The sequence below is a fragment of the Hydractinia symbiolongicarpus genome, chromosome 2, assembly GCF_029227915.1.
Source record: "Hydractinia symbiolongicarpus strain clone_291-10 chromosome 2, HSymV2.1, whole genome shotgun sequence".
Classification (NCBI taxonomy): Eukaryota; Metazoa; Cnidaria; class Hydrozoa; order Anthoathecata; family Hydractiniidae; genus Hydractinia; species Hydractinia symbiolongicarpus.
Window position 1 is genome coordinate 35,702,160 of NC_079876.1, and position 127,987 is coordinate 35,830,146.

The 127,987-nt window shown below is 33.3% G+C and overlaps 11 protein-coding genes across 20 annotated transcripts; 8 read left to right on the forward strand and 3 right to left on the reverse strand.

Moving 5' to 3' along the window:
• The first annotated feature begins 2,268 nt into the window (after positions 1-2,268).
• Positions 2,269-5,853, forward strand: LOC130630156 (protein SpAN-like). The gene is made up of 6 exons (XM_057443549.1): positions 2,269-2,291; positions 2,764-2,834; positions 3,237-3,383; positions 3,533-3,589; positions 4,495-4,668; positions 5,366-5,853. The coding sequence occupies exons 1-6, from the start codon at positions 2,269-2,271 to the stop codon at positions 5,851-5,853; spliced, it is 960 nt and encodes a 319-aa protein (XP_057299532.1).
• A 4,274-nt stretch (positions 5,854-10,127) lies between these two features.
• LOC130628015 (shematrin-like protein 1) lies at positions 10,128-12,167 on the forward strand. Its single transcript, XM_057441420.1, has 4 exons — positions 10,128-10,181; positions 10,966-11,027; positions 11,160-11,195; positions 11,635-12,167. Exons 2-4 carry the CDS (start codon positions 10,979-10,981, stop codon positions 12,132-12,134), a joined length of 585 nt encoding a protein of 194 aa, XP_057297403.1. The 5' UTR covers positions 10,128-10,181; positions 10,966-10,978; the 3' UTR covers positions 12,135-12,167.
• A 2,180-nt stretch (positions 12,168-14,347) lies between these two features.
• On the reverse strand, positions 14,348-16,353 carry LOC130628031 (shematrin-like protein 1). The gene is made up of 4 exons (XM_057441421.1): positions 16,054-16,353; positions 15,271-15,332; positions 15,155-15,190; positions 14,348-14,840 (listed from the first exon to the last, which is right to left on the reverse strand). Exons 2-4 carry the CDS (start codon positions 15,317-15,319, stop codon positions 14,350-14,352), a joined length of 576 nt encoding a protein of 191 aa, XP_057297404.1. The 5' UTR covers positions 15,320-15,332; positions 16,054-16,353; the 3' UTR covers positions 14,348-14,349.
• Positions 16,354-16,879: 526 nt separating this feature from the next.
• On the reverse strand, positions 16,880-33,045 carry LOC130630731 (DNA ligase 1-like). 2 transcript variants are annotated; one of them, XM_057444319.1, is made up of 10 exons: positions 32,940-33,045; positions 24,614-25,793; positions 23,937-23,961; positions 23,550-23,748; positions 21,566-21,743; positions 20,374-20,411; positions 20,219-20,250; positions 19,362-19,474; positions 18,964-19,005; positions 16,880-18,765 (listed from the first exon to the last, which is right to left on the reverse strand). In XM_057444319.1, exons 2-10 carry the CDS (start codon positions 25,785-25,787, stop codon positions 18,740-18,742), a joined length of 1,827 nt encoding a protein of 608 aa, XP_057300302.1. In that variant the 5' UTR covers positions 25,788-25,793; positions 32,940-33,045; the 3' UTR covers positions 16,880-18,739. The 2 variants fall into 2 exon arrangements, with proteins under 2 accessions (XP_057300302.1, XP_057300301.1); XM_057444318.1 differs by having other exon boundaries at positions 16,880-18,768.
• Positions 33,046-47,703: 14,658 nt separating this feature from the next.
• Positions 47,704-58,655, forward strand: LOC130630733 (zinc finger Ran-binding domain-containing protein 2-like). Of its 2 annotated transcripts, XM_057444326.1 has the most exons (13): positions 47,704-47,788; positions 48,593-48,645; positions 49,230-49,335; positions 50,821-50,903; positions 51,354-51,430; positions 51,522-51,569; positions 51,798-51,830; positions 53,112-53,200; positions 53,993-54,025; positions 55,331-55,375; positions 56,750-56,797; positions 58,061-58,265; positions 58,560-58,655. In XM_057444326.1, the coding sequence occupies exons 1-12, from the start codon at positions 47,736-47,738 to the stop codon at positions 58,233-58,235; spliced, it is 843 nt and encodes a 280-aa protein (XP_057300309.1). In that variant the 5' UTR covers positions 47,704-47,735; the 3' UTR covers positions 58,236-58,265; positions 58,560-58,655. The 2 variants fall into 2 exon arrangements, with proteins under 2 accessions (XP_057300309.1, XP_057300308.1); XM_057444325.1 differs by having other exon boundaries at positions 58,061-58,655.
• LOC130630734 (uncharacterized) lies at positions 56,808-58,016 on the forward strand. Its single transcript, XM_057444327.1, has one exon. It carries the CDS (start codon positions 56,841-56,843, stop codon positions 57,411-57,413), a length of 573 nt encoding a protein of 190 aa, XP_057300310.1. The 5' UTR covers positions 56,808-56,840; the 3' UTR covers positions 57,414-58,016.
• A 650-nt stretch (positions 58,656-59,305) lies between the features above and the next one.
• LOC130630732 (coiled-coil domain-containing protein 78-like) lies at positions 59,306-70,208 on the forward strand. Of its 4 annotated transcripts, none has more exons than XM_057444323.1 (20): positions 59,306-60,012; positions 60,200-60,381; positions 60,591-60,745; positions 60,863-61,034; positions 61,353-61,610; positions 61,839-61,925; positions 62,197-62,376; positions 64,257-64,358; positions 64,656-64,712; positions 64,887-64,919; positions 65,038-65,129; positions 65,327-65,405; positions 66,110-66,235; positions 66,833-67,020; positions 67,455-67,605; positions 68,009-68,080; positions 68,718-68,776; positions 69,109-69,172; positions 69,401-69,501; positions 69,650-69,787. In XM_057444323.1, the coding sequence occupies exons 1-20, from the start codon at positions 59,484-59,486 to the stop codon at positions 69,675-69,677; spliced, it is 2,715 nt and encodes a 904-aa protein (XP_057300306.1). In that variant the 5' UTR covers positions 59,306-59,483; the 3' UTR covers positions 69,678-69,787. The 4 variants fall into 4 exon arrangements, with proteins under 4 accessions (XP_057300306.1, XP_057300307.1, XP_057300304.1 ...); XM_057444321.1 differs by having other exon boundaries at positions 59,307-60,012; positions 69,678-70,208; XM_057444322.1 differs by having other exon boundaries at positions 59,309-60,012; positions 67,509-67,605; positions 69,678-70,205.
• Positions 70,209-70,346: 138 nt separating this feature from the next.
• Positions 70,347-72,581, forward strand: LOC130630735 (cyclin-Q-like). Of its 2 annotated transcripts, none has more exons than XM_057444328.1 (5): positions 70,347-70,532; positions 70,916-71,001; positions 71,302-71,434; positions 71,682-71,909; positions 72,057-72,581. In XM_057444328.1, the coding sequence occupies exons 1-5, from the start codon at positions 70,371-70,373 to the stop codon at positions 72,126-72,128; spliced, it is 681 nt and encodes a 226-aa protein (XP_057300311.1). In that variant the 5' UTR covers positions 70,347-70,370; the 3' UTR covers positions 72,129-72,581. The 2 variants fall into 2 exon arrangements, with proteins under 2 accessions (XP_057300311.1, XP_057300313.1); XM_057444330.1 differs by having other exon boundaries at positions 71,703-71,909.
• Positions 72,582-83,380: 10,799 nt separating this feature from the next.
• On the forward strand, positions 83,381-89,921 carry LOC130630736 (probable dimethyladenosine transferase). Its single transcript, XM_057444331.1, has 12 exons — positions 83,381-83,474; positions 83,569-83,642; positions 84,177-84,263; positions 84,805-84,866; positions 84,941-85,034; positions 85,260-85,309; positions 85,793-85,916; positions 86,028-86,120; positions 86,923-86,987; positions 87,419-87,482; positions 88,037-88,143; positions 89,596-89,921. Exons 1-12 carry the CDS (start codon positions 83,417-83,419, stop codon positions 89,636-89,638), a joined length of 921 nt encoding a protein of 306 aa, XP_057300314.1. The 5' UTR covers positions 83,381-83,416; the 3' UTR covers positions 89,639-89,921.
• Positions 89,283-111,153, reverse strand: LOC130630737 (thyrotroph embryonic factor-like). 4 transcript variants are annotated; one of them, XR_008982112.1, is made up of 3 exons: positions 111,025-111,153; positions 96,207-96,265; positions 89,283-89,755 (listed from the first exon to the last, which is right to left on the reverse strand). XR_008982112.1 is itself a non-coding variant. In XM_057444333.1 (3 exons), the coding sequence occupies exons 2-3, from the start codon at positions 96,262-96,264 to the stop codon at positions 93,187-93,189; spliced, it is 732 nt and encodes a 243-aa protein (XP_057300316.1). In that variant the 5' UTR covers position 96,265; positions 111,025-111,117; the 3' UTR covers positions 92,822-93,186. The 4 variants fall into 4 exon arrangements, 3 of the variants coding, with proteins under 3 accessions (XP_057300316.1, XP_057300317.1, XP_057300315.1); XM_057444333.1 differs by lacking the exon at positions 89,283-89,755 and adding an exon at positions 92,822-93,860 and having other exon boundaries at positions 111,025-111,117; XM_057444334.1 differs by lacking the exons at positions 89,283-89,755; positions 111,025-111,153 and adding exons at positions 92,822-93,860; positions 107,558-107,654.
• A 1,371-nt stretch (positions 111,154-112,524) lies between these two features.
• Positions 112,525-114,125, forward strand: LOC130630157 (putative nuclease HARBI1). Its single transcript, XM_057443550.1, has 2 exons — positions 112,525-112,619; positions 112,859-114,125. The coding sequence occupies exons 1-2, from the start codon at positions 112,525-112,527 to the stop codon at positions 114,123-114,125; spliced, it is 1,362 nt and encodes a 453-aa protein (XP_057299533.1).
• Positions 114,126-127,987: the final 13,862 nt, after the last annotated feature.

Genomic DNA, 127,987 nt, shown 5'->3' on the forward strand with positions numbered 1-127,987 from the left:
AGTTCTCGTCTAATAAGTTATTTGAGCATCATTTTCTTATTGTTAGTTTTTGGTGTATTATTATTATAAAAATCAGGGTCTTGTTATATTTCCATCAATTTTAAGCCATTTGAGACCCTGAGGCGCCGCTAAAAACCGTTCACCCGTTGGGAGGCTTACAACGCGCCTCTTTGAGCCGTTGATCATCAAGAAACTATGCAAAAATCTTATTGGGCCTGCTTAGATAAAAACGCTGCATCTGACCCTGAGCGCGATGTTAATTATTTATTAAAAACCAATGAGCGCGCCGTATTTTAAATTTCAAATGATTATGCGCGGGAACTGACAAACTTTGAAATTATATTAACAAAACAAAGATGACGTAAGAGACGAGCCTAGTACAATAAAAATTTTGAAGATGTTTCTCCTTTCTATATCTATCCTTCTAGATACATAGAATACCCATCCGCTGTATACACAGAATACCAACCTGTAACAAAGAAATAATATGTTTGTTTTCCAGTTCCTATTGTTGTGAAGTTAATAACAAGAGACAAGAGTTTTTTATTTATGGATATATTTTTTTTGGAAGAGTGAGGAAGGAATTTACATGTGTCTTTTATATATTTGGTAAAAATTGTGCGAAAGAGGGTAGCATGTTTCTCCTTTTATATTGTACTTGTCGCATATTGCTGTTCTTTAAAGTTGTGTAAACTTACCAGAAAAGAGGTTACATGCAATATACCTAGATAGCTAATTTTTGTAAAATTAGACTTTACTGTGAAATGTGTCAAAAATGTGTCAAATTTTTGGAGGACTGTATCTGATACAACCTTCTGTGGTTTCATTGAAATTATAATCTAAATTAGTTATCATTTTTTAAATTTCTCGTTGATTATACGTAACAATATAGTACTTAAAAAACCTTAGCCGCTATAGAAAACCTTTTTATTAGCATATTACAATTTGCTAAATCATGCGCGCATGGTGAGAAATTTTGCTGTACATTTTGTCTCAACTTATCCAAGACGCAGTATCTTTATATTTCCGATCATTTCAGAAAATCTGCTGTTTTTATAGTACGAAGCTTTTGAGTAGTTTTTAACCTTTTTAATTTGTAATTCTTTTTCTGATTATTCTTTACAAAACTCTTCTCGGGTAATACTGTGCGTCATATGCGCTACCATGAGAGTTTCTTGTAATACATTGGAACACTCTTTTAGGTTTACAATCAGCAAAAACAAGAAATGCACGGATTCCCCTAAATCCCCGGCTGGTGGTATAGGTGAATGTATACAAAGAAAGTATCTGTCGAGTAAACTCACTACCCGACCGATTTTTGTCGGTTTGCAACATTGGAAAGCATTTAGAAAGTTTACTTATTGTGTTATTTCACCTCATCATAGTGTCTCTCCCTTTTGTATTATAACTTTCAGCATGTTTGGTCTCATTTAAATAGAATTCAACTTTGGGCAAAGAATTTTCATGAGAGGAACACGCAACTGTTGTCATTTGATGTGGTGGTGAATAGCGTTGGTAAAAGTTTAAAATAGCTCGTTCTGGCGCTAAATGAAAAAAAGGAATTTGATCAATTTTTATCATCTCTTTATCTTTATATTTTTGTGGTTACAATTTTTATTTCTTTTTAAGCGGCATATTAACCTTGCGCAAGTCATTTCTGGTTGTGATATTTTCTTTTAAGCATGATTGATCAAGCAGAAACACAGCATTTCCCTTTTCTCTTATGACCTTCTCTGTGTAAATTGTATATGCAGGTTTATACAAATGTATACAACCCAATTAGCTATAATAGCATAATAAATCATTCGTACATCATTGTTCTAAGAACAAACTGCGCAGTACGATTGAAATAACTCTAACAATTGTTTTCTAGCCAGAAAAACATTTAACCTTCCTCTTTTAACTACTTCAGCTTAGAGTGTGAATAAGGTAAAAAAAATTTGTTGTCTTGAATTTGTACGGCAATTTTGTGTTGGAAGAGCAAGCTGAAGTCTGACATGAAGAACAACACTCTTACTGAACAAGCTTTTCCAACAAACTTTACTGTTGTCGACATGTTTACGCAATGGGATGTTTTCGAAGACTTTTTCTAAAGACAAGTTGTAAAAAGTCAAACTAAATCCTCGGAGAAAAAAGTGAAATGTGTTAGAGTAAAAATAATAAAATGGAGTGAAAGATACTCGCATCTGGTTGTTTAGCAGCAAAAAGAATTACAAAATAGAAAGAGATCTTACAAAAACTTTAGCTAAGTGTTGGCAGGAACTAATCATGCAGCAAATTACACCATTTGAGTATAAATATCGTCTCTAGATTTGTTTGCCTAATTCTTAAATGAAATATATAAAAACTCATTATTCAGAGAAGATATTTATTCAGGTGATAGATATATCACCTGATTGTAAAGGATGTCTCGCACTTGTTTCCCATTTTCGCTCTATTATCTTTTGACCATTTTTTTTAACACCACAGAATTTTGCGCATTTGTTTAAAACGTTGAATAACACCTGCAGAGATTAAGAAATGTGACCTCTGTTTAATACTTGTAACCTGTGAAGACCGTTTTTTAAACTTTACCTTTTTCTATTACTTGAACAAATGTAACAAGGTAGAAAAATAAATAAGTTTCTGAACTTGCGAGAGACAATGTAAATTATATGGGACTTTGTATACATTTTACTTTAAGATTTCAATTATTGTCACTTGAACGAATTTTATTTGTTTTATCAAACGCAAACTATGAAATCTTTTTCTGTATCTTTTTAGAAAATCTATATGCAAGTATGGAACTTTACACTTGGAACCACATACTATGGCTTTATGTGACGATGTATCAGGTCACAGTTGTTATGATGGCGCCGCAAAATTCGGATGATATGGGCATCAACTCATTTTTGAAAAAATGAAATGATGAACATTTGGCTGACAAAACAAAATTACCATTAGCTCAGATGAATGTAGGTGGTGATAAGAAAATCTGTGCTTGTTCTCAGTAGTTTTGATGTTTTGAAAAGAATAGAAAAACATAAATTAAAAATGCGCCAACTGTGACATTCACTTATATGGTCTATGTCTTTCTATGGTTAATGGTTTATTTAATAAAAATCCATGTAATAAAGGACATTTCGCTTAGATCCAAAATGTTTAGAGAGTTGAACCTCTACATTTTACTACCGTTAGACAAGTTTTTTATCATTACAGCCACCTGTTTTGTCACCTCATCATCATTGATATTTTAGACAGCAAACTGTTTCAAGGTGATATGCTATTAACTGCTGAACAACGATCCCTTTTCGAGGATAGTAAGAGTGTTAAAAGAGCAGCTATCATAAAAAGGTATCATTGGACGAACAAAACTATTTATTATGAAATTTCCCCAAAACTTGGTAAGTCCTTTTTTGTCATTTGTTTTGCTTTATTATTATATCTGAGTTTAACACGTAGTATCGTATAGAGGATAATGAGGTTTAAATGCTTCCTCATGAATATTCTCGTGTTTGTCTTTTCTCTATTATTTGTCTTTATGACATTTTAGGTAAAAACGCAACAAGATTAATAAGAAGGGGAATACAGCGTTGGCAAGAATCAACCTGTATTGTGTTCGTGGATTTAAATCATAATTCAACCTTGAAACATTTGTAGTAAAGAAAAGTTGTGTGGTGAACCGTTGCCTCATGTCTTATTCTTTAAAGGATCGGGGTAAGTTTGTGTCGAGATTACATATCAGTTTTAATATTTTTGTTTATTAAATGCATAAGTTGTAAAAAAATTGAAGATGGGAAGACGTCAATAATGATTTAAATATTCAAGTTAAAATACTGAAGATATGAAGTTATGTCATTGTACAAAGGGGTTTAAAGCATGCTGAAAATGAAACCTTTTTATTAATTGTAAATTGTATCCATGTCAATGTCAATAATTGAAAATTACCAAATACGACGGATTTTGTTTTATAGATAGTTTTCGGCTTGAACTAAAGCCATGATCACATCAATCACATTTTTTTAATGATATTTATACAGTTGGTAAATTCCTTAATTGATAATTGAAATAAATAATAAATACACTGATCAAAGAGGTACCAAGGAGCCGAAGTTGTATTTTTATTAAGTATGGGTTTGTCTTTTTGAATAAAAAGACTTTCTTTAATCTTCAGAATATAATTAGTGGCATCTAACGTCAAACTGTGGAATTATCCAAGCTAGCTTGATGTGACGTCAATAATAGATAATCATTAACCACTGAGGGTTGGTTACCAGAGGTTTTATTGCCGGTAAGAAGGAAAATTCCAAGGTGTTCAAAAGATCTGACCCTCTGACCCTTTTTATTAATTATTATAAATTAGTTTAACTTTTATTATTGCTACATTTCTTATATGCCAGGAATTCTTAACAAGTGTAAGTTTTCTAATATTACACCATCACATTTTCAGGTGTTGGTCGCAAGCTGGATGACAAGATACAAGGATAGAAACATCGGAATACAAACCAACTAAAGGCCGGCAGCTCCTCTCTATTGGCAAAGAATGTGAGAATATTAAAACTGTTCTTCATGAAATTGGACATGCTATTGGTTTTTTTCACGAACAATCCCGATCAGATCGAGATTCTTACATCAAAGTTATGAAAGATAATTTTATAGAGAAAGATTCAAGGTTTGAAAACCAGTTTTGTAAGTTGAAACAAGTTTAAATTATTCTTTCTGTATCTGATCTGGTGATACAAAATTGAATAAAATAAGATCGTCAATTCTGAATGATTTTACAGACAAGCTGTGCAATTAGCCTTGCGCAGAAACAGTACTGATTTCGTCCAGCTTTTGTGACCAATATATCGAAAGATAAAGATGTTTAATAAGTCTAGCAATTCTTGCAAACCTCGACCAGTGACAATTTCAAAACCGCCATTATTTCAGCCAACCGCACCCCTAGAGTATTTTGCCTTTTTAGTTAACCCTGACTTGTCATATGTACTATATTCAAGAAAAAAGTTTTATAATTTATTTTTATTCTAGTCCGTTCAAAAAATCTCGGAATGGCTAAAACCGGTTTCTAAACTTAGTTGCCCCGAAACATTTAATATAGGCTATAATTTGAACTTCTTTGCCTTGCAATGAAATATATTCTACTGCGTTATGTCAGTACTAAAATGAACACAGTGTCGTAAATAAACATTTCTGTATAAACGAATGTTTCTTCGCGAAACACGCAAATATAAGTTGTTTTCTTGTATTTATTGGAAATCTGCCTTATTTTTAATATTTTTTTGTGTTGCCGTTTTCCTTTAATGTTTTTTTAATTAACTTTTTCACATGATCAGTGTGATCGCTGTTGCGGATAGAACTGTCCATGTTTCGTAATATATTTTAGATGTATTTAAAACCGCGTCAGATAGTATGGGATATCCTTACGACTTTGAGTCAATTATGCACTACCCTGGAGATTTAGGTGCAAAAAATGGAACGAAAACGATGGAAATATTGGAAAAATACCGATATCTAAACTTTACACTAGGGATGAAAGAAGATTTAACTTTTTTGGACATTGCCCAAGCTCGAGCTATGTACAAATGCAATAAGATTCCTATTCCAGAAAGCAAAATGGTCTGTGTTAGCAGGAAAACAAAAGGTCGTGATTACAGAGGGAAGTTGGATTACACAGAGAAAGGTGTCATGTGCCAACCCTGGAATAAGAAGTATCCGCATTCTCATAATTACAGTTTGTCAACCAACGAAGACGGACTTGGTGAACATAATTATTGTCGCAATCCAGCTGGCAAACGAAAACGTCCATGGTGTCTTACAACTCTAACGAATCATAAATGGCAATACTGCGATTTAAAATTATGTCAAAATTGATCAGATAAGTGTGACACGTAGGTGTGAAAAAATTGTATCTTTGACATTTTATGGTACGGATATTGCGTCTTGTATTTAAACTACTGTCGCCGTCTAGCTTCAGGTGTCATTTCTTCTTCAGTCGCATCACTTGATGATGAGTATTCCCATATGAGCAGTATTAAAGATCAGATTTCGGGTAGATATTTTAAATCTTTTTGGTCGTTCATCATTGACTTGTACATGCTGTCAGTACGTACTGTGAATGTAAAAACAAGTTTTTCTGTTTCTAGTAATTGTCTGAGTAGTTGTGTATCTTTATCTTTACAGAGGATTTTATTAGTACTCGTTGTACTTATATTTTATAATCTTTTAATGTTTGTATAACGGTGTGAGAACATTTCTGCATGATAAAGTTAGAGTAGTGCTAGCAGTTGTTTATTTTGTGGTCAGCGTTTTAGTCGAATGATCTAAGCACTTAGTTTGTCCCAAACCTTTAGATTATACCAACTGTTTTAATAGGGCGTACCCACACCTTAACAAAGCTGGAACAAAGTTAAAAATTGTACCAAAAGGTTTTCAAAAAAGGATTTTAAAGCTTTGGAGATACACAAAAAGCAAACCAACGAACCAGGGAGTGAAGGAACCAACAAACAAAATTTACTAAGGACGGGTTTAGCCCAAATACACACACCATAGACACTGATGTTGACATCATTTTTAAAAGCAAACTAGACAATCCAGTAACAGAAAAGGGGCTTAATTACCGCAAAAACAGACTTTTGGGAAATTTGTGGAGCGTCGGGAATTTCAAAATTTGAATGTTGGGAACAAAAAATTAAATTTAAAAATAAGAATTTGAAATTACAAAATATCAAAATAAAAGATGGGTAGAGAAGGAGAATATAAAAAGACTAGCCGGGAAACCCGGCGTCGAAACGCCGGGTTAAGCCACAAGTAAAGGTGTGATCCGGCATTGAACACTCTGTGGAGCGCTTAATAAGAGCTGTAAACTGTCCCACACGATCAGGTGGAGCGCTTTAGTACAGGTATACAGTATGTCGTTAATCATTTGAAGCGCATACAACATTATAGTGTGCGACTGTAACATATTTTTCAAAAAATAACTTTCCCGCAACGATAACTGATATAAAAACAGAGTTTACAAAGTGTTGTTACTCCATCATAGCAAAAACAATCGTCAATTTTATTTCATTTTGCGGAATAACTTTTTGCGCAAGTTAAAAAATTAATCGTGACACTGAGCTGAACGCTTAGTACAGTTAAACCGTGTTGCACAGGCGTAAATCAAGTTAAGCGCATACACCATTATAGTGTGCGACTGTAAAATATTTTTTTAAATTACTTTCCCGCAACAATAGCTGATATGAAAACAGAGTTTACAAACCGTTGTTACCCTGTCCTAGCAAAAACAATCGGTCAATATAATTTTATTTTGTGGAATAAGTCTTTTTAAAAGTTAAAAAATTAATCGTGACACTGGGCTGAGCACTTAGTACAGTTAAACCGTGTTGTACAGCGTATAGGAATAATACCCTTTTGAAAAAAACTTTCTCGCAGACACAGGGCTAAGCAGTTAGTCCAGGCGTGATTCCCAAGAAAGTTTAAAAATTAATTGTCACAGTGGTGGGCTGACTTTAGTATATACAGGTAAACGGTGTTGCACATGCCCATAGGCGTAACAGGCTTTTACAAAAAACAGTCTGTTTTTAACACTGGGCTAACCGCTTAGTACAGTTAAACGCAGTTGAACAGGCGCATAAGGCATATTACCCTTTTCCAAAAATGTTCATTGCAACTTCGGTTTAAATAAAAACACAGGGAACAGCCTGTCGTTACTCGTCCAGCCAAAACAATCGCTCAGCCATTTCATTTGCAGAAAAAGTTTGCAGAAAAATAATAAAATATGTAGCTATACCTAGCTAGCTAACTGCATTTAGCATAAAAATTATATATTGCTTAAGAATATTGTTGTAGCCAAACTGCATTTTTATACTTTCACTTTTTAAGGAGCTAGCTAAATAGCCACAGCCTCAACATAAAAATAAATTTTGGCTAGGATAAAAAGCTCTTATACCAAACAGAATAGCAATAAGTGAGGCTCTAGCTAGCTAGTAGCTATAGCTAGCTAATCTTCGTTCCTAGCCAAACATCCTAAAACTGGTGCGTTTAAGATCTGTACGTGGCTAAAAAACGTGACAATATATTTATCCTAACATTGAAAACAAACAGAAAACAAATATTACAAATATATAAGGCTTTTAGAAGATAAAAAAGTCAAACAAGCCTACAAACCTCACACACTGACCACAAACACGACCATTATCAAAATGGCCTTCGTTCCGCGAAGATCTTGGATTCTTTCTGGTCGCGAAAATCTTGGGTTTTTTTTAAAGAATCAGGCGTTGTGAATGGTATTCCACGCGCGAGCGGTCAAAACAAAGTCGGTAAAAATATATCGCATTTGGTATCGGCGCGTAATTTACAAAATTTCGTGTTTCCGTTACGGGACTCGCCTATCGCAGACAGACAGACAAAATACGGCTATTATTAAAGAGATAAAGTTAACTTCCTAGAAGGGCGTTTGGAAAGTAACTCCCATGTTTGGCCGCTAACGCCCTGTCATTGCTACCTTCAATGTCTTTTTAAACGATTAAAAAAACATGTATGTAGATGATTATACACAAATTCCTTCTGCAAAAAAGCGTGCCTATTGAAAGTTAGTATGGTCTCCTTATTCATCATCTTGAAAAAAACTAGAGCCGTATCAACATGTGAGGCTAGCACTATCCTGCTAATTTTTGACTAGACCTGATATAACAAAAATTACACAGGTGGGCCGTTTTCATGATCCACGACGAGATTTAATTGTTTTCTTTTTGTTTGGTTAAAACGTTTTTTATCCAAGCAATTTTCCAAAAAAATTTAATTGTCCAAACAAGTTTAAATAATTTATAGTGCATCTTATAAAAGCCGTGAGAAACAATTTTTGATAGTATATCAACTTTACAAAGATACATGTGTAAAAAAACACATTCAGAAATAAGTCTAATGAAATCGTATTTATTTTCGTTACGAAATATTCGTGTTCCAGTCTCAACGTTATAACACGTGCAAAAACTCCCACCCTTCTCACAAGTCGATTAACCATCAGAGCTGTAACAAGTTAAAGAGAAAGCCCACCCCCCAACCCCCTCCCGTAAAAGGTTGTAAAATATGAGAAGGTAATTGCCTAACTTTAATATGCCGCTTCTATACGGTTTCTTTTCGGAAAAAAGGTAAATGAAACCAACCTCATTTGACCGCGAGGTACCGGAGAGTTTTTATCCTGGAAAAATCTCTAAGTAAAGCTTGCACTTAAATCAGTAGAAATAAGGCGGATACCTTCTTGTTGTTCATTTTATATTACGTACATATAATTTTTAATGATGACGTAAAAAATGTAACGATTCTAAAAAAGTGTCGAAAAGACTAATATTACGATGTAATAAAGATTGATATTACGATGAAAATAATGCTGACTGTTAGTTGAGTCAAAGTGACAATTAGACCAGAAAGGATTTTTCATATTTTTGTATAAGCGTAAGGGAAAAACAATATTTAAAACGTGTAAAAAACTTATTTTTGTTGATTTGTACTCGGAACACAAGTAACCAGATCTTTTGGAAATATTGCTTCATATCTCACAAAGAGCCACTCTGTTGGTATCAAAATTCTACGATTACTGTTTTTGGGATTTTCTGTTGCATGTTTCACTGAGAAATACGAAATAAAGTTTTTTCTTTGCAAATATTTGACAAATTTGCTAAAAATAAATCCTGCAAAAATGTTGTTGCAAGATTTAATCAAACATTTTATTAATCCTTCTACCTAGCTAGCTAACAGTGTCATTTAAAATTGGATATTTTACTTTTAAGAAGCTTAGCTAGCTAGGTAATAACCAAATATAAACAAAACATCAGGATGAAATACATACCTAACGCTATCTGATATCAACACTTCTGTGCCTAGATAACACGTTTTTAATTTTTTCACCTTTTCCAACTGTAAAATTTTTAACGACGTTTTTAACTGCAATATAAAATTAATCATGCATGTCCACCGCCAAATCAATTCTCATTTAACTTATTGGCCAAATGTTTATATCATTTATAACCTTCCTTCCGAATAAATCACCATCCACACATCTGTCAAATTAAGATTTGATGAAAATGAAATCATTAATTAATTAGTTTGGTAAGTATATATAAACAGAAATGTTACTAACTTGATCATCACATCATCGTACAGAAAAGAAAGTCAAAAGTGGAATAAATATAATTAAACAGGTTTGTTGTTTTTACGTTTCCTTATGTGATTTTTGGATATTTATTAATTTTTATTCCTATTTATTTCTATTATTTTTATTTTAGTTATACTACACACTTTTTTATAAGAACCGTACTTTTTAGTTTAAGCTTCGTGATTCTTAGAAAAATCAACATTTTCAGTCCTTTATAGTAATCGACTAATGCTTGATAAAAATATATTTCAAAGTGTAGTAATATTTCAAACACGAATAAGTTAAAGTGGGGAAAGGTTATATTTTCTCTCTCTTTGGTTACACTACAATCAGAGAGAGAAAATATCTTGATAGATATAATCTAGATTTTTTGAATTTTATAAAAAATACTGCCTAAAAATCGAGCCCTATTCTTAGATAATTCAATTTTGATAATTGTACCTTGATGATGTAACAATTCTTACAAAAAAAAATGAGTATTGCTTTAAAATTTTTATATACATTTTATTCTAGTTAAATGTTTTATGTTTTCACAACGCAACTATATCGGTTTTTGCATTTAAACTGTTATTAGAGAGAGCTGGTATTTTCCAAAGACGACAGACCAACATATTCAAAGTCATGCGGCTTGTGATAACGGAAGAAAACTAAATTTTTTAAAAGTATTTACAACGAGAGTAAAATACAACTAAAGGGATATAGAAAAATTTTTATTATAATTCTTGATTTTTGTTATTATTAGGGTCAAAAAATTCCTTTAAGAAACGTTAAAGCAAAATTTCCAGCTCTTACAAAACGTAACAAAATATTACATAAATTTATTTCTTTAGATTAACTGCTACAATGAAGACAACCATTGCTTTTATATTGTTCTACGTTGCTGTCTTGTCTGGTAAGTCTTTTTCGTAAATAAAAACAACAACAACAACAACAACAAGAAATTACTCTTATGATAAAGTATTTTGACGCAATCAATCATCTGTAAAAGATTTACGTTAATACTCTTGATTCTTTTTCTTTGTAGTTAATGCTGCACCAGCCATCAATAGCAATAACGAAGGTAAATTTCAAAATTTATTTGAAGCATGATATTTAAGGCAGCTTGAGAACATAAATTGCGTTCCTGTTATTCACATTTAACCAAAAAAAAAAATGTCTTTACCCTTCTCTAAGCCATTGAAAAAAGCGAAAACAGTTAATTCACGAATGTGCGTAGGTTAAATGTGTAAAAAGTTCAAGTTACATTAAACTTACACAACAACAATTTATTACCCTTCTGTGGGCTAATGAAAAAGTTGAGTGCGAAAATACTTCAGGAATGCACGAAGGTTAAATGTGTGAAAACTTTGGTTTAAATGTGCGCAACAATTTCATGGCTTAAGGTATTATCTTTTTCTTCTTTATGTTTCTACACAAACGATAATGTTGACCATTAGGACGTAGTTTTTGACAGCTGTAAACATTTCTATATTCATATATACACTTCTAAAATTTTCCAGGCCAAGAAAATGCACTTATTGTCAATGATGCTGTAGAAAAGAACCAAGCTAACGACGAGGAACAATTACCCAACGACGAAATTGAAGAAGAAGATTATCCTGAAGAGGAGGATGCAGAGGAAGAAGATGACGAAGATGGAGAATTAAAAGTAAATGATCCTTATCAAGTCCGCTCTTATCGTAGATACGGACGATATGGTGGAAGTTATGGTAGGTATACTGGCGGATATACCGGTCGGTACATTGGAAGTCGATACAGTGGTCGATATTCCCGAATTGGGTCAAGATACGGTTCCTATGGTCGATTAAGCCGATTCAGATCATACCGACCATCGTATGGTTCGTCTTACCGTCGATATACGACTGGACGATACAATCGATACAGTCGATATGGAAGCCGTGGTCGTTACAACCGCTATGGAAGCTCGTATAGACGCTACACTCCTCGATACAGATCTTATCGTCGCTATACCACTGGTCGATATGAAACCAAATATTAGAGTCGAAATTAAGTTTTATACGAATTTGGTGTAGGTTACATTAATAAGAAATAAATCAATTTTGGAAATTCGATCATTTTCGTTACAAATAAAGTACAAATCTAATTTTTTCAATCGTTTTAAAAATACGATTGGTAGTGGTTTGCTTTCTTTGTTCACTTCTCTTCCCAAATGGACATATGTTTTTGGATCCGGATTAGTTTCTTAATAGAGGTGAATAACGCTTTTCAGAAGGTAGGGGCAGTTAGAAAATACCACGGTACTAGATCTTTTCGTCAATTTGCAATTGTAGTAGAAGGGCTCATTTTTGCGATTTCCTCTTATCTTTCATTAAAATACCAACTTCGTCCTCAGGGCATATTGTTTCTCTTTCGACATCAGGACGGCGATGCGCGAGCATGGACCTGGGTAGGCTGGTCCGATATGAGACCTGATCGGCGCGGATGTAGCGCATAATTTTTGGGTCACAATAAACATTTTGGCGAGCCGGCGAGTCGGATACTAACAGGAGACAAGGTATAGCATTTCATATAAAGCATTACTAAGAAATGAAAGTGCACGAAAGATGTGTTACTACTTACATGGAAATATTTCAATAGCTGACAAAGTGTAATAACTAGAACTGTAGTTGGCTACTACACTTACCTAGCAAACTATCAATAAATAGAAAGAAAATCAACTTGTTTCCCAGTGGCAAGGTTTAATTTGCCGCTTAGTGCAGAGGATGAAGTTACAAAAAAATACTAGCTGAGCGACCTAGTGCGCCAATGTCCTTTATAGACAAATTATTTTGCACAAAATGTCTGAAATGTTTTTTTTTACAAAATATATGTATCATTACGTTTTAAATTATATTAGGTTGTTATTAGTGGACATGTTTTATTACCTTATATGCTTTGGTTACTATAAAAGATATAAAAAGTCAGTAGGCTAACCGTCGGAGTCATTTTATCATTCTGAACATTTACCCTGCCTAATTCAAGAAAATTCAAAGTGCAATAACTTCGGTAAAAAAATAAAGTTATTGACATGAAACTTGTTATGGAATCATTCCTTTTTTACAACGCTCTTATTGAGAATTGAGACAAGGAGGAAACCTGTTATGATGAATTCAGAAGATTCATCTTGACTATCATATAAAGCTGTAATACAGCCACAGGTCGGGAAATGAGAGTTATAAAGTTCAGGTAAGATAAATAAAAAATATAAAAAATGTTAATATGAAGTTATTAGAAAGGTGATTCACCAACAAAGACTTTATTTTTTATCAATATGTTTTGGAATTTTTCTTCCATCATCAGGATATCTAAAGTAAGTTAAATTTCTGCTTATCTACCATCAGTCAGGCAGCTAGTTGTCGTCAAATCATTTCACAATTGCAAAGTTTCCCCTGGCTACACGTTTTGCAACCCAGTGCTTGCTAGCCAACCAATTCATTAAAAATACACAAAATAACTTCACCGTAAATAACATGATTGTATATTTATACATTTGGAAAACAATCAAAATCAATATGCGAGCAGTTCTTCTGCTTCGTACGAGAGGAATGAAAACAAACTCGCCGCACATATCTGTAACGTAAAACCCGAGCTGGCTTAGCTCGGCAAGGTCATATATGATAAACAAATCTTATTAATTATTACACCCAGAAAAACTGTGTATTTGAGGATCATGTGACGAGGCCTTCACATAAATGGCAACAATTTAAAAGTTATATTGAGTTTTTTTGTGACAGTATTTCTACATTTGTTAAAAAATGAAACTTGTTAAGAAAACGTTTATCACCTGTTTGTACGAGTGTCGTCGTGTCCGGTAAAAACGCAACACTTTATTCGTATTGAGTTTTACGTAACAATATGTTGACACAATGAAAAACGTGTTTTAAGGAAAGTTAACAAGGAATTGCACTATCAAGAGCCCTTTCACAATTGTAAATTGACTTGCATCTGATGTCTAGTACCGTGGTATCTTCTAAATGCCCCTGCCTTCTGAAAGGCGTTATTTTCTTCTATTAAGAAACTAATCCGGATCCAAAAACATATGTCCATTTGGGAAGAGAAGTAAACAAAGCAAACCACTACCAATCGTATTTTTAAAACGATTGTAAAGATTAGAGTTGTACTTTGTTTGTAACGAAAATGATCGAATTTCCAAAATTGATTTATTTCTTATTAATGTAACCTACACCAAATTCGTAAAATATTTAATTTCAACTCTAATATTTGGTTCCATATCGACCAGTGGTATAGCGACGATAAGATCTGTATCGAGGAGTGTAGCGTCTATACGAGCTTCCATAGCGGTTGTAACGACCACGGCTTCCATATTCACTGTATCGATTGTATCCTCCAGTCGTATATCGACGGTAAGACGAACCATACGATGGTCGGTATGATCTGAATCGGCTTAATCGACCATAGGTACCGTATCTTGACCCAATTCGGGAATATCGACCAGTGTATCGACTTCCAATGTACCGACCGGTATATCCGCCAGTATACCTACCATAACTTCCACCATATCGTCCGTATCTACGATAAGAGCGGACTTGATAAGGATCATTTGCTTCTAATTCTCCATCTTCGTCCTTTTCATCCTCCTCTTCAGGATAATTTTCTTCTTCGATCTCGTCGTTGGGTAATTGTTCGTCATTATTAGCTTGGTTGTTTTCTACAGCATCATTGACCACAGGTGCATTTTCTTGGCCTGGAGAATATTATTAGTATATAAGAAGATGAATATAAGATGATGTATATAAGAAGATGAAATTGTCAAACAACGTCATAATAGTCAACATTATCGTTTGTGTAGAAACATAAAGAAGAAAAAGATGATGCCTTAAGCCATAAAATTGTTGCACACATTTAACTTTCGTGCATTCCTGAAGTATTTTCGCACACAACTTTTTCATTAGCCCACAGAAGGGTAAAGACTTCTCCAACATATTTTTTTTTCGGGTGAATGTGAATAACCGCGACGCAATTTATTATCTCAAGTTAGTGATCGTCTCAAATATTTACCTTCGTTATTGGTATTGATGGCTGGTGTAGCATTAACTAAAAAGAATCAAGAGTATTGATGTAAATCTATTACAGATAATTGACTGCGTCACAATTATTTAGGAGAATAGACTTACTAGACAAGACAGCAACGTAGAACAATATAAAAGCAATAGTTGTCTTCATTGTAACAGTTGATCTAAAGAAATGAATTTAGGTAATATTTTGTTACGTTATGTAGCAGCTGAATAGTCGCTTTAACGTTTCTTAAACGTATTTTTTAAAGCTATAAAAACAACCAAAATCAAGAACTGCGAAATATATTTTCTATATTTTATTCAGTGATATTTTACTCTTTTTAAAGAATTAAAATTATTTAAAGTTTTCATCCGTTATCACAAGCCACATGATTTTGTACTTTATTGTCGCAGTGTAAAACGAATATGCTGATCTGTCGTTTTTAAAACACACCAGCTCTCTATAATAATAGTTTGAATACAATAAGAGAGATCTTACCTAAACTTTAAAATGCCAATGCTTCTTTTATTTATGTTGTGAAAACAAAACGTCCGAATATAATAAAATTAATATTGAACTCATTTTTTGTAAGAATTCTTTCTAGAAGAATTATCAGGGTTCCATTTTCAAAATTTTAAGAACTCGGGAACTTATTTTTTTATGATCATACTTGAAACATTATCGCATTTTTTAATATTTTTTTGTATCAAGGTATTAGTCAATTTTTTTTGGAATCAGGAGAAAAAAAATTGACATAAAAAAAGTAGTAGCGGAATAAAAATTATAAAAATCCAACTCAACAGAATTATTCAAAAAATTACATAAAATAAACAAAAGAAATAAATAAGAATAAAAATTAATAAATATCCAAAAATCACATAAGGAAACGTAAAACAACTAACCTGTTTTTTTATATTTATTCCACTTTTGACATTCCTCTCTGTACGATAATGTGATGATCAAGTTAGTAACATTTCTGTTTATATATACTTACCAAACTAATTAATTAATGATTTCATTTTCATCAAATCTTAATTTGGCAGATGTGTGGACGGTGATTTAGTCGGTAGGAAGGTTATAAATGATATAAACATTTGGCCAATAAGTTAAATGAGACAGCTGTCGCTCCGCTCAAAGGCTAACTAATCCTGGGGACGGCAGTGGTACTTTAGGGCAACTTGACTGAATAATAGGGAAATTTTGTCTGATTTTTTCTTTAGCGTCCTTGGTGTAATAGTGATTCTTCGAACTTCACATCTTTCGGCATAAATCAATTAATTTCAACTTTTTATTTTTCGACATGATTTTGCCCGGTCTCACAAAAGAATCAACCGAATTACAAAATTAAATTTCAACATATTATGCTTGCATTTTAAAAATCATGTTACGCATGTTACGAAATTATGGAGCGATGCTTATTAAATTTACGAATATGGCTGAGTCGTGAAAATACTTAGCGTCACAAATTCGTGAAAAGATGTTTTCGTGGTTATTAACCTCCGACAGGTAGGGAATTTCAGGTAAAAAAAAATCGTGTCTTATTTTAGAAAATATTGATGTATACTGCCCCACAAGCTTAATGCAAGGGCTTCCTAATAATTTAAGAAAGGCGGCTGCTATCTCGTTGGGGATTTGTTGGTTAGTGTTCTATTTTACCTATCACTTCGTAAAACGTTTGGAAGAGCCTTCTATTGTATGAAGCACCCGAGGACGACAAATAAATCAGTATAAAATAAAACTCAAATATAGAGCGTTGTTCAGAAATTGTTTTATGTACAAAGTGATAATATAAAACTAAAATCTAACATTTTTATTACATATACAAGAGTGCGTTCGAAAAATAAATTCTTTATTGTACAAAATCGTACTATATTTCCACATACGAATACGCCTAATCTCACAAAAAATTGTTTACGAGCGAACGTTTTTCACGTAAGATATTATATAATATATATACATAATATATATATATTATCTCCTGTTCGCATACTATCTATCTCCAAGATATTGAAAACAAATAGATTTAGAGATTTCCATAGTAATGGCCGACGAAACAAGTTGAAATAAAATGACAATTTTTTTATTGAGATGTAAGAAGAACCAGGAACGTAGAGTTCTAAAGTTAGTGTACCAATATACCATCCCGTCCAATTATATGTCTATCCTGCTAGTACACGTAGTATTTATTAGTGTCTTTTGTTATAACCAACTGAACTTTTGACCTAGTACTTGAGTTGCTAAAGAATGTTTTGAATTCGAGAGAAAAAGTTGTTTGCTTAAGGGTTGCTTAACAGAAAGGCAAACAATTTCAAAGATTATCAAAATCCCTAAATTACACGTGTAAAAATCAGGCAGGAGAAGCTGTCACCTTGGATTGGTTTTTAAACCTATATTTCATATTACAACGAAAGGTGTAAATAAATTAATTTCTACCGAAAATAAAAATAGGCTTGACAATGTGTTGTTTTAACACCAACCACATCTTAAAAAATTAAATTGATGTTTTTATGTCATATTATGTAATTTTTATACTAAAGTTACTTACTATTTTTTGGAGAGATGAAAAAGATATGTGTACTCTCTCACTACAAAAATGTTTGGCCAACACAAATGGTAGATGACATATATAATTATGGCTAAAAGGCGAAGGAGGAGGAGAACCTTAAATTTTGACGAAATAGTATGTCTCGTCAGCCATTCAAGATTTTTCTCTTCCGCACTGAATAATCTACGTTATAATAAAAAATAATATAATATGTACAATTTATAAATGCGAAGTGAATTTAAATTCATGTAAACACGGACACAAAATTTTAATCGATATGCAAATATGTTGTTACAAATACAAAAATATAATCTATGTAAAAGAAAAAAAATAAAATTTCATGAACAGAAAAAAATTGATCGTATTAAAACTGATGCAAATGCATGCATGATCAGTGCATTAGGCAGTCCACCCGGTCGCAAAACACTGGCTGGTAGCAGGAGGTTTACTATGTGCATATACTGGTAAAAATTGTAGAAACGTCTACAAAAAAATCTTGAGCGTTTTAAGTAAACCGTGTCAATTTTAGAGTTAAGATATTTTTGCAGCATAGGCTACACATTGTTTCAAAAGAAGTCAACAATATCAAATTTTTGATAATAAAAATAATTACTTTTTGCTAATTCTGCTTGATTTAAATATGATTGAGAAGACGCCTTGCAAATGCAAGCTATATTCTTCACGAGGCGCAGATATCATCTGTTCATTTCGTATTTGTGTGGGCTTGTGATGGATCTAATCAACTTTCCCTCTCCAATCCATTTTAAAAACACTAATTTTCCCCAATCGGATTCGCCAAATTAAATTTTGCCATTTTCCGCAAAATTTCCCACTATAATTTCTTCCCTTTAAAATATCATATATAATATACACGTAGAAAGTGTTTAAATAATTCACAAAAATTGTGTAGAAAATAAATCTACTAAATGGTCTGCTAGACCGACAATGAATTCCGAGACGTTTTTTTTTTCTAGTATCGACAATATGTTTTCTACCCGACTCGAAGCATTCCAAGATGGCTTCTCACATCCAGCACAATCCGTTTAAATTTCTTCATAAATATCTTCCGCTGCTATAGAAAAGAAATTAAACGTGTTCACAAAATCGGTTACGTGTAGTTAAGCCTGTTTTACACTAAGAATAAATCTTCACATGATCTTGGATTGGTGGCACTGTTTTTAAACCTATATTTCACGTTGCAACTAATCACCAAAATGTGTAAATAAATTAAATTCATAAAAAAAAAAATATAAAGAAATCAACATACGTTCATCTGCAATATCGTTATACATGTCTTCCTCAATAGGTGCTAAAGAGAAATTAAAAATTACAGACTGACAATTTACAGACCGGCTTTTTCTATCGCGAATAATCGCACTTTTAGAAATTGCTATGGCGACCAGTCATGACCACGCAGTAGAAAATTGTTCAAACACAATACAATGAAAATGTAGCTTGTAATATACTTCCTTCATACCAACATCACGCGTAATAATTTTCGCATGTTTAAGTATCCCACAAATATAAATAAAAATTGTAAAATCCTAGCGTTTTAGACAGAATGTAAATGTGCGTTTTACGTTTCAAAACATTTTCGTGCTTGCTAATTTGCGTGCAATACGTTGTGGCACAAGTAAGATTAACGTAACGTATATATAGAAATACCTTCCGGGCGTAAATGAGGGCGTGGTGTTTCAGGAACAGGGGGTGCTTGATGAACGTTGATTTCTTCATATGTTTCTTGAACTTCTTCCAAATCGTCTTCCGTTGGAATGAGACTAAAAAAAGATTATATTCAAAATAATTCTTCTTGCAACAAAGTTACCACATGTATATGAGCATGATTTTCTCTTTATTTTTAATCGTTTTTTTCTTTCGAGACAACAACAACAACTTTAAATGACAATTATGGACACAAACTTTTACCCGGTAAAGAAATACGTTGTTACAAATACAAAAATAAATCTATCATGGACAAAATTATTGAAGCGAAGTCCTTTTTTAAACACGGCTAAAAGTGTGAATTGGGACCACTACTCTGCAGCCGGCTGGCTGCTTTTTAAATTAGTATTTTTTTCGACGACGAAGAAAACGCAGAACGTTTTTAAACAGGTAAAAAAATTGATCATAAAAAATCATAACACCACAGGTTTAGCACAAATCTGTTCCATATCATTGATTTTACAACTTTTACTTCATATTCTAGTATGAATGATATGTTTGACGGTGTCAACAATCATATCGTCATCAATTTGTTGCAGGAGCCTACTCACGCTACTGCAAGACTGAAATTTTAAAGAATGTAGGTGAGCAGGTATAGTAATGCCACGTGTCAGACTATTGGGGAGGAACGATTATTTTTTCGAACCATGCTTAAAAAACGGGTTTACTAGAGGGAGAAAATAATACAGTTAATAGAGTAGGCATGTTGAAAATTTGTAAATCCGAATGCAAAAAGAGAGCATTATGGGGTAATGTTGTCACTATTTCAACATTAAAAAAAATATATACAAAATAATTACCTCACACTGCGCGATCTATGATCCTCAGGTGGCTGTGTAGAAAAAACAAAAAAAAATATTTTACAAGAAGTGAACTTCTTATAAAATTGTACCTTTTGATCGACACTCTTTACAAGTACGTCAACGAGAAGAGAAAGAATATAAAGAATACTTACAAGTTCCATTCCAAAATCTTGACGTAAAACATAGCCGACTAAAGAATACAAGAAAATATAAAATTGAACAGTGGTTGCAATCTGCACGTTTATCATCCAGTGGGATTTTAAGCAGGTTTTATGAAGTTTGATATCACAATGAGTATAAGGAAATTAATGGTAAGAACTCAACCGTAAATTGCATTCAGTTAAAATTATAATGCTGTCCACGATGTTATGAAAGTCATAACGTTCGTAGTTATAAAGGTCTGTCGAGAGAAAGAGAAAATAGATAGGAAGAAATAAAAAATTTGCTACTGAAAAAATATTATAACTATTTCGAATATTTATACAGGATGATATAGCAACTGCAATGTGGGTCCTGTGTTCTGAATGTATACATTAAGTATACACCGGCTACGCCTACCCAATTACCCTCCATGGTATGGGTTTACCCGTAGTTGTGGTAACGACACTTGCAAACATGCCCATACTGTGAGTCAAACAACGGACCACGTGATTACAAAGAGAACTGCATAACTACGAGGTCACAGACCATAAAAAAATATAGATGAATATATAAAAAAAGGGCTTACTTCTTCCTGTACCACAATATAGATGAATATATAAAAAAAGGGCTTACTTCTTCCTGTACCACAATATAGATGAATGTATAAAAAAATGGCTTACTTCTTCCTGTACCACAATATAGATGAATGTATAAAAAAATGGCTTACTTCTTCCTGTACCACAATGTAGATGATTGTATAAAAAAATGGCTTACTTCTTCCTGTACCACAATATAGATGAATATATAAAAAAATGGCTTACTTCTTCCTGTACCACAATGTAGATGAATGTATAAAAAAATGGCTTACTTCTTCCTGTACCACAATATAGATGAATATATAAAAAAATGGCTTACTTCTTCCTGTACCACAATGTAGATGAATGTATCAAAAAAAATGGCTTACTTCTTCCTGTACCACAATGTAGATGAATGTATCAAAAAAATGGCTTACTTCTTCCTGTACCACAATAATGATGAATGTATCAAAAAAATGGCTTACTTCTTCCTGTACCACAATGTAGATGAATGTATCAAAAAAATGGCTTACTTCTTCCTGTACCTTAATATAGATGAATGTATAAAAAAATAGCCTACGTCTTCCTGTACCATAATATAGATGAATGTATCCAAAAAATGGCTTACTTCTTCCTGTACCACAATGTTGTACCAACATTTTACCATTTGGACATGATTCGTTTGGAACGTTAATAATATTGATTTCATCACCAATTTGATATGTCAAATCTGTCTTTCCTTTCGGTTTGTAATCCACCTTACACATGACTGTGCCAATTAATGGTAGAGCAAGATCAGGATTCAACTATACAAATAAGAAGAAATATATAAAAAAAACACAACGAAAGAAACAACAATGGTTTGAGGATAATTGATTTGCGCAGTTGAGTAGATGTGAATGTTTTCATAAAGCTAGAAATGCAAAACTTTAAATAGACCACTTTCCGTGCGACTTAATGCTTGATTTTGCATTCAGAGCAATGAACATTATGCAGTCATCTCTGTTGGTAGAAAATACCAGATAAATTAAAGGTTTAATAAATCTATCTAAAAAAACCAAAAATTTGCTTAAAACCATTTTTTCTAAAAAAAGAAAAGAAAATATAGGTAAAAACAATTGTTCCTTTTGGATCCTGTGCTTTCAAAAATCAGTATAAATTTTAATAATAGCCATCTTATTTCGAACCATCCTACATTTTTGAATACAACAATATGTGTGTATGTATCTTAATCAACAAAATTTTGTAAACATTGGCAAGTCAGTTAAAACGTTATTTTGAAACGTGACTTTGAAATTGGTTTTGCCTGTTCAGAATGGCTACTCTTTTTTTGAGTTAAAAACTAAAGAAATTCGAGGGGACATTTCCAAGAGAGAAATAAATAAAATGCAATTACTTTTCAAGTGTAAAATGTGGCAACATGTTGCACTTGCTAAGTCAATCACAAAATTTAGACTATATTATTTTAAAAAGTGACTTACATGTTGACTGTAAAAAAACTTAGAAAATATGAGGTTAACTGAGCCAAATTAAGGAGCATTGGAAATGTGAAGAAATTCGGGTGTGGCGAATATGCTGTTGCTAATATAGCAGGCTATTGTAAAATAGCCAGCTTTATTAAATTTTTTTGTTTATATCAAGGATATAAAAAAATTGTCATGACAAACACATGATAGCACCACTCTTAAGGGAAGCATTGTTTCTGGCTTCATAAATTTTTACTGTTAGAACTACGGTACATACAGCCTAACACTTTTTTTGGGCTGCTGTTGCTAATATAGCAGGCTATTGTAAAATAGCCGGCTTTAATAAATTTTTTTGTTTATATCAAGGATATAAAAAAATTGTCATGACAAACACATGATAGCACCACTCTTAAGGGAAGCATTGTTTCTGGCTTCATAAATTTTTACTGTTAGAACTACGGTACATACAGCCTAACACTTTTTTTGGGCTGCTATTGCTAATATAGCAGGCTATTGTAAAATAGCCAGCTTTAATAAATTTTTTTGTTTATATCAAGGATATAAAAAAATTGTCATGACAAACACATGATAGCACCACTCTTAAGGGAAGCATTGTTTCTGGCTTCATAAATTTTTACTGTTAGAACTACGGTACATACAGCCTAACACTTTTTTTGGGCTATTCCAAGATTTAAAAAAGAGGACAGTAATTTTGAAAGTAACTGATACAAAAAGATTCACCTAACATAAACTCCTGTTTTCCTGGCATTCCTGATAATCCTGACATTGTCCTGATCTTTTTTGACTAAAATTCCTGACGTTTCCATAGTTTTCAGGCTATTTGCGGCTTTGGGTTTATTTGAACCTTTAATTACCCTTAAAATTGTAAATTTAATTACAATCATATTGACCCTTGCTAATATTTTGTAAAATTGAAATAGCTCTGATGGACCATTCATAAACCTTGCAATCTCCTGACATATCAAAGAAGCATATCCCTGACTTTTCACTAACACTTTGTAATATTTTAGGAGCACCTAACAGTTCCTGACTTCTCTGGCAGAATTGACACCCTGAAATAGGATACAAATCATCTTTGTATGCAAAATATTAACCTAGAAACAACAACAACAAACACATTCTTACATTGAATTGTTTGTACTCTTTTTCACGTCTTTTCTTCTCCTTCTCTTTTTCTTCCTTTTCTTTTTTTTCTTTTTTCTCTTTTTCACGCTTTTCTCTTTTCTCACGATCTGCTTTTTCTTTTTCTTCTTTCTTACGTTCTTTCGCAGACTTAGAGTCCAATTTTGGGCTATCACTGACTTCCTTCACAGGAGCAGCAGGCCTAAATGAATGGAAATATAATGTCAATTTATCATGAGACGTTTTCCACATTGTCTAAAGCCTTCTTTATATTAAAAAATATCTTTTGACTTCTTTATAAACAAGCAGAATATATTAGTAAACCTTGCCACCATACTGTTCTTTTTGCACAAAAATAATATGTTGTTTTTGTTATTTACAGCCACTTACCCTGCAACATCATCATAAATTTCATCTAAACATAAAAATACCAATACTTCAATGTTATTTACGCGACAACGAAGACAAAGAGAAAAGAAAGCATTCTGCCCAGAGAGAAATAAGGATAAAAATTTCATTACAAGAGTGTTAAATTAATTGAAGGTTAAGTTAACTTCTTAGAATACGTTTAAAAAATCAAGAGTGTTGACACAGTTTGGACAACAATAACACTCCATAAGTGGGTTTTCAAATGACCAGCACTTTTATAAGTAATTCGAACTAAAACATAATAACTTACATCATAAATTTATCTCATTAAGAATAATCAGAAAGTCTTAAAATGTGACAAAACCTGATTTTCAGATTATACCAAAAAATGGGATTGTTATTGGATTGGATTATTAGGCCGTTTTTGGCATTGCAGCATTAATTTTTAAAAAACTTTTATTTCTTTTTTTTTCTTTAAAAAAGATGTTAAAATTTATTCTAGAACTTTTTAAACAAAAATTTTATGACAAAGTATAACTGTGCTATGTTTAATTCTGTTTTAAAAAGGCTATGGAAAAGTATTGAAAAAAATTTCTGCTGTGGTCACTGTATGTTTAAAAAACCAAAAAAATGTTAGGTGGAACAAATTTTTTTGTATATATAATAAAAATATTTTCGAGCTGCATAAAAATGTATACCTGTTATCTCATCATCTTCAGTAGGTATCATTTTAACAGCTGTGTCGTCACCTTGAGTTGTAAAATTTGCAAAATCTTTCAATTTTGATTGATTGGAATGTAAAATAGCTTTCAGCCATTTGTCCAAACCGAATGGTGGAATTAATTTGTCTGGATCAATATATGAAAATGTTTTCGGTAATTTAACTGGGGTAAAATCACTTTTTGTTTCTTGTTGCAACTCGCTGGTTCTCACAGTCGTGTTTACACTTGACAGTGTCTTACTTGCTGATAACACTTCTTCACAAACATCATCGTATATTTCATCATTATTGTCACCATTACATACATCATCGTATAATTCTGAAGTTGACTGCTCACATGGTCTTTGCGGATTATATTGTGGAAAAGAATCGGGATCAACATCATCGTAGTAACATTCTTCCTCACAATTATTACTCCCAGCCGTTTCAACACTTTCCTGCACAAAAGTTTTATGATCTGTCCCTTTGTTGATTATTTCCACCACATCATCGTAATTCTCTTCTTCTTGTTCTTCTTGAACACGGACAGGTTGATCTTTTACAATGTTAAATTTTGGTTTAATTGGTGGTTTAACAGGAGCCTTAGGTGGGGGATTTGGATGTGCTTTTTGATCAATTTCTTTAAAAAAATTCACACTGTTGCGAACAGATCCTGACCTAATTTTAGTAATTCCATCAGATTCGTCATTATTATCAGAATTATTGCTTTTCTCACTACTCACAATATCTTTCTTTTCCTCTTTATATGGCAGCTTTGGTACTACTTTTGGTTTTATTGTGGGCTTTTGAGAAGCAAGAGGTTTCTTACCTAATGCATTTGAAATAGTTTTTTGAGCATTGTCTTTTTGTGCAGCAGCTGCTTTTCTTTCAGCAGGAGATTTTAGTCGATGTTTAAGAAATTCTGGCACATTTGACTCATCTGGTTTTTCTTCCTTTACTACACTATTTGAACTTGAAACTGGTTTTAGTTTGTGTTTTGACAAGTCATTAGATGTCAACTGTGGTCCCACACCTTGAGTTTGTGTAGTACCATTGCTTGTAACACTGCGTCCTTTAAAGGAGGTTGAATGAGTTCCAAAGGGTTTTGGAGCTAAATTATCAATCTGCCTGGTTTGTAGTGCCCTTTTCAATTCCTCAGCGCTGGTAGTCATGTTTATCTAAGGAAAGATATAAGGTCCTTAGTAAACTAAAACAAAAGGACTAGTTATTAAAATTGGCCTGACATACATGTTACAATTGCTATATCATGTATTGTCTATAGTACAACTATTTTCTCAATGATTAACAGACAGATGAAAGCTATTTATATATTGTAGAGTACAACTAATTTATATTTTATGTCTGCAAAAAATTGCTGACAGGAAATACTATTTGCCTAGCAAACTTGTATTTAACATCATTATATTTTGTTTTCTATTGCATGTTCCCATATACACAGTTAAATTAAGATAGAAAATAACAGCCAAACTTTTGAAAGTCCAAGTTACATCCAACTAATAAAAAAACATTTTTCTAAAAAAAATTAAAAATTAAAATTTTTCTAAAATTTTAAAAATTTCCTGCTTTTATTTTTTAGGTAGTAGATATTAAAATAAAAATGATAGGATGGATTATAGAGCCAAGAGGCCAAAAATTTACTGAGCAGAAAGTTGGTGATGTGTTAAAGGTGAAGAAGGCAAATTATGATGCCGACAAGAAAGACCCTCAAATCAACAACGCAGTTTGGAATGCAAAGAAAAGGAAGTGAGTGCACCTGTTCACCCAAACTGACTATATATAACCATTTGTTCGGGATTATTTTACTGACATGAAGAACGAGAAGTGTGATTCTAAAGAATTAAAATCTGCTACCAAATTTGTTTTACGTTGTTCAGAAAAACTTGACAGACTTTTCATTTGACAATAATGATAGTAAAAACAAGTACAGATTACTAGGTGCTAGCCCACCAAAAAGAGCCAATGAAGTGAGCTCCGCTTTATTTGACTACTTTATCAATGTCAGGTCATCTTGGAAAGGGCGACTTCTAAGATTTATATTGAAAGCAAAAGCACAAGTAGTGTTATGATAATTACTGCGAGTTAAAACAGAAAGCTAACGAGAAAGCTAATGAGTGGAAATTGACTAACAAGTGGATTGATTGCTGGTGTAAAGAGTACAGCGTGTCACTTGGCACCCTAACAAACGATTTGCTATCTCACAAGAAGCAAGAAAGGAAAGGATTATACAGTTCCTTAAGAACATATGGAGCACATGCTACATCTGGAGGCTACTGGCGGCTCTATAAGTTCAAAGTGGACCCTCCTATCTTGTCAGCTGATTAAATGCCTCTGCATCGCAATGAATCGTCATCACACTCAAGGTGGCAGTAACCCTTTTATGGCTGTCCAAATAGCTGCATTATTTACTCAGTGTTTTATTTATAACATTTTTTTACTATTTTCTAAAAATATAGGCCTTAATACATAATAAAATGATTTTAACTTAACACCAAAATAGCTGAGTCAGCAGAAATTTCTATTTAAAAATGTTTCATAAACATTCTGTTTTTGCTCTGTTAAAACGGTGTGCTGAGTTTTTTTGTTCATTTTTATTTTTTTAACAATAGACTTTTGTTTTTTACAAAAGATACTTTGTTAGCATCCCCTGCAGCATTGAACGCTGTTAAAAGAATAAAATTCCAAATAAAAAGATTTCCACACACTGTATCATGGCTGCATGATTCACCAAGCATGTCTGAAAATTTTAAAGTAACAAAAAAATGCTATTGAAAGTTAAAGCTCGTGCAGTGTAGCATAATGAAGATTGTCTTAAATTTCTTCTTAATGTGTCATCTTTGTTGTTATTAAGATTTCTCTTTAATAACTGCATCATTTTTTCCATACAATTTCACAAACGTGTAGGCTAAACTAATTACTTATTTTAATTTTATTTTAAAGAGGAAATGTTGAGGCTGAATATTTTTGGTGAAAGATAAGTGTGTTATAAGTGAAAAAATATGGATATATAACCTTTCGTAACTTTTTTGTAAAAAAAAAATCCGATTTTTAAAAGGGTTACTGCTACTTTAACTTTAAAGGAAGAGATCAGTCTTGTTTTGTCAAGGAAAACCATCACCTCTCACGTGAACAATGCACAGTCATGACTATTGCAGCATCTGTACAGCAATTCAAACCACCACCATTAGGATTTGTGTTTAAAGGTAAAGGATTGAGGGTCACTGTCAACCCTCCAGAAAAAGTTTCAAATCAATGGGTGGAGACAGGTTCATATTGTATTAAACAAATGCTAGAATAAATTAAGAAATCGCTGACCATACCGTTGGCATTCCCACCTTCAAAATAAGGCATATTCACAACTGATGACTATTCTGCACATTTACCTCTTGAAATTGAATCTGCCTTGTTTCAAAAGGGGTATTTTCACATACTTTTATTGGTGCTGGCATAACTAGGAATGTTCACGTAAATGATACAACATATCATAGAGAAATCAAAGCTGCATTCCGAAAGAAAGAAATGCAACTTGTGCTAGACCTTCTAACTAAACATCCAGATAAAATACCAGCGCCATCTAGCGATCAGATGATGCGTATGTTCAATCTGAAATTAACTGTGAAGATGCATATAATATAAAAAGAATATAATGACTTTTGCTTTTGACGGTTCTGAAGATCTCTTGGTCAGCAACAAAATCATGGATCTCGTAGGGAAGGAAATGCTAGCCTTTAGGGAGAAGTTAATGAAATCATAACTACGAGCAATGAGTTGAAAAAACAGATAACACCTCCAGAAGGAGTTCAAAAAGGAAAACGTTCCAAAAACTTAGATAAAGAACTTGAAGATGAAGGCATGGAATTGTATGAGGGTGATGGCAATGATATGGAAGAGTATGAAGTAAATGGATCAGCTGCAGGTACCGAAAATGACGAAGCTGAGGAGCAAGGTGATCTGCCACCAACTGTAAAAGTGCCTGAAGTCCTTGAAAACCCAGTTTCAGACAATCAAGATTTGAAACTTGTCAAAGAACTTGTGAAGATTGATTGAGGAAGTTAAAGGTCGTTGTAGTAATTCCTAATTGCCTTGCCTTGCCTTGTTAAAATGGAGAAATGGAGCAAATAAAACTGTAGCAAGGAAATTGTGAAAAGAAGCCAAAAAAATTGATGGTTTTTTGAAAGAAGCAATGGTACAGGAGGAGAAATGGGGAAGCAGAGAACAACGATGGACCAGAGCATAACGAGGAACTAGAGGACAATGATGAAGATTGAAATATATTTTCTATTTTCTGATACGCTATTGCTTTAAGATGTACTACTACAGTATATATACATTGTTTTCTTGCTTTTTCCCTATGTTTAAATTTTTTTTTTTTTTTTTTTTGGGGGGGGGGAGGGTGGATGTTTCTCATTTTGTTCATATTCAATTTTTCCCCTTAAACTTCTCCCATATTTATCTTATCAAAAGAGTTTTTGTTGCAACTACAGCTCTATATAATTCTGTCTTGTTTTTGAAAGCAAGGTGTGTCGAGAATCACATTACAGCTTAATTCTTCAAAAGTTTTTTGATGTTTGTAAATTTAACTGTTCTGTCCTAGCTTTAGTGAGTAATCGGTTCCAATTTGATGCCAGCTGCTTTCTGATTACCCATGCAGGAGATGATGTCAGTTATTTCCATCGATTTTCAAGTTATTGAGCTTTAAATTTAAAAGAACGATGCTAAAAATTTTTTTTAAATTTCTAAAGTCTTTAATCAAATTTGTTTCAGAGTTAGTTTCGAAATTCCTTTTAATTAATTAATTAATTAATTAATTAATTTTAATTTAAATACATTTCAAATTGTTCTTAATTGTATTTGTGTTTGTTTTTTGTTTTTTTTTAGAAAAAGTATATATCAATAAATAAAATGAAATTTAATTTAATATATAAAAAATAAGAGAGCTGGCTTTGTTACTTTTAGAGGCACTGTAATAAAGCTTGTTCTTGCATTTCACCATCAGATGGATGTTTTTATAAAGGCAGAAATTTTCCTTGTTTAGCCGTTTGATTAGAAAATCAAGTAATTACGATGTTATACACTAGCTAGCTGCTAGCTAATAGACAGTCAGGATTGCTATCACACATTTTAATAAAACTCTCCTCTAGCAGTTAGGGTCAGCCTACTAACCAGGGGTCTTGTGATCTAGGCATCAGATCCACGATCAAGGCATTAGATCCCCCTTAACCAGAGATTTTAATGTTTTAGGCAGAACTAACATCTACTTCAGTCGACATATCTTCGAAGTAAGCAAAGCATTAAGCTTAGGACAAAAATTATGACACACAGTATTCATTGTCTTGCAAGTTATACACGGCGATTTTTAATTGTAACCAATGCTAGCTGTGCATTCCAAATACTAAGCACTTCATGTCTCCTCAGCTTAGCTTGAACTGGCATATAGCACAATGACCATTGCATGCACAGCTTGCATATAAAAAAACACAGGCGTGTGGTACGCCGCGCTCCTAAAAATCTTTTCAGAGATTTTGGTGCGTGATTTATCACTTGCCTGAGCAGTCCTGGTCTTTTGAGGTGCGCGATCGCCACCGCACCTCCGCATGCTTCTGCAACAATGGAGCAGCGTTTTCAATCACGCACCAAAAACACCTTAGTCACTTCAAAAATGTGCACCTGAAATGTCTTTTGTACAAATTATTTACTATAATAATAATCAAAGAAAAAAATGAATGAAAGTTCGGAATTTGAATGAAAAACATGTGCGTTTAAAAATGAATTATTTATTCATTAGTTTAGGGCATCATTAGGTTATAACGCAGAACTCGCCAGTGGCATGCTTCAAAAATGCTTAACATGAAGCGAAACTGTACAGGAGACTCAATTGTTTGAGTCTTCGCAGAACATCTCTTCTCACAAAACCGAGGGCAGGGCTGACTTATTGCCTGCTGTGCCGTGTGGGAGACAGAACTTCTGGACTTCCTTTTAATACGATATACAATTTTTTCAACTATTATTACTAAACATATTCGATTCCTCTTTCCCCTTTTTTAAATGTTATTCAACATGTTATTCTTTGGTATTACATCACGAGAACATTCGTCCGGAAGCTGTATTAAGTTACAGGACACCTAATCTCTCCCATGTTCTGGTTATGTTTAACTTGCATGGGTGCACACTCTTCTCGCAGTATTCTCTGTGACGATGAAGGCTGGAATGACTTGTGGCATGGTTCCAAATGGTCTTCCGTCTTTCGTTGGAGTCTCAGTGTAATGCACCAGCCGATCATAAGAGTTTCAGCATGAAGGAAAGGGGACGACTTCAATGTTTTCTATACCGTACGCATAGACCGATTTTGATCGTGGCATTTAAATTTCACAACAAAGTTACCTCGGCAATTTTTTTGCCGACATAATCATACCAATAAAAAAATAATGCATACCTGATACTTCGTCACAAAACTTGTTCCTTCGATATATGGTTGCATTGCAGCTTTTGCTGTCCCTTTTATCATAGAACAATTTTGTATCTCCTTTTCAAATTTGGCACAGATCTTACACCACATAAAATTAACAACTTTTGCGCAGTCTTTTTGGTTTTACAGCCAATTACATCTGACACGTTATAATTTAAAAAGGTTTTTAAGGCCAAACAATTCCCCTTTAGAGTTGCAATCTCTCCACGCTACTCGCAATTCTGTACTCTAAAGAAATTTATTTCTGCTTCTTTTTCTTTTTACCGTTTTTACCTTCTTATTCAAAAAAATAAACAATGGGTTTTACCTGTTCATTCAAAAAATGATCAACAGGTTTTCCCGATTTACTTTCGAACACGCAAATCTTTTTCTTCTTTATTATTCTAGACATCGCGTGACCTTATTTAAAAGAAAAATTTTGCAGTCTCGCATTTTTTTTCTTTCCGTAATAGGATTTCTAATAATTATTATTCGCTACAGTTTTAATTAGGAGCGTGATTGTTCACACACCTAAGAAATGAATTGATATTTTAGGCGAGTTATTTTTCACATGTCTAACAGATTTTACGAGCGTACCAAGGTGCGCGTGCGATCTATATGACGCAGCCTGCATGTAGTAAACTACGATGGCTTCTATGGCTCACTTCTCTTCTTAATAAAAACCCTTCTCTTCTTAGTCAAAAAACTTCTCTTCTTAGTTAAAACACTTCTCTTCTTTCCTCTGAAATCTTCTCTTTCGTTCGAAACACTTCTCTTCCAAAGTGAGAAACACTTTTCTTCCATGAACTCAAAAAATTCCCAGACCCAATTCCGGTCCGGAATATTGATTGAGCTAGATTTCGCTAACCCACGTTTTTTGAATAAATGACCGACCCGTCACCTCCAGGTTTTTTGGGTTTTTCATATATTAGGGAGACGAGAAGGAATAAATGACGTATCCGTTTAAGGCATTCGTTTATCTTTTTTAATACGCCGATTCTTAAAAGAATTTTAACCAGGCTGGCCATTATTTCTTTATTGCTCTAAACAAAATACGTATTGTTTTAATCTAAAATCCTAGCCTTTTTTGAAAGGAAATGTGCTTTGCTTGGTTGACACCACCATGATTTTGAGGACTCTTGGTGGCCATCTATTTTGCCATTTATTGTGTCTCTTGATAAATAAAATTAATTACTTTGCTACTGATCTGAATTGATTCATGATATTATTTTATTCATGCACATGCTTCGGAACCTGCTACAATATTTTAATAATAATATTTTTTATTCGTAAATTGAGCACGTGTGAAAAGTGAAAAAAATTATACAGACCATGGGTGTAAAATTGCGGACCAGATTTTTAAAATTACTTGTGAAGAGAAAGTTTGGGGCCACATGCAGAGAAGTGTCAAAATGCAGAAGAGAAGTGTGAGAATACAGAAGAGAACTGTTTGGATCATAGAAGAGAAGTGTTTTTAAATTGGAAGAAACGTGAGCCATAGGGGCCATCGTAGTAAACAGTCCCTGGAACATGAGATCCCTGGTTTATAGGTTGGGCCTAACTGTCTAGCTACATGTATATAGATATAGTTATTTCCCGTATATATCTGTTAAATAACATATTATGCAAACAAAGCACATCACGCAAGCTTAGCTAGCGAAGAAGCAACAAGACATGCATAATTTTTAAAATTTACCCCAAGGTGCCAGTTAGACCTGCCTACATAGCAAAAAATGTCAGTTATTCGCCAGCTTGTTATATCTAGCTACCATTAAGAAATTACATAATTACTTATGTCAATAAACAAACTTTTCTAAACACGTAAAACTTAGAGAGAAAAAAAAAGAGCAGTCGGTTCAACCTCCTCACAATCAGTTTCGATTCGGCTTTCGATTCGTAGCTATTTACTTTACTTTCAGCTATATCGTATATCCTGATCGCCCAAGTACGAACGTGCTCACACATATCTATCCGGGGTAGGGCATATTTATTTTAAATCGTCAACCTCACTCCCAGGAAAGAGCATGGCCTCTCTTGAAAAGAGGCATGCACATTGGCTAGGGACCGAGACGTATGGCAGAAATATATATAAACAAAAAAAAAATAATTATATGCACGCATTATGAAAATGCTTTATGATGATGATGATGATGATGATGATGATGATGATGATGATGATGATGGTGATGAACCTCACTCCCAGGGCCTTTTTTTGCTTTTTGATACCCTGCCTGGACGGTGTCGAGTCGCGCCGTCTCTCGGATATCGAAAAAGCGAAAAATGCCATGGGAATGAGATTGTTATCTCGCGCCTCATGAGAAGGCGAGGTTGCACATCCCTTAAAACTATTTTTTTTCTTTTTCGAGATACACAACTTTATTTTTTATCTTTGAGCTAGTTCTTTCGTGTTTGTTACAAAACCAAACAAAAAAACAAAAAGGAAGCCCTGGGGACAAGAGTTTGATAAAATGGAAGTATTTAGTCAACCAGTACCTTTTGTACTTCTTAATGACTGTCTAAGCCGCACTAATTAGACACTAAATTGTGCAAAAACAATTCTCATGTTCTGGTTGGATGCCATCACAAATATTTGATGGCTTAATCCTTTATTTGTACAGTACTCATTTACTGTCACTGTTTTTTTTTCGCCGAAAAAATAGCATACTGCTACCAGAATTACAGATAAAAAGTTCTACAAGTACCACCTCAAACAAATATTGTCACAGTTAGTCTATAATGTATTATCCGGTACATAGAATAAAATGCAGCAGTAAGTATAAGACTATATGGAGTCCTATCATCTTACACTTTATGTAGATGTCATTAAGAAAACTGTCAAGTAGAAATTGACAATTAAAAATATTAAATTTTAATTTTAAACATTCAAGAAAGCGTTTAATTAGCACACGTGGTTTTTTAGAAGAATTTTTTTTCGTTATCACTCTCCGAGGCAGCTGGTTTTTTAATAATGCAATTTTGAAGTGACTTGTAGATAGAATGCTTTCCATGGCCAAGAAGTTATACAATGTTGTACATAATTCTCTCTTAAATCTTCAAGAAGCAGGGAAATATTGAAATTGGTCTGTAATGAGATATACGTAATTAACATCTCCTGTTTTATATACCGGGACATTTACGCCTACTATTGTAACGTGGAGTAACGTAAAATACCTTTACTTCTATTCATAAGGTTTTATCTACCTAAGATATATATGGAAATACATATAACACAACAATCTCTCCAGCTGTAAATATTGAGCTAGTTATATCGAAATCGTGGATATAATGGACGCAACACAGCAATATATAATAGTTAAGCAAACAAACTCAACAAATCAGAGTAACAGAGTCACAGAGGTATATAAACCCATAGTCTAAACAGCACAGATTACGTCGTTAGTTTATAACTAGCCTTACTACACAGTCCAGTTGAAACTACAGATCTGAACGATCAGGTGCTTTTCTTGTCGGTTCGAACTTCTAACAGTTGGAGCAGGTTCTGCAGCGAAGTCAACGTCCTGTGGTACAACAGCATCTGGTATGATGAAAGGTATATCAATTTGTATTAACAGATTTATTCATTATAACCGATTTAGTTGACCGATTTCTTTCAGTATCGATGCTTACATCGCTATGTGGAAGTTCATTTATTGGTGCGAGATAATGGTGGCCAGAAAAATAGTGTTTCCAGTGGCGAACAGATTCTATAATCGTACAAGCTTCTTTCTCGACTGCTGGATACTTTAGTTCGGAGCCATGCATGGTTCTTGAGAAAAGGGCTACTGGAAATCCACCTTGATTGAGAATACCTGCTAACGCTATATCAGAAGCATCGGTTTCCAATTCGAAAGGAACGGATTCATCTACTGAGCATACTACAGAATTTGGAATATTAAGTTTCAGGTTGGTAAAGGCATTTTCAGCTTCTTTGTCTAATGGAAAAACTGTCGCCCCACCAATGGAGCAACTTTGTCAGAGAATTTTGGAATCCATTGTGAGTAACTAGTATGCAAACAAACCAATGATCCTTTGTCAGTGACTTTATGTTAGTTGATAGTGGGAGCTCTCTCAAAGACTTCAAACTTGAGTACAGAAATCAGATTCATCTTCATTGGGAGTGAAATTTCTTTTACGTGCCGCTGCCAATAAACGATTTAGGTTGATATCATGGCCGTCTTTAGTCATGCTACACACAGTAACATTGTCTAGGTAAGCAAACGTAGCCTCTAGTTCCTCTTTAGTAGTAAAACTATCAATCTTGCGCTGGAAACACTCCATTTGTAACTCCGAAAGGCATTCTAGTGAGCTGAAATAACGCCTTGTCAATTTCGAATGCTGTATATAGCTTGTCAACTTCACTAATTGGTATTTGGTGGTATGCTGAGCTAAGGTCAGTATTGCTAAAATACTTCTATTGAGATATCTTGTTAACTGTTTCATTGATACGAGGTAACGGGTAAGCATCAAGCTCAGTAAATTTATTTTTTGTTTGTGAATTGACTAAAAGTTTCTTTTGGTTTGAATTTTTAGTGAGAACGACTTAAGCTCTTCATGGAGAGTTACTTGGCTCGATTATACCTTGTGGAACAATGCTTTCAATTAGGGATGAATTAACATGCAGTAGTGAAGATCAGAGTTCATTGAAAGAGCTCTTTAAGACATTACTGCTGATTTCGTATTAGTTTTTAACATTTTATTTTCTCACATTCAGTTCAATCTATGTAACTATTTATTTTGAAGAACATATCATATTATATAGCATGTGCGCAGACTAAACATTTATAGTTTTCTATTTTTAATATATTTTCTATTTTTAATATATACGTAAATTTACCCTTCTCTCTCACATTTGTTTGGATATAGTCCGTTTGGGTATGTTTATAATCTTCTCTGTCTATTATATAAAGATTTTTCTTTTGAACAGTTTTCTACTTTTTAACATATCTATAGTAATTTTAGAGCAAATTTTATATATAATTTATTTTTTTGAATCATTACTTTTATATTTTAGACAGGACACATATTTATATCAGTTTTTTAAAACTGAAATGTATATATCCTGTATAAATATTCTGATAAATAAATAAAAAAATGAATTAACCGAAACCAGGACTTTAGTTAATTTGTAAAGAAAATATGCAGCCTCTAGTTCCTTCTCACTTACATAACTTTTTTTCTCCATTTTCTTACCGTGATATGGCAATTAAGATTCCAATGATTTTGGAAGAATAACTTTTGATGTCTTGTCTTTGGAAAAATTGTTAATTCTTCTTGCATTCTTATGCGCCTCGGGAAATTATTAATCAAAAGACAGATGCGACTTACAATGAATATGTGTGTCATCTTCTTGAAAAACTTCATTTTATTATAATACTTACTTCAAGAATAAAACTAACAGTACAGATTAGTATAATTAAGCGATTCACTGGAGACAACGGTAAGTTAAACTTTCTTCGGGGGTAGTGACACGATCTGTTCGATTGGACATTTTTTAATGGTTCATGGTACAAGACGATTTGCAGAACGCAGAGAGATCTCGCAAACATACAGACTGTCAGGGGGTTATTAAAAGGAGAAAAGTCAACAAAAGAGAAACAAAAGGCGCTTAGATATTTTTATAAGATAACCGGTGTTAATTCGGGTCCTATGCTTGGATATATCCAGTAGGTCTACTCAGTCATTGCCTGTCTGTTTCACATGGGTTGGCCTGTACCTGTGTACACACTTTCTAAACCTATTCGCGCTTTGGATTGAACCACAGACCATGTAATTGCGGATTCTATACCCACGCGCTACCAACATCTCTTTTTTATGTCTAGACAACGATAGTTCGCGCCACATCTAACGAAGGTCAGCAAAACCTTCAGGCTCAAACGGAACATTCATTCAACGGTTTAGATTACAAACACATGATTAGAAGACTGGAGTTTTAAAGGCAACTGTAGATTCGCCTAGAGTAGCTAGGAAAGTCACGAGGTAAATTCATATTCCTCGCAACGTTGCGTTGTTTTTGATGGCGCAATTCATTCATTCAAAGTTTATCTCAAAGAGGTATTAACTTCTAAATCCTAGCAGTGTATTCATCATGAGTTAAAAGGTTTGCCACAACAACAAAGAAATTTGCTCAAGTCATATTCCGCTTTATCTACTCATTGGAACACACTTTCTTAAGCGGAGTATAAATCTGATGGTGTCCGTGAAAATTCCTTATTAACTGTAGAATTTCACCACAAACTCACTTTTTGTTATAACTCCGAAATAACGGTCCAACAGGGCTAAATGTAGGTCAATTTTAATGTTTTTCTAACTAGCTAATTTTTTGAAATCCTTTTTTGGAAGATGCCATAGATGTTGGTGAATGCGCATCCTCGTCCCCAGGGTTTGTTACCTATGTCCAAGCCGCTAGCACCTACTTGACGGTCGGCCTCGATGTCAAAAAGGCAGCAGCTCTGTTCACGAGGTTGGTTAAATGCGATCAAAAAACAATCCTGTTTTTTCAGAATTGTTTTTACCCACCTTCTGAATGGTTCCAAAAGGTAATAATGTAAAGGATAATACCATAGAAACGGTCATACAAAGTTAACATGTCAACCAATCTAATCAGTTTATAATGGTCAACAGGAGAAAAACACATGTGCTCAGAAAAATAATGATTTGATTTCAAGGGTTAAAGTTATGATTTAGAATAAAAAGAATGGTAACTATATTGTTTACATTATTATCTCAATAAATAAGTATGCATCACTTCTTTCGCTTTCACTCAGACACTATTTCCCAACAAAAACTGGGTTTTCTCCAGTAATAATGAATGCCACATGAGTAACGAAACAGAATGACTTAAATTACTGAAAGTCAATTACGTGAAAAAGGCGAAAGGAGAGATTGGATTGCTGAAGATTACAAGATGTGACGATTACAATGTTATGGGCCTGTTGAAGTAGATTATAATCATGTTGTATTATAAAGAGATACATTTTTTACATTTAAATAAACGATTTTTTAAATTTACGATTACCAGAAACGGCACTTATTTCATGCTTCTAAAATAATCTCTTTTTTTTTGTAAAACCACTTAATTTGATGTGCGATAACTTGATAAGTTTTTAATGAAGTGATTCGTTTATTTCCAGTTGTGATTTCCAAGTTAACTCATTTCAATATTCCCACATGTGAAAAGTTTGAGTTGGCTTCAAGTATGGACAATAATAATCTTTGCAACGACAATTCAATTACAATTAACAGTAACATTCATTTTTTTCTTAGAATCAATCAGATTAATATCAATCTATACTATTAAATTTCATTTCATCAGGATCAAACACGGCTGGCTTGGAATGATCGGTTTGTATCACTTACACACTAGACAATTTTAAGCAACCTCGTCCCCAGGGCTAGTTAGGCTATTTGTATTTGGATCACCATAAAAGTCTAGCAAGCCCTGGGACGAGGTTGTATTTTAAAAATATTTATGGAGATTTTTTACTTATGTCAAAAAACGCCTTGTCGGGATTATCAAGTACATCGGAAAATTTCTTTATAAACTCAAAATAATTAGTAATTTACCTGGATAACTGGCCACACATTCATTTATACACATGAGTGTCAAGATCCATCGTTCGACGGACCCCTCTTTTTTTATTGATTCGTGTCTAAAGGCTGAAATACACTATCATTTTTCAATGATCATTTTCCAATGATACATTCCAATGACATTAAAAATAACAAATTTTGGCGCAAATACACTATCATTAAAAACTTGAAACTAGAGTATGTTTTTTTGCAACATGGACTCTGAAGAAGAAATAGCAGCTGCTGTTGTTGTGTATATGTTATCAAAAAAGAGAGCCAAACATAGGAAAAATAGCAAAGAAATGTATGGGTGAAGCCGTATAGGCGAAATTAACTTGGCATCTACAATACTCTCATGTATGAACTGCGTGTAGAGGAAATTGCAGAGTATACGCGCTTTTTAAGAATGCCGCCGAATATTTTTGATGAGCTCCTAAATCTCATAGAATTTGACATTGAGAAAAAAAACAATGCATTTGCGAGACCCAATTCCTTCTAAAGTCAAAGTAGCTGCAAATAAATTACGCCGAATTACAGTATTTATTTCGCGTTCACAAAAGTACTTTGTCACAGTTCATTGCTGAAGTTTGCGAAGCTATTTACATGCGATTAAAAGAAAAATACCTCAAGGTAAATATATATTTCGTTCAGTAATTTATCAAACAAACGTACTAAACTAGCAGTCACACATTAATACCCTGCACTTTGTGAGCCCTCACTTTCTGGGTTGAGATCTGACAAACTTTCTCGACTCTGATAAGTGTTTTGATATATGTTCACTGGGTGTCGGTACAAATTCTGTAAAACAGGCGATAACGGCGGAGACACAAAGGGTGGGTAATTTTGTGCGGCATGTGTTGAAGAGTTCCTTGGGATCGGAGATTGAATGGGCGGTGTTCTGAAAGAGGGTACGGCGAGTAATCTCATCTGAACAACTACAGAAATGATGCGAAAGATATCAAGGATAAATTTTGTGTGTACTTTAACTCCACCGGTGCTGTTCCATGGCAAGAAAAATTTGTCTGAATTTTATACCCACCATCGAAGAAGTTGTTTTTCTTGGGACGATGGAATCACGTAGGAATAGCAAGGACTGAAAGTATGGCCATTTACTTTCGTAAACATCATCTCGTCCTGCTCCACTTTTGTTGCTGTTGTTTACTTTCTTCAATTCTGCGCTGAAATAACTTCGTAGTGTATTTATTTTACTCCTCACTAATTTCTCTAAAAAGAAAAACAGATCATAAAAACATGCATGTTTTTCTTTTCTCATCCTAACCATTCGAAATAACACAAACCTTCCATTCCTAGTCTGCCTTTGAATATCCCATAACTTTTTGCCTTCTCGTTTCTGTCCTTATAGAACGGGGATTTAACATCCCACAAACTGGGCTGGCTTCTCCAAATCTCAAAAAAATTTTCGGTCGATTCTTGCGTCTTCATTCTCGGGTGAATTACTTGTTCAAATCTTTGTTTTTATCTATGTTTACGCCTAAACTACATCGCGTGCAACAAACACGTGTGCGAAAACAATGGATTCGATTTAAACTAATAGAAGAAAAATGTCATTGAAAAATTAAAAGTTGAACATGTTCAACTTTTAATTTTTAAGGATCATTGGAAATGAGAGTGTAAAAAATGAAATTCTTTTTCTTTATACACTGTCATTTTTCAATGATAATTGGAAAATGATCATTGAAAAATGATAGTGTATTTCAGCCTTAACACTAACCCCAAGGAGGAGTTCATTTTTATCCCACGCCAAGTATGTAATCCAACTTAGCGCGGAACAATTGTAGTAAAAAAAAGCACACTTACCTGAATTAATTGCAAAGCAATTTTTTCTAAGGTGTCGTAACATATTTGACCATCGCTTAATACAAGATGCGAAAGAGGATAAGTGACAGGAAAAGACTGAAACAGAAAACCAGATTGCATTGCTTTCCCTTGCTGACTAGTTAGCTGGTTCTCTCTTACGCGTTCTATATTTCCTTTGTTAGATGTTGGTTAGATAGTTTAAAATAAAACCTGAGCATTCCCACTGTGTTTTAAAAGGAAAAACATGTAGCGTTTCCGTCTTGGTACCCTTTGTGTGATTTATCAAAAATCACTGGATATTGGCGAATAAGTACGCTAAGATTCTCTCTCTGTACTAAACTAAGTTTTTTTCTGCCATTTTTTATTCCCTTTTCTGTCTTAACGTGAAAATGCACAAAATGTACCCTAAAATCGTTGAAAACTCCTTCAGCATTTAAACCACAATATCAAATTTTTTTGATCTATATAGCTAAGGTTTTATTTTATCTGTGGTTTAAACAGGTTTTATGGCAAAAATTTTAAAACACGAACACATTCACATTATGGTTTAACTTTAAATCTTATTTAAAACATACTTAACACACTTAAACCACAGTGGGAACCGAGCTTAAATGCCTTATCCAACATATAGCTGCCACTTGTTTACAAGGGACATTTATTTCTCACAGGAATGGATGAAAGAATGTAGCTACAGGCAAAAAAATAAACAATTGAAATGTTAGCTAAACGGAAAAAAAGAAAGAGACACTAAAATTAGTAAAGCCTGCTAACAGGGGCTGTCAACAAACAGTTTTTGTCTCCGTTAACGGCAAATTGGCCGCTAGACTTTTGTGATTTGTTAAATTTTTTTCACTTTCCCTAAAAGAAATAGAAAAGGTCAGAAAGTGAAATTCGTCCCCATTTTTATATTTTTAACGGATGATGTATTACCCCTTCCCCCCTCCCCCCGGGATCCTTCCTCGAACGGGTGATGAGTGCCCCCCAATGAGTTAACCACTTGATCGAGTGAGTCGGCAAATTTTTAGCTAGCTAAATACATAAACAAACCGAAAGTGCCTGGGAGAGACTTAGTTCTTGCCTAGCATCTAGTCAGCTTAAGCTCTAGAGACAGCTAAGTAGCTATGTTGAAGATATCAATATTTCTCTACTATACTTCGTGTCAGATATGATAAAAAATACGCACATTTTTCTCTATATAGCTTGCTATACTGGCTTCTTACTAAACTAATTCCAAGCACATGTCTATAAGAAAACTAAAATGAGCTTCAGAGGCACAACATATGCAACCTAGACTGAAAATATGCATCATGTAGTCAATCCAACTTAAGAAATCATCAATAGCGTTGGAACAGCACGGTGAACTTTTTTTAATCTGTGAAAATAAATGAAAATAAGTTCATGACTGATGTAAAGAAAAATTTTATTGCACTTTCGGCCAGCAGTTTGTCCTTTTAAAAAGCAATTTTAAGCAAGAAAAATACTTACTCGATTCAGGTAAGTCTCTCCCAATCGGGTGGTTGCGCACTCACTTGATCGGGTTATTTACCCCGATCGGGGAAAGATCCCGTACTGTTTATTAAGCAGAATTCCAAATAATAAAGCAGATATGAAGCTACATTTCCTTGCGTTTGCAACATGCTTTTTCATTGAAAGGTGTCATTATGTGAAAACTAGTCGATAAGGGCAGTGGAAAAATCCACGCAGAAATAGATTGTTTAAGATGACATTTTTTGCATATACAAAAATATTTTTTCGAAATTTGTTTACATGTTGCTTCCAATGTGTAGAGCTTGAAACTCTTCTCAAAATAATGCATAGGATCATATATGTTTTCAACGGATGGTTAATGAGAATACGGAAGGAGAAACAACTCTTTTAATTCTATTGAAACACTGTGTGAGGTTCTAGCAGGTGCCTGTATAGAAACTTAATTTGAAATTTTGGCGATTGTGTGACTAAATTATTCGTGAATAACACTTCGCAACTATGATTGGTTATAAAAACAATTAGATAATTTGATGATGAATTTGATAATACTATCAAAACAAGAAGCCATATTGAAATCGGTAAAATTTCTTTTGTTCTTATGTTAACATAATTAGCGAGGAAGCACATGCTCGACACTTTTGTAAACAAAATATATAGTTTATATATAGTTTATATCTCGTTTTAAAACGACGTTCTGTTATAAGAAGTTATTTCTTTAGTTAGAATAAATGTTATTCCAGCACACATTTTGTCGGCACTCGTCCAGCGCATATCTATCTTTATTGTTTTTCATGATCAAAGTGGTATACTCAAGCCTGCAAAAATAGGTTAATATCACGATTAAACGCTTATTTCCAAACGTATTGTTGAAGTTTTTAACAGCAATGCTTACTGACTTATATTAGGCACACTTTCCATACAAATATCACGTGCTTGCAGCGTGTTAAAGTCACAAAAAAGTTAGCCCCTATTAAAGGAGAATATGGAATTTGATCATTTTTTTGCGAAAAAGACTCGGTCGAGCACCTCACGCACTGATTCTTTTGAAATTAAAAACAATAGAAAATTCAATACATTTAAAGCGTACAGAAATGAAGTTGTTTCTCCTTCCGTATTCTTTCCTCCAAGATGAGATATAAGGAAATTTAGAAATTTTTCTGATGTCAGCAAAGACCTGCGACAAGACGAAAATTATTTTTTGGAAATTTATTTACCCGTTGCCTTTATCACATAGATCTTGGAATGCTGATCAATAAAATGTATAGAATCATGTACTTTTGTCAAACAGTTGCCGAGATATTAGGGTTTGAAGGTTTTTTGATGACGTCATTAACCTGTCCCTTCCGAAACGGATTTGGGGATCCAGGTTTAGGAAAATTACCCAAATTAGTCCTAGGTGGTTCCTAGTTACCTACGTGGTGAAAAATCATTGCCTTCCCCACTTCGTTTCCAAGTTATTTGCCCTCAGAATTTTAGTAATGGCTTCATTAATTTTATATATGATATTGACGTTAAAGTAGTGTTATTGACATCGCACCATAAAGACATAAAATTTAACATTTAAGACATACTTTTTCTGCAACTTCAAAAGAAAAGGAACACACCCACTATGACCGTTACAAGCACTCCAAATTATTATATAAGATATTTTTTTTGATTAAGACCAGATTGACGTCGTCTCCTGGATGGCAAAAGGCGAGTCAATGGCCTTACATGTGATTAACAAAATTAATGGCAAAATTAAATTTCTTTATCCTCAAAGCTCATTTTTGAACAAGGATCTGCGACGACTTCTTTGTAACTCTTTAATTCAACCACATTTCGACTATGCCAGTACTGTGTGGTATCCAAACCTGACAAAAGTTTTAAAAAAGAAGCTCCAGGTTGCTCAAAACAAATGTGTTCGCTTCTGTTTACAAAAAAGTAGCAGATCACATGTAGGTGCTACGGATTTTAAGGAAATAAATTGGCTACCAGTTGGCGAAAGGTTTAAAGTATGCGTAAACAATCATGCATATAAATTTTTTCAGAAAAAATGTCCCCTGTACATGTCTGATGTATTTATTCCATCAAGTCATAGAAGAGCTTCGACTCGTTCATCATTCCAGAGGCTTGAACAATCTTGTGTAAAAACATCCCAAGGTCAACAGTGTCTTTCCTACCTTGGACCCTCCTTATGGAATACTCTTCCTGAGGGTCTTAAAAGATTTAGTACTACAAACAGTTTTAAACACAACCTAAAAAAACACTATTTTGATGTTATAACGAGAAGGGACTCAGATGATTTTGTGAATTAAATTCATATGATCTTTTGATAATCCTTTCGTTTTCGTTTTTGCTTATCTTTTTTTTCTATAAGGGTAGAAATGGACCACAATGGAAATCTCGCCTTGGCTTGTTTTGTGTTATCCAGCCATCAAACATATCAACACTCAGGAAAATTGCATTTAATTTTTTTTTATATTTTTTATGATACATTTTAATATTATATACAGTACAGTCCAGATGTAAGCGTACGCGTACGCTCAACTTGCAAAAATAATTGCTTTCATTAAAAAAAACAATAGGATAGCGAGTTCCTTTCAAATTGCGCGAAAATAATTGCTTCGTGTTAAAAACAAAAGCATAGCAAGAAACATTGTTTATAAACAATACTCTGCGCGAGAAAAAATTAAACGCGAAGGCCATTGAATTTTTATTTTTTTTAACAACGAAACTATTATAGTAACGCGATTTTAATCTGATATATTTAAAATCACAAGCTCTTACTTTCAAAATGCGATCTAAAAAAACATTTATATCGCCGTTTTTCGTTTTTAAACTTTTAAAAAGCGATCTAAAAAAACATTTATATCGCCGTTTTTCGTTTTTAAACTTTTAAAAAGCGATCTAAAAAAACATTTCTATCGCCGTTTTTCGTTTTTAAACTTTCAAAATGCGATCTAAAAAAAACATTTCTATCGCCGTTTTTCGTTTTTAAACTTTTAAAATGCGATCTAAAAAAAAAAATTTCTATCGCCGTTTTCCGTTTTAAAACTTTTAAAATGCGATTTAAAAAAACATTTCTATCGCCGTTTTTCGTTTTTAAACTTTTAAAATGCGATCTAAAAAACTTTTCTAGCGCCGTTTTTCGTTTTAAAACTTTTAAAATGCGATCTAAAATTACATTTCTATCGCCGTTTTTCGTTTTTAAACTTTTAAAATGCGATTTAAAAAAACATTTCTATCGCCGTTTTCCGTTTTAAAACTTTTATAATGCGATCTAAAATTACATTTCTATCGCCGTTTTTCGTTTTTAAACTTTTAAAATGCGATTTAAAAAAACATTTCTATCGCCGTTTTCCGTTTTTTATTAGTTTATTTATTTGTTTTCAATTTCTTTTTCTCTGTAAATATTTTTAACGATTTTATAATGATGGCAAATATAACTTACTTACTTACTTACTTACCATAAACCATGTTGCCTTAGAACTGGTTACGGGATAACTCAGAAAATAGTAAATGATTACAACAAGTTTAATTTTGGTAATGATTATAAAGTTCTTCTTGTGCTACCATCTTGCATAAGAATAATAGAATTGTTACTGGAAGAACTGCGTGTGTTCAATAGAAAAGCACTTCTCACCAAAGGTTTTTATCAACACAGGCAGAAATCCTATGGCAATATTTTTAATCTCAGTCTGCCCGATCTATGCATTTGAAAGGCCCTGGGTAAGGCCCTGGGAACAATGTTGGTAACATGGTTCACTACAAAACTATTATATACTTCTACTTCCATGGCCTTTGTTAAAGAAGATTTTCCAGCTAAAGTCTGAATTAATTTCAGTTTAATGATCTTTTTTACCACCTAAAGGTAAAGCGTGCAACACATTTTATGTGGGAACTCGTCTTGTAGTCTTGTAAGGGAAGTAGCAAAACAAGTTATTACTCATCTTCAGTGCTTGTTAAAAACTCATCTTAGAAATCATGTCAGAAATATTTGAAAAAACAAACAAAACAACAAGGATTTTGTATTTATGTAAAAATCTAGAATACCGCTGAATCAATTTCTATCTGGTAGTTGATGTTTGATGCTTTCCAGCGAAGGTATTATTTACAAATAAAAAATGGTGATGAATATCTTGTCAATAAATCAAAATAATAAAAAAAAACAATATGTTTGTAATACAGTTAATTTCATTTTTGATTTCATTTTGTAAAGTGGGAGGTAAGCTTCAGCTGTTAAATTAGCGTGAGCATTCGGCACTGCTGACGTAATTGCTGACGTAAAATACGAAGATATCGTAGTTACGTCAGCAAAAAAATTGCAGACATAATTTTGTTGTGAAATTTTTAAATAACAATAATTTCGGTTTTGTTTGAGCTACTTTCACTCATTGCGACTACAAATTAATTACATTCAATTTTCAGTAAGTTAAGCCATTAGGCTGGACTTGAGTGCCACCAAAATTACAAATCTAATGAATGCTACAATCAAAAATGGTTGGTGTTATTATGAAGAATGTAAGGTATAGAGAACATTACAGTTGGCCCCTTTTCTTCATGCTGACACTCTTATGCTCGGCTGGTGCATTACACTGAGACTTAAACAAAAGACGGAAGACCATTTGGAACCATACCACAAGTCAGTCTGACCTTCATCGTCACAGAGAATACTGCAAGAAGAGTGCGTACCCATGCAAGTTAAATACAACCAGAACATGGGAGAGGTCAGGTGTCCTGTACCTTAAGACAGCTTTTGGACGAATGTTCTTATAATGTAATAGCAAAGAAAAAACATGTTGAATAAAGTTTAAAAAATCTTTTTAAAAAGGTAATAAGAAATTAAATATGTCTAGTAATAATAATCGAAAAGATTGTATATCGTATTAAAAGAAGTCCAGAAGACTTTAACAATTGAGTCTCCTGTACAGTTTTGCTTCATGTTAAACTGTGCCAGTGACAAGCATTTTTGAAGCATGTCACCGGCGACTTCAGCAATATACAACCTAATGATGCCCTAACCTAATGAATTAATCTCTAAACATAAAAAGCCAGTTGGCAGTGTACTATTAAACTAACAAATTTTACCATCCGGAAGGTATGCCAACTTCCATTTGTCATCGTCTTAGGAGGTCGATGTATCGAAATTATGAGAGGTAGCCTTGATAAAAGGTAAATGACAAAAGTTATTGCCAGCTAAAAAATTTCACTACAAAAAAAATTGCCGACGCAACGCTGACACAAATCAGTTGAAATGTATCTCACTTCGGCAGTTTTATTTTATTAAATTCTAATTTCAAGGGCTGAAGCTTTAACAAAGTATAACAAGTAAAAAAAATTCAAGTGCATTTTCAATTTTGTATTTCCAAAAATCTATAAATTAGCATAAAAAGCCAATTTGGTCTATGTGTTCTTACGAGTGTGCTGATTCCCCAGACAACAAAACGGAACCGAACAAAACGAAAATTGCTAAGAATATTTATATATTTTAAAAATTACTTTGTTTATAAACAAAAATGTGTAGGCAAAACTTTCCTAGTGGCAGGAGTGTATATTAATGGAAGGTCACCAACCAGTCTCTGAGACTTATAGACTTGCATAGAATTGATGAGCATAAAAGATGTGCCCAAAACTGGGTCAGATTTCAAGCCCTGCAAACTTATTTGAACCATACAGTTTTGATCAGGTGTAAACAACTTTATTAAAAAATTGCGTATGTACTTTATATATATATTTATATTATTTTTAAATGTGTGTAATGATTATATACAATATTTTTATATATAAAAGAGACTAAAATATGTCTGGCAAATTAAAGGTGTCTGAAGGTGACTGGATCTGTGACGAGGGAAGGTAAATTAAAACGGATTCAAATTTTAGTCTGTAACATTCACAATTGGCATGTACTGTACTTCATATTTTAAACTAGGAACCCTAAAGGGGAAGTTCGGTCAAAAATTATATTTTCATAATCAATAGTCACGTAAAAAAAAATAAAAATGGATACCATAATTCTTTTCAAGTGAAACCCTCTTTTTACTGAAATAATCTGTGTTAAACACGCGTAAAAGCACCTCCGTATATGGACACTTCTATATTTTATGAAGGCTGAGTCGAGTTGAAACTATGACGTTTGATAGTTCAAAAAACAAAGTTCGGTGTTGGGTATTACATTTTTATTATTTATATATAACTGTGCTTTCAGCGGCTATACAAATCGAAGTAGCGATAATAAAATGACAGAAAAAGATAAGGAAAGGAGGTAGAGAACGAAAAGCTGACGACGAAAGACAAAGATAATAATGAAAGAAAAAATCGCGTAGTCTCTTATCAGATTTCCAGTGCTGAAAAAATAAAGAGCTCTGAAAAAATAGCTACATTATATAAAAAGAAGTGGTACCTTGCCAAAAGGCTCTGGATTTTATATATGTTCTTGACATTTAGAACCAGAATGCTTTAAAAGTTTTGTTATGTTTTTTAGTTATGTTTGTTAGAATCTATTATTTTTTTTAAACCGAACTTCCCCTTTGAAGTCAATGAAATTTTAGGCACAATTTTTTTGTATAACTAAAAAGCCTAAATTGATGAAGAATGGTTTTCTGTACAATTAGGGATTATTGGATAAATAACAAATAAAAAAATTAATATTTTTTGTAGTTGTCAAAATTTGAATTTTGCAAGACGAAATGAATGCAACCGATGCGGAAAACGTAAGTATCCAGAACTCTTTAGATTTTTCAGACCAAGTTGGTTCTACAAGGAGATCTGCAAGAATGTAAAATTTAATATATAAAATGTTCAAATTTTATATATATGGAACCACATCTAACCAATTTCCTGACAATGAATATTGTCAAAATGAGACAGAGTACAATGATGCAAATGTACATATGTACAAAATTATTTCAATGTGAACTTTTATTGACACCCTGACCTAGTATTAAGAGCGATTAATGAAGTATAATGGTTGGTTCTAATTAGCAGTAGGTTAAGAATAATATTGGTGAATTTAGCATCTGGCAAGAAACAGTTTGGCTCTACCACAAAATAAGCCACATATCACATATTATAGGCCATAATGTCATAGGCATGTTTTTCTCTTTAATGAAACACCTTGTCTGCCTGTAATGCAGACTGAAATTGTGATAAAGCTGCCTGTGATATGTACGATGGGTTGTTTTGAATCATGGTTTCCAGGGGGCTACAACTGGTTTAAATAAAACTCAATCAGTAGAAATCTAAGTTTGTGAATGCAACAATTCAGCATGATGTTATTTTCTACTTTTTATTTTAGCTAAACAGCCGGAAGCAGTAGTTAAAAGTTCTGGTCATGAAATTGGAGAAAAATTTGCAGAGAAAAGCAAAGGATTGTTTAGTGCCAATGATTGGCAATGTAGCAAGTATGTTTGATTTTGAAAGTTAAAAGCAAAATGCTTTCTCTTTTCTAATGTATGTACACCTTTCTGCTAAGAATAATTTGTTCACAGCCAAGTATATAGCTATTTTCAATGCTTACTGAGTCACATATTACCTTTAAAAGTAACATTAAAATGTCTACTGTATTTTCCGGTATATAAACCGCACCTTTGTATAACCCGCATTGTGTTAAAAACAATTTACTTACCCATTTCATTTTATAAACATGCGCCTATGGTTGGTTTTTTAGCTTTGTGCCTTTTTTTTCATGCTGGAGACAAGCGGGGGAAGTTTAAACTTGTGAACCCCAAACACGAGAACAGAGTGTCTGAGCTAGCAACTCTCTCAGTCTTAACTTCCTTGTCCCCGACTGCTGAAGTAACAAACAACCACGGATTGTCTGTAACAGCGATGTACGGAACATTCCTTTTTAATGTTTATAAAATTTTGTTATCCATTTATATCTCAGCAATCACAATGTGCATGATAAAATAAGTTGCAGCAATGGAGTGGAGATAGTTGCATGTGTCTTACTAATTGTATTTTTAATTTATTTTTCATATTTTCAATGGTCATCTGTTGCTTGAAGGTATCGAAGATAAAAAAAGAAAATTATCTTATACATTTGAATTTAACATTTTTCAATATTTTTACCAGGAATTATTAATTAAGTCCTGGGCACTAGGTTGTGAAATACATGTTAATAAAACCTAAAAATGATACCTGCTATACTGCTCTATTACCAGAAGCAAATCATTTCAATGTGCTCAATGTGATTGCAAAGATATAAATAGATTAAAATTACATTCAACACAAAAGAAAAAATGATCTCCAGAATTGTGTTTTAGAGAGAGCTCCTAATAGTAGCACTTGGAAGCAATAGAAATGTAAAGCAATTTCACTGTGTGAGAAAAATAAATCACGTAGGTGGTTACTACGTATCGGATTGCGCATGCAGTTATATTATTCTTTTGTGTTCCATGCTTTCTTCCCAGACCATCACATATACTATTGCTTTGTTTCATTCTGCGTAATTTTATAAGGTTATTTTAGTACTACAAATAAACGAAAAACAACAGACAAAAGATTCTATTAAAAGAAAGAAATCCTTGGCTTGATTGCACCTGTAAATGTATAAGCTTTAAATTTAACAATAAATGACTGAAAAAATAAAAATTACCATATAACCCGCACCACATTATAACCCGCACCAACAGTGGAAATCGTAAAAATCAACGTATAACCCGCGGGTTATATACCAGAAAATAAGGTATTTACATTTCAGTGTCAAATTAATTTGTTGTATAAACCAGTCGTTTCATTCAATTCTCAATTTGCCTCCTGTTCCTCTTTGCCCAATGTATTATAAAACCTGTAATCATATTAAAATAAATAAATTAAGCTATGTTTTAAATTTAAAAGAATTTTCTCTTTGTGTATTGATTTTGTTTCTGTTGTCAATTTTATAGGTGTGGTAATATCAACTGGGCAAGACGAAGTACGTGTAATGTGTGTAATGCACCAAAAGTTGGTCCAGACGAGCACAGGACTGGTAAGGAGATGTCAATTTACCGATTGTTGTTTTTGTTATACGCATTTATGCACTACGCTCACTCCTGCAAAAAAATTGATAGACAGTTTAATGAAATTAAAATCTAGAGAAAGTTAGATTATATTAAACGCACAGCTTAGTATTTCCATTATAATCTGCCATTATGGCACCTTCTTAAGAAAAACAACTGCATGCTGCATTAAAAAATAGAACTTGTCCCAATCTAGCAAAGCATTAAACGTGGAGAATAAGTACTTTTTGACACTTGTTCAGTCAATAGAATAATTACTATCATTTAAAAATATGCAAAATCTGGAGAATCATTGGAGACTGCTAGTAACAGACCTAAGACTGTTAAAAACTCACATAAGGCAAAAGACCAGTAAATACCAGATCTTTCAAGTACAATTTTTACTGTAATTTTACAAGTTCTATGCTTTTGTTCTTCAGGATATGGTGGGGGGTTTAAAGAAAACGAAAACGTATCTTATAAAGAAAGAGAAGATTCTGATGGAGAGTTTGATGAAGTAGGTTATATTTTTCTATTGTTGACATTCTGTTTATTAAAGCCTTTTTTGTTGTCTTTCTGAAAAATAATTCCTTTGTCCTTTTATTCAGTTTGGTCGAAAAAAGAAAAAATTTCGAGGAAAAGTACCTGTTGTCCAGGTAAGGCTTTTGCAAAATTTGTACTTTCAGGACGCCTTGCAGTATTGTGGTTATAAGAAACATAAAATTGTCATTAAGATAATCATTTCTTCATGTTATACTGGTATTTTTCGAAAAAAAAAACATATACAAAAACCATAATACTGTAAATATCTATACTCTAGTATACAAACTTAAATCACAGAATGCATAAAAAGATATTATAATGCTTCTTACCACTATTTTTAGTCCAGAATAGAGACTCCAGAAAAGAACCCTCAGGTATTTAATTGTTATTGTGCTTTTTGGATTTCTATACATAACTTAACGCATTCCATAATAAGTTTTCTTGCACAACCTTTACTTTTGTAAACACTGTTGTGTTATTATAAAATTAAGTCCTGCTGTTTAAAGTTCCATAGTTAAGTTCATCCAGCATTGAATCTTGATACCTCACTCTTTCAATTACTGCTGTCTGATTTATAATACATTGTAAATACTATAATAATGAAATGCTATGAAGAAGCATTGCCTATCAAAAGTTATCTTTTTCTTTAATGAAGGCTTTCCTGTCTTTGTTTTAATTGATATACAAATTTTTAGAATTAATAAAAAGAAATATTCCCACTAATTCATTTTTTCAAGAATTGTTTAGTATCATGATTGTTGAAATATTAAAAGATTAGCAACAGTTGAAAAGATGTTTATGTGTTTATGTTTATGTTTTAAATGTTTATGTGCAAAACATAAAATCATATAATTACGAAAACCACATGTCCAACTTTTTTTTCTGAAAAAGTGATAATTACATTAACAGTCACCACCATTATTAATCAAAAGCCAACACGGTTCGTACATATTTTGCTGATTTGTGACCTCACACGACATACATATAACCGGATTTGTAGACGATGGATGAAGGTTTGCAATAAATTTGAGTAAATGTACTTCCTTTTTTTTAAGTGAAAACGTAAGCATCTAAAACTATATTTATAACAGCGAAACATTTTATTTTGAAAAATATATTTATTTCTAAACATGATAAATAAATTTAATCAAACACAGGAGACACAGTTTATCTGTTTAGCATTCCCTCATTCATTCAGAATGCGTTTTTTAAATCCCTGCAGACTTACGTCACACAAACTATTAAAATTCTCATGAACAATGTCATGGTGGTGACCTTAGTGTTAAAAGGCGAAATATGTGACTAACCTGATAATCGTTGTAGCTCTGACTTGGGTTTAACACAACAATCATTAAACACAACAGCAACACAACAGCAACGCAACGTTGTACCAATGTATCAGATCTGCACCAAACAGAACAAAAACCCCATCCAACACTATTGTAATTAGTTATACTGTCTAAACACGAACAGTAGGTTAACACTTTGACCTAAAATATCTTGAGAACCAAAGCTTGCAATTATAAAAAAATTCACATAGTTTATATTCAAACTATAATGAACATATCAATCGTTAGCTCACCTTTAATAAATGTCTAAAATTAAAACAGAACAGTCCCTATTTTAAATTTATGTCTCCCTTTTTTTATTTTCAGAAGGATGATGAAGAAGAGGAAGAAGATGATGATGATGATGATGATGTAGACCTTTCAAAGTACGATTTAAGTGGATCAGATGATGATAGGTAAATCCTTTTCTTGTATAAATGCGAAACAATTGCCTTTTGAGTTCACATTTTTTTGAGCAAAACTTGACCTGTCATAAGAATTTAAACACCTCAAGTCAAATATTAGGCCTCTAATGTTTGGTTTCACTTGCTTAAATATTTTCTATGGACCTGCTTTAAATTGTGTTGCAGAATTTTCCAAAAAAAATTATAATAAACTAGTCTTACACAACATCACACATGCAAACACTTGCATAAAATTATTTGCAAGTGTTTGCAAATGTGATCAAACGTGTGTTCTAACTAGGCCTTAACGTATGTCCTAAAAAGTGGCACTGCTCTAAACAGATTATACTTTTCCATTATGATCATTGATTGATTGATTGATTTGCATCATAAAATTGTCAGAAAAAATCTTGTGCTTCTATATATCATTGAAACTCTTGTAGAAGACATCTGAAAATATAAAAATATATCCAATCTGTACATTAAAAACCCTCTTGAAACACTTAATAGGATTCTGATTTGGGTTTTAATTGTCCTGGGTACAATATTCGGGAGTAGTGTACACTAAAAGAGAGTGTAAGAGCAATTTAGAAGCTGAGCCTGTTGGCAATTTTCACAGCGATTGTTGAAATTTGGTATTGTTATACAAAAGAATTGTGGGTAAACCACATATTTTTTATGTTTGTGAAGTTAACGCTATAATCTTTTATCTCTGGTTGCTGTAAAGAAAGAAACTACCAAGTCCTTGGAATTGCTTTTTTACTTGAGATCTTTTTTTGATAAACAAATAATTTCTTTTTTTAGTGCACCTCCTCCAGCTCCAAAAATTTTAAAAAGGTATGTTTTTGGTATATTAAGATAAGGATGGAAAACCAATAATTCATGTAGTCTCTCTTTCAGGCATTTTCTCCTGTAGGAATCACATACACCATTTTCAAGTTATGACGAAATAGAACATATAAGCTGCTGCCAAATTAGCAAAAAGTGTTATGTTTAATTTGTGTTGATTTCATTTACTAGTCGATAAAGCCCGTGTAAAAATCCACTGAGGCAAAATAAAAATGAAAAAAACCCAAAAAATGTTTTAAGAAATTTGTATACCTGTTGCCTTTATTGTATAGATCTTAAAACGCTGATCAAAAAAATGTATAGGATCGTGTACTTTTGAGAAACATTGCAGAAATATTGGGTTTAAAGGTTTTTTGATGACATCATCAACCTGTCCATTCTGAAACGGTTTTGGGGACCCAGGTTTAGAAAAATTACCCAAATTGGTCCTAGGTGGTCCCTAGTTACCCACACAGTGAAAAATCATTGACATCACCACCTTGTTTCCAAGTTATTGGCCTGAACGTTTTAGGTGCATTGTAATGGCTTCATTAATTTAATATAAGATATTGACGTTACAGTAGTTTATTGACGTCGCTCCTTAACGTCAGGAAATTTGACGTATTAGACATGCATTTTTTGGCACCATCAAAGGAAAATGAACACATTCACTTTGCCTGTTACGGACAGACACAGTCCCTGTGTTATTATATAGATTCATGTAGAAGATAAATTTTTTGAATAATTTAAAGTAGTGTTATAATTCACTAGAAAAGGTCAAAATAAAGGCATGAAACACTCAGTAAAAAGTTCGAAACACAACTAAATGTAACTTTAAACATATCATCAAAATCATAAGTTAAACAGCCAATCAAAGGAAATATAATTTTCTTTAGCAATTGGGAGTTGTTTAATGTTCTTAATTGTTACAAGAAACATCAAATCAAAATTATAAACGCTTCTCAAATTGAACTACCTTGCGTTTGAAAAAACAGAATCCTTGTTTTCTTAAATAATATTTTTCTTGCAGATATTTTAATTGCCTGAAGCCTCATAGAAAATTTAAAGCACTCACAAAATATACACCATATTGCACTTGGTGCAATGCAATAACTAGTACCCTAGAGAATAGAGCTTTGTCCTTTAATACCTGACATACCAAACTAACATTTAATTAAACTGACTGTTTTAAACACTAATGTGTTGTTGATAGAGAATAATTTATACATGCGTGTGAACACCAAAAAAATGCAATAAATAACAAGCAGTCATTTATTATATAGAATATTACACAATCATAATTCTTCTTTCTAGACGAGAATCAAAGTCACCAGAGCGTTCTTCCAAACGAAGCAGTAGGTAGGTCAAAAAGAACAATTGTGCGGAGCTTTACATAGTTTTAAATAAAAGTCTTACTTATAGTTGTAGGTTCAGCTATGAATGATGATGGTTAAGTTTTATGAGGGTAATCTTTACCCTCTTAAAATGTAATAAGTTTGAAATAAATTAATATAAAGCAAGCATTCGTTCTGACAGTTTTCTGCTTTTGTTACTCCACTAAATGTATCCTATCCTACGCTACCATGCATGTTTTTCAAAGCAAGTACATTGTATATGTCTGTCTACAACAATAAAATATATGTCTGTCCAAGTATTTTTTGATGTTGGAGACAGTAATTATGACACTTATATGTCTGATGTAGTGTAAATATTGTGCCAACATATATATCCTTAGTTCAATCAGATATAAGTTGTTTGCAATTTTTTTTTATTAATATTTATGGTCTGTTTACATCTTTCCATGAGCACATATATAATGTTATATGTGGTGTTTTTTAGCATAATATCTAAATTAAAGATAAAATACATCTAACTTAAATCCAGTTTTGTCTTGTGTTTTTGCCCAAACTGGTTTATTGTTGTCTCTTGCATTAAATGTTAATGTTTTTAGAATTCCTTTTTTATCTCATTTATTTTATTAAATCAGCTCACAGTTTTTTTAATGGGGAATCAGGTTAATACCAGCATACCATTTTTTCTTCAGAAGGATTTCTAGACTTATGTACAAAATTTAACCATCACACTTTTTGAAATTTATAGCCCAATTTTTTTCTGTGTAACTGTGGAAGCAGTTAATGGCTCAGCTGTTATATGTACGTTAAAGATATTGCTATCTAGATATTGCCATTGTTCAAGCACTGAAACACTGGTGAAAGTAATGCTGCTTAAAATTATAAGTCAATGTTGTTATTGAATGTATTAATAGTAAAATAGAATTTAGATAAATTTTAAAACAGTCCGTTTAATAATAAATTGAGCTTAACAGCCATCAAAATACTGCTAAATGTTTTGCTCTTATAGTGGATGATGCTATGATGTGTGTGTGTTATTGTTTTGGTATATTCAAGCTGTATACTTCATCAGTGCCAGGCCTTGCGTTTAGTTGAACTGTTGATTGATGAAACAATGTCAGCTACAGAAATATTACATAAGTGAAATCTGCAATTATTTTCTAAAATTATTTAAAACTGCAGTTAAAAGGTGTGTCCTTCCCTGGTCATTGTCTCTCTTCCTCTCAGTATTTTGTTAAGCAATATCTTCAACCTGTAACACTTGTATAAACAAATGGCAACAATTTACAGTCTTTTTTGTGACAGATAGTAGACTGTTAGATCTGGTGGCTTTAGGGTTAAAATATTCTTGTCTCATCTAAAATTTTCTTTTTTTTTATAGATCAAAGAGCAGTAGTTCAAGTAGCACCTCAAGCAGTTCTCGATCAAGGTAAATAAAGAATGCAGTTTTAGCAGTAACGCTAATTTGAGACATGGTATTTAATTTGTTACTAGCATGCACTGGTAGCGTGGCTACAATTAAGTTGCCACTTTTATTGAAAAAAATAGAACAACGTTTTCAAAACGTCTCAATCAGGCTTGTGTTAACAAGGAGTGGAGAGTTCTTTGTTAAGAAAGATGTTGTTGAAATAGAAAACATTGTAAGTATATATCGAGATTCTGATGAGTGGAATGAATGGAGCAAGATTGGTGATAAGATTTTACATATTGAGTTAACTAAATGGGCTGATGCTATGTTAATTTCTCCACTGGGCGCAAATACATTGGCAAAGTTAGCCAATGGATTATGTGACAATTTGCTTACTTGTTTATGTCGAGCATGGAATTTTGAGAAGCCAATTTTTTTTGCACCTGCTATGAATACATTTATGTGGAATCATCCAATTACAAAACAGCATACAGACACATTGATTGGTTGGGGATATGAAATGATTGCACCTATATCGAAAACATTAGCATGTGGTGATACTGGTATTGGTGCTATGGCAGAAGTAGACACTCTTGTAGAGCATTTAACAAAGTTATTTCATGACAGACCTTGCTAACATTTCACAACTTTTGTTTCTGTTGCTCAAATTAATTCCTATTAAAATTGTAATGTTGATATTCAGTGCTAAATATAGTGCAATTAATCTGTCATTGAGATTTTCTATTATTCTATTTTTGTTGTCCTTGATGTGCTGGTTGTAACAATTTATTAATACCGCATTCCTATGTGTGATGCTTTAAGTATTACCTTTTAAGGCTTGTGTGCCTATATTCTTACATCATTGCATGGCTCCTGTAAAAAAGCCCATAGTTTCTAAGAAGAAAACTGCAATCTTCTTTAATATTGCCTTCACAAGAAAATAAAAGTCTACAAATCATATTTATAAAACATGATGTGACACGTTAAATGTTTAAATCGGCATTTGAATGTCTGAACAAAAATCAAATTGCAAAACTTTCCAGGTTTCCACAACCAAGGCAAAAGAGTTATTCACAATTTTGATACACATTGCATGGGAGCTGAAATTATTATTTCACAGGAACCTATTATGGTGGCATAGTAGTTATTCTAAAAAGCTAAAAATTTTGTAGGGAAATTAGTAAATTTCTTACATAACAGAGGGTCAAGACTAAATTACTTTACCAGTATAACATTAATACTCTTAGAATTTTACCTTTAATCACTTCAATTTTTTATGTTTAGGAGTAGATCAAGGTCACGTTCACACTCTCCACGTCGTCAATCATATTCCCGCTCGCCACGAAGGCGTTCTGGATCACCACGAAGACGTTCTCGCTCACCTCAGCAACATTCACGTTCACCTAGAAGACGCTCTAGGTCACCACGAAAACGTTCTCGCTCGCCTCATCGAAGATAAGGGAGATTCACTTTGTGGCAGATTGGTAGAGTAAGAACTATGCAAGCTGATAATAAAAACCCATTAAAGCTTGCTTTAGTTAAAGGAAATGACCCCTTCAAATTAGAGCTACCATATTACTAATTAAGAAAGCACTTTTCTTGCCATTTTTTGTTTTTCAAGAAAGGAAAAAAGTTGATAGCCATAGATAAGTTCCTAGTTTCTATTTTTTACCTATAAGTTTTTTTTTCTTGGTAAGGTGTAAGGTATGTATCAAAAGTTTTGCCAAATACCCATTAAAAATGAAATGAATTAATACTCTAATTATTTTTCTTCTTTTTTTAGGTAAAACACAAACAGTATGCGAGTCAGCCTAAGGCATTGAAAAAGAGCTGTCAAAGATTTTTTATTGTTACTGTAGAAAAACCAGTGTTCTTATAATTGAAGTTGTTATTCTTGTTGTCTTTTTGTTTTTGATTGCTAACCTTAAAAAACTAACTAAACTAACAAAAAAAAGCTTACGGTCTATAGAAATGTCAGATTATCTAGATGACAAGTCATTTGATGGCGTCAATTTCAACTGTTTAGCATATACATATGAACATAAGCAATGGTTTGGAAAGATGAAGATGCTTTTACTGGGTTGGGAGCTTCTTTTAAAGTAGAATTTCTTTTTTTTTTCACTCAGTTCATCTATACTAAATAGGGTAGAATGTGATTAACCGTGTCATCACACAGAGAAGGTAAAATTCTCATCAAAGTGATTGAAGTTTAACAAGATAATAATGAAGATGCGTTATATTATCCAAAATTGTTGATTTTGTTTGCCTTGTATTTCAATTGGGGTTGCTGGTGCCAGAAAGCATCAGAAAGTCATCAGCAAGTTTCTTTTACATCAGGAGTTTTTAATGATTGTCTGTTTATGTTAAGCATACGATTCATATTTTGCAATAAATGCACTTATATCAAAAAGATGATTCGTTCTAATTATTTCAGTGTTCCTTTTGTAATTATCTTTTTTGTTGACTTGACTTGACAAGTGCAAGAATTATTATTCAATTTCTAACTTTTAGAAACATTTTTACTAGCCTCAGTGGAGGTATAATATTTCATAAGTATCACGGAAAAGTAACATTCTTTTTTTAATTTTTGTGGCCGCACTGTTGTAAATGAAACTCAGGATAGTTGAATTGTGTGTAGATATATTTCAAAACTTATTAATTATTTAGAACCTAGGCACATCATTATGGTTCTTTAAAAAATGTAGTCATGACTGCCATACAAGGATTCTGTAGAATATGTGACAGTGAGAAGAACACTCCAAAAGGAAAGGAGAAGTACACCATATCAGAAAACCAAGTAACATACAATTCGACTAGTTATACCTTTAATAAAGTTTTTTACAAACCAAAAAGATATAACGAAATATACGCAGCATGTCTGGAAGATTTGGAAAGATATTTCTTAAGTGGATATAACACCTTGTTTTTATTTTTGGGTGCTGTCAAAAGTCAGTTGCTGCACAGTGATAAAGGACTATTAAGTTACATAATTGAGCAAATATACAATGCTTTTTCTAAACAATGCAAAGCTAAAGAGGGTAAAAAATCATCAACTTTATCATCGAACAGGAAAGATGAGATTCTAATCAGAGTGATTGAAGTTCAACAAGATAATATTAAAGATTTGTTATGTTTGCCGAAAGTATCTGCTCGTAACAAGTCATTATCTGGAAGGGACTCATCAACTAAACATACTGATTCTATTCCCACATTGGAAACGCCGTCTCCAGTTGAAGGTAGATTGACAGACAGATATTAAATACTAAATTATTGGAATATTAATTTACTCTGGCAAGAGCTGGCTTAATTGTTTTATATCCAGTAAACTAATAAAATTTTCCCATTTTGGTTAAAAATATTGCATATTTTTTTCCCATCAACAATTTCCTTATAGGTGTACAAGTTATAATTTCACTGGTTTAGGTAATGTTCAAGTTGTGGAAGATGATTTTAATGGCATCATGATAGAGAATGCAAAAGTGTTATCTTTGGGTACTCTATCGTCAACAGTTTTACTGAGCTCACTTCAAGAGTCTTTACATCAATCTGAAATTTCTAAGGATAGCACTACATCAAATCTCATCATTGAGCTTGCTCTCCAAAAGGTAAAATATTTCATGCTTTGTGGGTTGTTGTTTTAACAAGGATAGAACAAATATCCAGTACAAATTGATAGATATCAAGCTAGACCAAAAAATCAGGCAGTTTTCATTACCTTAAGTATTGATGATGAATGTTGATTTATAACAGACAAGATTGAAGCTAGCTAGAGTCTAAAATCATTTAAACCTTGAGTATTTTAATTTGCTTTTAGATTGTTGATGGATTTGATATTCCTGTTTCTTCCTGGTTTCGCTTTATATGCCTACCAGCTGCTTCCAATGAGAATGAGCAGTTTGTGAGCTCTGTAGATGTGCTTGAATCTTTTATAAGGCTGGCAACACCTCATGCTTATGATTCTGTCAACAGGTAAATAAAAATGTTTGAACATTTAAGGGTGTGTTTTCACTTTAATGTGAAGTGCTGGAATATCTTAAACATTATTTAACTCTAAAAACAATTGATAATTTTATAGCTTTTATTTAGATCACATGTTACAGTGAAGATGTTGTCTGATATGATCGGAGGGAACTGCATAACTAATTTCATGTTATTAATGGAACCATACGTTTCGATGAGTAATAAACATTCTCTTGAAACAGCAACAAAGCTCTGTAAACTTTACAATTATCCAGTGGATAACTCGCCACATATGAAGGTAAAAATTGATAAAATAAGGACTTTATGTCAGTACTTGGAATAGAAGAGGATCTTTTTAGGATTTCTCAAAATAACTTTTCACTTCACTTGAAATTAAATATTAAATAGTCCCAGCAAATTTGATACTATTGATATTTTCGCACCAGATAAGTAGAGAGAGCATCAATTCTATTTTTTTATGAACAATAAAATTAATGTCATTGAGAAAAGAGTGGTATAATAAAAAAAAAACACATTTTTTTTACCTAAAACAGTCAGATAGATAAAGCTTATTTTGTTGGTTGTTAAGTAATTTTAACAAAAAACGGTTTTACAGAGTTTATTGCGACAGTACCGAATCAAAATCAAAGCTCTGCAAAGAAATTTATCAAAGAATAAAAACATTGATGATGCTTTTATAGAAGAATTAAAAGAAAAAATAGCACATCTTGATCAGGAAAATAAGCAACTGCACAATGAAAAAGAAAACTTGGAAAACATGATGAGTGACGTAAAGGAAAAATATAACAAGGCTGTTATTTCGCATGCTGATATTTCATCAAAAAATGTCTTTTCTACGGAAGAAAAGCTGAAGGTATAGTTGTCTTATGTACAAAGATAACATTCTCAATATAACTTACTGATATTGTTTTAAATCTAAGAACTATTTGTTTATTGGCTATGAGAACTGACCCCTGCAAGGGGTAACCAAAAACTCTTTTCAAAAAGTTTTATCATTTCCCTTTTTAAATGAATAGGAATGTGATCCTTTTAAAAAATTCTGATGATATTGTGAGTGAGATTAAAAGTATACTATTTTTAGATGTCGAAAGAAGCAATCGAACTGCGTATCCATACTAACAAAATTCAACAAGAGGCAGAGACACAGTTTTTTGAGTTGAAAAATAAGGTATTTTGACCTTCCTTTTCTTGGGCAGACCACAAGAGATTTATTTTGTCTTTACATAAGAAATCGAAGACATCAGTGTTGTCTGCTATGCACAGCTTATATTGCCATATGTAATATTTGCATGTAATATTTGGTGTGCTTTTTTGACTTTTTTCTGAATATGGAATTTTGTTTTTTGTTTTAATTCAAATTGAACAATAATTCTAAGATTTTATGTCATGACAATCAAGGACTCTATAGCAATTGTTGTACTTATCTTTCCTCTTTTTAGTTACTGGTTGAACAGGAAAAAACCTCAAAACTTGAACGCCATTTAGCCTTCGAAAGAAAGGTGCATACCGATTTGAAAGAGAAATTTGATATTGTAAACAAGGACAAGAAAGATCTTCTTGAAGAATATATCAACTTAAAAGCGAACTATCAATCTGTGAAGACTCGATATCAGCAAGAGGTTAGCTAGATAACTCTTTGTAGAAATGTGCTAATGTTTACGTCTGTTTCAGAAATTTGAATTCTAATGAATAACTTAGGCGATATTTTTATTTATGCCAACTCTCACATAATCGTAGTGTGTCCTGCACAAAACATGAGCACAATCGATAATCTATTTAGAGACGAATTTTTTATCTTTTAAACAACTGTTTTGACACTTGATAGCCCACGTACATGCAAAATAAACTTATAGGTTAGCTATCAATAACACATGTAAAAAGGCAAATTTAATGAAAAGTTGGCCAACGCAGGATACCTAAAAACACTTAGTGTGTGCTTTTAATTTTCTGGAAAAAAAATTTATCATTCAGTCAAAAGCTGTTTCATGATTGTGGTTTCATTTGCTAAATATTCAGCTGTAATCACAGCCTGTCCCAAACAATGGTACTGCCACCTTTGGAATTGTGTTTGACTAAGTATTAAAACAAACACTATAATACATCTTTGCATAAGGATGGGTAATTCACAAAACTTCTATCAATAATAACTATTAGCAAGTAATTCGGAAGATATAAAAACTTGAATTTGCAGTGGGCACTTAATGCTGTTCCCAATACTAAATAATGTTATGATCCTTGGTTTATTGCTAGTTACTTGCAAGTATGTAAATTGGCTAGCCTTATTATTTTCTCCATTCCTTAAATAGCTCACAATATTAACAGTATTTTTTTAAAAAATTGTTTATAACAACTTTTGCAAGTTTTCTTCCAACCTATTTGCATTGTTGTATAAGCACGTAAATGAGAAAAGAAATTCAAGGTACGTACCAATAGCTAGGTGTGATGTTTTTGAATAAAGACATCCAAACTTGTCTTGTTCCTGCCTCCAGTTATAACTTGAAAAGTTATGCACCAAGCAGCTTTTTGATTTTCACCAGCAAAGGCGGAATCTTTAATATCGCCTGAGGACGCCCAAAACTTATCCAGGCTAAAGCCCAAGTCCTCGAGTTGACAGATTTATTTCTAGTTTTAAGCCAATAAGAATCCTAACAGTACAACAAATTGTTTTATTATCCAATGAACAATACTTTATTTTAAAGTTTATATGCTATCGAGTGTTAAAGCTCATGCAGTGTAGCATAATGAAGATTGTCTTATAATGTGCCATCTTTGATGTTATTAACGTTTCCCTTTAATAATTACGTCATTTTCTTCTGTACTATTTTGCAAGCACCTAGACTAAAGCTATATTCAGCAGAACTAATTAATTATTCATGAACTTTAATTTAAAGAGAAATTGTTGAGGCTGAATATTTTTGTGAAAGATAATGCATTATAGCCATAAAATTGTGACAAGTGTGTTATAAAAGAAAAGTTACCTTTCGTAAATGATTATGTAAGAAATAATTTGCTGCCACCTTTAAAGATATTTTCCAAGCTGTTTTTCAGAGAAAAAGAGAAAATACATAAATTTTCAGTTGGTTTACACATCTGATGTGGGAAAAAAAATTAAAAATGCAGAGAATTTTTATATGATAATTTATGCTTATGTTGGCTATTTAATTTATGCATTCTTTTATATATTATTAAGTAACATGTGCAAATACTAAGGTGTCTTACTCTTAATGTGTCGCCTAGTGGTTATGAAGTTTGCTTCGTAATGTAAAGGTTGGTGCTTCATGACATAGCGCGGCCATGTTTGACAAGTGCCTTTACCACAGCTACGTGTCAACCCATGCCATGTTAGGAAAATTTTGTAGGCAATGTCGGTGTATACTAATGTATACATTCACAACACAGGACTGACATGATAACAGTGTTTCCAACACTAAACTGACTATATCCTATATTTATCCCGGTTGCATGTTTACTAGTATTACTTGCGATATTTCTTTTACAGAAATCTACAAATGAAGGGCTAAATGAAATGGTCTGCAAATTGTCAGAGATAAAAGAAAAAATGGATGTTGAGAAAACAGATTTACAGTGTCAGCAAATCAAGGTAGGTCAGAAGTAGCAAAAAGCAGAAATAATTGGAATAAAAAGAAAGAAAAGCAATAATAATGTTACCTGTTGCTACCTTATGTTACTATGGGGCTGCTTAAATGTAAAAAATGTTAACAACCTCATGTTTAAATAATAAAGACAACTTAGTCTTTAATTGAAAAAACTACACATAATAAAAAACTGAGCACTAAGTGCCTAAACCTTAATTTATCTTTTTCACCAAAAAATTATTCATGATGGAAAAACAATATAACAAGATCTCAATCACGTGAAATTTATTTTTTTGTTTTAGCATTTTAATGAACAGCTTCATAAGTTGAAATTAGCATTATCAAATAACAAGAAACAGGTAAATCTTTGAAGTTGTTTACGGGTAACAGAGTCAATTTTACATACATGAATACCATATTGTTTGTTTGTGTTTCATAAAGTCACCTGATTTATTTACATTGGCGCACTGTGGATATAGAAATGGATCCTTTAGTTAGATCGAACAATTTTTTTCATATTCTCTTTTTATCAGGTGGAGGTAGAAGAGAATGAAAGTTTGCTTAAGGTGAGATTCCTCATCACAATCACAATACGAAAAACAAAATTGAATATGACAGGTGGTGGTGGTGATTCGTTATCTTTGTCATCTCCTATAAGTCCTAACCATTTTTTTTTCGTATTAGAATTTTGTTGATCATGATGAAGTCAGTGACAATTATATGAAGCAACTTCAAGAAAAGCACCACAAAGAGCTGCAGTCATTGGAGAATTTGATGTTTGTGTATTTTATGGTTATTTAATAGTTAAAGTTAAGCTCCATGCTTTAATAAACATCTCTCTTTTATTGTAAATCAAATACAGAACGAAGTAGTATTGTATGTTCAGAGAGAAGTGAAATTGATGTGTAATTTGAATATATAATGTTGCCTCTTCACGAAGACGAGACTGATAAGTAACATGTTCTATGTTTAGATTTTCGCTGAAGAAGAAACTTGTACAGAGTGAAGAAACAATATTCACATATCAAAGAAAACTTGCTCAAACTACTTCAGTAATTTGTCATTCTGTAAACTTTATGTCATCGAGAGTTAACTGTTTAATCTTTCTATCTAATTCAGAAATATGTCATATGAGAAAAAAAGTGTAATGTATACATGGGAAATTAAAGAAGGGTTATTAACAGTTTGAACAACCAGTATTTCGTAGACATTTTCACACATTCCTAACTCTTTAAACATGCCACACAAAGCCATGTACCGTAATGCTTCGAACAAATGTCTCCCTTCTATTAACCCCCCCCCCCCCCACGAATAGACGCCCCTCCTTTTCATTCATTTTTTTTAAATAAATGCTCCCCTCGAATAGACGGCCCTTATGCGAGGCGATGGTAAAAGTATACTTACTTACTTACTTTTTCCATAAATCTTAGGTTTAAGGTTGGAAATTTAGTTTTTTGCTTTTGAAGTTCATTCTTCAAAACATGTGAATATCTTTTATTTTTTGTTGTGAAGATATATACTATAGGTATCCTTAAAAACTGCAAAAGAGACGAAGTGTAAAAAATTTAATAAACGCCCCCTCTTTTAAACGCCCCCCTTGAATAGAAGCCCCCCCCCCCCAAAAATGTCAAAAAATTTAATAAACGCCCTGGGCGTTTATTCGAAGCATTACCGTAGACAATTTCTGTGCGGTCTAGTACGCAGTGTTTGATATTGAACAAATCAGTAATAAACAAACCTTTTTGTTTTGTTTTAGAAAATGCTTATCATGAAGGACGAAAAAGAATTTGTTGACACAAAGCTGTCAGACGTGGAACTAAAGTTTAAAAATCTTTCACATGAGTACCGCACGCGTTTGCACCAATATATCTCTGATTTAAAAGTAAGTTGATTGAACTCGTGTAAACATAAATTTTTGCTTCATAGCTACGAACGTCACTCACATTAACAGCGAAAACAAAAAGACATCTAAGATAAAAAGTTGTTTAACACTTGTGCCAATACAAGCTTGTGTCAATCTTGTGTCAGTATAAGCTTGTGTCAAGGTTGTGCCTTCTTATCTTGCAAGTATGGTGTCATTTCATAGCAAATCCAGACAAATTTTCGTTTGTTGAATCAACCTTTTTGGTTAAAGTGCCTAGCAGATGTTCGAAATAAATGTGTCTAAAATGCGTAAATTAGCTATGTATTTTCTTGATAAAAACCTGATTCTACTTGTTTCTAAACTGAGGAGTTACCAGTGATCTGGGAAGTATTTTTGTTTCTTAAAACTTGATTTTTAATAAGGTTTAGTTTTTTACGTATTTTCAGTTTTTCATATAATTTTAGTTTTTCAGGTATTTTTAGTTTTTGACGTATTTTTAGTTTTTGACGTATTTTTATATTGGAATCGTATACAAATCCAAATCAATCATGTTATAGGCCTGAAGAAATGTCACTGTACTACTAGCTCTAGAAAGCACTACTTTTTTCCTCTCAGAATTTTGTGTCTGGTAATTCCAATGATAACACCAATAAAGCATATATTGAATCACTCGACAATATGATAAAAGACTTACAAACAGCTTTTGACAACGAAGTAAAAACTTATTACACGAAACTGGAGGAAGAAAAGAAAACATCGCAAATGATTGTGGTGTTGCATGAAAAGTTATTGATCGCCTATAGGTGAGGATTGTCAATCTATAAAGTGTGTCTAAAGACAGTGGGTTTTCACATAAATTTACAAGTTTTCCATGGCTCTAATTTATCACTTGTAACTAAGAACATTTCCTTGTAATGAAGCATAAATACAATGTGCGTGTTTTGTGTTGTTCTAAATTTAAATTAACAGGTGTTTTATTTTGAATTATTCAGCTAAGAAAAATCAAATAATGTAAATATCTTTTCTGTAAAATAATCGCGATATTGTTATACCGTTTATTTTGGGAGAGAATATGCGACTATTTAAATGGTTTCCTGCCTCAAGTGTTAGTGTGTCAGGTGTGTGGCAGCGATTTTATCTAATATCTTGTGGTAATCATCAAAAAATATACACATGTAAAAAGAATATCACAGTAGCAGTAATAAGGTTACGTCATCCTGTTCTGATGTTAGTATAGGATGGTTTACAAGTTGTTGTTCCAAGAGAAGATGAGTAGTGGTAACATTTTTAGGTTGCTATTAAAAAACCAAACTGAAGACTACAACGAACAGGATGCGAGTTCATATGAAATTTTGTTACCACCAGATGAAGAGATTCAAACGATTTATGTAAGTATTTTGATTCAGCAGGGACGGTTTATTCAGCAGGGACGGTATATTCTTATAATTTTTTATGAAATACAAGGAGATACAATAATTGGGAGTTAAACGGGAAGTTGGACTTATAGTTCTTTCCAAATTTGAGGCCTTCACCAAGGACAAGAGAATTGCATCAATTCTATCAGAGGAAATTTAAAAATCAAGAAAAAGTATAGAAAAAAGTATAGAAAAGACCAATAGTCATAGTAAAAATGTTCAAGTACAAGACAGTAAAAATGTTTAAGTACAAGAATCGCAGAGTAGTGTCTGATTGCGAACTGTATTTACTATAGGCTACTCTCATGAGAACTATATCAGTAAGATGAGAGTCAATAAATTCACCTCTTTTGATTTTGGTTGTTTCTTTTTTCAGACGAAGGAAAGGAATGAACTTCGAACAAAGTTGTGCATAGCAGAAGAAAAAGTGAAAGACCTTCAAGAAAATGTAACGTTCTTTCTTGGTTGAAAGTTTAACTAGATATCAGACCAATACACCTCAGAAAATTCTATAGACAACTTTCTGCGTGACGTAGTTGTTTTGATTTCATGTTGAAAAAAATAGGCATGTGCGCACTTTTGTGTAGGTAAAAAAGCAGAACTTGCACAGGGTAAAATTGCTATTGATAAAAGTTAAAGATTTTTTCGGGTAGCATAAGATCCCAGAGGAACTGGAATTAAATTTAAACTTTATTCTTTTAATTCTTTTTAAAAAAGTTCACTAACGTTAAGCGAATATTCCTTTTTTTTGGATAGATATCTTTAATTACTGTGGTCTGTTGTTTATATTTTTCACCTACAGAAATGCTTGCGCATGTGCAATAAAATTGCAAACTTTTTATAACTTTTGTAAACATTGGCAAGTCATCTATTGCGTTTTCTCCACTGCGTAAAAATTTAACGAAATTTCAGCATGGTCCGCGTGTTTATTTGTCATTAGTGGCAAACCAACATGTCCACATAAAGATAATGATATACAAAAAAAGAAAAGAACAATCATTGTTCTTATTTAAAGATATTGCTTTGTGTTCACGTTTTTAGTTTGTTTTGTGGTTCCTGTAGACTAAGAGAGCATTTTTTTTTAGTTGAGTGTGTTAAAGCAACATATCAAGGAGCAAGAACTGAATGGAAGTTTCGGTGAAAGGTATATTTACACACTATAAACACATTTTTAGCATATTTTAGTGTATCTTTCATATCTTATGATATGCACCTATGTTGATAAGACAAGTTTTTTTGTTTATCTGTTTCTTTTCCTTGGATTCCATTTGTATTACAAGATTATTCAATTTGTAGCTTTGGACACACTTACTGCGTTCAATGGTTATAAAATTTCAAATAAAAATTATGGATTGTTGTATGAATTTTTTTATTTTTAAATTCATGTGACCACCCTGTTCACACGTGTTTCCTTGAAATAATATAAATGTTATAATTGTTGTATTCATGTAATTTATCAACAAATTTTTGTCATAGCAACGTGGGTGACATTTGGAATGGTGTGCGAAAAAAAGTACGAGACTTTACTACCACAGTTCAGGTAAGCAAGGCTAAACTTTTTTGACATAAATTTCTAATAAGTAGAGATAAAATGAATGTGGATATGTCAACAATTAAGACAATTTGATTGTCTAGAATAAAGTTTCTGCTAATCAAATGTAGAATTAATGTTACAGTCAATTTATTTTATTATTCGTTCTGAACAAAATACTTTGCGTAATAGAGAGGAGCATATAAATTCAGCACACAAGTTTTTTATTTGTTTTAGCATAACTTGGAGAAAGAGAGAGCTGAACTTCTGACTAGATGTCATCTGGCTGAACAACAGCTAGAAACGTATCAAGAAATGATGGAAGAAAATCACAAAAGGTGGGACAAAATGTTCAAATTTATATTTCTAGTCTTTGTAAACGCAATTGTATTAATTTCTTCGTTCAAATTAGACGTTGTTTTCAAAATCAGCTGTACTACATCCTTCTTTTAACGCCGACATATATTTTCGTCCTCTCTTGTTTAGGGTTTATATACTTTGGTTTTTCACGTAGATATCAGATTGAAATCAGTCATTTGCAACATCTATTAAGCGAGCGACAACACGAAAGATATGTTCAAAACAATCTGTTGGCTATAGAGGACGGCAACGGAGGAGTGCTACCTCCTATTCACCCAAGCAACTTCAGATATAATCAGTATAGTAAAAGGTGACAGCGAACTGTCGCTATAAAAAGACCTTTGAAGAAGTAGCTAATATCAGTTTGATGTAACAGGAGTCTTCAGTGTTTTCTTAACTACCGTTTTCTGTGAGACGAATATCTAAAATGTCGTGCAGAATTTATAAAGTCAGTTTCTAAAATTGATTCCATATTTATATTGTTTCTGCTTTATTTGGGATTTTTGTTAATAAGACATAGGTAGTATATTTATTGTATGTTATATGTAAATACATTAGAGATATATATTTTTAGAAATATAATTTTTTATAATGAAGAGTTAATATAGTTTTAAAATGTATTGGAAATTTTTATCTATTATTATACATTAAAAGGTTTTTATATTTCTTTTGTGTTTCCAGTTGATAATAACTCTCTTTTCTCATAATGTAGTGTCTCAGTTGATTTGTCATATTTATTTTTCTACTTTCCAAAGTTTTGTTTTACAGAAGAAACAACGTTTGAAAAATAAATTAGTATTATAATTTCTTTTCTTTTTTTGTTTAGCAAAAAACACTTACATATACAATGAAGGAATATTTAGCTGAACATGGCGATGTTATCAAATTTATACTCAATGCTAGTGCTTGTTTGCATCTCAGTGCTGTACCACGAACGAGTGCGTGCATATTGTACCATAAAGTGATCAAACAGAAGAAAGAGCGAAGAGAGAATGATCTCGACAAATATGTAAACTTTCTACTTCTTCTATAAACATAACAATGTAAGCATAACGGCGCGCAAAAAAACTAAACTTTAGCTTGCTTAATGGCACGCAAAAAAGCTATAAATATTATTGGTTTATTGGCGCGCATAACTGTTAAAAATTATGCTGGCTTAATGGCGCGCATAACAGCTAAAAATTTCGTTGGCTTAATGGCGCGCATAACAGCTTAAAAATGTTTGTGTGAATTAACGCTTATAATTAGCCGGGTTTTGCATTTTTTTATTTTGTTTTAAAACTGTTCCACAATACTTACAGGTTGTTAATGTCAGCGAGTCTCTGAAACTTTTGTTGTGTTTTAAACTGTCTTTAAAATGTGTAAGTATTTAGCGAGAAATCTCCTTTCTAGCTTATCGCTGCTACATGTTTGTATATAGCCGCCAAACTTGAAGAAGAACCCCAAAAGGTTCGTGATGTCGTAAATGTTTGTTACCGGTGAGTTATTTATGGACAGTTTGTTTTATATGTTACGGTGTTACCATTTAAGTTTATGTTACCAGTTTTTCAGTCCACTTCTTATCCGACGTTTGACAAAGTTATGTAAAAGAACTCGATAACTCGTTTGTTTTTTGTTTTACTTTTTCTAGCCTTAGACTTCCTACGACAATGAATTAGACATAGCTATCAATAAATTAGACATTTCTCGAAATATTCTGGATAGACTTTCGCGAAAAGAAAATTCACAATGTTAACATGTTAAAAGAATATAAATAAAGAGAGTAGTTTCTTTTTTAGCCTTACTCATCCTGACAAAGAACCCTTGGAAATAGGCAAGTCATATTGGAATCTTCGAGACAGTATCACAACATGCGAACTTATATTGATGAGATTGTTTCAATTCAACCTCTGCTTTGAAACACCTCATAAGGTAAGCGTACAGGCTTCATCGCATTACGTAGTGTACTTTGTGGCGGTTACCACTGGATGATATTTCTGGCCATAATTCTTCTTTAGTTTCACTTCTTAAGTAAAACCACAAGACCATTTTTTTTCCCGACTTGAAGAAATATTAATATTCCAAACGTTTTTGCTGTGGAACTCTCTAACCTCTAGCAATAGTTATCGAGTCGATTTATCAAAACCTATGTTAGCAATATAAACCCTAATATTTTTAGTACCTTCTTCATTTCATAAAGTTACTTCGGGATTGGAGCGATGACATTCAGCGTTGGAAAAAAGTTAATGTTTCACAAATCTGCTGGAATCTTTTAAATGACTCATGCCGTCTTCCTCTGATTGCAGAATGTCGTCCGGAGTTTGTAGCTACTGTTATAATTTTCATCTCGCTGAAAACTACCTTGCTCGATGTACAGGAAAGCGAAGAAGGAAAACACTGGTATGAGGTATGGTTAATCAAGCAGTTATTAAGATTTCTAAATCAGATTTCAATATTTTGTCATTTTTCATGAAATTTTAATTCTACCCGTATTTAAAAACCTGACTGCTTAGGTACACTGGCAAATGACTTTTGTATTTACTCTCCTTTGTAGGTATTTTCTCCTGGCACCACTAGTGAACAGTTGGAGCGTATTTCCTGTCAAATACTGGAGATGTATGAATAATCAGTTGCTACAACGAAGGAGAGCTTACAGTGTATCCGACGTAAGGAAGAAAACGAAACATTACGCGGTTGTTGTACCAAAGTTCAAATCCAAAAGATGACAGACATTGAGAAAGACAAGGATTATATTCGTACAAGTATACTTCAGGTTCCTCTACGCACCTAGTCTACCATTTCTATAAATTACATATTCATTACGTCATCACAACTTTATTCAATAAATATTCTTCCTGCTAATAACTATGTGGACTCTCCTCCACTTGTTTAAATTATCAGTAATTTCATTATTTAAACTTGAAAAATGAAATCAACAAGTGGGAAGAGCGGCATAGTGATTTGGTGTCATACGCTTTATTAAACTTTACCACAGTTTAAAACATTGTATGTATTCATTCTTTAGGTATCAAGTAATGAGATTACTTTCTACTCCTTTTAATCTCATTAAAAATTTTCATTCCGCGGTTTTTCTTGTATTACTACAACACTCCTTCGTAGATTTTCTTTCAGAAAGAACTTTGTTTTAATCAACGTAGGAGTAAAATACAAATGCTGTAATCTATCTAAAGTCGTGTGATGATGTAATTATTAGTGAACGAGACACAAGACGCTTGTTACACGAAATACTGTTGATACTGGTGATTATGGAGAGGATTAAAATTTAATATACACATACATATTATTCCTTAGAAGTTTGACACTTTATTTTGATCTGTGTTTGTTTTTGAATTAATGAATCGACTTCCATTTTTACGAGATTGAAATGACTTTTTACTTTGAGTTATAAACATTGTTCAGCTATGATATTTTACTCTTTTTTTTCCATAATTTTATTTCCGTTTTAATGTGTTGAGGTTTAATAACAACATTATGACGTCAGATAATGTGTGCTACATCGATACATGAATACGAAAAGGTTATTCTTAGGAGGTCGATATTTCTTACTTTTGTTTTGTTTTGTCGTCGTCGTCGATGTTGTTGTTGTCGTCGTTGTTGTTGTTGTCGTCGTCGTTGTTGTTGTCGTTGTCGTTGTTTTTGTCGTCGTTGTTGCTGTGGTCGTCGTTGCTGTGGTCGTCGTTGTTGTTGTCGTCGTTGTTGCTGTGGTCGTCGTCGTTGTCGTCGTCGTTGTTGTCGTCGTAGTTGTCGTTGTTATTGTCGTCGTTGTTGTTTTTGTTTTCTTTTGTAAAACCAGGGAGTTAACTTTTATATCATTTAGAGTCTTTTATTTAATTTACCAATCTCATATTAATTTTCGGTTCGTGACGTTTTGATATTATTCTTATACACGTTTTTTCTGACAACATTTACTTGAACTCCTACCGTCATTTTAGAGTTTCTTATTGGAATAAACTTAGTGGGGGTAATTAAAACTATCTAATTATTCTTTTACAGATAATTAAGTTAAATGAAATCTTCCTTCAATCCGTCATCAGAATTAGTTTTTTTACTCAAGTTTCCTCCCTTTAATCGTTTACTTTTTGGTATCGTGTTTTTTTTTGTAAAAAAATAATTTTGTTTCATTTTGTGTTTTACCTCCTTCGCCTCCCCTTTTTGCATCCTTTTTGCATGCCATGTATTATGCGTTTGTTTACTTATAGGTAAAAAAAAATAACAATATAAATAATCGATGTGAATCGTCAAAGAAGTTTCATTTAAACGTCTAATACAATCCGTCAACTGCACCATGTATAAGTCTGAATTAAATTAAACAGTGAAGTCGTCGTCCGTTCAACGCTGATTTGATAACGTCCAGCAAGAATCGACGTTGGTGTTGTTAAAAACATTTCACGAATTGGCATCATATTGCTACGTTTGGATCCGTTTGTATTTTTAAAACGTGTTGGACGTCTGACGACATAAACTCCATTAGAATTTATTCGGCACAAACATAGTTAACGTCAAACAGTCTAAGATGTCGACGTTGTTCTTAGTGTTGTATATATTCATCGCACTTGTTGTTTTATTGTGTGTTGTTTCATTTGTGATGTATATGTGTCATTTATGCGGTGGAGTTTTTGACACAGTCAAACTTCCTAGGATACCGTTTCTCCAAAAAAGAATTGTATATGCACCCGATGATGAGCGACCTTTAAACGAAGTAAGACAAACTAGTGAACCAATTACGAGATATGAGCAGGTGGAATTAACCACAGTGCAGCAGCGGGTGCAGAATTACCAGCACGAACATACATCTCAACCTGCTGGAACGGTGAAGCTGTCTCAACCGGTCAAACCGCTGGTACATTCTCAACCTTCTTCCAAGCGTAACTCGTTGGTAAAACCAAAAGACGCTCCACCGCCACCGCCTGCAGCCACTGGAACCACACGACCGCTGTCTCAGGGAAGTCTAAGCGGTAGTAGACCTGGTTCTTTTGTACTAAAACCGAAAAAAGCACCCCCGCCGCCGCCACCCACGGCTGTTGTGAAGCCGCACCAAGTGGAGGTAGTATATGATACTCCAGAGGTTGGAACTTATTTAAGAGACTAAAAAATCTATTAGATCGTTTTGATGGATTATTTCATGAGGAGTTCAAAAGCATCCAAATGTTTATGCTTACTTATTCAGACAGAGATTTGGTAAATACATAATGGTTTACCTCGTATAGGCGAGAACATGCATTAATGCGGACAAAGAAGGCTATAAAAAATGGTGAAGAGTGAAGCCATGCAAAAAGGTTTTTACTGTTACAAATAAACAATATTGAGTGTTAAAATCCGCTCAAATCTGTTAATGGTTGAAGTTCGGCAAAATACTTATAATAAAGATATCTAATCTGCTGCGATATTAAAACATCGTTTCATATTGCATTTTTTTGCTCCCGTTTATTTATCTTTGAAAAGAATCGAATATTTATATTGTAACGGAAAATGATCTTTTCTATAGTGTGATTTAGAGAGATTTTTTGACGTCCTGTTCTTTAAATAGCATTTTTTTAAAGACCAGATTCCTTCATTGAAGTTTACCTCCCGTGAAAAATTAAAATGTTGAGCTCATATGGAAGTTCTTTGAAAGTTGTCTAAATCTTTAGTGGTTCTCGAGATGTAGATCTATCGTTATCAACTAATTTTAAAATATTAAATTGTATTGGGCATAATTTAGTAACTAAATATTAAAATTACAATGTTTAAAAGACCAAACTCAATTGCCGAAAAAAATTTTTAACCCTGTATGCCTCAGTAAAACTGTTAAATATAACACTTTCCAGCTACTTGATGATGTCCAAAATCTTCAGAATAAAAAAAATAATAATTTTCCTAGACAACTTTCCAAGCTTTTTCATATGAAATTATTTTTGTCACTGCAGGTAAGCTTTAAAATTATTCTCTCTTTTTGCAGTTCAACTTTTGAGTTCAAATTTTTAACGTTTGTCACTCCAATTTATCTAATTCTTAAAATTTATTTATTTACTCTTTGCAGTGTAATTTTAGTTTTATCCAAAAAACGATAACATTTTAGAGATTTTTATCAAAAAATGATCAAGGGGAAATGTCTTTTAGTTTGCAAAACAGTGTCCTCCACCAAATCGTTCAATATGTACAACAACTATACAAGTCTCGGTTTGTGTTGAGAACATTTATATTTGTATGTTTCATATGTTTTTCTACATAAAAGATTTTTCTTATCTATCAATGATGTTTTGGACGAGTTTATAAGTTGCTGTAACTTTCATTGCAATGAAGTACTGTGAAATCTACCTTAAACAAATTTCATGTGCACTCGGACTTTTTTATTTCTTGCAGAATATTTTTGGCCGAACTACAAAACTACATTACTGGAGATATTTTAGATTTACTAGTCATTAGCCCGTGCAAAAATCCACGGGTTCGCCTGTCGCAGCTAAGTTACCATTTTGCGTGACAGACAGACAGACAGACAGACAGACAGACAGACAGACAGACAGACAGACAGACAGACAGACAGACAGACAGACAGACAGACAGACAGACAGACAGACAGACAGACAGACAGACAGACCACGGACAGACGTATACGGGCATTATAATATAGATTGATCAAATAAGCGAAAGTTTTTCTCGGAAATATGCCAAAGCTGTACTTGCTTCGAATTTGATGCAAACTTATCAGATTGGGTTATCTTCTATTGCATGAAATTTGATTTAATTCTCGAAAATTTCTTCTTGAAAAACGAAGAAAAGAGTATGAAAAATAATTCGCCAAAATTACTTTCCGCATTTATTTCGCTATGTTAGGTAAGATATATTGATTTTACTTATTATATTTCACACGTTTGTTTTGCGCCGCAAATTAGATGTGCTCGAACATTAAGCGAACTTAATTTGTTGTCACGCAGTTGTCTCACTTGCGCAAGAACCCACCCAACCCCAAAATGTCAAAACCTAGGGTCAGGACCAACTTTTGAAAGTTCAGTGAGATTAAATAACCTGTGGTGTGATTCATGATTTACAATCTTGTCTCGAATGATTCTAACCTTAGACATTGAGACCCTTGGGGATGTGAATGTTACCGTCGTCCTGGATTAACTGAAGCCATGTGAGAGAAATTGAGGAGATTGCACACTGTGTAGGCCATAGGATGTTCCAGGGAGTTGTCTGGGAGAGCACAAACACTGATTTGGTATGCGTAGCTGAAAATCAGCCTAAATACAGGCAACAAACCCTGGGGACAAGCATGCCTCTCGGGCAACAAAACCTGGGCGACGAAGAACGCGCTCTTTTCAACACTTTACCTGGATAGCGATTTTTTTAAATAAAGTATATTTCAAAGTAAAATAGAAGCTGCTAAAAACTCAAATACACAAGGAAGGTGCAAACGTCAGGTCAAAAATTTTGGTGGACGCAGTTTCTGTTGACTGGGCATTTAAAACCCATCTTGTAAACAGCTTCACTAACTTGAACTAATATGGTACCCTAAGCAGTGAAGCCATGCATGCGTGCACCAACGAAGTACAATAGTCATGTTTACAAATTTTAAGACGTGGTTAGCCACGCCGTTAATTTCGAGGGATAGTCTGCCTTGCTGTGAACATGCATGAAGAAAAGTAAATTTTTATTTTCATAATATTTAGAATTCCTTGTGGTTAGCTACTGCCAAAAACACAGCTAGCTAGCTAGCTAGCTGTTGTGCCTAGCTAGGCTAGCTAGCTATATAGCTAGCTAGCTAGGCATTGGAAATATAAGCACCTCTTTCATTTTAGGATGCTAGCCAGGCTATAACTATAGTGTGTACATACAAGCCCTTTATTATGTATTTTTTTTTTAACAATCAGCTCGTATAATCTGTCAACTTCACCTGTGAACTGCACCTGCTACAAAATTTTAATAGTCAAATATTTAGCTTCTGCTTTGCTTGTTAAGTGGAAAATAAATTTTTACTTACTTACTTAATAAATATTTTTGCTGACGACCCTAGCTATAACTTATGTCAGCCTTCTAATGTTTGTTTTTATTAGCAAAGAGGAAGTGCTTCACACAATCGGTGCATTTTTGGCTATGTTTATATGTTGGTTTATTTAAACTGTTATATTTTATTGGAAACGTACGTAGTCAGTGGCTCAGCTTAACTTTTTGTATATATATAGTCATACATGGCTTAAAAAATTTGATTGACAGCTGTTCTCGCTTTCATGAACATGATTTTTAAATACTAACAGAAGAGACGTATAATAAACGAGTAAATACCCACAGGCAAGGACTTTTTTGTTGAGCAAGCAAACATTATAAGATGGCAAAAAGAGCTTCGATCGATAAGCGAAATGACTTTCCTTTTTCAGTTTTTTCAGTAATTATAGTAGTATTTTATGCTCTTTTCGCATGTTGTTTACAATTTCTGCTGCCATCTTTTGCCTGTCGAAATGTGCAGAAGTCTGGGAGCCACTCATACCGTGTCGGGTATGAGTAATTTCTCTTGTGGGTATTCCACGAGTACGCAACGAGTACACTGCGCGTACGAGTACTTCAAAAATACTCACACATTTTTGCTACTGTACTCACACAGTACTCGCTAGCGTGCATGAAAGGGAAACAGTAAAATTAAACGATTAAATTTTGCGATATTTTCTAAAAATGTTTGTCAGTGTTTATGCTATTATTTGATTCGATGTTCTTTTTTTAATTAATTAGGACAATGTTGGGTTTCACACAATCTTGTTGTTATATTTTAAAACAAAGAACAATGTTTCTTAAGTTTAGGGAAACTCTATTTTGACAAATAATAAAATTAAAATACATCATGGCAAGGTTTTAAACAGTTTTTGAAAGAAATCCTGCGATGTTTAAACAGTTTTCTAATGAAATATAGTAATATTATAGGCCATTTCATTTTGTTTTTTAAAAGAACCCAATACTTACGACCTCACTGCACTTAATGTGCTTTACTTTTTTCTCTCAATAACGACTTTCTCACTCTCTCTAAAACATGATTCTGGATATATATTAATTTTTCTTTTGTGTTGAATGTTTTTCTAATCTATTTATACCTTTGCAATCACATTGAGCTTATTGGAATGATTTGCTTCTGGTAATACAGCAGTATGGCAGGTATTATTTTTAGGTGTTATTGACAGGCATTTTAACCAAGCTTAACCCAGGACTAAATTGATTGATATGCTGTTAAAAACAGTAAAAAAATGTAACAATTTAGTTTAATGATATTCATTCTTTTTTTTTCTTTTTTATATTCGCAACCTTCAAACACCAGGTGGCCACAAAAAATGTGAAAAAAAATTTGCTGCAACATAAAAAAAATTTATGTAAAATAAAATGTTATTTCTTACCACGCGAAAACGAAGTAAAAGTTTTCACAATGTCTAAGGTAGCAGACAAATGTGAGCTATCGATAAAAATTATGTGACAACAAATTCCCGTTTTTTACAGGTACTCACAAATCATTCACTTATTGTACTTACATGCGCAAGAGGCTGTACTCAAGGGTACGGAGTAGTATACTCGCCGATTACTCGTACTCGTCTTGCACTGCTCTTGCCATTTTAATGTACCCGTACTCGTATACTTGTGTATAGTTACTCGCGATCGGCACTGTAAAGTCACCCGACCGACCCTATTTTTCGATCGAAAATTTTTATATACTGAGTCTGAAAAGCTTAAATGACAAAAAAAATTTATACGCTTGCTGTCTCCCCACAGCCATTACCCACCATTATGCAGATCCCAAGTTATGAGTTCATCAGCAAAAAATTAAGATGCCTGGGACAAGTAAACAAGTGTCATTTTGGCAAAAAAATTATCTTAATCAATTAACCTTTATAATATCTATGCATTAATAAATTTTGAATGCACACCCCTTAACAGGTCTAAAATTACTGATAAAAGAAAATGTCTAAATTTACTATCACTGAAATATGACATCATAATTCATGCAGCATAATCAAATCTGAAATTCTTTAAATGTGAATATCCTGAGAACGAAAAGAGCTTTTTAAAAAATTTAAAGAGACTTGTTAGCTAACTTTTTAAGCTCTATAATATAAGTCCAACATCATTTTATACGTCGGGTTCCCTGTAAGTTAATTGATGGGACGACTTATGTTACTTATGTTAACTTTTGAAGTTGTAGCTTCACGCCTGTCGTGGACGACCAACGTAAAGTCACTTCTTCCTCTTCTTCTACTCCATCTCTAAAGAGAGGAGGATGAGGGTTAGATCAAACTACAGTGACTATACTGTTTTCTGAGTCTTTATTTGTCCCGGGGATCTGAGGTTCATCTGGGAGAGTTTTAAGAAACTTGTCAATGGCTGTTTTAAACTTTAAAACTGGACATAAAGTGATGCTTCTGGGAGACTTGGGCAGGGCGTTGAAGGTTCTTGGAGCTTGATAACGGAATTGTTCAGCACTGGTGGTAGTTGAAAGAGACACCCTTTTCTTTGTGTTGCATGGGGGGGGTGAAGGTTTGGGACAATGCCTTCAGCTATTTTCCAACTGTATATGGCTTGATAGCGTTCACGTTGTCGTTGTAACGAGTACAATTTTAGCTTTTTAAGTGTGTTGTTGTAAGTCATTTTGTTTACACTGTTGATCTTTTTCAGGTAGCTCCATTGCAGAGCTTCTAGTACCTTGATTTGTCTTTTATTAACAGAAGACCAGAGTTGAGAGGAGTACTCGAGTCTGGGGATGACAAGGGATTTACATAGTGGTAGGAGGAAGACTTGAAGAGTCCAGCTTGTAAGTTGTTTTGTATTTTCTACGATTGTATTTATATGCTTTTTGAAGGTAGCATCATCTGTCATTAGTATTCCAAGATGTTTGGTTTGTGTTTTTGGTTGGATTTGTGTTGATGCTGTTGTTTTGTACTTTGACTTCAGATCTAGGTCTTTTCCGTACTGCAGGAGTTCAAACTTTGTGTTGTTGAACATCATGTTGTTTTGTTTACTTTGTTTTACTTTGTTTACTATGATGTTAGAAGTTAGGGCAATTGGGTGGTAGTTTTCAGCTTTAGTTTTGCTTCCACTCTTGTGTTTTGGTGTTATTATAGCACTGGTTAGTGTGTCTGGAATGGTTCCTTCTTTAAATGATTTCGTCCAAATCAGCTTGAGTGGGGTGGCTATGACGTTTTTACACTTTTTCAGTAGGATTGATGGGAAGCCATCAGGACCAGAAGAGGAGTTTGTTGAGAATTCATCGATTGCCTTGATGAAGTGTGTTTCATTGAATATCACGTTTTGTAGTGAGGGTTTGCTTGGACTTTGGTTTTGTTTGTTTGTGTACTGTTTTGGTGTGCTGAACATCTTGCAGTACTGTGTTAGTAGCATGTGGGCTATCTTTTTTGAATCGGTAGTCCCACTCTCGTTGATTAGAGGACCAACAGTGGAGTTGACTTTTAGAACTTTTTTGCTTAGGAGAAGAAAAATTTGGCTTTCTCTTCTTGCATAATGGTTGAGTTTCTATATGAGAGTTGTAGTGACTTTTCTATCTGAATGAGTTCTGCCTGGAACCTATCAGTACGTGGTGGCGATGTAACGCGCACTAGTTGGTTGTTTATTCTGGTTCATCTTCTCATGAGTGCTATTCTATCTATTGGAATTTTATTTCTGTTAGTTTGTTCTATCTTTCTTGATGGTACATGTGTTTCTGATGCCTTGGTGCAGATGTTGTAGAATTTCTTTAGCATGTCCTGTACATCAAGATCAAGATATTTCCACTCCCAGTTGACTGCTTGGAGGTTTTCTGTTATGGAAGTCCAGTTTACATTTTCACTCTGGTAATTTAGAAGGTCGAAAGGGGATGAGAACACTCTAGGAATTGTCTGTTGTGGGATATGTGAGGGTACATAAGATGTTGATATATCTAGGAAGTAATCGTGTGATATTGATCTGAGCGTAGGTATAAATAAGTTATCGTGAATGATATTGGTGTTGTTGGTGAATACAAGCTGAGGTATATTTTCAGCTATGTGTGTAGGTTTGCGGTTGGTTTGGATGAGACTGAGTTCAAGTAGTAGGTTGTTTGTAATGGTGAGCTACTATTTTGGTTTGGGGTGCAATTGGGCCAGTTGAGTGTGAGGTAGGTTGAAGTCACCCATTATGAATATGTCTGGAGATGGGGAGATGTTCAGCACTTGATGTAGCCCATAGTTTTCTGATGTTGATCTGTTGCTTTGGTGGTCATCTCGCGGTACAGAGTAGCTAGGTCTAAGTTCTCATCCTCTGAGTAGTTGACGATGATCTGTATTGCATTGTCTGAGCAGTTTAGGACTGGTTTTCGAACATACATGACACCACTTGAGTACCGTACATGTTGGGATGTCTTTCTACAAAGTGTTATCTGTTCAAAAGATTTTGTAACCGTTTATGTGTAGTTCGACAGCTGTATGGTTGTGTAACCAGGTTTATGTAAGACCAATAAAGAGTTACTTCTTGGTATGAAGTATATAGTCCTTGTATGTTATTATATGAGAAGGAGTTCAGTACCTCTTTGGGATCTGTTTGTTTGTTATTTGTTGATGTGGAAGTAATATGAGGTGAGTTAGCGGATTTGTAGGTTGACAGAAGGGAAGGATGTTGTGTTGATTGAGCATTGGTACTTGATTTTGGTTTGTGTGAGGATTGTAGGTCTGTTGGGTAGTCATGGCTTTGATTTTGGTATCCATTGCCACAAGAAACCTGTATTCCATGTGGAGGATGTATTCTAAAAAATCTGTGTTTGTGGTTTGAGGCAGTATTTGGTCTTAGTTGGGTGGGCTGATCACGGTACTCATTAATGGTCTGATTCTTTTTGTTCCTTTTATATGGCTTTTGTTGCATTTTAGGTTGTACACTCTCTCTTTGTGAGTGACGTTGAGCAGATTAATGGGTGGAAGAAGGTACATTTATTGCCAAGAGTGCATCCATTTCTTGCATTGGTTCCGTGAGTTGAAAAGGGCTTACATGGTGGTGGGTGCAAGAACTGGCATTCTTTACCTTTGATTCTGTCAAATTTGCATTTTCCTTTGATACTTGGACAAGCAAAGAAGTGTCATTTTGGCAAAAAATTTACGTTAATCAATTCACCTTTGTAATATCTATGCATTCATGAAGTTTGAATCCACATCCCTGAATAGGTCTAAAATCACTGATGACAGACAATATCAAAATTTTCTATCTCTTAAATATGACATCGTAATATATGCAGCATAATTAAATCTGAAATTCTTTAAATACGAATATATATAATGTGAATACACAAATTAAAAAAAAAATAAAAAGACTTGTTAACCACCTTAAGCCTTTATATATTATAGAGTCATAAGCTCTATAATATATAAAGTCCAACTTTATTTCATACCTTGGCTTCTCTTTAAACATGCACCATTGTCAGTACTGAATTTAGTAGGATTTAAAATAAGAACCCTAGTTTCTAAGTGCACTGTTCAATGTTGTATATACCATTAAACCATTTTAATTTGTTTATATGAATAATTTCTTGTGAATTATCGTTTTTTTAAAAATGTATATATCAGGGTTCGAATTAGCAGTACGCAATTCGCGTATCGAAATGTCATTTTTGCGAATCACTTTGCGAAGAAAATGATAGAATTGCGAATCGAATATTTTTAAGCGGCGACAGAAATGCTTTTTTAGATCAAGTTTAAGCACGAAAACTGGTGCAAATTGTATTACAGTATTGCTGCATATTTTTAATATGCCTGTAGTAAAAAAGACTGATTTTATAGACGTATGAACATATATTTGTACATATTGTGACTTTTGTCTGATACAATGTATTTACTATACAAGTCATTCTGTGCAGCGGTAACAACGTTGATTCTTTTATATTCTTTGTTTTACCATTTCTGCATAGTAAATAAAATTACAAAAATGCCGAAAGAAAGAATACAGAAGAAATCTAGAAACCATCAGCAGGTTAGAGCAGAAGGTAATTTTGTAAACACTTGTTGTTATTCAGGATCATTTAAACGCTTGAAAAAATTTGTGTTTATACTGTGAGTTTAAAAATTTATATTTTATAGGAATTCAGTTCAAAACTGAGCATGGTCAACATATCCTAAAGAACCCACTTATTGTCAATGCCATTATAGATAAGGTATACATTAGCCTTTCTTGAATTGTTACTTTTTACTTGAGCAGATCTCTAGATAAAACTTTCTATATTTTTTAAATTTTTTGAAAATGTTACTGTTGGCAAAACTATTCTGTGAAAACAGTAGAAACCTGAACAAAGTAAGCTAACATTAACTGAAATAAGAGTTTCATCAGCATATCTTCTCTTTGATCTTTTTTTAGTGGTAAAAGGAGATTTTTGTAGAGTGACTTTAAAAATCACTTGTATTTTGATCTGCAAAACACAACTAGAACATTTACAACCCGAGACTAGTAAATTCCTTTTCATCAAGTCTGTCCTTATTACCTCCTACATAAATTTTATCTTTTCAATGTTACCAATAGGCATCAAATTATTCCTCGTCATTTTCCACACTCCCTGGTAAACTTTTCGAAATATATTTCACTCTTCCTGCATCTTTTAGTAATGATTGAGCAAGTAAATGATAGCCTGGCTTCTGCCAAATAATTTAAAGACACTTTAATTTTTATGTGAAAGGTGTTTTATGTTTTTCAGGCTTCAATCAAGAGTACAGATACAGTTCTTGAAATTGGTCCTGGTACAGGTAACATGACTGTCAAGATGTTGGAAAAAGGTAAAAAGGTGTGTATATTATATCAGTTTTGTGTCTGTCATCCTACGTAGCATGATTTGTTGCTATCTATGAGACATGATTCATCTCATTAGATTTTTCACAATCCAGGCCAGACCAACCAAGTTGTATTCTCACTTCAAACTTGCTTCATGTGTGTTCATGTGCTTATGTTTATGCGTTGCGTACGATGTTAAAGGAATTTAGTTACTTCATATCATTAAGCGCCATAATTTTTAATGCATGTACAGAAAAATATATGTATGCTGACCTTATTTTTTTCATTATTATTTTTATTTTGCCAACTGACTGACCAAAAAATATTCTCTTTGCTGGCCATAGAAATAGTAATTAAATTATCTTCGCCTAATTTGGAATCACCTGCTGACCATGCCAATTTTATCACGTTAGAAATATCTCCTGGGACCCCTGTAGGGATTAACTAAATTTACCCAGTTATATCCTTAACCCATGCAAACACTTTTAGTATATCCTAGTTGTTCTTTTTGAAAATGTATTTTTGAGATTAAATAATATTGTTATTTTTGTTAGGTGATTGCATGCGAGTTAGATCCGAGGATGGCTGCAGAGCTGCAAAAAAGAGTGCAGGGAACGTAAGTTACATCCTTCATTTTACAGTATGAGTGTTTGGATTAAGAAAAAGTTTTTTGTTTTGACTTATTTGCAGCCCAGAATCGAACAAGTTGCATTTAATTGTTGGAGACGTGATGAAAACAGATTTGCCATATTTTGATTGTTGTGTAGCGAACATGCCATATCAGGTAATTTTTTACCTTTAAACTTATATGCTGACATATATCAAAAATAATGCTCACTGTTTTTTGGTACTTTTATATTAAAAGTAGACATTAATGTCGTAATCAATTTTTCACATGACGAACTTCACATAAATTTGTAATCATTGTAGCAAAAAGTTGTTTTTTTTGTTAAGTATCTATTGAAACTTAGTGTAGGTTTTTACTCATCGATGCTCTGCTATTTTTTAGATTTCATCGCCATTTGTGTTCAAGTTGTTACTTCATCGACCATTCTTCAGGTAGAGTTTGGATTATCTACATAGGATATCCCATTCGCTTTTGCAATAACAATGCCAACCTGGAATCTCTGGCCTTGTATTTTTGGCAGAATTTTAGATTAGATTCCTCAGCTAAAATTTAATATCTTATATCAGACGCTTAGATTTTAGTATGGAACCTTTGTCTAGCCTAAAATTCTTATTGTGGTTGTCTTGGGTAATGAAAAGCAAATAGGGTTCCTATAGCAATTAAAATGATCTGTTGGTTTGATCATTTTCTAAACAAATTTCAATAAACAAATGAAGAGGCACAGTAGTGGAGAAGGAGTTGAGCTAAAAAGATTTGCTTTAAAAGTTTAAATGACCATGTCTATATTGAATTCAAATTTTGTGAATAGACGTTCTTTTCCATAAAAATCGACAATGATTTTAATTCGAGGAAAGCATGTATTGACTCAGGATTCGAAACGTGCTTAGTGTATAAATGTGTAAACTTGTTTTTAGATGTGCTGTACTTATGTTTCAACGTGAATTCGCTCAAAGATTAGTTGCGAAACCAGGTGACAAGCTTTATTGTCGTCTCTCAATCAATACCCAGTTGCTAGCAAGAGTGGATCATCTGATGAAGGTATAAAGTTTTCCTAATTGTACATTCTTAAATTTGTTTGTTTTGTTTTGTTTTTTTGTTTTAATAAAATATTATCAGGGCTGTACTATTTTAGTTTTGTCATGTTTTTAGGTTGGTAAAAACAATTTCCGTCCACCTCCCAAAGTGGAATCAAGTGTTGTGAGAATAGAACCCAAAAATCCACCACCGCCAATTAATTTTCAGGTAACTTATTCGCAGCAAGTCTGCTGCTGTGAGGGAATGTACATTGATTGTTTAAGAGTATAAATGTGGAGCATAAACTTGACACGAACTGGTGAATGTAAAGTTAATTTTCTGACTTACAACATGACAATGTCTGCTACCCTGGGTCTTTTGTTACGTGCATCCAATATGGTTACAATCATCCACAAAAATATGACTTTCCAATCCGCCTCTTCCAATCATGTTATTCAATGTTAAGAAGTGACATTTGTAGCTGAGCAATGTAAACAATTATACGTGACCACATCAACCTTTATTTCAACTGAGCATGATTTTGGATGAATCGTATCATATGTATAACTATGATCTTTTGCTGACTTTGGTAAACTCTTTGGTTCGTAGTTTTTGGTATAAAATTGCCCGAGACAACAAATTGCAGAAACAGAAAGCCACCTTTAAAATTTCCATACAGTGATATACGTATAATCGTATTTGTGCAGTTGTATTAGGCCCTGTTCAATAAAAAGCTCTGTAAAATAATATCATAACATTCATATAAGCAGGGAGGGATATTTTCTCATAATTGCTTACCTACATTATGGATAATTGTCTCTACTAGCCCTACTTATCGCTTTCGTAAATATATTAATTGATTTGATTTGATTTGATTGACTACGGCTCGTCTTATTGAGATAACTAAAGTTTAAATTACCTTACTGAAAACATCATTGTTGCTAATAATTTCTATCTGAAATTCACTTCTCATATAAAGTGAGACTGAAAAATTTAAAATTCAGACAAAACTCCTTCTTGTCTTTGTTAGGAATGGGATGGCTTAGTGAGGATTGCATTTGTAAGAAAAAATAAAACTTTGGCTGCATGTTTCAGGTAAGCCGTTTGAAAGTTTAAAAGTTTAGTGACCTAACTGTAGAGAGGGGTTTTTATAAAAATCTCATTTTCATTCTTTGAAGTTTAATCTGGAATCGGCAATCTTCTATGTGGATAGTGGATCAACAATAACTGTGGGTGGGAGGTGGAAGGTGGGAGGGGTGGTAATTTTTTTTAAGTTATGTTATCACATCTTCAAAACAAAATGTCTTTCTCGCGTATTCTTATGTTCCTTATAATTTTTATTAAAAAATATGCTTTTTAGGTTTCCATTTATAATTAAAGTTATTTTCAGTCTGAATACGTCGAGGGGGAGGGGAGGGTGGTAATGAAAGGGGAGGAGGGTGGTAATGGGTAACAAATAAATTCGAAATTTGTCGTTCTTGTACACACATACTGAACTAATGTTATGTTTTGCTCTATTGATTTAGTTCTAAGGCGGTAATAGAGATGTTGGAGAAGAATTACAAGGTTCATTGTTCCATGAACGATATTGTGAGTGTTTTTTGAAACATTTCTCATTATATCCTCCATCTATGTTATAATACCCGTATACGTCCGTCCGTGCATCTGTCTGTCACGCAAAATAGTAGCTTAGCTGCGCAGGTAGCGAGACGCACGCAATGCGGTATAAAAAGGAAGGGCGAACCCGTGGATTTTTCCACGGGCTAACGACTAGTTCGTGTAAAATATTTGACCTACAATTTTGCACCGTAATGAGTAGGTAATTCATATTTTTTTTGACTGCTTAAACAGAATCGACATACGACATAAATTGGCTAAAGGTTTGCAGCCATGAAGCTGGAAATGCCCAACTATCAGAGATGTAGTAAACAGTGTTTAAAGCGCACTATTCGCGCATTACTTCCTGACCTCAAAATTTCTCAACTTCTGCAGATAATACTTCATTACAGGTTATAATAAAGTATTATCTGAAGAAGTTGAGCTTATAGGCCAACGAAGTGTTAGAAAGATTTATTTTTTAAATTTTTTAGTTTTGTAATTTTGTGTTTGAATATATGTAAAAAATTAATTTGATCAATATTTAGATGGTTGATGCAGATTTTAGTATGAAGGATAAAGTCAACGATATACTTTCAAATAATGATTTTGGAAAAAAACGAGCAAGAACGATGGACATTGATGATTTCTTACTGTGAGTGATTTTTACATTGAGACAATATCGTGACTTTAATCTCTTAAACTTGGTTAAATTGTAGTTTATTTTCTGTTCTTGTTTGCGTTTTTTGAAGGGGAAGAGGGAAACGCCCTAACGCTGACCATTCTCGCTACATATTTTGTTAACGTCTTTATCGCTTTTAGCTTCCTAATTAACCCGTAAATGCTAACAACTTGAAATATTTTTGTGTAAATATCAGTTGACCTTTGATTTAATTATACTCGATTACGGATACTCAATTACAGATACTCGATTACAGTAATTTTGCGTGGAATAAGTCAGCCACTGGGGGAAGCCATCATGGTGAAGCCAATTTCCCGTTTAATTATTATCTTTCCCAGCTCAAAGAAACGCATACATTTGAGATATTTTTTTAATTTGAAACTTTAGCCTGTTCTCAAAATAGCTGTATTTATGCGTTCAAAATGGTAGCCGAATTGTTACTTCGTGCTACGGAGCACGAAATACCGATCTCGGTATATGTACGAGAAAATACTCGGGATTTATACGAAGAACGAAAACCTGATGACCGGAAACATGTGCGACGGGTGAAGCTACGCATTAACCCTGTTCGGTCCGGGGTTTTTCGAACATATGACCGAGGGGAGTAGGGGGGGGGGGAATCCGTCCCCCCTCAATAACTTTTCATGGACTTGTTCAAATTGAGTCAAACTTGCACACTTATAGTACGTCACAAAAGGAACAGAATGGCAGCAATAAATTTTTGCTTGCGTCAGCACATTTTCTGTGACGTCATCAAAAGCTTGAAATTTGTCCAAAATGCCACTATATATAATTCAATTAATTTAATTCTAAAGCGAATTTTACATTCCGTTTGAAGTTTCTGAAAGCTAAATAAAAGGTATTTTACATATCTTCCGGTTTTTACACAGATCGCATAAAAAACTGCCAAGAATTGCCCGAAAATGCGGGAAATCAGATTAATCACGTGTTCAAAACATGCCAAATGATTCTTCTTGATGAAACAGAATCGTGTTGTGAGTTTCAAGTGCTAACGATAATCCTAACAAGAGTTATTAAATTTTCCCTATTTTAAGGATTTCATAGAGATTTTTAGGGGTAGTTTCGAATAATACCCAATATCAAAGCCTCTGAACGGTATCGGACCTGAAAATTTGGCATGCAGGTGTCTAATGGATAAATATTAAAACTCAGTAAGTGTTGTAGCCATGCAACGTAGCATTAAGAAGTTACTAAAAAAAGCCGTTAGGGGGGGAGGGAATTCGCCCAAATCACCCCCTCCCCCCGACCGAATAGGGTTAAGTAAAATATTCGTGAAAAAGACGTTGATTTGGTTTCCTCCTGTATAGCCTATACATTGGATTTGAGTTCGACATGTGAAAGCACTTGATAAGTAGCCGAAAGAATAGAGACTTTGTTTACAATTTTATTTTTCATTTTTTATAGACTTCTTAATACTTTCAACACGAATGGGATCCATTTTGCTTAGTCAACATTTCTTTTGATAAAAAAAAGATATTGTTGCCACCATGCTGAGTCGTAGTTGTGTGGTAGACGTGAAAGCTGTACCACAGTAACAGGAGCATCAATCGATTATGAAGTCGTTCTAAAGAAGAAGACATAATGTGATATACGCGGATAGAGCAAAATATTTTCTAAATGGACGCAGTACACCAGAACATCAATAGGAACATTGTTTATGATCTTTGAATTACTATTTTTTGGTTTATGGATTGAATACAAAAGTGCGAATTAAATGCGTCTCACGATAATTTTGTTTTGATTTGTTTTGTTTTTGACAAAAACAGAGAAGGACTAGATTTTAATGCGAATGTTTTACTTGCAATCTGTAGAAAAATGTAGCGAACGTGTAATCAGCAATTTACATAGAAAATAATAATATCTGTGAAAATAATTTTGCGCGAAAAAAAAAGTTTATTTCGCGTTATGAAAAGTAAAACGGCGCAAAAGTCGAGGATAGTAGGAAACTGAAGTGCGGAGAAGTAGATAACTGCAACACTCGTGATTTAGGCGGATAATTTGATTTATAAGTACACACAGCATAAGGCTCATGTCCATAGCCAGCCTGAAGTGAGTGAATAAAAACAGGAGAAAAAAGAACAATGGGATATAAAAACACTAATTGTTTCTTCGCTCTTAAAGCCATATTAGTTTCAGCGCCCGATTTTTTTACTGACTATAAAAATTCGTAAATTTTATCAAACATTACGGAATTTAATATAAGAGAGATTAATCCCTCTAAAAACATATCAAACACCTTTCATATATTTGTGTGAAAAAAAGCGTATTCTCAGAGGTGAAGATCGTAAATCAGCCGTATACAGGCTTCGCAGTGGCGTTTAAAACAGTCAAAGAACGCAATCTATCCGGTAAATTAACTAATCTCCAATTTTATTTTACACCTGTGACAAGTTCTTTATATTACTCAATTTTTAATTATTTTACCGTCCGTAAACTCGACTAAACATCATCCGAGAAAATCATTAACCCTAAAGAATGTTTCGGCTTCGACGAATTTGATTTTTGTCTACCTGCTATTGCAACGTTGTAAAAAGTTGAGCACTTCTCACATGGTAACTTTAATTCTCTTTCATGGCACCATTTCATCATCGGATAAAAGATGGCATTACACAATTTAGGCCTTAAGGGGGGTGACAGTTAAGGGTTTCGCCTCAAGTGGAACAAAGTTTGCGTTTTTATAAAGGTTTTTAAAAAATGGCAAAGCATAAATTCACGCGGATTATGTAGTACCTTGTTCAACCGCCAAAAACATCGTCGGGAAAGTATTTCTTCGGATTCTGCACTACAATACAATCGGGTTATCAGCGCTCATGCGCATAATATGACGAGTATAAAACTTTCACGTGGTGTCACATAAGTCTCTCTCTTCAAACTATCCTTGATACACAGCTAATGCAACTTTGTAACTCTTTTTTTTTCTATTTCATGTCTTAACTACTGCAATAACGATGGCGATTTAGGTGTGGAAAAATGAATTACATATGTCGATCACTTGTTGGAGAAAAGAGAAAAATGTTACATGCGATATTGTATGTGATGATGCACAGTATAATATCAAAAGAATGAAATTTCTTATGAAGTTCTGCTTTAAATGCACTCTAGGTGGAGCGCAAGAGGTACAGAGATATGAAAAAAAAGAAGAACCTTCCAGAAAAACGAAACAGAAAAGAAGAAGCAGTACAACGAGCGCGTTCTTCAAGTGGAGAATGCTTCCTATACACCTCTTGTATTTGCGACAAATGGTGCGATGGGCGATGAGTGTAAAGCCTTCTTTAAACGCTTAGTCGAAATGATTGCGAAAAAACGGCCTATTCCGGTATCTTTGACAACGAATGTCATACGAACAAAGATCTGTTTCTCGTTGCTACAATCGATAATTTGATAAGTACGGGGTTCAAGATCGACGCTAGATAGGGACAATAATCTTAATGACTTTGCGTTGGCGAATAGAGCTTCAATTTACGATTGCATCTAAATGTATTGTTAAATCAATATTAGTTATATGTAGTTTCGTAGTGTAATGTCACCGTTTCAATGTTCAAAGTGTTTCCTTGCCACGCATAATATCTTTGGTCATTTGGTTTTTTATTTTAAATTCCAGGTTGATTTATGTTAATAAAATGTTATTTAGTTTAATAAAAAAAAGAGTGTAGTTATCGTCCTCATAAACTTGGTTAAAACTGGTTAAAAGTTTAGTCTGTCTGAAGTTTGTTGTTTAAGAGTCAATTACTTATTTGTAGACAAAAATATTTTTATGTTATAACTTTTCGGCTTAAAGGAAAAGAAACAATACATATTTTAGTTTATATTAGTAAAGTGCCTTCTGGTAAAGTTGCTCCCTACTAAGAGGAATGTTGGAAATGGGAAAGGTAGAACTGAATATTACTTTTAATGACAAAATTTTTACCTGCCTTGCTGAACAAACAAACGTCGGACAAAATCACCTAGAGAAAAGTTCGTCACATTTGTCTATTTTAAAAGATTCTTGTTGACATTTTCCTACACGTGATACGTGACACTGATTTTTGATTTTAGCGAAAAGTTTCGTCAAACATAATTTTTTGTTGCCTCTGAAAAATTTCGTTACTTTTTGTCTGACATTTTTTTGTTCCACAAAATAATGGGATGAACGCCATTTATGCTCTAAAAGTCAGCTAAAAAAGTGGTTGTTATTTTCAAATAAATTATACCATTATAGTCACTTTTCTCGACTAATTTTTTGGATAGAAAACAAAATACATGCATAGCAATGTGATAAATTTTTTTGTGTGACAATTTTAATGTAAACTGTAAAAAAATACAACTTATTATCTTCTATTCTTGAACATTTTGGGTCTTAAAAGAAAGAAAAAGCCAAATCAGTAAAAAAAGCTGGTAAAAAGATTTTTAGTCGGTAAAAAATATTAGTCACCGAACCATAATTTGGTCACTTTTTGCCGACTTTTCTTTACCGACAAGGTTAATTACCTTGTCCCGTAACGTAATTTGCTTACTTTTTGAGAGAGAAATGATTATAAATCTCTCCTGCAAGAAGTTATATCTATTCCACTTTAAAATTATTTGGTATTCAAAAAAGAACACACCTACCCCCGAAATGGGATTGCTCCTTATGAATTAACTTCAAGTTAGCTACAAAACAAAAAATGTATTTCGTAGAAAGGAGAAGTGATTTGATCACACGATATAAGGTGTCTCCACCATAGATGTTTCTAATGTGTCTCCACCATAGATGCTTTATAAGGTGGCTCCACCATAAATCTTAAATTTACATACATACATGAAGACCCAATAAACTATATACACACAAGCATCGTCAAAAAAATTTTAAATCCTCTTTCACTGGATTTGAAAAAAACGAAGTAAACCAAGCATTTTGAAACAGATATCTACTAAACGTCATAGACGCGTCGCGTCGCGTCTTGTTAAATGCTGTCAAAACATGTCGGCGTCACAAGAACTTCGTTTGGAGTGACGGAATTACGTTTTATTTTCATTTCATAGAAGATTGTTCTTCATGAGAATTTCTTTATAAATGTTCATTGTATTTTCAAGTTGTTCGTTTTTCTTTTGCAAATTCACAATCGTGAAACGCAGTCCCGAGTTTTCGTCTTCCAATTGTGAACACTTTCTACTGACTTCGATTTCTTTCTCGCGCCTTTGTTCTCGCGATTTTTTTGCCGCTTCATTATTTCGCTTCCGCCTTTCCCAGTAGCTTTGATCTTTGTTTTCAGGCGGGATAAACTGACGTTTTGATTTTTTTGCCATCGGCGCGGGATTGTATTGATATTTAGCGGATTTTAGTTCATTGTCACGTTCTCCATTATGTTCTCCTTGATGATTATCTTCGTTATCTCCCACACTTGATGATGGAGATGGAACAGACGAACTTGCCGACAACGATCGATTTTTATCGGACACAATAACGGAGACAGAACGTATTTGACGTTTATATTCATGCGATGACTCTCCTATGCTGTGCCGATATTCATGTTCTTTTTTGTCCGTGGACGGACGATATGGTAAAAGATATTCTCCTGTATCATATCTTCGTTTCATTGTTTTTGGAATATGTACGTACGTTTGACCACTATTTAATGACGCGCAGAAATCATCAATCCTCATCATGTGAGGTCTCAGCCAATCCATTTTAGATGTATCTTTGTTACTTTCTAAAATAAGAAAATAAATAAACAAAGGGTCAAACGTCAGAAGAAAAAAGCAATTTACTCATTCAGTAATATCACCTTCACAGATTGCCCACATTCAAACTCCCACAGATTTTCAACCTTTTCAAATTAATCTAATCTGCAAACGCCAATCAGTGTTTAAAAAATCTGACTTTGAATTGCAAACATTCGCCTGTAAAACGATGTATTTCCCGTAAGCCATAATGGCTGCTTTTCCGTGTACTGACCCGTGGCTTTTGGGAGAACCACAGTGAACTATGAAAAAATACTGCATTTAACCAAGTGCACTTAATTACATGAAAACATAACTTTCTGGAAAATAGAAGCTGTTGTAACTAAAAAACATTTTCAAATCTTCCAACCATCTGCAAGATAAGCAGACTATATAAAACTTTTTTCTTGTTTTAAATTATCTACAGAATATCGATAGCACCTTCGAAACCATTTCTTTCTCTTCGGAAAGGTAAAATTATTGAAGAAATTGTCTTAGAAACAAAAAAAACCTGGGCACGAGGATATTGTTAGGCAATATAGAGCTATTAGGGAAATTTATGTAACGTGGTTGAAGATGAGGCTGGCTTACTTAACATACTCTCACGCGACATAATTGTGTTATTAAAAGATAATTGTTGAGTGGTAATTGGATATTAAAATTTCATCCTTTGTCTGAAAAACATTTTCTTTGGATCCATTATTACAACTATTTATAGTTGACCAGATATTCGCTGCTGCAGTAATCCGCCCACAGTGGAATGCAAGTTTTACACAATGCACGTCTTGTTGTTCTGTATTGGCGATAAAAGAGCTGACGTTAGATCTATGTGAATTTTGCGGTAAAAAGTTACCTTACTATGCGCGCGGGTGTGAAAAAAAGAATGCACAAATATAAAATAGACTTAGACATTTTTTACGTAATATTTGTCTCAAATAAGAATAATTTAAGCAAAAAAAACAAACAAAAAAAAACAAACAAGCAAATAAGAAATGGTACGGTGACATAATAGATTAAGATGCTATCGCTGTGGTGTTTAGTGGAAGAAACTCGATTATGCAACATAATGAAACATAAGACAGCGTGCGTTATATAATAAATAATGTTGATGATCTATCAATATATCGATTACCCGGGGGCGTTGCTTTATTAGCTTGAATTTCATGCAGCCAGCGGTTTTTATAAGTATCTCAAATGTACATGAAATCGTTACATTTGCATAAATGACTTGGAAACATGTACTTTGTTATCTTTTTTGGTTTATAATTAGAAAACATCGACCAACTAAATATGTGAGAATTTTTATTGATGTTCTTAAGGTGAACAAACCAATTAAAAGAAAAATGTCCGCTCTCATTATGGTGAGTTTGTCAAGAGCGTGTTTGTCAAGTTCAATGTCGATATTATTATTTATGAATAATTTAGCCGGATATGCAATATTATATCTTGGGAGGGAGGGGGAGGGCGGGGTGGAGGGAAATAAAAAATAAAATTAAGTTTCTAGTTCAGCCTGAAAAAAGAAAAGCAACAATACAGAGTAGAAAGCCTATCAGCCTTGTTTTTTAAAAATAAATACTCTTTCCTAATTTTCTAAAGGAAGAGGATTATATAAATAAAAAGACGACAAAGAAGTGGTTTTTGGTAGACAAATAGTTGTGTTTGAGGAAAACTTGCGGGAAATATACTTTCTTTGTAATGCATGAGAAAGTTTCGGTTCGGAAACACTAGAAACACTAGAAACATTGGTTAGATGGATGTAATTGAGCGCTTAACGTTCCAAACTCTAAACTATAACTGTGGTGCAAAACTAACACAGGACGTCGACGCCGGAAGGGCCAGGGGGGGCATGCTCCTCCCCCCTTTTCCGAAGTAAATTTTATTTTTAACGTGAATTTGCAAAACGAATAAATCTTTATTTAGTCATTTTATTGATAAGTTTATAAAATCACTGCTCAGAGAGTGTGGTTTAAACCAATCCACAACATCAAAATCTAAAAACAGGACCCTTCACTATTACATACATGTTGGAGATCCTTACATATCAACTCTGCAATTTTTTTTGCTTATTTCAAAGTGTTCAAATTGCAGAACACATACGGATCGTAAGAAGTTTACACTGTTTGTTGTTTGCATTGTACTAAATGACTTAGTGGAGAACTTGAATTGTTCAAACCCTACTACCTAGGATGTTATGTAGAGAATCCTGAACCTTGAACAGCAATGACATGGCAATCTTCATTGACATGGCAAGCGTCATTGACATGCTAAGCTTCACAGACTAGTTAGAAATAAAAACAAAAAGAAATATAAAACAAAAATCTAATATCAAAATTTACCATGAGGTGGGCTTTGCTTGCTTATCCACCTTTCTTGGTTTGCCATTGCCTCGACCATCCTAAATAAAAAAGAAACATGCCTGAATTACACTGCTAGTGAACCGACTTTAACTTGGTAAGGAAATAATATAAGCTTGATGCAAAGGAATTGGAGTTTAGAAATAAACACGGTCCAGGTGAGATTGGTAAAAGGTGATGAATTTACTGCGTCCATGTCATGCTGTCATGGAAAGCAGATGTTAGGTCGAGAATGATAATAGTTTGAACAAAAGAATTTTAACAAAGAAAAAAAAGCGATATTGACTGAAGAAAAATTACAAAACACAAAAAAATATTTGATTAATAAATAAAAAAGAGAATATCATTCTTACAAGTGATATCATTCTTTTAAAACAAAAACAAAAAAAGTGACTGTTTCGCGCCATTTTTAAAATCTAAATGGTACGACAAACTCTTATCAATTAGCGAGAGTATCCTCTCTCCGTTTCCTTTTTTTTAAACCTCTCTCTTGGCAATAAAACAGAAATTTGCCGTAAAATGTGCTAGATTTAGCATTAATGGTTTTTATTGGTATGGCAACAACAACAAACAATGAAACCGCCGATTACGCAACACAGAAAAATAATTTTGAAAAGCTGAGTAAGCAGTTCTGTACAAAAAATGCAAAATAAGGAGAGTGACTGTTTGAGTTAAACGATGGGTTTGAAGACGTCATATTCTTGGTGTTTATAGCAAAAAATGCTTCAGGCGCTCAGTTTTTATACTGTGCCTTCCGCAGGAAAAAAAATGATGTGTAAACTATGTATTTTTAAGTATGTACATTTAAGCATGTATTTTTTTTGCAAAACACTTTTTGATAACACTATAAGCAGGATTATGTGCGTTGTTGTTCAAGCTAGTATCTCATTGACCAAGCCATGTTGTGTTTGTTAAATATTGGAGTAGCAAAAATTTAATTATAAAAATGTGGTCATCCAAGCCATTGTAAAAATATTTTGTCTGTTGAGTAAAAGTTCTTTTTTTTTGATTGAATTGCACCATCTTGACTTAAACTGCACCACCTCGGCTTGACAGCCGTGAAACAATTCATTAATGTGTCTGAATACAAGAAATAGGCATGGAGATAATTTTTACGCCAAGTTTGCGAATAGCGAAGGACTTTTTTTGTAGACAATATAAATTAACCGCAAAGTGAAATATAATTTATTGGAAAGAAAAATTTTACCGCAGATAATTTAACATATAAAAATAAATCCTAGTCAATTTTTTTTTGGTTTGACGTAGAACCTTTTGTTACACGGGAATTTGAAACATATTCCTTGTAAGGGCAGGATTTCCGTTACATTTGAAAAAAAGAGCACTTATATAGATATTCGACACAAACCTTAAAAGCAAGCTCTCATTAGGAACACCTGTACCTTTAGACAATTTCATGACGGATAATACCGTCATGAAATTGTGGATTTCTGACATACATTGACTTGTGGTGAAAACTTTGGTACTTGCTAGTCATCCCGCTCCTCCTCCTCCAACAAGGTTTTAACCAAACCGTAAACCTAACCCTGACCATAACCTTGACCAGTAGGTGACTACGGGGCTCGGGAAATAACCAACAAGTACCAAACTTCCGGAGTTTGTGTTTCCAAAGAGTGCACGGGGTTACAAAAGGTCGTGAAAATCTGGTTGCTACTGATTAAAAAACATTTTTTCCTTAGATACTAACAAGCCGGCTTTAACGTGAAAAAAGACATCATAAAATTAACAATCTATCAAGCACCTTGCCAATGTTAGCAATAAACCATGTTTGTACCATCAAACAGATCTTTATGTAAAACAACTACAATAAATTCTATCAAGCATTAATTCATTTTGTATTTGTCTTGCTAATTAGTTCTCTAATGACACACAAACCGTGATGATTCGTTATGAATCGCAATTAAGTTGTTTATCTTATATCAAATCACCAACGGGAATGTCTTTTTTAAAAATGTTACAGTTATTAATTGTTGCAAAGTAGAAACACGCAGCTATGATGTCATACTTTACTACTTTCATGCGTGGGCGTCAATATGACGCGCGTTAAAATGACGTGTAGGAGTTGCGAGAGTTTTGCGTAACGTACTAAATTACATCAATTCATTTATGAGTAAGAATGGAAAAATGCTTGAGACACTATCTTTTTTTTACAGTTTCGTTAAACCCTTACTGCTGAAGTAAGTTGTTAGTACTTCAAATGTTTCAGAGTTCAAACAAACGCCGTGATCTCGTTATCATTATTATCACTATCAAACAAATGTTTGATCCCAATATCTTTATATCTTCGATATCCCGATTTATTGCAATCCTCTTGAGTATTCTCAGCCTTACCAGGTTGCCGTCATATCACTTAAAATTATCGAAACTGTTAGCTCTGGGTTTACCGCCTTTTCAATTTAGCGAATCATGAAATCGACAAAAATTAATTTTGAGGAATTTATATCCACTTGTCAAAACTGCTAAAATAACAAATCGTATAAAAATCCAAAAATGTAAATCATATTTTCTTGTCTCTAATCAATTTTTCATTAAATAGAAATCACTCGAAATTATAATTGTTAATCAAGACTCCCTCTCTGTGTTTCTGTTAATCTTTCCAAACAAACCGTCAAAGTTAATTAAAAAAGCACACGAAGACTTGTGCGTAAGATCAACCGTTCGCCAATCAACCTGTATTTATGTTAATAATTCTTATAACATAATAAAAACCATCATATGAACATAAGTTCACATTGAAATAGCTAACCTTTTCCAGCTCTCGCTGTATTTATCCAACATATTTCTCTGCCAACTTGTTCCGCTTAATCCTTCCATGCGTATGGCTTAATGAGTGTAAAAATCACAATTAACTTTAATCGCTTCATTAATAACCATAATTACAGGTCTCTCAATAACGAGTAATATTGACACTTAAATGTCATACAACGAGTTTGATGCAGCCTGTACTTAGCTTAAAGGTGTATTACACTATAGCGACTAGACATTAAAAGAGACTCAGGTTAATTTTGGAAAGCCGCAAGAAATTATTTCTGAACCTTCATAAAAGTCAAGAAAATTCACTTCCTTTCCTAACATCTGTACTGCTGAAATTGTGGGAATTCATTACCCACGCGACATATTAAACCTAACATCAGCTAACATACTTTCTAGCAAACAAACCTTACAAATACTATTTTAAAGAAATTCAACTAAAAAGGGGGTGAACTTGTAGAGGGTTTATCATTGCTTAAAACTTGTTATGCGTTTTATTATTTTGATGAACTACTCTGTTATACTTTTTATAAAAGTAAAGAAGAGACGCTGCGACACGAATTATGTCAGAAACATGCAATGTGAGTCAAACAAAGTATGCAACCTTATCATTACACCAATCGAATCGCAAATCAAATGGTTTACGACAATAACATGTTTTTATTGTTCTTTAAATTACGTATTTAATTTAAGATTTAAGGCTACTAATAGTTAGAATTGACGTCAAATAGTCGTCAATCAACTGTCCAATCTCACGTATCCACACAACAAACTTATAAGTATGTCATTTTTCTTGATAATATTTCCTGGAAAAATTTGTAAACAAAACTTTAAGCATGATTTATTAAAAGAAAGAAATGACATGTCTCGCATGATTAGGCGTCTTTTAATATCATCAAGATGGAGTCGAAGCATCCAGTAAAAATTAAAAGAAATATTGTAGCATTTTCACTTTGCTTTTGCATGCACTTTGGACCGGAAGGATAAATTAAATGATATCTGCTAATGAATAACCGAAAATTTTGAACGTCAGTTTAAACCGCTCAAATTGCTTGTAACCAACCACACATTTGTTAACGAGTTCTGCTGACGTCATCAAAAGTTCTTGATGTGCATGCAATTACAGTTTTTTAAGTTCGTGTCCAACTTCATTTCTTCAATCGCCTATGATTGATCATAAAAAAGTCCTAGCAACGAATTTGCTGGAATTTGTAACCGCCTATTTTGTAATGTTGTGTAACATATAATTTTAGCCAAGAAAATAATTTGGTCAATTTGACTAATGCAAATAACTTAATATAGAAACAACCGTGCTGAGAATACAAATGAATCATCTTTACATTCGTTTTGAAGCGACTTTGAGAGAAAGAGAAAGTGTTCCCTTTTGTTTGAGTTTCAATTCCAAAAATGACTGTTTGGATGCTGGTGTGCATAAGAGTACAAAGCGTCTGATGTTGCTATGACCAAAAGTACTGAAAACAATATATCGTACAATATATCTGGTGTTTGTTTTACACCAGAATATCACATTTCAGCTTGTAAAAGTTTATTTCCTTCAGGTTATTAAACATGCGTCAGTGATAACTGTAGCTATTTTTCCTTAGCCAAAAAAAAACGTATTTCAAGTGGCTGCAATTTGGTATAAAGAATATGTTATAGGCATTTTAGAATTGACCGTGAAAAATTGTGAAATGTACATTTACTTACTTTCATTTTCTTTTTTCTTTTCACTCTAGATAAACAGAAACACTCTAGCTAAGCAGAAACAGAAATTGTTTTTATTGATTGATTAATTAATCTGTTTATTAATTTGGAACCTGTTTGATCAAAGTGTTGGCTCAGGATACGGATATAACAATTTTAAGTCTTGCGGTAAACTGTGTTGCCATGGTAAATAAAAGAGAACTGCTCTGTTCATAATCAATTTTGATAGATAAATATATATCATTGTTGCTCTATAAATTTGTAAACCAAAAAATTTGTTCATATACGAAGGATAAAGATGTTGAATTTGTTTCAGGGTTTTAAAAATATGAGCCCGAAATCTTACTGTATTGAATGAAAAATTATCAATTAACCCCCGTCAAAAACTGTTAATTAACGCTCATTATAATAACGTGCTACAAGACCCTTCACACGAATTCAACAGTGAAATTTAATCTAACCCACCCTCCACCCCAAACGCAAGCACACTTAAAACAATTAATAGCCCTTCTAATGACAGGTGCAACTCCTCATTAAAATACATAATTATAAAACGCCCTTTGTGCCTGACTGACATTATGTAATTAACTCCCCTTCTAATAACACCAACCCCATTAACCCACCAAATATTACAATTAAGATTACCGCCATTGTTGCAATCCCACTACAATTACCGCCCATTCAACCGCAGGATGTAAAACCTGTATTAAATGCCCATTGTTATTAAAACATCATAAGTAAAAATTTTGAATCCAGATTTTACATTTTGTTTGGTTTACAGCTTGTTGTGATTGCCGTCAATCTTGATTGGTTTACCGTGTAAGAAACAGTGTCAATGTAGTGTTGCAGTCGGTCTTGATTGGTTAAATCGATCATACAAATTTGCATGGAAGTTACGTAATTAAGAAGAAATATTTTTGAAGAGGCTATAAAGATTACCATTATCTTATAAAAACTAAGAAAGTTGTCATCGGTTAAACATCCGTGAAACAAAACAAATATTAATTTTTGGTTTTGTTCTTATTTGTTGCCATGACAACAACTAATCTTTTAAATTGTTGTGTCTGAAAATACTTTAAGAAACAAATTACTCCCCAGTCTACTGCTCTAAAAGTAAGGTTACGACTTAATTACGATAATCTTGTCCCCAATCCCCTTTTTCGATATAAAAGAAAGATAAGTCAATCAGCATGCCATATGAATGTGGCTTGAACCTTTTCCAATTTTATTCATTACGACCTCATTACATCTCTTTTACATAAGTTCATCTGAAATATGTCACATTCTTTATGCGAGTTGAATGGAAGATAACAGCAATTAAAAAAAGTAATTAAAAAGATAACCATTTTGGGGAAATTTACGTAGAAATCTAACTTAGCAACGAAACAGCGTAAAAAGTTGTAGCCAAAATAAATAAATAAATAAAAACAAATATTATGGGCGGAAAAGAAAAGGAAATAAAAAATGTTATACTACTACTGATAAAATCATGCCGATTCTGAAATTAACCATATTTGTTTTGATTTTTTTCAAGTGGTCGCTTTTGTTTCATTTGTTAACGCATTCTTTTATAGGACGGGGCTTTTCTGGCAACTTTGAAAATAGTTGCAAATAGTCCCGTTCTTGTTCCGTAAAATCCCTAATGCTTAGTTAAGGACAACTTGTTTGCCCAAAATAATGACATTGTTTGCGGCCTGGTTAAAATTGTTAACAAAGTCAAAATTATTAACAGGAGCATTTCCTTTTTCTACTATCACTTACAAATCTTATAGAAGAAGTAACAACAGCTTCTCTCTTTAAGACAATACAACATAACAAGCATACAAATTCGTACTATCCACATAACATGCAACTCCTCACTATAACATATTGACTAAAGTGTAATAAAATTAAAACCTACAATGTACAAGCAATCAGTATACTTAAATGTAAGCGAAATGTTGAAGCATGGCGCGACCTTTTGAAAGATGTACACTTGTTGTGTTTTGTTGACAAGCTTGTTGTTAATATACAAGAGACAATTTTATTGACAACCTTGGTTCGATCTAATTTTACTATTCGACGTTTTAATAGAAAAAATATCAACTTCGAATTTCATACATGAAGATGCTCACCATAAACAGCCTTCTTCTATGTGTATGTGATACGAACACCAGGTCAGCAATTAATACAAATAGTGAAATTCCATGCGCAGTATTAGAGACAACAGCTTAAGGTAGCTGTCTACGGTCGAACTCGCATTGTAATATAACCTCTTTACTAAACAAGAAAAGACTCGGACATGTGACCATGGATGTAGTTAATGAGGATATATGCTAACTAAGGTTCCGCTACAAGCACAGCGTTCTACTATAATGCTGTTTCCACAAACGCAATAATATCATAATAGAATATTGGAATACTGTTTATATGTTGCATCTAGTCACCACGTTTTTGCAAATATATAAAATTCTTTTGTGAGAATATAGCTTAAATATTTTAGGCCGTGTGACCATAACAAAATATTGGCTAAGGTCAGAAGTCCAAAGACATAAAGTGCAAATTGTATAATTTTCACATGTAGTCGTGCATTTAAATTTTTAAAGATATTTAACTAACCAGTCAGAATAAACAAACAAGCTCCTTTTCCATATGTGTAAAACTAAAATAGTCCGATTTTCTAAATTCCCGTAAATAACTGGGTCCACCCTCTAGCTTGCCGCACACACAATATTGCAAACCAAATATATATCACATATCTGTGTTATATGTTTATTCTTATTTATATCATCTTTCATGGCTCCTAAGTTGATTTTTGTTTAGCAGACTCTCAACATCTTGAAAATACTTCAGATATTCACAACTTTTGCGCATATTTAACAAAATAAGTTGGACGTTCTTTTAGTGGCCCAATTTTTTTGGTTTCAATTTAAACTTTTTATATTTCCGGAAGGCATTATGGTGTTTTGTTGCATTTCGTAACGTTTTATATGATTCTTTACTTTTCCAAAACTGTCTTTACTTGAAATGCAGTTGCCGCTAGCTATGTGGAAGTCCAGATAAGTGGAACTTTTACTAAATGGAACCATTTTCCACAGTCGCTTGGATTTGCCTTATCATACTCTCTTAGTTTCTTCGGATAAATGGAAACCCAAATAAGTGAAACATTGGCTAAGTGGAACCATTTTGCTGGTCCCTTGAGCCTAAATTGCAGCGTCGTAACTTTTCCTCGATTTTGAAAGCAAAATGATTTTAATGAGACATTCAGTAAGCTAAGGGGCAATTTAAAAGAACTGAAGGCTCACCAAAAGCATGTAACCCTTAGCATCTTTACTTCTAAAGATTTTGTATGTTTAGATAATTCTGAAGTTGCCACTGAGCTTGTGCTATCTGTAGATGAAATAATCGATAGTTTACAAAATTGTAGTTGATAGCAAAATGAAAGGCAATGAATGCTTGTAAAAGCCTAGTTGCACTGACGTAAGAAACGCAACCGAAACACTTCTAGACTTAGCCTATTTGTATCCTATATAATACGTTCCTTGATCGTGAGTGTGTCAGATTGATCGAAAGAGAACAAGTATCCATTCATAATTTTCTTCACAGAGATTAAAAAGTTGTGAAATTTTGTTAAATTAAAATTGCTATTTTTATTTTAACCCTTCTAGAAAACTTTTGCATCTGTATTTTTAGGGCTTCTAAATTTTTTCCCAAACTGCGTTTTTTGGATAAGTGGAACATTCGTTAGTGGAACCATTTTTTTCGGTCCCTTGAAAGTTCCACTTATCGAGCAGAAATTGTAGTACAAATTTAGTTTTCTTGTTATGATTAAATTGTGACTTCAAGAACAATACCCAGTGGCGTAGGAAGCAGGATAAAGGGAATTTGCAATGAGTTTTAAAAGTTAAGGTTAGTTTCTTTACAAAAAAAGAACACAAAAATAACAAAATTACTTCCTCGCCCCTTTTTAAACCGATGAATTGGACAATTTTTTTGTGTTCTTTGATAACAACAGTGAAACGAATGTTTTCACGACAAAACATAACTTTCAAAAACAACTGCCGAAGAGAAAAAAAAATCATTTTATTGAATTCTAATGCCTTTTTCCGGCAATCTAGAGGGGTAATTTCAAGACTTTCAGCCCCGTTCCAATACCCTCACTTTCACCCTCCTCCAAAAAAGTTCTAACATGACATCAGCATTTGGCTTAGGTTATTCGTTGTGTTAACAAATGATAGATTACAAGTGTTGTGAATATCAAGACACTATTGAGTGAAACAATGTGGTCGAATCTTCATATGTCATCTACGCGATTGAGATGTTCAATATTTTTTAACAGATTTTAAAAATTGAATTTAAGGGTAATAACTAAGCATTTTACTGATGGAATGTTGCATTAACTACCGCATAAAAATAATTGACAGATAGTGTTATGGCTCATTAACTTGTGTCTAATTTAGCTGGATCGTTTGCACGTGTTTTTCACGCGTATTGCACGAGTTCATCAAGTTATAACATGAGATGGAAAGGTCGTGCTAAACGCATGCTCCCTCAGTGTCTGTTGCCAGCAATAAAAATTTAACTTCGATAAATGTGTTTGAAGTGTATGCTTAGAACGTGTAGTTTATCACAGAACTAAAATCCGTCAGTGAAATCTGTCTAAAGCGGAAACCTCTACATAACGGAGATTAACACTAAATACAGGTCAAACATTTTGCAAATAAATCTATAACAAGGACGTCTATAAAAAGCGGACAGTTTTTTTTTACACCAATGTAATACTATGAGCAATGTTTGGAAAAATTCAAAGCATTTTTACAACTTCCAGTTTTCTAGTGCTGCAACTTGTATCGTGGCTCTGTAAATAAATTTTCCTTACTGACAGACAGTATATCAGCGATAAAAAATTAGTCCGTTTCAGTTTAACTACTATACATTCCGATTATACTTGTCCGTCATAATTGGACTCCCGAACCAGGAAATCTACTTTTAGACGACAGTGACCACTCGGGAACAATACCTTATATGTACACAAATCATGCTGTTCATTCATTCTAGACCGAAAAAAACTGATCTGATAAGTCATTGATTGCTTGGAGAGTATGACCTCGACAATTTTAATCGTTCATAATCAACTATAATGGGGTAGAAGGTCAAATTTTTAATGGAGCCATTCTGTATACACTTACAGAGAATATAATAAGGTAAATATTAGGGTGTGTATTTTCAATTACAACACCTGCCGCTGTTAAGAAATTGTTGGAAACCGGTTGCACGTATATATTCTGTAATCATGTATAATCATGCATATGTTTTTAGATACATTTATTTAAATATATTGTACATATGATTCTTTAACCTTTCCAAAAAATATGAACGCACTTTTTCATTCACCGTCCATCTAGAGGGCTGGGTACTAAAAACAGAATTACACCAACGAAGAAAATTTTAACAAAAATTGTTTTCTTTGTTGAACAAAAGCAACAATAAAACGTTTGTAGCCCATGCGTATTGAAAGAATAATTATTAAATCCTGTTCCATTTAAACTCTGAAGGTTGAGTCAGCAAGATTTTTACAATCTTAAAAAAAGTACTACATTATATTTCTTACATAACTTCAATAATCCAATATTTAGGGTCAAATTTTCAGCACGAGATTCATATCGGAACATACGAATACAATATAATGAAATTTAAACGATATAATACCTAAAACATCTATCAAAAGATAACAAATTAGGTTTATCGATTTCAAAAGGAATACTGTTGTCCTGTCCAAATACAAAATACCTGTACAATATGCAGGCTAGGATTCGTATGCATCAGTGAGTAACATGCTACCAATTTTTCATTTATTCATTCTGAATAAACCAAAAGAATATCCTTATAATCTTCAAACTTTTCCTCTGTCCTGATGAACTTTGTTGCATACAAACTCATCATCATAAATGAAACACGTGTTCAGGAAAATCCGGAATATGACACAAAACTTTCGCTAACTACGGTACAGTGCCTAAAATAGCTTTTTTAAGGGTCTAGTTACCATGTAAAAATTTTTTGTTCTGTTAATGTGTGGAAAAGTGCATATATGCACCATCTCGCAGCAATAGCGCCAGATGGTGCTTATGGTGCACATATGGTGCATGTTAAAAATTTCAAGAGCGTTACAGACTCTAGTTGTAAGTAATGTCAAATAAAAAATGAAATTAATATACGCTTGAGGTATCTGCAGTGTTTTTGTTCGCACTTGAGCTGATGCAAATAGTTTCTATCACAAAAATCAGAATTCGTGGCACGCTTAGATTTAATTCTCAATTAAATTAAAAACAATCAGCATTTTTAACAACAACAACTTTATTGTCTTTTTGCCCAAGCGTTACACTGCTTTATTCTTAGTAGGTGCAATGTCTCCCAAATTGCATAATGCCGCCCATTTCCCGGTGGTAACTTTAAAGGACTTTTGTTATGTTTTATGTTCTGTTAGATTTAGGTATGCCGGTCTGCAAATTTACCCTTATGCTTGTCTGAAACATTAGTCATCTTCATTTATTTTGTCTGTTTGCGAGAATAATGTCGTGTTACGGAAACACAAAATGTGATATTTAAAGGACAGGCGACCCCGTGGATTTTTTCACGGGTGACAGACTAGTTATATTATGATTCCGCGTCGGGCAAATAAAGAATGCTAGTATATACACTCTTATAAAAATTAAAAGATTTCAAGAAGAAATAATATTAAAAACGCAGTTATAATTTCCAATTTGTCAAAACAGCTTTTAAGTTGTTTAAATAAGAGATAAAAAATGTAAAATAAAACTGCGACGTAATAATACATAAAAATAGGATCTACCATTACAAAAAAAATAAAACGAGAAACTTACAATGATTTCTCTCTGTCTTGACAACTGCAACTTATATAACTCTGTGTTGATTAAAAGTTCTTTTTTTTAAGAAATGAATAAAATAACTTTTTGTTTTATGTAATGATGTATTGAATTATGTAATCTTTTTTAATATCTTATCCTATATTTTAATTATAAACTTCTTTTGAATCGAATTAAATATTGTACTGCATATAAAAATCCCATGAGGTTTAGAATATATAAAAACTATCAATAAGATTGATAACAGAGCCAATTAAGTTCATTACGTAACAGATTGTATGCATTAAACTCTCACTTTGCTCTCACTCTTGTCTCTCCTCCGTAAATAAAGACAGCAGCTTAACCCAGGGAGTATATACTGTTTTTGAAATTAAAAAGGATATTTGAAGAAGAGCATTATGGTAAAAGGTGATGTTGGATATTGCAGCAACATCGTGGTATTGAGGATATGAACTAGAGCTATCTGATGTTATGTGATTCTACACAAGAAGCATTTTGCTTACCATGCAGATATAGCGAAAAAGCTTTGCACCAAGAAGCATGTGTTATGAGTGTTATAGGTTAACATGCGTACACAAAGCACATGTCTTATATATCTAAAGATATTGCAGACTAGTTCAATGACCTTTATCATTGCGTTGTATTTTTTCAGTTAAATAAATGCTTTTAGCAGGAAATCTTTACTGAGTTTTTTTCTTCCTTTGTCCAAAACCCAATTATTGATGAAGGACTCTGCTAAATATTGAAATTTGCAACTTTTTTAAGTGACAAACTCAATCAACGATATCAGTGGCAGTAATATTTTACATTGTTAAAATTTTAAAATTAATAATTTCAAATTAAACTCAAGCAGTTTAATTTGAAATTTCAAACTATGCTTTTTTTCTATTCACAACCAAAACTAAATATCAACTTTAAACCGGTTATTTATTTTATTTATTTTAGCATTAGAAGCTGTCTTAGGTTCCTGGGACTGCCGGCAAAGAAATTATAAGGAGTTCACATCTAAGGTGGCAGCTTTTTAGTGCTAATGTAATTACTTAAATACTGCATAGACGGAAAAAAGTATGAGCGCAAAATAAATGTCGAAGGCTATGAATATAGTGGGAGATAGTGCCTTAACTGCGATATGCAAGGATTTTGCTATTGGATATAAATTATGGAGGTGATGAAGTCATAGAACTGTAGTTAATCAACAGTTAATTCCTCAAGGTTACAAAAATGGAGTTCATAGGTATGGCATTCTTTATTTTTTTATTTTATTTAGTCAAATACACTGCGCATAACAATCCTATACGTATCTCTGGCGGTAATGTCTACAAATTAACTCGTTTCGGCTTCTATTCTTTTTTTGTACTGTAAGTTGAAAGGATGATTATTTTTATGCTGTTTGTGTTCATCAAAAATGATAATTCAAGCAGTACCGGGCAAAACAGGGAGATGGTATCAAAAAAAAAAAAATGTTTTCATAAAGGGCACCAAATCATCCGCCAATACTTACACTCGAGAATATATTTAAAGTGCAAATAAAAAAATTAAAACACATTTTATATTTATTCAAAGCATTAAAAGAGATTAGCTACATTTTAACAATTACAACTTAACATCACATTAAAAATAGATAGCTATATCTCGCTTAAATCTCATATCTTAAATTCCGCCAAAATTAACTAGAGCTATGTTATTAATTCTTCCATTAGGTAAACTGTGACAATTGAAAAACTGATGATGGCGTCGGTGATTAGGCTATGTCTAAGCCAGAAAAACACTGAATTTGGTGACATGAGAAAAATGGTTGCCACAATGTTTCAAATTATTTAGCTGTGAACATGCTATCATCACGCTGGAAATTTTCAGAGAGTTCAGGTAAGGTGCATAAAAGGTGCATACAATACCAAGAAATTTGCTTTGGCTATTCTCACTGTGGTAAATAGTAGGTGGCCATAAATTGCATTTAATGACGAAAGATTGTCAACGGAAATCAATCTCTGTAATAATAGCCGTCGTCTGTCTGTCTGTGCGCGGACCCCCCGCTGAGTTAAAAAATGATGTTACGGAAACACGAATATCAAATGCGATATATTTTTATCCACTTTGTGGCGACAGGTAAATATAAAGGACGGGCGAACCCGTGGATTTTTCCACGGGCAACGACTACTCTTCAATAATAGCCGTCGTCTGTCTGCGTGTCCACGAAAGCAGCGACCTGTAACGGAAACAAAAAATTTTTAAAATGCGCACGAATATCAAATGCGATATACTTTTATCCACTTTGTTGCGACGCGTAAATTTAAAGGATGGGCGACCCCGTAGATTTTTCCATGGATTAACGACTAGTCTATATTATAATACCCGTACACGTCTGTCCGTCTGTCTGGCTGTCACGCGAAATGGTAACTGCAGTAGTGAGACACACACAAAATGTGATAAATAAACAACGGCGAACCCGTGGATATATCCACGGGCTACTGATTTATATTTAAGTTTTTTGAAAAAACACTACGAAGTTTTAAAGCTGTCGCTTTTCTTAAAATTCTTAATTTTTTTCATGTCATAAAAAATATGGAGTATGAGTTCTAGGTTACAAATATTTTTGCTGACGCGCGATTCTTTTGTTTTTGAGAATGTGATTACACACAAAAGTATTGATTTCCTCATGTAAACAGGCTGATTAACCTAATTAGATTTAGCTAATGACATTTTTTGATCAATGGGAAATCAAAACAGCTTTTGAAAGATTGGTCTATATCAGATTTGCAATTGTTAAATAATTACTTTGTTGACGTAGTCAGTTGGGAAACTTTAAACTTTTATCAGCAACATTTATGTCGCGAAAAATTTACAGTTAAAAAATATTTACAAGTTAGTAATATTTATTAATTTTATTCCGGATGTATGAGGTAAAAATGGGAAAATGAACATTTGTGGAACAGTTTTTATGACTAGTCCACTGATGAAACAGCTCCATAGTTTCGCCAGATTGGTTCAGATTTTCACCAGACTATAAAAATGTGGCTTATGGAAGAGTTTGATTGGAAACTCCTGCACAACCTTATTTATAATCCTCATAAAAAGGATGTGTAAAGCATCTACATCAAATAAAATTAAGAAAGAAGGAAGTTGAGAAGAAGGAAGTTGAGAAGAAGAAGGGCATGCCTCCGAATTTTTTTCCTTATAACATATTTTTCAATAAAATAGATATCGAATGATTCAAAGTCACATGGGTGATGATAGATAAGAGAATTGTTTTGACATTCTGAAAGTTTTTGGGAGGAATAGATAGTAATATTTACTAAATGGGGTCAAGGAGTAACTAAATCGGGTAAAAGCAAACTGGAACAAGAAATGAAACAACTATTTCAATATTTAAGTAAATTAAATCAAAATTACAAAATATAGATAAAATATGAAAAGATTACATACTGAAAGAATATAAGAAAGACAAACAAAGTTATAGAACTAACCTATAATATCAACAATACTTTCTCCTCTTTTCTGTTGGTCTGAACAAAACAGCTTCTACTTATGTAACTCTATTTATCGTTGATTGAAAGTTCTTTTTTTTACGAAGTAAATTAATAACTTTTTGTTTTATGTAATGATGTATTGAATTATGTAATTTAGCTTATATCGCTTTATTAAGTAAAAGAAATAGAGCAATAACAAGGCTATTAATCTGAATAAAATAGAAAAAAAGATAAAAATATGTTTATATGCAAAAAGGTATTTATGAATGAAGATTTAAGAATTACATAACAAATTTTCAAAGTGACAAGTTTAGGTCCTAATGTCATTAACACATGTTTTATTTTGACCTGAGCGTTTCTTGTCTTTTTGAACTTTTTTGTCGACACGTCACCGTCGTAGTTTACATTACGTCGACAATTTTAAATCCCTCGACACATCACCGTCGTACGTCATATGATTGATTCTTCGACGTGGTTGACCACGTTGTCTGCTTCTATGTCCTGTTTCCAATAAACTCTGCACCGGGAACAAATAAAACCGTGTTAAAAGTGGTAATAGAATTAGTTTCGTGCTTATTTATGATTTTTGGTTCAAATTCTTTTAAAACTGGACATTCTTAAACTTTCAGAATACTAGCGGATTATTAAAAATGATTTGTACCATCCTTTTTTGGTCAAAACTACCTGCAACAATTTTTTTTTCTGTGATCAAAAGCTATCGTTGGAAATTGGCCCAAAGATAAACCATTCTCTGTTATTAACAACAACTGGTACAACAAAGATAATTAAAAAGTTTTTATGTTGCTGACACTTTAATGTTGCACACCTAGTAACCATCCATTAGCTTTGCAATGCGGTTAATTTTTTTGGCCGGTGTAACGCTTATCTCAATAATAATTAAAAAAATCTTCTTGACAAAACCTCACATACTGTTAACTATCTGAAATTTGCAAGCGGGCAATACGCTTTTTTAGGTATTCTAATTGACTTAGCGCTACTGACGACGGCCAATAAAAAGCGCTATTGATTAATTGGCTAAAAAGCCTTCACTACGGGCTTTTTGTCTACCTATTCCGAAAAGTATTACCCAAGATCAAAAGTATAGACCGAGCTTACGAGGTCGATAAGTTATTTATTAACTGATGCTACTTTCCAAATGTTTGTAGAAACCAGGATTATTTTCTAAAGATTTACTTGTGACAAGGTTGTAAAAACCAGGTTTTGTTAAAAAAAGAAAACGTTCGATTAGAATTTCATTGTTTCAATTTTTCAAATACATGTACAAAGAGAAAACAAAACATTCGAATAACTATATAGAGAACTTTTTTAAACGTTTTTTGAACCAAAGTTTATTCTTCGTCAGAAGAGGAGTCATCATACAAATTCGACGTTATTTTGCTTGTTGCTCGTTGTGCGGATGAATGTTTATATTAAAAACGAAGTTATCTATGTGTGCATCATCGAACATGGATTTAAGATTATCAACATTTCTTGATGATGGATGTAGTGTTTGTGATGTTTTGCAAAGGACGTTTTTTGTTCAAACTGATTAGGTCTGACATGTGCTCTTACTGTTCACTTGAAGCTGTGTGGTATGATTTTAAACTTTCAATGTTTTGTTAGAGCCTGATTATATGAGGCGAGTTGGCTCGGTGTTGGCCCGGTTGGCGGGTCAACCCGGTTGAAAAAATTTCATATTATATGGGAAAAGTCAACCCGGGTCAAGACCTACACTGCTGCCGGGTTGAAAAAAAAATGCGCGTAATTTTTTAAAAATGGCGGATGCAAGATGTAAACAAACAAGCGAAATTAAGTCAAAATTATCATTAAGTATTTTGGTCGCCAATAGTTTGTTATTCCAAATCCAAGGTGTTCTGTATTTGTCATTGCTTCGAAGAAATCGCCTAATACAGAACATATTGACATATTTTTTAACAAAACGAAGGAAACTCTTAAAACGTTTGAAACACCAACAGGGAAATCCACGTAAACGAAGATCTGTATGGTTTAGGCCAGGGAGAACCGACCAGTGGTGGATCAATACATACCAGCTTTATAACAACCCATTTGATTGGAAAAAAAATTTTCGTATGAGTAAGGAAGATTTTAATAAACTTTGCGATGAATTAAGACCCTTTCTCACACCTGAATCCAATACACCTAACCACCGAGCTTTATCATTAGAAAAGAAAGTTGCTGTCGTTTTATATTTTCTAAAGGACACCGGTTCTATCTGGATGACAGCAAACTCTTTTGGGATACACCAGTGTACTGTTTCTAAAGTGGTTAAAGAGGTGTGTGCAGCTATAACTATGCACCTGACACCGAAATTAATCAAACTACCTGAAACTTCTGAAGAGATGTACAAAAAAGCATCAGAGTTTGAATTAAAATATGGAATGGTGCAGGCATTTGGCTGTATTGATGGAACACACATTCCAATTAAGACACCAGGAGAATGCAGTCAAGATTATTTTAATTATAAGCAGTTTTTTTCACTTAATGTCCAAGCTGTTTGTGACTTCAGAGGTATGTTCATGGATGTTGATTGCAGATGGCCAGGGTCTTGCCATGATGCTAAAGTATTTGCCAATTCAATGATCAGCAAAAACATGAAGGAAAATCTCTTGCCAATAACTCACAGTTCCCTTTTACCTGGTTATGAAAGAATTCCAAATTTTTTAATTGGTGACCCTGCATATCCCTTGTTACCACATTGCATGAAAGAATATGAATCGTGCAAGACAAACAGTCAAGTTATTTTCAATGTAATGCTGAGATGTGCACGTAATCCTATAGAGAGTGCTTTTGGAAGACTGAAAGGACGATGGGGAATTTTAACAAAAAAAATAGACCTTGATTTGAATATTGTACCACTGATTGTTATGACATGTTTCACTTTACATAATTTCTGTGAAATAAATACAACAGTTATAGATGAAGAGCTAGTCACAGCTAACATTGAAAAACATAAGAATGATGAAAGCTTAAACAAAAACATTCCAGACCCAATATACTCAGGCAATACTTCTGAAGGACACGAGATAAGATCATTATTGACTGAATATATCAATCAAAACCTGCCGGACTCATACTAAGTGATAGTGACTTGTTGCTGAACTATATAATTGATATATATATATTAGGAAATTTTTGTTATTTAAAGTTTGTGTTTATGCATGTTTTATGTTTTTAAAAAGTTGCAATTTCAAATAAACACTAAAACTGAAGTTTCCTGGGGTTGTATAGAAAAAGAAACTCGAAAAGGAAATTCCAGTGTGCAGTAATATCTTACAAGTCAAAGAAAACTCTATTCGTAAAACAAAACACATTTAACAAAATTTGGGACTTTAACTATATACGTATATAATATATATTAGTAGTTCACTACTTTACCTTAACTAATGTGGTGCTTTAATGATGTAAAAACAAAACAAAAACTTTATGTTAATAAATATACATGGCAAAACATTAAATGGTTAAGTTTGTAATGTCTAGGAATTTAAAAAATCTAAGTATGTGGAACTGGATTGTGTGCTTTGGCTATTTGCCTTATTGGGGGCATTGTTATTACTATTAGATTGACTTGGAAAAGTAAGGTGTGGGTAAACCATATTATGTGAAGTTTGTCTCCTTGGAGAGTTTGATAAAGCCTCAACTGATCTTCTCATACTTTCGGCTACTTCAATGAAAGAGGTACTCATTGCACGTATCGCTCCTGCAAACATTTCATTAGATTGCTTGATCGAATCACAAAGCTCTTTACGAAACATTGCATCTTCTCTACTTTCTTTTAATAACAACTGATCCCGCTGTCTGGCAGACAAACTTTTTTCCAGATGTTGCCTTTTGTCGTCAATTAGTTGGAAAGGGTCCTTTGCATGAGGTCTCTTTTGCTTTCCTTTATTCAAAACTGGAGTTTGCATAACTTCACTTTCCAAATTCTCATCATTGACATCCTCAGTGTTTGAGGAGGTAGACATACCCCCAGTTGATATTGTATCATTCTCGTCATGGGGAGAATCTGTACTAAAACCAAAATTTGTCACATTTACAGATTGACAACCAAAGCGTAATGGCTGTGTGGAAGCTGAACCACCATAAATACTAACAAGTTCATCGTAATACTCCACTATTAATTTTCCAGACCCACTTCTAGAACCACTTAATACGGCACTTGAAAATGCTTGCCTAATTTTTTTAATCTTCTCCATAACACGATTATACCCCTTTTTAATTAGTCCTTTTTCGATTTTTATGGCAGCTATAATGTTGCTCCTGTCCTGTTCACACATATCGTTGGTTATTATTGTAGTTTTTTCTGGGCCAAAAAGATCAACGTCCTCTATATTCTTTCGAGCCATCATTACGCGAATTTCCTCATACTGCTTAGGTTTATCAGCATTAAAGTCCTTATTATTAAATGTCATATTGACTTTGTATTCCTTTAGGGAATTTATTAGCTGCTCCACAAGTTCTGAAGTCCATTTAAACTTCTTGTCTGCTGCTTCGCTCGCCATTATTGTTTTTCTTCTGTTTTGGATGGCAATGCGCATGCTTGTCATTTCCAACCCGGCCCTGGCTCGGCAAAGTGATATTATATGAACCGAGTCAACCCACCTAACCAACCCGTCCCGGGTTGAAAAAACGAGCCAGCTCGCCTAGGCGGGTTGACTCACCTCATATAATGTCAAATATTTTTTTGTAGTGATCTGCCATTATGCCGAGCTGTTTAATTTTATCATGCTGAGCATGTGGCGAGCCAACACCGAGCCAACCCGCCTCATATAATCAGGCTCTTACTTTCCAGTTCTTCAATGATACTTGAATCGATCATGTTGTTGTTTTTTGTAGCTTCAAAAAAGCTGTTTGGTAAAAATATAGTTATTAAAGTAAAAGTAAAATAGCTATCAGTTAATAAAGCACGATATAAAATGATTGCCATAAATGTAAACAAACAACTTCGCCAAAGAATTAGTAGAATTAACTAGCTACGTATAGACCCAAAAATCAACTTAGAGTAAGTCCTAAACCGCGTATCGACCTCTCAAGTTCGGTTTACACTTTTGACCTTGGGTAATATCTTCGGTAAAAATAGACAAAACAGTTTATATTGTACTAGCCGGGAAACCCGGCGTCAAAACGCCGGGGTAAGCCACAAGTCAAGGTGTGAAGCGGCGTTGAACAAATCAAGTGAAGCACATACACCATTATAGTGTTGTGACTGTAACATATTTTTCAAAAAATGACATTCCAGCAACGACAGCTGTAATAAAAACAGAGTTTACAAACCGTTGTTACTCCATCATAGCAAAAACAGTCAATCAATATTATTTTATTTTGCGGAATAAGTTTTTGCGAAAGTTAAAAAATGAATCGTGAAACCAGGTTGAGCGCTTAGCACAGTTAAACGGTGTTGCACAAAAATATCGCCCTCAGTCATTGCACTGACCTTTTAAGCTCGGGCCAGATATATCGCATTTGCTATTTCGTGTACCTGTAGCACGATTTGTTCTTGCGTGCACACACCCATACACCCATACACACAGATAAACTTTCAATTTGCTTAAACACATATTTACATTAACAGTTTCGAACTTAAAAATTTAAAACACACCTATAAAAAAAAAGTGACCATCTTATTAAAAAAATCTTAGCGTCTTTGGGAATGCCATCTTAACGGTGATGTAAAATATTCTATAACATACTCATAGTAAAAAAAAACATCTGAGCTAGACGCCAACGCTAGATAACACTAATCTAAATCAGCGTTGCACAGACAATCATAATTTCTATCAACATGAGATCTTAATTTTTTAGCAGCATACAAAGCAAGGAGACTGGGTACAAATGTACGGATTTACTTATTGGGTAAGCGTTTCGCAACCAACACAACCAAAACACTTTCCACTAGATATGTAACTGATGGAATCATTAGTATTGTCAATATAGCGCCTACGTTGCTAATTTCGATGGCCTTATTCAATTAATTTCTTTGATTTGTCATTATAGCTTATCTTCTAATCTGCACGTAGATGAAAACAAGCTCCGCCTGTTGGATTCGTTATGTCAATTCATAGCATTCTGCAGTGACCACTTATTTTTAAAAAGTAATCTCCTTAACCTTTAAAGTGCTCCAAAAGTTTTAACCTGTTTTCCAGGATTAATCTTGTTTGGGAAAAAACATAATTTTTCAGCTAAAAAAACAGAACCTAAAGAGAAGAAGGATTTTTTACAAGAATTTTTCCTGTCTTTGCATCTTCCATAAAGTTTTTTCCAGTAGCATACGTTCTTGTGAGAAGTTTGTAGCATCAGATTCAACCCTGTTATAGATAAGGTCAGGCAATTCATTACATCATTCTGTACGTAGCTACAATCCTTGCCAAAAAGAACTGGTGCAACAACAGCTTTATTATTCATGTTCAATGGGTAATAAAATATGGGGATGAAGGGTGCGGGAAATCGAAAACCACATTATAATCGCACCTATAATTAAAGTAATAACCCCCGTCCAAGTAAACTTCAGGGTGCACAAAATGCCAATGTGTAGAATATTCACGACGGATAAATTGGCGTGGAATTTTTCACGGAATTGCGATTATTAATTATACTAGTCAGTGGCCCTTGGAAAAATCCACGAGTTTGCCCATACATACGGTACCATTTTGCGTGACAGGAAGACAGACGTATGCGGTGATTATAATACAGATATTACAAAAGAAAAACAAATTGCTAATATCTCCAATCTTATCTCTTTCCAATAGAACGGCAACAAACAAATCAGTGTCGATAAGATCAAAATACATAAGAAATGCGTAAAAATTCTATTTTAGATGTTTTACGCACTGTCAAAAACGAGAATACAAGACATAACTCTATATTCTTCTTGAACGGCTATTGCAAGAGAAAAAAGATACACGAGGAAGCACTAATATGCAGAATATCAGCTCGTAAAAAAATGTAACCAATCACAACACCATATACAAAACCTGAAATATTACGTAAAATCAACTTTGTAAGCAATGCGCAATAGTAACTTCTTCACGCTTTTCTATACTCAATGAGACTCAATGTCGCTGTTTTACTCACTTGAGTCTTGAACCTACTTTCTTATAACATATTATGACATATATATAAAAAAGCGTGCAGTGTTTAATATCTTGATTGATTACATCAGGATGTTGATGTTGATACACTTCAATCAATTTCAAACATTCTAAAAAAAGAAGTAGCAATTGATTACTTCGGTATGTTTAGATGACTTAGATTTTAGGAATCTATTTATTTTGTTTATTTCGTGAGAAATTTTTTATTGAGGAATTTTTATATTTGAATCGTGTTTACATACTTACTCTTTTACTTTTGAACCTTTTTAAAGATAGGAACTAAGTTCATGTATACATTTAGAAATTGCTTTTTATTTTATTCGCATCAACTGCTGCGGAACAGCGAAAACTTCATCAAAACAATGAGCTGCATTACATAATATGCTTATCTGTTATACTTACTGGTACTACTAAATGATTATTTTTTCCGTGTTTTTTACTTAAACAAATCTTTCTGCATATGTTTTTACAATTATAGGGCACAGTCTTCATTTGGTAATTTCTTAAGAATATCCTAACATGCAAACTGACTATAGACGCCTAATGTATGAAAATGAGTCAGTGATTTTATACTTCCTTGAATGCTTGTTTACTTGACTATCAATTATCTTCCACCCACAATTTAAAAACAATGGGGCATGATAAGTTTTACTTTTTACTTTTTACCTTTGTTGTACTTATAGGGGCGTAATTCAACTCAATTAAAAGTTTGAAGGTTGACGGAATAGATGTCATAATAGGGCACAAAGACAATGGATGTGGCTTATCACGATTGCTCAAATCGTTGCGCATGCCAAAAGAATTGCCCTATAAATATCTGAAAGTGCAAATCATGGAAGCAAACAAATCACAATATCTCAGTGGAAGATATACGAGCATACACAACGGAGAAACAACAATGATTTCAAAAAGCTTGATCATATCTGTCATTGTAGCAGCTATAACTGTAAATGTACTATGCCAAAACTGTCCACAAAGATATCCTTACTCCTACTTCAATGGTGCATACTGTTGCCAGTTCAGATTTGAAAAAACAGCGTATGAAAACAGAGCTGTTCAAGATGCAGGCTGCGATAATGGAGTCATTGGAGCAGCTAGCGAATGCTGCTATCAAGACGAATATGTTCCTTGTCCTGCTGGTTCCGGTTGCGGTAATAATGCTGACACAGGTGGCACCTGCTCGGCGAACTTTCCTTACGCTTACTGGCATGGTCACTATTGTTGTGCTACTGGAATGGAAAAATCCGTTTTTGCCATCAGAATGCCACAAGGAGTCAGTTGCGACGGAGGTGTTTTGGGGATAGATAGCTTGTGCTGCCAAAGTGATAGCTTCTGGACATGCTCTAACCCACCTTGCACAAATTTCAACAACATTCCGTACTTAACTGCACCATAAGAAAACAATTATTTGTAAACTTTTGGTTGTAAACCATATGCGAGCATTTGAGACAACATTGCCAAGTGCAACATTCTTTTAATGCAGTAGAAACAAGTCATATTTTTTTATCGCACTTTTTTAATGGTATCCTATTACACATTATTTATAATCATCTTTTATATTGTTGTATTTATAATCATTGATTTCTTCTAGTAATGTTTTTTGTTTTACTGTAATCTATTTTATTTCCTTCAAAGAAAAGGTTTCCTATAGCAAGTTAGTATTAATAAATACGTTTAAAAAGTCCGCGATTTTCGAATAAGAGTAGGTAATTTTCGTGGTCAATTGAAAACACGGGTTACCCCAATTGGGTTAGCGTTTAAGGTGGTAGTTTTAATCTATACACTAAATAATTATGTGCTCTCCTTAGCCGCTAACCTGTTTTGCAGACGGAAAACGTCCCATTTGATTCATACCGAACATTTTAATTTAACATGTGATTAATTAGAAGGAAAGGCTTCCCTCGTATAAAGTTCTCACAGCAAATCTTCTGGTTATAATGTTCTCTGGTCAATAACCAAATGCATAGAAACCAGGCTATGTTAGCACTACACTACATCACATGCAATGTACAGTCAAACATTTATAGCTATGAAAGAATGGTTTCATTTTACATGTGGCAATAATCCTTTAGGAGCCGCACCGTCTTTTCGTAAAAGTGATCAACTTCACACAGCGACTCAGTATTGCGAAGGCATCTGGTCTGCAAATTATTATCTAAAATTAAAATATAGCGGTAAGGTAAAAGTGAAATTTCTCTTTAACAAATTGTCGCTAAATTCAGTATTTTAAGCAAGCCAAGAGCCGTCTTATTGGGCTAAAATTAGATATTAGATTATATATATTTAAAGTGTAATTACAAAATATACACCTTCAATATCAAAATCAGCTACCGCAACCGTTACCCTGAATGCTACCCCAATTGGGGTACCCCATGATTTCAATAAACCCTAAATTTCGAGTAGTGGAGTTAGGTAGTTAGGTAGTTGCCGAGGGGAGAGAGCTATTAAACTTTACGGTAACGAAGTTGAAAGTATATGCTCTCTTCCGTGGGGCCTATTTTTTACTTTTAACACGAGATGCGTGAAATTGCGTCAGAGATACTACAAAACCAAATCATACTCACTTCTAATGAAAAACGTCTACTTAATTTAAAGGGTATGAGATTTTCTTTTCGAATTTCTTATCTGTTTTTGGGAATCCGCCGACTTATGGCGCAGTACATAAATATCAGGTACGTTGTAATGTTAGCAAAATTACCATCACTATATTCTGGTAACTTTTAATTCCAATTAGACCTTAAACTGAACCAAACATATATAATGGTATGTTCATATTATCCAGCTAACTAATATATTTACTTGACTGGCCTTACTACTTATCTTCAAGTCTTAAGAGATTAAAATATCAGTGTTTGTTGTCAATTTTACTAAACTGTTCACACGCGGGATTTCGTTTCTCATGAAACTCACCCTGCGGTGAAATATTATATTTCTTCCTGTTCAACTAATTTCTTTTACAGCTTTTGGGTATAATGCGATGTAACAACATAAGGGCAATCCGTGTTATTTCTAATCATTCTTAGGCAGGAAAAACCCACTAATTGTATCTATATGGCGCCATGACAGCATAGTCTGCGTTACACTTAAGAAGATTATTCTAATCTAATTTTTAGGTGAACTAAACATTCTCAGTAAGCTCTCTGTAACTATAGACCTATTTCTCTCCTATCAAAAATCTAAAAAATCTTTGAAAAACTCATGCAGTATAGTTTTTTAAATTCTAACAATATTCTATTCGATAAACAGTTTGGCTTTAGAAACCACCACAGTACTACACATGCATTAATTAATCTAACTGAAGATATCAGAAAATCATTAGATTTAGGGCTATTTGCTTGTGGGATCTTTGTTGACTTCCAGAAAGCATTTGATACGGTTGAACATGACATCCTATTAAATCCTAAAAAATTGAAACGCTCAAATCTTCCACTGTGGAAATTAAACATGGGGTTCCCCAAGGTTTTTATTCTGGGCCCATTACTGTTTTTAATATATATCAACGACTTAAATAAGGCAATTCAACGTTCCTCGACTTATCATTTTGCCGATGACACCAATATTTTATATGTAGATAAATCACTTAAAAAAATAAACAAATGTGTTAATCATGACTTAAAGAATCTTTGTGAGTGGCTTAAAGCAAACAAAATATACTTGAATGCCTCAAAAACTGAATTAATCATGTTTAAGTCCAAATGCAAACCAATAACCAAACATTTAAACTTTAGGATCTCTGGACAAAGAATGTTCCCAATCCATTCTGTGAAATATCTTGGTAAAAAACTAGACGAAAATCTTTCTTGGGACTTTCATTTGAAGCAGCTATATAATAAGCTAAATCGCGCAACAGGCATGATAGCAAGAATAAGTCACTTTGTTTCACCTAACAACTTACTAAGCCAGAAGTAAACGCTGTAGAAACCTTCTAGATGGTGATAATATATTTTATTGTTTTTATTGCTTGCCTTTTTATGTTAAAGCAACGTTTTTAATAGTATATATTCTACTTTTTACCAAATAGTAAAGTATTTCTTTGAGAAAGTTGGTTGATATACCAACGAAATATTACGTATTAATATTGTCATTCTTATTGATTTGTTGGTTATTCCCTTATTAAATTGTGTTTACATATATGTTTCTGGAATAACTGGATAAAACCGTATTTTGTGTTCGTTTATATCGTTGTTTTGTTTTGTAGTTGTTTTATTGTTTCTTCCTGTCCTCCCTTCTTTCACAGTGTCTATAATAAAGGTGATCAGAATTTTTATTAGCAGAATTTTCAGCTATTCTCTTACCTTCCTTGTGAATCCACTCAATTTTTTATAATATTGTGTTATATCAAGTATATTTATATACCAATATATGTTCGAGTTTGGGTGAGTATGGAAGACTAACAGATCTAAAATGTTCCAAACATTTTCTTCTATGTACACCCAAAAACATTTTTATAAACTACGCTAGTTAATTGTGCAAAATTTAAGATAAAAATGTCATATATTTGATATGATTTGATTTGATCATAGGGGTGGACTGCACTGGCGTCCGCATGACTTTATGTGAACAAAAATATATAAAGGGTTGCGGAGCGAGAAGAGGTCCCCTATGTTCGCAAGCGAAAAATTTTATAGCAAGTCCCCGGGCAACATCGCCCTAGGTCTTTTTTTCACTTTTTGGTAATGGCTGTTCTCCAGGCTTTCTTTTTACAATGATACTGGAGGTGCAAAGCACTAAATTTCCGTACAAGTTATTAAAATCGTAAATCTATTATAAACGCATTCGTTTTTCAACAAGTGCATCAGCATACACGTTGCATAAAATTATTTATAAAAAACATTACAAAGAGGTTTTATCTACATAATTGCTTCTTTCCGTCTTCCATGTGTGTGGTTTAAGAATTTAAGTATTTAATTTTTAAACTAATTACTCTAGGCGGTCATTTGGACTGAACTTGCACTGAAATTATTTGGCCACAAAACGCTTATTATAAAGGTTGCAGAATAAGCATTCTAGTACCCAGAGCTATTTGCGATAAACATCGAAAAACATTTTTTTATGATATTAACAACAACAACATCAAGAACAATGTACACATTAACCGCAATGCAGCATCTCTGGATTTGTTAAATATTCGAAAGTTACAAGATAACTGATATACATCGTTTCGAATTTGATTTCTTCGTTATGTTTTCATTAGATAGCGCCAACAACATAAAACTAACCAGCGTGCGTTGACTTTTGACAGTTTTATCATTCAGTAGAATAAAAATGACATTATATTCCTATGTTTGCTAAACTAAGTTAAATTACAAAACAAAGAAAGGGTACAAGAAAAAAGAGTTTTAAACGTTTTCCTTACTGGCAATCAAGTTCAAGGTGTGATTTTGCATCGTGTTCTTTCTTTTCGAGCTTCCTCCGATCCGCCATCACATCAAAATGCCTTGTTGTAGTGTAGCAGGTTGTTGAAATAGTACAAAAAAAGAAAGGGGAAAAAAAGAAGGAGGAAAAAGTGAGACGGAAAATAATACCGGGAAAGGAGAAAAGATAGTGGAGAAAAAAAGTTTTTTCCAATTGCCCAAAGATTCAAAATTAGCAACTGCTTGGATTAAGGCTGTAAATAGAGAAGATGAACTGCTGAAACATTTCAATGTTTGCTCTCATCATTTTGAGGAAAGTTGTTTCGACAGTTCTTGAGCAATGCAAAATAGTCTTTACTATCTCCTCATAAGGAAAAATCAAAGGGAAGAGAAACATCAAAACGCAGAATCGAAGAGAAACAAACGAAAGAGATATGCGTATGTTTGCAAGCGTAAGCTTAAACCTCGTCACCAGGATCCTTACGACTGTGTAAAATTGACATATTTGCAACCTTTTAAATTGTCAAAAAAGCCATCGAACATGATACTGTTGAAACACGGTGGATTTTAGTGTGGATTTTCCTTGTACATCATCCGAGGAGCCTCCACACTACAATATAGGGTGTCAAGCTGCAAGGGAAACAAAATATTTTACTCTGCAACTTGAAATATTTAATTGCATCCACATCATGGCAACATAAGCATTCTGTTTCCGCAGGCATCACACAACAATTCTCACACGAGCACCAATTTTTCACATCTGAGTTTAATCGGGGCGTTTCTAGCGGTGGTGCGTAATCATTTTCATCGTCATCGTAAGATGGAATCTTTCGTTCACCCAATGAAATTTCCGGCTCAAATTCGAAGTCAATTGCTGTGGGAAAGCTATTAGAAGCCATGTTTACTCGTGAAAAAAAGAGAGCTCTTTTTTATTTATTTTTTTACATCGTCGAATCGAAGTAACAACTAACCAGGGGGCGATCTCAATCTGTGCAAAAACGGGAGCTGTGACTACGTCAGTTGCATAATTGCGCATATAACTTTTTTGCCCAGGCCTCAACCGCGTTACAAGAGCACGCCATATTGAAAGTAAGCATGGCGAAGGAAACATAAACAAATGCAGAGTATCACCAACTGGAGAATACTCAAGGTATAAGAGAGCAATTTTCGTTATTTTTGAAATATGATACAACATACAAGGAGTATTACTGTGGAAAGTTTATCATTTCTTGAACATGATAGTTTAGTAGGCGACGTTTCGGGAGATCCTTCTCCCATCATCGGGCAAAGTAAAATGATGTTGCGCATGTATTTATATAATTGCAGAGGATCGAAATTCATAAAAATTAACCAATCAGAAACGAGCTGATAATTACAGTTAATTACGGTAATTAACATTTTCGGACCTGGATGTAGGTAACTACTTCTTCTGTAGGGCTGAAAAAAAAAAAAAAAAAAAAGAAAGTTTAAGCAACGAGTACAAGAACATATGCGCGCAGTGAGAAACGGAGATGTGAAGAAAAACGAAATTGCGGACCACAGCTGGAGCAGAAGTCATCAGTTTAATTGGGATGAGAAGAAAATCATTGACAGAGAATCCAGAACAACGGCCAGGAAGATTAAAGAAACCATCAACAGTGTAGAACGTAACAAACACATAAACAGCATCTCGTATCAACTTCCTGAGATTTGGTTACCAGCCCTACAGAAGAAGTAGTTACCTACATCCAGGTCCGAAAATGTTAATTACCGTAATTAACTGTAATTATCAGCTCGTTTCTGATTGGTTAATTTTTATGAATTTCGATCCTCTGCAATTATATAAATACATGCGCAACATCATTTTACTTTGCCCGATGATGGGAGAAGGATCTCCCGAAACGTCGCCTACTAAACTATCATGTTCAAGAAATGATAAACTTTCCACAGTAATATGAATACTGAACAGACAAACCAAAATAATATCTTCAATAATACAAGGAGTAGTTGATTTTCTACCGGATAGTACCTTTAAACGTCCTCTAGTAATGTTTATTTTTCATATAGAAACTCACATTTTTCTGAACGCACATTTGATGTACATATTTTAAGCATTTTTATTGGTTAAAACCCTTTCGATTAATCGAAAAAGTTGAACCGTTCCGATTGTTTAAAAATCGAATTCGACAAGTCTGAACATGCCAAAGCATAGGATTTTTACATGATTCACGATCTAATTTGTTGAATTCGACTAATCGAATTCGATTAATTGGATCGTGTATTGCCGCCTTAACCCCATGTATTTTCCTTTTTTTCATGAGCTTACAATAATGTGGTATAGCTAAGTTATGATACGTAAATACTACTCTTGAATGACCCTTTAAGTATGTGAAACCACATAATAGAATATCAAATTTCGTGTTTTTCGTAACTTTTGTGTTCAGTATAATGGATTAGTATTCGTGTGAGTTTTTTAGTCTCAGGAAATCTTTTTTTGGTGCATTATTATTAATGTCAAATGCTGAATTGCTTGAGTTTTTTTATATATTGTGGCAAGGCTTTAAAATTTCGAAATTTTGGAACAAAATAAAAAAAATACCTTTGGGAAGAGTTCATTTCTTGTTTTTTGCAATAATAAACATACTAAACTTATTAATAAATTTATAAGAAGAATGACACTTCCCATACTACTCAGTAAATAAACTAATGGACAAATTTTTCTCCTCTAAAAGGAATCGTGAAAATACTGTCAGAGGAGCATTGGATTCTAAACCTTAAATACTTTTTAGAAATGTTCAAAACCCACGCAATTAAATTTCCAGAAGATAAATTTTGATTTATTATTTTCTGCACTCGTTTTCGTCTGATTTGTTCTTGCGTTGTTTTAATGTCTACACAACTTCCGAATTCTGCGCTACTTTGTTCTCACTTATGAAACTTTCCGGTAGTTTAAATGGGCACTCCAGTAAAAAAAAATATATGAAAAAAATGTTATTTTGATAAGACAATACATAAACATGTCAGATTAAACCTTTTACAATCGTTAAAAATCTTTATTTATACCTTAATCGGGTCTGTAAATATCTTCAATTTTAAATAAATTTGCAAGGTCGCGTAAAGTCGAGAGGACTAGGTCCGAATAAATAAGCATACGTCACATCATGCAAAAAGTCCGTAAGCTCAGCAGCACACCTGCCAAAAGTTTGTTTACTTACTGTTTACATTGTTCGTTGATAAGACGTCTTGTAACAATGACGAAGATTATAACTTAGAAAACATAGAATCAGATAATTCTCTTCACGAAATAGACTTTACAAAGCTACAGCCACACGACCTCTTGTGTCTCACAAGGGAGAAATTAATAATGATGCAAAGTGACGAGCTGTCTTTTACTGACTCAAAGTAACGTTCTTAGCAAAATATTTTCTTTTTAAAGAAATAAAAAATATATTTAATCGCTTTTTTTTACATTTTTTCAAAAAACTTTATCGTTTACTTCAGTAAAAATCTTTTTAACTTCACAAGCCAGTTTATTTTTATTTCACAATTCAGCAATATTTTTCCTCCGCACGCGCTTTTTTGCGCACAAATGCAAACAAATTTTATGTAACGTTGAAACATTCATTCAAATGTACGGAAGCCGAGAAGGGACACTAAAAAAGAAATCGAAATCAAGAAAAGATAATTCAAATCGAGAAAAGAAAATTCAAATCGAGAAAAGAAAATCAAAATTGAGAAAAGAATATTAAAATTGAGAGAAGAATAAATCAGAAGTAAAAAAAAAAAGCATAAATATCGGAGAAAAAGAAAAAGGTTTGAGAAGAAAATTAAAAAAGAAGTATTAATTAATTTCGGTTGACGTGTTATTTTGTACCAAAACATTGATTGCAGATAAAAATGGCGTACTGTGTAGCGTGTGGATGTGAAGTCAAAACAGAGCATACTTTTTGTGGGAAATGTGGCGCTAGAACATCAGAAAACGATACATCTTGTACTCCATCGAATACGGTGCCTTTGAATAGTTTTACCGAGAGTCGAGAAAAATACAGACCCTCTTCAAGCCTGGTACAAAGAGAGACATATTATATCATCAACAACAACATCTGTAGCAGCAAAACCATCATCTGCTTCTATGATGGGAACAAATAATAAGCAGAAGAACAGTTCAAAAGAATAAAAAAATCGGTGATTATTAGTGTTGGTATAGCCATGCGGGATGAGTACGGAGAGATGAGAGTTGTTCGCAGTCGAAAAATTCCTCTAAAAGTATTAGAAGCATCATAGGGAAATAATCTTCACGTCTTGACATTAATTTAATGAAATCGTTCGTTCGTTTATTCGTTCGGCAAATTGTAAAAAAGAAACGTAGAATTACTGACATCAGCATAAAATTTAACCGTTTTTTTTTTTACATTTAACGAGCTATACCTCGGTAAGCCAACAAGTAATTTTGACATATACCGTAATTCCTCGATTAGGCGCCGCCCTCGAATAAGCGCCGGACTTTTAGGCTCCTTTTTA

Coding starts and splice junctions, on each gene's coding strand:
- LOC130630732 (XM_057444321.1), top strand. CDS start 59,484: ATGACTGCCATACAAGGATTCTGTAGAATATGTGACAGTGAGAAGAAC. Junction 61,611..61,838: donor CTACGGAAGAAAAGCTGAAG/GTATAGTTGTCT, acceptor TACTATTTTTAG/ATGTCGAAAGAAGCAATCGA. Junction 69,502..69,677: donor ATGGAAGAAAATCACAAAAG/GTGGGACAAAAT, acceptor TTTTTCACGTAG/ATATCAGATTGAAATCAGTC.
- LOC130630737 (XM_057444332.1), bottom strand. CDS start 99,056: ATGGAAGGATTAAGCGGAACAAGTTGGCAGAGAAATATGTTGGATAAA. Junction 96,266..98,988: donor TACAGCGAGAGCTGGAAAAG/GTTAGCTATTTC, acceptor TTTTTTATTTAG/GATGGTCGAGGCAATGGCAA. Junction 93,861..96,206: donor CAAGCAAAGCCCACCTCATG/GTAAATTTTGAT, acceptor TTCTTATTTTAG/AAAGTAACAAAGATACATCT.
- LOC130628031 (XM_057441421.1), bottom strand. CDS start 15,319: ATGAAGACAACTATTGCTTTTATATTGTTCTACGTTGCTGTCTTGTCT. Junction 15,191..15,270: donor CTACGTTGCTGTCTTGTCTA/GTAAGTCTATTC, acceptor GATTCTTTTTAG/TTAATGCTACACCAGCCATC. Junction 14,841..15,154: donor CATCAATACCAATAACGAAG/GTAAATATTTGA, acceptor AATATTCTCCAG/GCCAAGAAAATGCACCTGTG.
- LOC130630156 (XM_057443549.1), top strand. CDS start 2,269: ATGCAGCAAATTACACCATTTGA. Junction 3,384..3,532: donor TGAAATTTCCCCAAAACTTG/GTAAGTCCTTTT, acceptor ATGACATTTTAG/GTAAAAACGCAACAAGATTA. Junction 4,669..5,365: donor AAGGTTTGAAAACCAGTTTT/GTAAGTTGAAAC, acceptor AATATATTTTAG/ATGTATTTAAAACCGCGTCA.
- LOC130630736 (XM_057444331.1), top strand. CDS start 83,417: ATGCCGAAAGAAAGAATACAGAAGAAATCTAGAAACCATCAGCAGGTT. Junction 83,643..84,176: donor TCAATGCCATTATAGATAAG/GTATACATTAGC, acceptor TATGTTTTTCAG/GCTTCAATCAAGAGTACAGA. Junction 84,264..84,804: donor TGTTGGAAAAAGGTAAAAAG/GTGTGTATATTA, acceptor TATTTTTGTTAG/GTGATTGCATGCGAGTTAGA.
- LOC130630735 (XM_057444328.1), top strand. CDS start 70,371: ATGAAGGAATATTTAGCTGAACATGGCGATGTTATCAAATTTATACTC. Junction 70,533..70,915: donor AGAATGATCTCGACAAATAT/GTAAACTTTCTA, acceptor TCTCCTTTCTAG/CTTATCGCTGCTACATGTTT. Junction 71,435..71,681: donor GCTTTGAAACACCTCATAAG/GTAAGCGTACAG, acceptor TAATATTTTTAG/TACCTTCTTCATTTCATAAA.
- LOC130630734 (XM_057444327.1), top strand. CDS start 56,841: ATGGTATTTAATTTGTTACTAGCATGCACTGGTAGCGTGGCTACAATT.
- LOC130628015 (XM_057441420.1), top strand. CDS start 10,979: ATGAAGACAACCATTGCTTTTATATTGTTCTACGTTGCTGTCTTGTCT. Junction 11,028..11,159: donor CTACGTTGCTGTCTTGTCTG/GTAAGTCTTTTT, acceptor TTTTCTTTGTAG/TTAATGCTGCACCAGCCATC. Junction 11,196..11,634: donor CATCAATAGCAATAACGAAG/GTAAATTTCAAA, acceptor AAAATTTTCCAG/GCCAAGAAAATGCACTTATT.
- LOC130630157 (XM_057443550.1), top strand. CDS start 112,525: ATGGATGTAGTGTTTGTGATGTTTTGCAAAGGACGTTTTTTGTTCAAA. Junction 112,620..112,858: donor TGTTCACTTGAAGCTGTGTG/GTATGATTTTAA, acceptor ATTATCATTAAG/TATTTTGGTCGCCAATAGTT.
- LOC130630733 (XM_057444325.1), top strand. CDS start 47,736: ATGTCTGGCAAATTAAAGGTGTCTGAAGGTGACTGGATCTGTGACGAG. Junction 48,646..49,229: donor ATGCAACCGATGCGGAAAAC/GTAAGTATCCAG, acceptor TTTTTATTTTAG/CTAAACAGCCGGAAGCAGTA. Junction 55,376..56,749: donor TCTTCCAAACGAAGCAGTAG/GTAGGTCAAAAA, acceptor TTTTTTTTATAG/ATCAAAGAGCAGTAGTTCAA.
- LOC130630731 (XM_057444318.1), bottom strand. CDS start 25,787: ATGACTACCAGCGCTGAGGAATTGAAAAGGGCACTACAAACCAGGCAG. Junction 21,744..23,549: donor AAGAGTACAAACAATTCAAT/GTAAGAATGTGT, acceptor TTATTTGTATAG/TTGAATCCTGATCTTGCTCT. Junction 20,412..21,565: donor ACATTGTGGTACAGGAAGAA/GTAAGCCATTTT, acceptor TGTATTCTTTAG/TCGGCTATGTTTTACGTCAA.